This window comes from Petaurus breviceps, unplaced genomic scaffold, assembly GCF_028583685.1.
Source record: "Petaurus breviceps papuanus isolate PSGF00001 unplaced genomic scaffold, PetGlider_PUasm1.0 186, whole genome shotgun sequence".
NCBI lineage: Eukaryota > Metazoa > Chordata > Mammalia > Diprotodontia > Petauridae > Petaurus > Petaurus breviceps.
In genome coordinates, this window is record NW_027185798.1 from 31,222,542 (window position 1) to 31,345,289 (window position 122,748).

Consider the following 122,748-nt stretch of genomic DNA (forward strand, 5'->3'; position numbering starts at 1 on the left):
CTCTGCCCCCTTCAGTGCCATTTTTCATTCCTTCACATGTTATATTAGATACTGCCCTGTTGGGGACCAAATATAGTCCACTATCATCCATAATGAGAATTCACTATTGAAATTCTATTAAATCTACTCATTTTATATTTGTTGTCTCCTAGTTTTATCTATAAATAAATGCTCCTTAGAGAGTCTGGCTGAGTTGGGTTCCAAGTCAAGTTTCCTGCTCACTTGTTTTTCTTTCCCATGCTTTCTACTGTTTTGTGAGGCCATCTGTTCATAATGATTACAGAAATGTAAATAAAAACGCCACCTAAGCTGAACTCAAATGACCAATATTAAACTCAGAGGAGAGATGACTAATGGATGTTGAATGTGGCAAATGTGGATAGATATAGTGGTTTTTTATTGGTATTATCAAGAAAAATGATGAGAGAATCTCCACAAACATCATATTGAGATACTTTATTGTGGTATGGGGGGGGGAACCCTAGGTTCTTTTTTTTATTTTGTTTTATTTTGTTTTTGTTTTTTGGAGGGCAATTGGGGTTAAGTAACTTGCCCAAGGTTACACGGCTAGTTTTTTTTTTGTGGGTGTTAAGTGTCTGAGCCCAGAACCAAACTCAGGTCCTCCTGACTCTGGTGCCGGTGCTTTACTCACTGTGCCACCTAGCCGCCCCTACCCTAGGTTCTTGATATCTATCTATATAAGTTAAAAGAAAGTTCTGTCAAGCTAAATAGGTTTCAAGTATAGTTTCAATGACAGACTGGATCTGATATCTAAGGACCAGTCTCACTAAGGAGAGGTTTATCACCAGTAGAATGCCCACTAGATAATACATTCTTTAGCTATAATAAGTCATAAAACAAAGGAAATACAAATTGACCCTCAGTCCTTCATGGGAGAAAGATATGTAAGATGGGAGCCAAAACCAAGAGTGGGAAGGAGAAAGAAGAGGAGGGGAAGAAGGAAGAGGGGGATGATCGTGATGGTGATGAGAAACTTTGATTTGATTTTTCCAGCTACATACAGTTGTTCTCTTCCTAGATGACCAGTTCTACTCTCTTCTCCTATCTTCCACCAGATAGAGACATTCAATTCATTTATTCAACAACCATTTACTACAATAGTTGTAGAGGGCAGAATTATGGGATCCCCATAAGGAAAAGAAAACAGGAAAAAGCAAGATCCCTGCCCTGGTGGAACTTTTAATCTGGAAGGGAGATGTGAGACTTTTATGAATGTACTAATTATATGCAACAGGATCTTGGATTTAGGGGAGGGAATAACTATTCTTCACTAATCCTTTATATTCTATATATGGTGGGATCTTGGGAAATTGAATGAGATTGTGTTTGTCTTCACCCAAGAGAAATGCAAGATCCAAGAAGAAAGATTTCTGGAGGCTGTGGCAGAAGATGGAGCTGGAATGAAACAAACAATTGGTGGGAAGGAATAGTGGACCTGAGACTTGCCTGGGTTTATACTCTTGAAGTGAACCCTTAGCAAAGCTGTATTACACGGGAAAAATACAAAGTGGAGTTTTCACGGACATTGTTAGAGTTGGATGCAGGGGTTAGGGGAAAACCCAGTCCGTGGAATAGACAAAGCATCTCTGGGAACATTTCTCCACCCTTGAGAGAAAATATCACCTAGAGGGACAGTTAGGGCATAGACTGTGTTGAGTGAGGTAGCAAGAGATGGGGGAGTACCACAGAAATTCTGTTAGAGAAGCTGAGATAAATAACCAACATCTAGCTTGGCCTTTTGGCTGCTTGGCATCTGCTGGAAGCTGAGAAGAATTTCAGGAAGAGTCACATGGAGTGCACAGCACAACCAATAGACATCTGCATCCATTGCATACTATGGGTGACTGAGCTTGAACTGGTTCACAGGTGGGTATTGTTCAAACTATCAATCAATCAGGAAACTCTTAATAATCACTCCCTCTCTGCCAGCTAGATTCTGAGGATAGAAATAAACTCAAAAAGTTTACATTTGGAGGTAAATAAATATAGGGTAGATACAAAATAAATACATGATGAATTCATGGTGACACCAAAGCCTAAGGGAATAGGGAAAGATTCCCTTGAAGAAAGTAGGCTTGAGGTGAACCTTGAAGGAAGAGAGGGTTCCAAGAGCTGGAAGTAAGGAGTGAAAACATGGAAATCAAAGGTAACTTGTATAAAGATACAGAGGTAAGACATGACATTTCCTGCATATTGAACAAGAAGCAAGTCACTGAATGTAAGTAATATGTGATTAGTCTAGAAAGATGGTCTGGAATCAGATTTCAGAGGGCATTGAATGACAAACAGGAGTTTGTATTTTAACCTAAAAGGAATGAGGAGATATCAACTTGAGCCAAAGAATAACATGGTCAGACCTATGCTTTAGGAATATCAATTTGGCATATGAAGGATGGATTAGACAGGGGGTAAACTAGATGAAAGGAAATTAGGAGGCTATTGAAATAGTCCAGATGAGAGGTGATTAAGGCCAGAGATTAAGGATAATTGTAAGATACATTGAGGAGAAGCGGTGGCTAGGTGGTGCAGTGAATAGAGCGCCGGCCCTGGAGTCAGGAGGACCTGAGTTCAAATGAGGCCTCAGACACTTAACACAAAACTAGCTGTGTGACCATGGGCAAGTCACTTAACCCCAATTGCCCTACCTACCCCTCTCCAAAAAGCAAAAACAAAAAACAAACAAAAAAAGGTACATTGAGGAGGTAGAATTAGCAAGATTTGGAAAATAATGGGATATGGGGATTGAGTGAGAATGAAGAATTGAAGATGAGAAAAGGTGTGCAACAAGAAAAAGGTATATAATAATATCTGTTATTAGACAGATATGAGAAGGAAAGAATACACCTTTTGGAACTTGTGGCAGTCCTGAAGAGGTAATAATAACAATTGGTAGATTCAGTCCAAGTCCTCTGTTCCATAACACCTGCAGGACTTGACCTCCCACAGTGATCTCTCCCCTGTCTGCTCAGCTCATCTGTTCTCTCTCTCTCTTTGATCACCCTCTGCCCACTCAGTCGCCACTTCTGCCATTGGCTCATCAAAACCCAAGAGGTGCTGTCAAGGCTGCCACTGCTGCTAGATGTGCAGCTCATACCAGACTCATCATCTCAATCACCTCCCCTAAACTGCATGTCTGTTTTCCAAAGTTACCAGGTGTGACTCAATCCTACCTTCTGGCTCAAAGATTGTGATGGTTCATATTTCTCTCAAGGGTGAGAGGGAATTTGTGTCCCTCTGACTTACAAATTCTGGAATGCCAGTAAGTTCTCAAACCCCAATTTCATAGTACATAGTCCAAATATACAGTGGTCATGCACAGTCAACTTGCCCTACTAATAGTTGGATGTTTTCTTACCTAGAATGCAGCACATTGCTCTGTCTTAACAGATATGGGGTGCTTTTGGTGACATCTTCCAGCATTCTCTCTGGTACATCATATTTATATGTCAGCTTAGTTTTTGTTGCTATAATCTGAATGCCTCTACTATGATTTGCTGACATTTCTGAATGTTTTAAATGCTCTTCCATTCCTTATGGGAGAGAAACTGTCTTCACTCTCATTAGATAGTTATATAAATTCTGTGCCTATGCCTATAGATGACTGAGGGAAGATAGGGCAATATATCATCCTTAAGTGACTAAGCAATACAGGGTAACTTCTGCCCTTTTGGGATCTCCATTGATGTAGTAGTATGCAGATGGTAGATTGCTTCTGAGTTAAGTCCCTCTTTTTTAACTAAACAGGCATCTCCTACATGCAACTTTTGCAGTCTTCTTCATTTTCTAATTTATTTTCCCTCCATCAGGATTTTGGTCCAGAATCTTTCAGTGTGATTCTTTCTCTGGGGCAGCTAGCTGTCCAACTCCAACTGGTTTTGGTGGGGTTTCATTCCTTAGCTGTCTTACACTCCTTCCTCCTTTCTGATTGGTAGTTCAACTAGTTCCCCTATGGGTATCAGGTAGTTGAGATAACATTGTCTTTTCAGGACTCTGACTATCTGTGGGACTCATTTGGCTACTTCTCAACTACTTGGTATGGGAACATCATCACTCCACCATCTGGTATGTTCCAGACTTGTATATTCCATAGAAGGACTCTTTCTCCTCTAATTAATGACAACAAACTTGGGCATCATACTTTTTTTTCTCAGTGCTAGGCAGAAGGGTGCTGGTAAATATTTAACAAACTGCTTTTTGGGGGATAAAATGTACACTTGACACATTTTTAACTTGCATTATTAACATTTTCTTTACCGCTTTTTAAGTCTAAACAACAAACAAAACAAAAAATTGGGCCATGATTTGTACCATTTGCCAGCTTCCAGAATATAAATACATTGAACATGTTAGAATTGGTTCTTATAAGCCAGTTCAAATTGGCTCCAGCACACCCCTGATACTAAAGATTAGGCTTCTCTCAACTTCTTTCTCAGGTGACTTATTGGTGGTGAGTTTTTAGATGTCTTCCACCTTCTGACACCCCAAAACACATTTTAGACTAAATTTTATTGTTTTCAATTATCAAACATTTTCCCTCCTTCCCACCATCATCTCATTAGAAAGAAAAAAAATTTTTTTAACAAAAAAGCTTAGTCAAGCAAATCAGATTTCTTTTTTTTTTTTTTAAAGCAATTGGGGTTAAGTAGCTTGCTCAAGGTTATACAGCCAGTTATTTCTGGGTGTGGTGCTAAGTATCTGAGCCCGGATTCGATCCCAGGTTATTCCGACTCTGGGGCTGGTGCTCTTACTCCCTGTGCTACCTGGCCACCCCTAGCAAATCAAATTTCAATATTGGCTATATCCAAAAATGTTCTGCAATTTTTTTGGTCCATTACTTCTTTTTCAGGAGGTGGAAAGCATTCTTTATCATCAGTCCTCTGGAATCATGGTTGATCACTATGTTGATCAGACTTCTTTCAAAATCATTAATTTTTACAATATTGATGCAATAGTATAAATTGGTGTCCTGGTTCTAATCACTTTCCTTTGCATCAGCAAATACAAGTCTTCTGAGGTTTCTCTGAAACCATCTTTTTATTATTTCTTATAGCACAATAGTAGAGCATTAGATTAATATTACCATCATTTCAGTTCAGCCATTTCCCAACAGATGGGTATCCACTTAGTTTCTAATTCTTTATTTTTCAAAAAGAGCTGTTATAAATATTTTTTTTAGATATAGGACATTTTCTTTTTTTTATTTTTGGGGTAAAGGTCCAGAAGTGGCATTTTTGGACCAAAGGACTTAGCTTCTAATTAGTTTCCAGTCTGGCTGTACCAACTGACAGTTCCACAAACAGTGTATTGATGTGCCTCTTTGGCCATCGCCCCTCCAACATTTTTTTTTTACCAACTTTGTCGATTCATTGGGCACAAGGTATAATCTCAGAGTTATTCTAATTTGAATTTCCTTAATAGTGATTTGGAGAATCAGTAAAAGGCAGTAAAAGCTGCCTACTCATATTATTTGATCATTTAGCAACCGGTAAATGGCTCTTATTTTTAAATTTTTGAATCATTCAGTTTTAAGCATTAATTTAGCATCTGCTATATTAAGCATGGAGATTTGAAAAAAAAATGCAAAAAACAGTTCCTGCTTTAAAAAAGCTCACATGCTATGGGGGAGATAATGTGTCAAAAAAAAACAAACAAAACTAAGGCCTCCCAATAAACTAAAACTGAGTATAAACGATATATACAAAGGATAAAGGTAGCACTAGCATGAAGTAGGATAAGAAAAGGCTTCTTGGAAAAGGTAAGACTTTAGCTGAGATTTTAAGAAAGCCAGGAAATCCATCAGACTGGGATGAGGAGGGACAGAATTCCAGGTTTGGGGATATGCCAGTGAAAATACTCAGAGCTGGGAGATAGGGTGTCATTTGTAAGGACAACAAGAAGGCCAGTGTCACTGGATCTTAGTGGAAGGGAGTAAGATGTAAGAAGATTTTGAAGGCAGGAAGGAGCTAGGCTATGAAGGTCTTTAAAAGCCAGATGGGATTTTATGTGATCCTGAAGCCGATAGGGAGGTGCTGGAATTTATTGGATCGGGAGGGATGACACAGTCAGACACTGGCTTTAAGAAGATCAAGGGACTTGAGAGAAGCAGTGTCAGAGGAGAGAAGGGAGCATATATGAGAGATGTTATGAAGGCAGAAGTGAAAGGATTTGACAACTGATTGGATATGGAGGGTGAGAGTGAGGAGTCAAGAATGATACCTAGATTGCTAGTCTGAATGGTAGCCTTTACGAAAATAAAGAAGTTAGGAAGAAAGGAGTTGGGGGTGGGGTGGGGTGGGTGAGTTGTGCAGTAGATGATGAATTAAGTTTTGAACATGTTGAGTTCAAGATACCTACAGGATCTCCAGTTCACGATGTTCAATAGGCAGTTGGAGATGTGAGACTGGAGATTGAAAGAGAAGTTACTATTGGAGTCATCTGCACAAAGATGGTAATTGAATCAAGGGAAAATGATGTGATCACTAAGTTAAATAGTTGAGTGAGTGAAGAAAAGAGGTCCCAGGACAGAGCCTTGGGGGTACCCACAACTAGACTATGACCTAGATAAAGATCTAGAAAAAGGAATCTGAGAAGGAGTGGTCACACAGGTACAAAGAAAACCAGGAAAGAAGACATCACAAAAACAGAGAGAAGAGATTATCTAGGAGAAGAGCATGACTGACAGTGTCAAAGGCCACAGAGGGGTGAAGGATGAAGACTGTGAAAAGGCCATTAGACTCTCTGTGTATCCTAGAAATGAGTCCTTTATCAGAGAAATCTAATGTGAAGCCCAGTTACTTTTGTTGTTTTTCAGTCATGTCTGATTCTTCCATGATTCCATTTGGGGTTTTCTTGACAAAGATACTGTTGTGGTTTGCCATTTCCTTCTCCAGCTCATTTGACAGATGAGGAAACTGAAGCAAACAGGGTTAAGTGACTTGCTCAGGATCACACAGCTAGTAAGTGTCTGAGGCTGGATTTGAACTCAGGTCTTCCTGACTCCAGGCCTGGCACTCTATCCCCTGTGCCACCTAGCTTCACCCCCCACCCAGTTACTTGCTTCTCTAATTTTGACTGCATTGGGGTAAGGTGCCCTACTGTTATAATTTTACTGTCTGTTCTTCCTTATGACTTATTTAACATTTCCTTAAATATTTAGATGATATGCCATTCATGTCATATATGTTAAATATTAAAATTAATTCAGTATTAAGAGTATCTTCTAGCAAAATATAGTTCCCTGTTTATCTCTTAACAAAACTTTTTTTTTTTGCTGTTGCCTTATCTGAAATCATGAATGATACTGCTGCTTTTTTTCTTTAACTTTGGTTGATACATAGTAGATTTTGCTCCCATCCCCTATTTTAACCCTCTGTGAATCCTTATATTTCAAGTGTATTTCTTGTAAAGAAAATATTGTTAGACTCTGCTTTCTAATCCATTCTATTTTCTTCCATCTCATTGGTGAGTTCATTCCATTCACTTTCACAATTATAATTAATTATGTATTCTTTTCCACCATATTTTCTTATGCTTTTCTTTCTCTTTGTTTCCTGCTCCCTTTTTTTTTTTTTAGAAAGATAGTGATGATTAAGGAGTGTATTTAGCACCAGAACTCTAGATTTGTTGCCATCTACTTCCATTTCCCTGCCCCTCTTCTTTTTTGCCCTCCCAGAGCCCAATCTGAAGATCTTATCCTTTCATTCTTTCCTTTTAAATGGCTCCGCACTGGCTAGGTGGCGCAGAGCCACCAGCTCTGGAGGCAGGAGGACCTGAGTTCAAATACAGCCTCAGACTCTTAACACTTACTAGCCCTGTGACCTTGGGCAAGTCACTTAACCCCAATTGCCCTGCCCTTCCCCCTCCAAAAAGCAAAAAAAAAAAAAACCCCAAACAAATAAATGGCTCAGCACACTATCCTTTGTGGTTAGGATTTTATTTTGCTCAGGATTAATGGCTCCCTTATTCTTCTCTTCCTCTTATTCCCTTCTTCCCCCCTCCCCTTTCCTCTTTGTTTCCCTATTAAGTAAAATTTATTTCGGGATGCATTCTTCCCTCCTTTGACCACTTCAGGTCAATCAATCAAAAACATATATTAAGCCCCTGCTATGTGCCAGCCACTATGCTAAGCAGTGAGGATATAAATAAACAAAAGATAGTCCCTGCTTTCAAGGAGCTTACACTCCAGTGGGGGACACAACATGAAAACATTCATGTGTGTGTGTGTGTGTGTGTGTGTGTGTGTGTGTGTGTGTATCAAGCTATATACAAGATAAATAGGAAATAATCAAAAGAAAGAACATGCTGGAATTGAGAGGGGTTAAGGAAAGTTTCCTGTAAAAGATGGGATTTTGGTTGGGTCTTAAAAGGAATCAGGGAGGTCAGTAGTTGGAGTGGAAGACAGAGAGCTTTTCAGGCATGGTGGACAACTAGAGAAAATCCCCAGAGTCAAAAGGTGGAGTGTTTTATTTTTGGAACAGCCAGAAGGCCAGTGTCACTGGGTCAAAGAATACATGTTGGTGAGTAAGGTGTAAGGAGACTGGAAAGATAGGAAGAGGCTAGATAATAAAGGAATCTGTATGCCAAATAGAACATTTTGTATTTGCTCCTGGAGGTAATCAGAAGTCACTGGAGTTTGACTGTATGTGTATGTGGGGGTGGGGAGGGTGGAGTTGGACATGATCAGACCTATGTTTTAGAAAAATAATTTTAATGACTGAATGGAGAATAGATTGGAATGGGGAGACACTTGAGGCAGCAGATCCACCAGTAAGTTAGCAGAATCAAAGCATGAGGTGGAGGGTCTACACTAGAGTGATGAAAGGGTCAGAGGAGAGAAAGGGATGTGTTTGAGAGATTTTGCAAAGGGGAAATTGACAAGTCTTGGCAAAAACTTGGATATGGGGGACAAGACATCTTGAAGAATCCAGGATGACTACTGAGTTGTGAGACCAAGGAACTTGAAGGATGGTTTTGCTATCTACAGCAACAGGAAAAGTAGGCAGTAGGAAGAATTTAAAGAGAAAAAAGAAAGTAATGTTCAAGTGATGCCCACTCCCCCACCTCTTCCTTCCTGTTTGTAGTTTTCTACTTGTATATCCTAATAAAGTGAGATAATCGCCCCTACCTTTCCGCTCCCCCACTCCTCTCACCTATGCATTGCCTACCCACACCCTTTCCTCTCTTTTTTCTTTTTCTTTTTTTATTATGTACAGCTTGACTTTCTTTTTTTAATTAAAATTTATGTTTATTTTTAGTTTACATCATTAGTTTCCACAAGATTTTGAGTTACAAATTTTCTCCCTGTCTTTCCCCTACCCACCACCCCAAAACAGCAATCCTACTGTATACCCCCTCCCCAAATCTGCTGTCTCCTATATCCTTCCCCATTCCCCCTCCGACTTTCCAATAGGACAAAATGGGTCTCTATACCCCAGTGCCTGTATGTCTTATTTCCCAGTTGCATGTAAAAAAAAATTATATATATGTATATACATATTATTATTTTTTTAAATTTCATTTAAAAAACTCAGATTCCATATTCTTTCCTTTCCTCCCTTATCACCCACCCTTACTGGGAAGATAAGCAATTCAATATAGGTTGTACATGTGTATCTACGCAAAACATTTCAATAGTGGATATATTGTGAAAGACATATATTTCCCTCCCTCCTATCCCTCCTCCACTTGTTCTATTCTCTACTTTGACCCTGTCCCTTTTCAAAAGTGTGTGCTTCCAATTGTCCTCCCCCCCAACCTGCCCTCCCCTCCATCATCCCCCCTCTCATCCCTTTCCCCCCTACTCTCCTGCAGGGTGAGGTACCCTATTTAGTGTATAAGTCATTCCCTCCCTAAGCCAAATTCAATGATAGTAAGGTTGACCCATTCCCTTTTGCCTTCCTGTTCTTCCCCTGCATTGTAACAGTTTTCCCTTGCCTCTTCTATATGGGATAATTTACCCAATTCTGTCTCTCCCCATATCCTCTCATTATATTTCTCTTTCACCTCACATTTTCACCTGTTAAGTATCATCCCTTCCTATTCAACTGGTCCTGTGGCCTCTGTCTATATATAACTGTACACATATATACACACATTCACATATGTATTCATATGCCCATATACCCTCCTATGTAGATATATGTGTATATGTGTGTGTGTGTGTGTATATACATTTATATTCCCCTCAACTATTCTCATACTGAGAAAAGTTTCATAAGTTACAATGATCATTTTTCCACGTAGGAATGTAAGTAGTTTGACTTTGATAAGTTCCTTATGATTTCTTTTCCCTGATTACCTTTTCATGCTTCTCTTCCTTCTTGTATCTGAGTGTCAAATTTTCTATTCAACTCTGGTTTTTTCATCAAGACTGCTTGAAAGTGGGGCGGCCAGGTGTCTAAGCGAGTAAGAGCACCGGCTCCAGTGTTGGGATGACCTGGATCAAATCTGGGCTCAGATACTCAGCACCACACCCAGAAATAACTGGCCATATAACCTTGAGCAAGTTACTTAACCCCGATTGCTTAAAAAAAAAAAGAATGCTTGAAAGTCCTCTATTCCATTGAATGACCATATTTTCCCCTGAAACATGATACTCACTTTTTTTGGGTAGATGATTCTTGCTTTTAATCCCAGCTCCTCTGACCTCTGGAATATCATATGCCAAGACCTTCAATCCCTCAGTGTAGAAGCTACCAGATCCTGTGTTATCCTGATTGTGTTTCCATAATATTCAAATTGTTTCTTCTTGGCTGCTTGTAATATTTTCTCCTTGATCTGGAAACTCTGGAACCTGGCTATAATATTCCTAGGAGTTTTCTTTTGGGGATCTTTTTCAAGAGTTGATCAGTGGATTCTTCAACCTCTATTTTGCCCTCTGGTTCTAAAATATCAGGGAATTTTTCCATGAGAATTTCTTGAAGGATGATTTCTAGGTTCTTTTTTTGATCATGGCTTTCAGGTAGTCCAATAATTTTTAAATGATCTCTCCTGGATCTATTTGCCAGGTCAGTGGTTTTTTCAATGAGATATTTCACATTACCTTCTATTTTTTTCATTCTTTTGGATCTGTTTGATAGCATCTTGATTTCTCATAAAGTCACTAGCTTCCATTTGCTCCAATTTAATTCTGAAGGAAGATTCTCTTCAGTGAGCTTTTGAGATTCTTTTTCCATCTGGCAAATTTGGCTTTTTAAGGCATTCTTCTCCTCATTGACTTTTTGAGCCTCTTTTACCATTTGAATTAGTCTATTTTTAAGGTGTTATTTTCTTCAGTCAGGTTGTTGATTCTCTTTTCATGATTTTCTTGCATCATTTTCATTTCTATTCCCAATTTTTCTTTCACCTCTCTTATTTGGTTTTCAAAATCCTTCTTAAGCTCCTCTAGGGCCTGTAACTAATTCATATTTTTCTTGGAAGCTTTTGGTGCAGGAGTTCTGACTTTGTTGTCTTCCTCCTGTTCCATGCTTTGATCCTTTTTGTCCCCAAAAAAGGAGTCTAAAGTTGGATTGCTGTGCTTGCTTTGCTTCCTTTGTTTGCTCAAGTTGCCACTCAATTACTTGACTTTTGAGCTTTTTGCCAAGGAGAACTCTGCTACCAGAGAGGAGAGCTTTGTCCCAAATGGCTGGGGTTTTCTCAGCTGCTGGACCTATTAGTTGGGTGCCCTCTCTGAAGCTTCCACTGGCTCTGGCACACTGGGCACACATCCCAGGACCTCCACCCTACACAGCAATCCAGATTGCAGAAGGTTAAAGAAAGAGCTATTACCCCTAAGATTGGTTGCTTGGTCCCCCTACAATCTGCAGGCCAGGAGCTCTGAAGCAGTCATGTGGTGGTGGCTGCATGGCTGCCATGCATCAGCCACTTCTCCCTCCAGGGGCAGAGGCTGGATCACACTCCTGGACCCCCTGTTCCCAAAGTCCACTGACCTCTCACTTTGTCTTTGGCATTTATGGGTTGATAATTCTGGAAACTACCATAGCTGCTGGTGATTCGCTCCCTGGGAATCCCTCCAGGTCAGGTCACCCTGGAGCTAAAACCTCAGACTCACATGGGGATGGACTCTGCTTTCAGCTCGCTGCAATGGGCCCTTCCTGCCAGTCCACCAGGCTGTCTTCAGTGAGAGGTTTGTTTCTCTCTGTCACTTTGTGGGTTCTGTAGCCCTAAAGTTTGTTTAGAGTCATTTTTTATAGGTATTTGATAAGGTGGTTATGGGAGGAGCGCAGGGAGTCTTCCTGCTCTTTTGCTACCATCTTGGCTCCAGATCCTCCTTTCTTTTTTTTAAGATCAAAATAGTTTTCAAAAATAACTCAGAAACCCTATATCTTTCTGGAATTCTATACCCTCTATTGAAATTAGAGTTCTGAGGGGACACTTGTATTACCATATTTGAATGTCAACAGTATATTCTAATTTAGTTCTTTTTGATTATTTGCTTATATTTACCTTTTTATGTTTCTCTTGTTTGAACTTCAAAGTTTCTACTCAACTTGGGATTTTTTCATCAGAAATGTTTAGAAGTGATCTTCTTCTGTTTCATTAAAACACCATTTCCTCCCTGTAGGACTATACTCAGTTTTGCCAGGCTTATTGTTCTTGGTTGTAAGCCTATTATCCTAGGCCTTTGAGAATCTAATATTCCAAGCTCTCTGCTCCTTTATGATGGTGGCTGTTAAATCATTTGTAATCCTCACTATGGCTCCTTGCAATATTTTTCTTTGACATTGAAGCGCTGTATTTTGGCTATAATATTCCAGGGAGTTTTCATTTTGGGGTTCCTTTCAGGATATGATTGGTTGATTCTTTCTATTTTCACTTTATCCCCTTATTCTTTTTTTTTTCCTTTTCTTTTTTTGGAGGGCAATTGGTGTTAAGTAGCTTGCCCAAAGTTACACGGCTAGTTTTTTTGTGTTAAGTGTCTGAGGTCAGATCCAAACTCAGGTCCTCCTGACTCCAGGGCCAGCGCATTACTGACTGCACGACCTAGCTGCACCTATCCCCTGATTCTAAGAGATCTGGACAGTTGTCTTTTACAATTTCTTGAAATACAGTGTCTAGATTTGTTTGTTTTTGTTTTGGATTGGTCATACTTTTTAAGTAGTCCAATGATTTTTAAATTATTTTTCCTTGAGTTTTTTTTTTACTCCTAGATCAATTGTTTTTGTCATGAGATACCTTCCATTTTCTATTTTATTTTTAAAAAATATTTATTGCCTCTCCAAGCTCCAACCCCAGCACTGGTAACATGGCTAAACATACCAAGAAGGTCAGAATTGTTGGTAAATATGGAACATGTTATGGTGCATCACTCAGAAAAATGGTGAAGAAAATTCAAATTAGCCAGCATGCCAAGTATACTTGTTCTTTCTGTGTCACGACCAAAATGAAGAGATGGGCTGTGGATATCTGGCACTGTGGATCCTGTATGAAAACAGTAGCTGGTGGTGCATGGACCAACAATACCACCTCTGCCATCAGAAGACTGCCCTCAGAAGACTGAACGAATTGAAAGACCAGTAAAATCTTCTTATCAAATATCTGCAGCCCATAGTTCAACAATAAATGAGTTAATTTAAGGAATAAAAATTTTAAAAAATTATTTCTTATGGTCTTAATTTCTATTTGGAAAATGGACACATGATTTTTGACACAAAATGTGATGTAAAAAAATTAAAGGAGGGGCAGCTTGGTGGCACAGTGAGTAAGAGCACCGGCCCTGGAGTTGGGAGGACCCACGATTGGTTCCAGCCTCAGATACTTAACACCCACACAAAATAACTGGCCATGTAACCTTGGGCAAGTTACTTAACCCCAATTGTTAAAAAAAAAATTAAAGGATTGAGGAAAAAATTACCTATTAGATCTATGGAGAAGGGAAGAATTCATGATCAAACAAGAGAAAGAGAGGTTCACAGGAATTAAAATGGATGATTTTGATTAGAAGTTTTTACACAAAGAAAATTTATTTAGCTAAAACAGTAAGAGAAGCAGGTAAATGGGAAAAAATCTTTGCAGCAAGATTCTATGATAATGGTTTCATTTCTATTGTATATGTAGTAAACTGATTCACATTTATAAGAATAAGCTCTGTGGGAAAATTTTATTGCATTGTTTGAACCTAGCCCTATTAGAGATCAGACTTGTTTGTTGTTTAGACATCAGATTTTTTGCTTAATTTAGGGTAATGTTAACCCCAGAAACCTTCCAGGGGATCTGGCAATTGCCACAAAGAATGTAAGGAATTTCCTCTCATTATACATCTCAAAGAACCCATATGTACCCATTCTGGAAGCTGCCTCTATGCTAACCAATCAGCTGTTGTTTCTTTGTTTGAACTTGATATAATGTAAAACATACAGAGGCTCTGTAGGAGTGGGCTACCTATTTTGGCTCTCCCCAGATGACTCCAATGTCTTTCTAAAACTTTTTTCAGGTTTGGGTTTGTTCTTGACCAACTATATGGTGTCAGAAGTGGGATTCCCTGATAGTCAAACAGAGAAAGAAAAGACTCACATGAGGGCGGCTAGGTGGCACAGTGAATACAGCACCAGCCCTGGAGTCAGGAGGACCTGAGTTCAAAATCTGGCCTTGGACACTTAGCACTTACTAGCCAAGTGACCTTGGGCAATTCATTTAACCCCAATTGCCCAGCCTTCCCCCATCCAAAAAGCAAAAAAAAAAAAAAAAAGACTCACCTGGACCATGAATGCTAGGTCTCTGTGATTGCAGGATTGAGGCAGGTGGGAGTAACCTATATAGGATTATTTGACACAAAGATAACCTGGTGAGTATCCTAAGGGTTTGGGTGGAACATAATCAAGTCACCCCTATTCACTGAGCCAGCTCACTTCCCCTTAAATATAGACTGCTGCTTTATTTGACTATAGCATACTAAAATTCTGTCCTTGAAAGACCATTAGAAGGATGTGTTTTGGGGCGGCCAGATGGCTCAGCGAGTAAGAGCACCGGCTCCAGTGTCGGGATGACCTGGATCAAATCCAGGCTCAGATACTCAGCACCACACCCAGAAATAACTGGCCGTGTAACCTTGAGCAAGTTACTTAACCCCGATTGCTTTAAAAAAAAAAAAAAAGAAGGATGTGTTCCAATCTTTACATAAGGGATATACAGTCTTAATATCATCATGCTTACAATTTCCATAAATCTTTGGAACTCAGCTGACTGAAAGGAGTGTGCTCTATAATTTGAGTTGCTTGTAGCTAATGACCCATGGAAAAATTCAGATTTCAAATGATTCCTTTTGTGATTGTAAATCCAAATATGATTTTTGTCCTAAAACTAGATTATAATGTGGCCTCATTTAAAGTAAGATGTGTACTCCTATTAGGATAATTGTGATGTTAGACTCCCTATAGATAGATCATACCTTAATAGAAAATGCAGTTGTATGCTTAGAAACTGCATGAGTAAGAATTAAAATTGCAATTGCTTAAAAATTAGGTTCAAGGGAGATAAACAAACTTTAGATCATTATATGATGTCAGATATTATCATTATTGATAATTAATAATAGTTGATGTGTGTCAATGAATAATATCTGATTAATAATAATAATGATGATGATAAATTCTCATCATTATGTTTGATGAAGTTCAGATAGAAATAGTCCCAAGACAAGTTATTATACTAGTATTTTTATTTTATATTTAATGATCAGCAAACAATTGAATAAATAGAGAAAATAATTGATATATGTAATTTAAGAAAAGTGTTGGGCTGAAAGCTCATCTTCTATTGACTTACTAAAAGCATCTTTGGGATAATTCTTCTAGTAGGCAAGGAGAATGGAGCTGATGAATACTGTTCCCATAGGGTTTTGATTTCTTTCACTAGGTTATTATATTTTAAGAGCTTTTGGTTTCATGTAGTTTGGAGTTTATGAATGTTTGGTATGGCAGTATCTATTTTTAAAAGTCTTAAATTTTTGTAGGTCAATGCTGTATATTTTGTAGGTCAAATCCTTGTATATATAGGCAATTGTGGGAAAGTTTTATCTGTAGTGATATTCCAGTTTTAGTGGTTTATTTGTTGAATTCTTAGGATATTTTGAGGTTGGAATTTGTAGTATGGCAATTTGTCACCTGTTAGTTTATGAAGATTAGCAAGTTCCTCATATATAAAACTGGCTACTGAGTCACATCTTTGTAGGCATATAGTAAGTGCCAACTTTTTCGCAATTTGCAGTTTTGCCTTTCTGTATCAATTTATAAGTCTATTCTTCTTAAGAATAAACATTCCATAAATTCTTGTTTTCATGTCATTACTCTATTATTTCTCATTCTGCCTATTTGACTAATTTCTCAGTCTTCTTTGCTAGATCTTCACCCAAGTTACTCCCACTAACTGTGAATGCCCAACAGATTTCTCTCTTCTCTTCTTTCTCTATATTATTTCACTTGGAGATCTAATTAGTTCCCATGGATTCAATTATCTCTATGCTGATTATTCTTATATCTACTCACCCAGCTCTAATCTCTCTTCTGGCCTACAGATTCTAATCTCCAGCTACCCATTGAACAGGTTAAACTCGATGTCCCAGAAACATCTTAAACTCCATAAGTCCCCAAACTGAACTCATTATCTTTCCCTCCTGTACTCTCCCCTCCTCCAAACTTCCCTTACTCTCTGTCTCTTTCTCCTTCCCCATATCTAATCTGTTATCGAGGCCTGTTGATTTTTACTTTCATAATACTTCCTGTTTATACCCCTTTTCTCTCCTTTGATACTGCCATAACCTTGGATCAGGTTCACATCACTTCATGCCTGGACTATTTGAAACAGCCCACTGGTTGATCTCCTTGCCACAAGTCTCTCCTCACTTCAGTCTATACTTTACTCAGCCATCAAAGTTTTCTTTTTAAAAAAAAAAAAAACGTTTTTTCCCAATTGTATATAAAGACAATTTTAAGTTTTTTTAAAATTGAAATTGAATTTGAATTGGAAAATAAAAATTTCCAAATTCTCTCCCTCCCACCCTCCTTTCTCCTCTCCCTGATATGGTAGGCACTTTGATATAGGTTATACATGTGCAATAATGCAAAACATACTTCCATATTAGTCATGTTATAAAAGAAAGCACAGACAAAAAAAACCCATGAAAAAATAAAGTGAAAAATAGTATATTTTGATCTGCATTCAGATTCCATCAGTTCATTCTCTGGAGGTGGATTGTATTCTTTACCACGAGTCCTTTGGAATTGTCTTGGATAATTATATTGCTGAGAATAGCTAAGTCATTCACAGTTTAAAATTGTACAATATCGCTGTCACTGTGTACCATATTCTTCTAGTTCTGTTCACTTCACTTTGCATCCATTCGTGTAAGTCTTTCCAAGTTTTTCTTAAGTCTTTCTGCTCATTTCTTGTAGTACAACAGTATTCCATTACAATTTTACACCACAACTTGTCCAGCCATTCCACAATTGATAAACATTCCCTCAATTTCCAATTCTTTGCCACCACAAAAGAGCTGCTATAAATATTTTTGTACAAAAATAATGTCTTTGAGATATAGACCTAATAGTGGTTATTTTTTTAAAATGTGTTCAGGATATAGACCTAGTAGTAGTATTGCTGTATCAAAGGGTATGCAGTTTTATAGCCCTTTAGGCATAGTTCCAAATTGCTCTCCAAAATGGTTGGATAAGTTCACAACTCCACAAACACTATGTTAGTGTCCCAATTTCCCCACATCCCCTCTGACATTTATCATTTCCCTTTTATGTCATATTAGCCAATCTTATAGGTGGTACCTCAGTTATATTAATTTGCATTTATCTATGATTTAGAGTATTTTTTCATGTGACTATAGATAACTTCTGTTTCTTTGTCTGAAAACTGTCTGCTGATATCCTTTGGCTACTTATCAATTAGGGAAGGACATGTATTCTTATAAATTTGACTTGGTTCTCTGTATATTTGAGAAATGAGGCCTTTATTAGAAACATTTGCTGTAAAAATTGTTTCTGAGTTTTCTGCTTTCCTTCTAACCTTGGCTGCATTGGTTATGTTCTTGCAAAAACTTTAAAATTTAATATAATCAAAATGATCCATTTTACATCTTATAATGCCCTCTATCTCTTGTTTGGTCATAAATTCTTCCCATATCCATAAATCTGACAGGCAAACTCTTCCATACTCCCCTAATTTGCTTACAGCATCATCTAATTTGCTTATGGTATCACCATTTTGATCTTGTCTTCATTTACAGTGTGAGATGTTGGTCTATACCTAGTTTCTGCCAAATTGCTTTCCAGCTTTCCCAACAATTTTTGTCATACAGTGAGTTCTTGTCCCAAAAGTTTGAACCTTTTGGTTTATGAAACACTAGATTACCATGGTGATTTACTACTGTATATTGTATACCTAAATCTATTCCACTGATCCACCACTTTATTTCTTAACCAATATCAGATTGTTTTGATGGTTACCACTTTAAAATACAGTTTGAGATCTGGTATCATGAGGCCCAAAGTGATCTTCTTAAGGCACAAGTCTGACCATACCATTCTTCTACTCGATAAACTCCATTGACTCATTATCACTTTCAGGATCAAATATATAATCCTCAGTTTAGCAAAGTCTTTCCTGTCTTCCTCTCTACCTTTCCAGTTTTCTTACACTTTATACCACCCTGCATGCCCCCTCCCCCACATACCTTCTGATCCAGTGATACAGGCCTCCTTGATATTCTTCAAACAAAACATCCCTATTTCCCAACTCTAGGCATCCACAAGACTTCTCTAATTTCCTTCAAGTTCCAAATAAAATTCTATAGGAAGTCCTTCCCAAACCCTCTTAATTCTAGTGCCTTTCCTATTATTTCCAATTTATTTTGTATGTAGCTTGTTTGTACATGACTGCTTATATATCATCTCACCCCTTAGACTGTGAGCTCCTTAAAAGCAGGGCCTGTCTTTTGCCTTTCTTTGAATTCCCAACATTTAGTACAGTGCTTGGCACATAGGTGGAGCTTAATAAATGTTTATTGACTAACTGATGGGTAGCAATGGCCTAATCTTGTGTCATTATCATGAACCTCTTTCTTTTTGTAGACAATTATTTTTTCTTTTTTTAAAGCAATTGGGGTTAAGTAACTTGCTCAAGGTTACACGGCCAGGTGTTTCTGGGTGGGTGCTAAGTGTCTGAGCCCGGGTTTGATCCCAGGTCATCCCAACTCTGGGACCAGTGCTCTTACTCACTGTGCTACCTGGTCGCCCCACAGACAATTTTTTTACTCAGTCATTTGTTCCACGCTTCTTTGTTGAGTTCATGTTAACATGTTGTTGAGCTCATGTGAATGTTGCCATTGGACATTTTTTATTCCATTATTAGATCTTAGCCTTTTCTTAAGATGAATATCAATTACATTTAATAAAACTGACTATATATATGTATATATATATACATATATATCTATATTATCAGTGTAACAGTTATATCAGACTCTGTGATGTATATTGCTCTGTGAAGTGGTGTTTGTTCTGAAAGTGTTCCGAAATTTTTTCACCTGTTTTTCATGCACTCTGAGAACATCTATCAGTCTTTTTTTTTTTAAGAGTAAGTGTCAATTTTTCTATAACTACCTTGGGGTGTTAGGCTGGATATTTTGTTATTATTGTGAGAGGTTTTTTTGTCTTCTTTCTAAAACTGTTGTCATTGTTATTGTTATCTCTGTTATCACACTCTTCTCATCTTTTTTGATGAGGTTCAGACAAAAACAGTTTGAGAACAAGTTGCTTTTCTACTATGTTATTATCATGCTTCTGTGAAATCTAGAAGAGGTTGATAAAAATGACTGCTTTATGTAATAACAGAATTGAAATGTAAGTTCATCTTCTGCAGACCCACTGAAAATATCTTTGGGCCAACTCTAATAGCAGACAGCACTACAGGGACAATATACACTTCATCTTGTTCACACATGATTTTTACCTCTTCTATATTTTGAAAGTTTAGTATCAATATCTGGCATGGTGACATCTATTGAAAACATTATTCTTAAGTTCTTCTGGATCAATGTTAGGTCCAGGCAACTGTGGTTGATAGTTCTGTCTGTAATGACGCTCTAGTTCTAGTACTATTTGTTGAATTTTCAAGGATAGTTTGGGTATGTGTTTGTAGTACAGTAATTTGTCATTTAATAATGTATGAAGGGTAGAGAATTTATGATATGCAATGTGAGCCAGTAGGCTTTCAAGTTACTGGACTGTCTTTTGCCTCCTTTTGCATCTCTAGCCTTTGCATAGTGCTCGGCACATAGTAGATGCTTAATAAATGTTTACAATTGAATTCTGAGCTGCAGTGGACCATGCTGATCTGGTGTAAGTTTGGCTTTAATATGGTAAATACTAATAAGTAATGAGATCAACCTAGTGAGTAGCCCCTGTACTTCTAGACTGAATGATACAGGGACACTCAGTCTTTATTATTATTATTATAATTATAAAGAAGACACAAGAAGGGACAGCTAGGTGGCACAATGAATAGAGCACCGGCCCTGGAGTCAGGAGGACCTGAGTTCAAATGTAGCCTCAGACACTTAACATTTACTAGTCGTGTGACCTTGAGCAAGTCACTTAACCCCAATTGCCCAGATTCCCCCCCTCCAAAAAAAAAAAGCAAAAAAAAAAAGGAAGAAGAAGAAGACACAAGAAAACCTTGAGGGAATAAAGGCATTAGCTACTCAGAGCACTAGGAAAGGCTCTAGCTGATACTTTGAGTATTGAGGGAAATGAGGGAAGGAATCTCTTATTTACTATACCTTACAGAAAATCATCTAGCCAATGCATAAAATATCTCTTATGAAATCACCTGCACAGGACAAAAAGTAAACATTCTTCCTGGTGAGTTGGAAAAGAGAGTTGTTAAAAATGTACCATCATTTCCTGCCTAGAAGGTAACTTAGAGGTCTTCTCAGTCCAGTATTAAAGGTGAGGAAACTGAGGTTTAGAGAGAGTGAATGACTTGTCCCCCAAAGTCATACACCTAAGAAATATTAGTCTCTAGTCATTGAATGGGCATTGCTTGAGACAAACTGAGCCTGGGAAATAGCTTAATTTAGAAAGGCCAAGGCCATCCACTTCATGCTGGGCCATTGCCATTTCTCTTGACTTTTGTCTTGTCACTGGACTTCTATGACTCTGGAGGAGAGAGTGAGGCTGACAACTTTGTGCAGTTTTGCCTCACTTAAATCCAAGTTGAGACATATATCACCCTCATAATGCCATTGGTTCTTTTCGAGAACAAATGATAAACAAGCTACTGGTGGGGTCTAAATTTTTACAACCTGTAATATGTTTGTACAGTTTCCACAACTTCTTTACAATGTAATCTGCATCAAGAAATACATCTGGGCTCCAATTTGTGGTAGCAATGACCTGATCTCAAATTGCTATCTTAAATCCCTCAACATCTAAAAAGAAATCTGCATAATTCCGTAATTTTTGATCCTCCTTGGCAGGAAAGCTATTCATTGATTTTATGTGGATGTTGACCATGGAGTGTCTTTTTTATTTTGCTCTTGAATCTTAGTCACTTCATAAGCTCTATCTAAAGATAAACCACTTTTACTCATATTAAACAAGTTACATTTACAGCCTTTGCTATTTTTTTTTTTTTGTGAAATGAGATGTTCGAAAAATATTTATGTAAATTTCAACCTGTTTATCATGGGCTCTGAGAACTTAACAAACACCCACAAAAGGATATTTCTATAAACAAGGTGGAGCTCATGAGGATTATAGTTACTTTAAAAAAAATGGCACATTCAGTGCTTTCTTTGGCATTATGTATACTAAAATTGCTATGATACAGAGAAAGTTAGTGTGGCAGTTAGGTAAAGTTACAGGAAAATTCATGAAGTATTCCATATTTTTTACCTAAGAAATCACCATGAGGGTCATTGAACAATTTGGAATCTGGCAAAGGTATCTATAGGAAGAAATATCTCTCTGCAAATCTGCTCTAGAAACAAGGTGGGAATGTCTATCTATCTCAGGTACTATTAACAACTGACACTGACGTTAAAACTCCAAGATGTTGATTCATGGAAATGGTTTTCTCATTGTAAGTGGGTCAAGTCAAACAATTTGTGGACAGTAGATTTGGACAGAGCCCTTCTGACTCAGATTTACCAGGGCAAAACATTTCTCAGGAGCAAATGACTTAGACAGCTAAACTCAAGATGATGAGAACAGGATAATTGCTGTCTAAATTTATATTAGTGTGGATTTCTTGTTCTTTTGGGGCCTATCTTTAGCTGTGTTAATCATCTTTTCTTTGTTATGAAGTTTTATTTCTTTTCCTTTATTTCTTGCAGTGTCTGGACCTTTTTGGAAGAATGCTTAGGTGCCAGATTTAAGACTGTAAGTTTAAATCCAAGTCTTTCTTGTTTCAGTGCCTTATAAAATTATTGGTTATAATGTTTCAGACTGTGGCTGGGAACACTTTAAGGTCCCACAAAGGTGCTGCTCTTGGGTTCCAAATAACCTTGAAGTAATATAATAATAACAATAATAAGCATTTACATAACACTTTAAAATGAGAAGAATCAGGTACATCAATCAATATAAAAATTTTCAGACACTTGAAACTCAAGAAAGACTAGATTTTTGTACTTGATACCTCATGATTTTTTTCTATATCTTTATCACTAAAAAGACTTTTCAAATAGCAAAAGGAATAAAACATATGGTTCTATCAATAAGTATCAAATGCATCAAATGAGGCATATGCTTAAACACTTTATACTTTTGTTGCAAATATGAGGAAATATTCCAGCATTTATTTTGGGGGTGTGTGTCACTTCTTTGCCCATATTAGTGTTTTCTCCTTGGAGAATCAGATTTCATCAAACGTTTATAAAACCTGTGAATAATGTATTTATAAAGTAAAATAAAATTTTATCTTTACATGTAGTTTCTACCATTTTACTATTTTTCTTCTGTTTTTTTTTTTCAAAATTTATAGTTTGGTTGTCATAATATAGCATCCTTACTGATAAAATGTCTCAGAAACTCTGATGAACAGACTTTAGAACTAATAAGAAATATATTACCCAAGTTCAATGGTGAACTTTCAGACAATGAATTTGATGATGTAAATGTTACAAATACAATTCATAAGGTAGAGAAAGAGTGAGTATTCCTCATGTGATTCCAGTAACACAAGTGATGATTCCATCAGTGATAGAATTCCATCAGCAAAGTTCCAACCATTCCAAGGTAACGATCAGTATGGTTCTTGTCTGATACAAGTTTATGACAAAAGAGGTGAGGAGCCACAATATCTGAAAGGCAAATATGGTTCTTCTTGACAATAGGCTGCTTCTTCTCAAGCAGTGTGAGGATATTTGTAAAAGCTAAATATTATTATGCTACTGCATATTCTATAATCCATCTCATTAAGAAAAATACCCAAATTTAAGGACACTTCTGAGGAAAAAAAGGAGGAATTGTGGAGAGGAAAAAAATACAAAACCTAGTTATCACAACATGTAGCTTGACTAATTACCCTTCATTCTAAGTACTAAAAAACACAATACACTAAATAATAAAAGCTTCAGCTATAGACTGAATGACAAAACCTGAGGAAAACTATCTCCCTCAATTTGATGGAATACACAAACCATGAACCACACAGTATCCTTTAGCTGTGCACGACTATGCAAATTTTACACCCAACTTACAACTGTAGACCTTCCAGACCAACTTCCTAATAGAGACAGACTATATCCCATTGGTCCATTCAAATGCCATGGGACACTGTTGATTGACTGGGTGTTCTGAGCTGGCTAGAGAAAGCTACACTGAAGAAGGAAATCTGTACCCTAGGAAATGGAAGCTGCTACTAGCAAGCAGACTTCCTTGAAATGCTAATATATTTCATACACACACACAGAGTATATATGTATATATTATAATTATATAAGTATTTGTTATATATTATGCATAATGAATATATAATACAAATGAAATAATAAATATGATTGTGTAATAAATATAAGTTATATAATTATAATACATATAATATAACATACACTGTGTGTGTGTGTATATGTATGGGTGTATGGCAACTAGTTGGCACAGTGGATAGAGTGCCAGCCTTGAGTCAGGAAGACTCAACTTCCTGAATTCAGATCTGACCTTAGATACTTACTAGCTGTGTAACTCTATTTGCTTCAGTTTCCTCCTCTGTAAAATGAGCTAGAGAAGGAAATGGCAAACTATTCTAGTATCTTTGCCAAGAAAACTCCAAATAGGGTCATGAGGTCAGACACAATTAAAAAAAACAAATGAACAACATATATGTGTGTATATATGTATATGTATACATATACACACATATATACATGTATATGTGTATATATATATATGTACAAAATAAATTGAACTTTTTATTTTCAAAGTTATCCTGTTTATCTATGCTTCCTTCTGAAAATCCTTCTGTTCTCTGGGCACTGTCAAAATTATGTTTGAATGGCCCTTTTTCTTTTCTTTGGCATCACCATGTCCACCTCTTTAATAGTAGTAGTAGCAGTAGTAAGTAATAATAGTAATGGTAGTAATAGTAACTAGCATTTATATAGTACCTCATAGTAGGCACTGTATTAAGCACTTTACAAGTATTATCTGACTTGATTCTCATAAATACCCCGGAAAGTCAGTGCTATATTCTACCCCTCATTCCATAGATGAGGAAACAGAGGTTAAGTAACTTGCCCAAGGACACACAGCTATTAGGTATCTGAGGTCAGATTTGAATGTAGGAAGATGAGTCTTCCTGACTCTAGACCTGGCACTCTTACACCACCTAATTGCCTCTACCCTTTCCCTCAACTGAAAACAGAAAAACCTCATAACAGATAAGCATAGTTAAACACGAGGAATTTACCCTACCATCATATCCCTGTCCCTTTTCAAAAGTGTGTACTTCTAACTTCCCTCCCCGCCCAACCTGCCCTCCCCTACATCATCCCCCCTCTCATCCTTTTCCCCCCTAATCTTCTGTAGGGTGAGATACCCTATTTAGTGTATATTTCATTCCCTCCATAAGCCAAATTTAAAGAGAGTAAGGTTGACCCATTCCCTTTTGCCTTCCTGTTCTTCCCCTCCATTGTAACCATTTTCCCTTGCCTCTTCTATATGGATAATTTACCCCATTCTGTCTCTCCCCATCTCCTCTCATTATATTCCTCTCTCACCTCTCAATTTCACCTTTTAAGTATCATCCCTTCCTACTAAACTGGTCCTGTGCCGTCTGTCTATGTATACCTGTACACATATATACACACACTCACATATGTATTCATATGCACATATAGCCTCCTATATAGACATATATATGTATGTATACACATATATATGTATACATACATTTATATTCCCTTCAACTATTCTCATACTGAGAAAAGTTTCATAAGTTACAATTATTGTTTTTCCATGTAGGAATATAAATAGTTCCACTTTGATAAGTCCCTTATGATTTCTTTTCCCTGATTACCTTCTCATGCTTCTCTTGCTTCTTGTATCTGAGTGTCAAATTTTCTATTCTACTCTGGTTTTTTCGTCAAGAATGCTTGAAAGTCCTCTATTCCATTGAATGACCATATTTTCCCCTGAAACATGATACTCACTTTTGCTGGGTAGGTGATTCTTGGTTTTAATCCCAGCTCCTTTGACCTCTGGAATATCATATGCCAAGCCCTTGAATCCTTCAATGTAGAAGCTGCCAGATCCTGTGTTATTCTGATTGTGTTTCCACAATATTCAAATTGTTTCTTCTTGGCTTCTTGTAATATTTTCTCCTTGATCTGGAAACTCTGGAACCTGGCTATAATATTCCTAGGAGTTTTCTTTTTTGTATCTTTTTTTTTTTTTAAGCAATTGGGGTAAAGTAACTTGCTCTAGGTTACACGGCCAGTTATTTCTCGGTGTGGTGCTAAGTATCTGAGCCTGGATTTGATCCCAGGTCTCCCAACTCTGGTGCCGGTGGTCTTACTCACTGCACCACCTGGCCACCCCTAAGCAATTGGGGTTAAGTAACTTGCTCGAGGTTACACAGCCAGGTGTTTCTGGGAGGGTGCTAAGTATCTGAGCCTGGACTCGATCCCAGGTCTCCTGACTCTGGGGCCAGCATTCTTACTGCACCATCTGGCCATCCCTAGGGATTTTTTCAAGAGGTGATTGGTGGATTCTTTCAACCTCTATTTTGCCTTCTGGTTCTAAAACATCAGGGCAATGTTCCTTGAGAATTTCTTAAAGTATGATTTCCAAGTTCTTTTTTTGATCATGGCTTTCAGGTAGTCCAATAATTTTTAGATTATCTCTCCTGGATCTATTTGCCAGGTCAGTGGTTTTTTTCAAAGAGATATTTCGCATTACCTTCTATTTTTTTTTCATTCTTTTGGATCTGTTTGATAGTATCTTGATTTCTCATAAAGTCACTAGCTTCCATTTGCTCCAATTTAATTCTGAAGGAATGATTCTCTTTAGTGAGCCTTTGAGATTCTTTTTCCATCTGGCAAATTTGGCTTTTTAAGGCATTCTTCTCCTCATTGACTTTTTGAGCCTCTTTTACCATTTGAATTAGTCTATTTTTAAGGTGTTATTTTCTTCAGTCAGGTTGTTGATTCTCTTTTCATGATTTTCTTGCATCATTTTCATTTCTATTCCCAATTTTTCTTTCACCTCTCTTATTTGGTTTTCAAAATCCTTCTTAAGCTCCTCTAGGGCCTGTAACCAATTCATATTTTTCTTGGAAGCTTTTGGTGCAGGAGTTCTGACTTTGTTGTCTTCCTCCTGTTCCATGCTTTGATCCTTTTTGTCCCCAAAAAAGGAGTCTAAAGTTGGATTGCTGTGCTTGCTTTGCTTCCTTTGTTTGCTCAAGTTGTCACTCAATTACTTGACTTTTGAGCTTTTTGCCAAGTAGAACTTTGCTACCAGAGAGGAGAGCTTTGTCCCAAATGGCTGGGGCTTTCTCAGCTGCCAGAGCTAGTTGGGTGCCCTCTCTGAAGCTTGCACTGGCTCTGGCACACTGGGCACACATCCCAGGACCTCCACCCTACACAGCAATCCAGATTGCAGAAGGTTAAAGAAGAGCTATTACCCTTAAGATTGGTTGCTTTGTCCCCCTACAATCTGCAGGCCAGGAGCTCTGAAGCAGCCATGTGGTGGTGGCTGCATGGCTGCCATGCATCAGCCACTTCTCCCTCCAGGGGCAGAGGCTGGACCGTACTCCTGGACCCCCTGTTCCCAAAGTCCACTGACCTCTCACTTTGTCTTTGGCATTTATGGGTTGATAATTCTGGAAACCACCATAGCTGCTGGTGATTCGCTCTCTGGGAATCCCTCCAGGTCAGGTCACCCTGGAGCTAAAACCTCAGACTCACATGGGGATGGACTCTGCTTTCAGCTCGCTGCAATGGGCCCTTCCTGCCAGTCCACCAGGCTGTCTTCAGTGAGAGGTTTGTTTCTCTCTGTCACTTTGTGGGTTCTGTAGCCCTAAAGTTTGCTTAGAGTAATTTTTTATAGGTATTTGATAAGGTGGTTATGGGAGGAGCGCAGGGAGTCTTCCTGCTCCTTTGCTGCCATCTTGGCTCCAGATCCTCCTTTCTTTTTTTTTTAAGATCAAAATAGTTTTCAAAAATAACTCAGAAACCCTATATTTTTCTGGAATTCTATACCCTCTATTGAAATTAGAGTTCTGAGGGGACACTTGTATTACCATATTTGAATGTCAACAGTATATTCTTATTTAATTCTTTTTGATTATTTGCTTATATTTACCTTTTTATATTTCTCTTGTTTGAACTTTAAAGTTTCTACTCAACTTGGGTTTTTTTCATCAGAAATATTTAGAAGTGATCTTCTTCTGTTTCATTAAAACACCATTTCCTCCCTGTAGGACTATACTCAGTTTTGCCAGGCTTATTGTTCTTGGTTGTAAGCCTATTATCCTAGGCCTTTGAGAATCTAATATTCTAAGCTCTCTGCTCCTTTATGATGGTGGCTGTTAAATCATTTGTAATCCTCACTATGGCTCCTTGGTCACTGAATTCTTTCTGGCTCCTTGCAATATTTTTCTTTGACATCGAAGCGCTGTATTTTGGCTATAATATTCCAGGGAGTTTTCATTTTGGTATTCCTTTCAGGATATGATTGGTTGATTCTTTCTATTTTCACTTTATCCCCTGATTCTAAGAGATGTGGACAGTTGTCTTTTACAATTTCTTGAAATACAGTGTCTAGATTTGTTTGTTTTTGTTTTGGATTGGTCATACTTTTTAGGTAGTCCAATGATTTTTAAATTATTTTTCCTTGAGTTTTTTTTCACTCCTAGATCAATTGCTTTTGCCATGAGATTCCTTCCATCTTCTATTTTATTTAAAAAAAAATATTTATTGCCTCTTCAAGCTCCAACCCTGGCACTGGCAATATGGCTAAACATACCAAGAAGATCAGAATTGTTGGTAAATATGGAACATGTTATGGTGCATCCCTCAGAAAAATGGTGAAGAAAATTCAAATTAGCCAGCATGCCAAGTATACTTGCTCCTTCTGTGGCAAGACCAAAATGAAGAGATGGGCTGTGGGTATCTGGCACTGTGGATCCTTATGAAAACAGTAGCTGGTGGTGCATGGACCAGCAATACCACCTCTGCCATCAGAAGACTTAAGGAATTGAAAGACCAGTAAAATCTTCTTTACAAATATCTGCAGCCCAAAGTTCAACAATAAATGGGTTAATTTATGGAATAAAAATTAAAAAAATATTTCTTGTTGTCTTATAGAGTCATTAATTCCTATTTGGAAAAATGGATACATGATTTTTGACATAAAAGGTGATGTAAAAAATTAAAGGATTGAGGAAAAAAATTACTTATCAGATCTATGGAGAAGGGAAAAATTCATGATCAAATAAGAGAAAGAGAGGTTCACAGGAATTAAAATGGATGATTTTGATTAGAAGTTTTTGCACAAAGAAAATTTATTTAGTTAAAACAGTAAGAGAAGCAGGTAAATGGGAAAAAAATCTTTGCAGCAAGATTCTATGATAATGGTTTCATTTCTATTGTATATGTAGTGAACTGATTCACATTTATAAGAATAATCTCTGTGGGAAAATTTTATTGCATTATTTGGGCCTAGCCCTATGTGGCTTAGAGATCAGATTTGTTTGTTGTTTAGAGATCAGATTTGTTGCTTAACTTAGGGTCATGCCAACCCCAGAAACCTTTCAGGGGATCTGGCAATTGCCACAAAGAATGTAAGGAATTTCCTCTCATTATACATCTTAAAGAACCCATATGTACCCATTCTGGAAGCTGCCTCTATGCTGACCAATCAACTGTTGTTTATTTGTTTGAACTTGATATAATGTAAAAAATACAGAAGCTCTGTAGGAGTGGGCTACTTATTTTGGCTCTCCCCAGATGACTCCAATGTCTTTCTAAAACTTTTTTCAGGTTTGGGTTTGTTCTTGACCAATTATATGGTGTCAGAAGTGGGATTCCCTGATGGTCAAGCAGAGAAACAAAAGCCTCCCCTCGGGGGTGGGTAGGTGGCACAGCACCAGCCCTGGAGTCAGGAGGACCTGAGTTCAAATCTGGGCTCAGACACTTAACACAAAAACTAGCCATGTGACCTTGGGCAAGTCACTTAACCCCAACTGCCCTCCAAAAAGCAAAAAAAAAAAAAAAGCTTTTTGTTTAATTAGATACTTTTTATGATATTGAAAAAATCCCTCTATATGTTGTAGTTGTTTAACATGTGTGTTGTGATATCCCCCTCCCCCATTTAATACTATTTTATTTTTTTCAATTACATGTAAAGATAGTTTTCAACATTCCCTTTTATAAGATTTCGAATTCCAAGTTTTTTTCTCTTTCTTTTCTCCCCCCTCCCTAAAACAACATGCAATCTGATATAGGCTATACATGTTGAGTGTTGTGATTTTTAAAAAGTTTTTATCTATCTATTGAGATAAGTATGTGGGTTTTTTAAAAAATGTTTTCATTTTTCATATGATTACTTTGCTTTCCTAATGTTGAAATATCCCTGAATCCTGGCAAAATTCCAACTTAATAATAATGGGTGATTTCTTGGATGTATTGCTATAGACTGATAAGACTTTATGCAAAATTTTTATATTGATATTCACTAATTATGTTATGGCTCTCTTTCCCTGGTTCAAGTATTAGAAATATATTTGTCTCATAAAAGGAAACTGGTAAGATGCATTCTTTCTCAGTTATTGAGAATAATTTGTAAAATACTGTTACTAATTGTTTTTTAAGAATTTGATAGAAGGGGCAGCTAGGTGGTGCAGTGAATAGAGCACCAGCCCTGAAGTCAGGAGGACCTGATTTCAAACCCAGGCTCAGACACTTGACACAACTAACTGTGTGACCTTGGGCAAGTCAGTTAACCCCAATTGCCTTGCCTTTCCACCTCAAAAAAACAAAAAAGAATTTGATAGAATTCTGGAAATCCAATCCATCAGAACCAGTTCTTCCTGCCCCCTTTGGTAGTTCCATTACATTTGGTTTTATTTCTTTTTTCTTAGATTATTCAAAAATTTTTATTTGATCATCTGTTAGTTTGGGAATTTTACATGTTTGAAAATATTTCTCTACTTTTGTGTTCTCAATTTTATTAGCATAAAACTGCATAATAGGTTCTGCTGATTTTTTTTTTTACTTCTTCTGGTTTGTTGTGATTTCACTTTGTTCATTTGTTTTTGCTGAATTGATTTTCTGCCCCTTTATTTTTATCACTTTGGCTAAAGGTTTATTATCAGTTTTGTTAGTTTTTGTTAGCTTTTGGTTTCATCATTTCTATAGTCCATTTATATCCAATATATCTATTTCTCTTCAAATTTTTAATGTATATTCTGTGCTTATTTTAGCTTTTTTGATTTGTTGGTTTTATAATTTAAATACATATATATATATATATATATTCTCAGCTCACTAACCCATTTTTCTTCCAATTTTATCAATGTATGTTTTTAGAGATATAATTTTCCCTTGAAGACTGCTTTAGCTTCATTTCAGAAACTTTGGTATGTTGTTTCATCATTTTATTATTTGTTATTATGTTATATGTTAATCAGTGATTATCTAGGACTCCATTGTTAAGTCTCCATTTAAGTATATGCCTTCCATTTGTGCTCCCTGAATAGATGGCTGTTTTTGTTGTTTTATGGTCTGTAAAAGGATGCTTAATATTCCTTCCTTTTTACATTTATTTGTACTCTCTGCTCTAATACATAGTCAATTTTTGTAAAAAGTTTCATGTGCTAATGAGAAATATGTATATTTTAGCAATCCAATTTAGAATATATCGTAAGTCCTTTAGCTCTAGGTTCTCCAGCAATTTGTTCAATTCTTAATTATTCTTTTTGAAAAATCTTTATTTCTAATAGATCTGTTCAAAATAGAGAGGGACATTAAAAAGTCCTGCCATTATTGCATTGCTATCATATCTTCTGTAATTCATTTAAATTTTCCTTTGTAACCTTAAATGCTATACCATTTAGAGCATATAAGCTTAATATTGATACTGGGTTTTTTACCTTATGGCTCCTTTCCCCATAATGCAGACCCTTGTTTATCTTAATTTTTCTTGTGAATGTTCATTTTCACTTTGTTAATAGTATAATTGCAATTTCTGCTTTTTTTAATACCCCCAGATGCAAAGCAAATTTTGTTCCAGTTCCTAATTTTTATTCTGAGTACATCTTAGCTTTTTTAGGTGTAAGCAACAAATTGTGGGGTTTTATTTTCTTATCCAATTGTTGGGGGCCAGGAAGTAATGGTATATGGGCTAGTGCCTGCTTGCTTGATGTATGACCTTAAAAGGTAATGAATAGAGCTGTAGAAGATGATTGGCTGTGTGTATCTATAAGTTGTCCTGATACGGAAGTTCAGGGCAGTCGCGATGTAGCTGAGCCTGAATAAACAACTCCTTTAAACCTCGGGTGCGCTGTCTGGTAATTCCTCCTAGGAGGCCGGTGACGACCGAAGACTTACTATGGGTAAGTGAGAGGACGGGATATCAATAGCCCACCACATCCAATTTGTTATTTTTTCATTTTATTGGATCATTTAATCCATTCACATTTAAAGTTATGAGAATTGGATTATTTTCCATAATTTGTCTCTAACAGGTATTTTTTTCTGAATCAGGATTTGTTTTGTTCCTTTTCTCTTTAAAGCCAATATGTTGTTCCTTTTTTCTTTAAAGTCAATACATTGTCTATTTAGTTAATCTAAATTAACTCTTTTCAGGCAACCCTATTCTCACTGATTCTCTTCCCTTCACCCTCAAGAATCCCCCTAGCCCTCTGAATTACCCATCAAGATCCACTACCCTTACCCTCCCTTTGGAGTTTTGATTAATTTACTAATTCCTTTGTCTTTCTTCCTTTTAGCTAGTTATGTATTTCTTTTCTTCTCGAAGTTATTTAATCCCCTCTTCCTCTCCTTGCCTTCAACTTATTTTTTTTTCATTTTCTGCCTCCTTTTCTAAAAATTATTTCTTTCTTTTATTTTCATTTCTCTTTCCTCTTGGCATATTCTAGACTTCTATTATTTGATTCATGGCCCTCATACTTACTGATTCCTTCTTTAGTCTCTGTATTCATCATGAAATTAAAGTTTCTATAGCACCTACTTTGAGTTTCCTCTTCTAAACAGTTTCTATATAATTACTTGTTTTGTGGATCTCATCCCCTTAATGCTTTTTTTTGTTTGTTTCTGCTGTGCCTCATTCTCTTTTTTTTTTTTTTGGAGGGGGGAGGGCAGGGCAATTGGAGTTAAGTGACTTGCCCAAAGTCACACAGCTAATATAGTGTGTCAAGTGTCTGAGGTTGGATTTGAACTCAGGTCCTCCTGACTCCAGGGCTGGTGTTCTATTCACTGTGCCACCTAGCTGCCCCAAGAGAATGATTTTTGATATCCTTTTTGGGGCAGTCCAGTTTAATTTCTGAAGTTAAATTACTGGTGATGCAAGAGGCAATGTTCACTTTGGCTCCTCTTAGTCTGCAGATATTAGTCCTCCTCTTTAAGGGAATGAATTTCTAAATTAATTTATCTGCAAACTGAAAAGCAAAGTTCCAGGCAAGAATTGACCATAATTGAGAAAATATCAGGGGAGTGGATTTGCTGAAGTAGGGCACTTTCCATAGAGCTGGATACTTGCTATGGCTCTTTGTTGAACTTTTCTGGGAAGATACAGCAACTCCTGATGATCCAGAGTTGTGTCAAAGATAATTGGCGACTGAGTTAGAAGAAGTCACCCATTTGGTAGTGTTCTGGGTTGGGTCTGATTCATGCCAATCCCCTCATAGTTTTGGTTTGATACTAGATCAAAATGAGACACTTGTAAGTCATTCAATAATTAACAAAAAGAGATTTGCTTAGCCACAGCAGGAGTATATTTTATAAGGATGGCACTAAGGAGTTGATTCAGCTAAGTGAACTCCATTCTCTGAATTACCCATTGAGATCCACCAGCCAAGCACCAAAATGCTCTTGGAGCCTCTCTCAGTTGTTCTGTACCCAGGCAATGAGGAAGTGACATCAACAATCTGAGCATTTAATTCCTTGGGCCACCCCAGACTTAAGGAAGGTATCAATAGCCATTAAATAAAAACAAAATTAACTTGAGTAGGGGGTGGGTTAGGCTCCTACTACTCTTTAGAATTCTTCTCTTTGGGGACTTTTCCCGTACATTTTTCCCTTTAACTTTCAGAAAAGGTACGGAAAGGAATTCTGTGCTCTTTTCCTTTCCCCTAACCCATCTCACAGTGACAGTGGTAACTCATGAGCACATGGGACCAAACATGCTTGCTAAGATAAGCCTAACCCTTTGATTTTGTCTATTTCTTTCTTGAGTACATGTCCTTGACCAGCAAGCCTTAGAAATGATGTTATCTTGTCTTGGTGGCTAGCTACCTTGTGGATTCAAATCTCTGAGTTGGGTGCTGGATGTTTAGAAGGTAGTTATTTCCATAAAAAAGCATGACTTCAGAGATCACATCAGGGATCATCCTGTAGCTGAAGAATTAAGAAAGTCATGCGCTGGATGGTCAGGAGATCTGGACCTTGTGAGTTGCTTGGGCCATGCAAATCTGAAGTGACTTAAATATCTATTCAGCAGTCCCACAAGACTGTTGTTACCTTCTTGGGGTGGGGGGGAGGGAAGAATATAAGAAGCAAAATAGGCCGTTTATGTATAATATATTTGTTAATGCTCATTCAAGAATATTTTGTGTCTCAAGCAGTTTCTGTGGTAGAGGAAACAAGCTACTATCCTACAGGTGATATCCATATTGTATACTGAATATCTTTTCTAGAAGGACTCTTATTCACTTTGGAGAGACCCTGGATATGAGTCATACCTAAGTTTTATTTTAGAGATGCCTCTGGAGTTTTATTCCAAGTTATGGGCAACATGCCAGGGACAGAGAAAAGCCTAACCCACCTGACACACTTCACTGGGGGTCAGATCCTTCAGGATTGAACTTGAATCTCTGTGAATCCAAAGATAGAAGCTCTTGTTAGAGAGGGAAATCCTGGGCTAAAGGGTACATCTAAATGCTACTTAACACCTGTTGCCACAATAGACTATCCTATAACTTTCAGGCAAGTTCCCTAGGGCACAACCACCTCATATTCCAGCTCCTTTTTATGTTTAATTCCTAAAACATAAGCCCCCAATCATGTCTTTTATATAGTCAACTACAGGACACAATTAACTAAAAGAATAGGCATTGATTGGAATAATAAAGTAAGAACATCTCCCTCTATCCTCTAGAAACTTAGAGAACACTTTCCTGCAAATGTTCGTACCATCAACGGAGAAAGTGAGCAAGTACAGGAATCATGCCTGCAGGGCCTACACAAAGGGAACATGTGTAGATAAGCAACTTTTCCCTGTCAAGTTCAAAGCTCTCATGTCTTCTCATGATGTTCTTGCATTGATCATTCCTTGGGGACACAATATTTTGGCTAGGCATATTGCTCCACTGGGCTTAATGGGCTTCTCTCTGCAAAACACATTACCTCTGCCAGTTGGCAACAGCCTCTGTTGCTTCCAGCTTCTATCTAAGCTGCAGTCCTTGCTAGGGCACTGCTAGGCTCTTCAGAAAGAACCAGACCCTCCCTCCAAAGGTGTGATAGTAATGGCAATTAAAGATTCCCCTATATTGGCTTGGTTTTCAAATTGATTGTATTAAAACCCAGAGTTTGTTAATCACACCTGTGGGATGGGCTTGTTGATGTGAAAAGAAAGTCCTGAAGTGGGAGGAGCTGGTGATGTAGATTTGGAGAGACAAGAGAGAGGCGGAAGTTCTTTTTGGAAGCAGCACCTCGTGGAGAGAGAGAGACTAAGAGATTGCTGGTGGCCGCTTTGAATTGCCCTGGACTTTTGAGACCTGCCCCCTGAGCTGCCAAGGACTGAGGAGACATGGCTGTTTTGCTGGTACTTTGTCTGTCTGTTTTGATGTTATTTTGCCAGATTTGTCCACTGGTGAAAGACTGTCCTGTTGAAGAAGTCCTGGAACCTGGCATTTGGTTAAGAAGGCCTGAGACTGTCCTGCAGACAGAGAGTGAATACTGTCCACTGGTGAGGGACAGTACTGAGAGTGAATACTGTCCACTGGTGAGGGACAGTACTGTTGTTGCAGGGGTCTGGAGACTGTCCGGCAGACAGAATGAATACTGTCCACTGGTGAAGGACAGTGCTGTTGTTGCAGGGGTCTGGGAGCCTTTCTGTTGGTTCAGAAGCCCTGAAGAAGGATTTTCTTGTTGTATGTTTACAGAAATCCTGGGAGAGGGCTTTGCTAATGTGTTCAGGGGTTCTAGGGCTGTTCTACAGACAGAGGATAAATTCATGAAGGGACTGGCAATGTATCTTATGGCCTTGCTAAGCCTTGTCTCCCCAGGAACTAAGATTGCTGAGAACTTGCCTCGTGTCAAGATGAAGAAAAGACCTCCATTTGGGTATTAAGTGCTGTGTTTAAACTTGATGTAACTCTGGGGTAGATTCAATTGTGATCCAGGGGTGGGGAACTTTTGACCTTTTTGTGTTCTATGGTTGAGCAAATGAATGTATTTTACTTATGTTTGGAAACTAATCTCCATTTGAGAAGAGGGGCTTTGTGGTGGACTTAATTAAGGTATAGCCTAGGGGTGGAGAAGTATTTAGAACAGAGACTTTGTAATTGATTGAATGATTGGAAGATCCTGGGGTGGGGTAGTCCTTGGAGATTATTTAATCACACTTAGTAAATGCTGTATTTTGAATGATGTCATGTTTCGATCTTCTCTGTTCTTGGTTTGTTACTGAATAAAATAGAGAGCACCTATGCTGGTATTTTGAACCTGGGAAGTTGCCTTTCCTTGGCATTACATTACAAAAGGCTAGAGAGAACCTCCTAATTCTTCTCCCTCAAAGTCATAGCTCTGAGGTCTGACATTTTCCAAGGGGCAAGATCCCAGATCAAGGTGCTAAACTCTCTGTCTTCAAACTTCCTCTATGTAGCAGGTTGGGATTCAGGAAATAAAGACTTTATATTTTTCCATGAGATTGTATGCAAGAACAAATGTCTTCTGAGGCCATGGGATTCTGCTATGGTATGCCATTCCTAAGGCAGGGGAGGGGGCAAAAATCCACCTCCCTTTACACACTTTGCCAGAAAGGCAAGCTCAGAGCTTTCTTAAGAGTTCAGTTCTTCATTATGAAATGCAAAATGAATAATTTTGATTACATTAAATTAAAACAAGTCTTTGCACAAACAAAGTCAATGTAACCAAGATTAGAAGGAAATCAAAAAGCTAGGAAACAATTTTTTTCCATATTTAATATTTAATTTTCCCAATTATTAAATTTATTTTTAGTTTTCAACATTTACTTCCATGTTTTAAATTTTCTCCCCCTCCCTCCCCAAAATAGCTTGTATACATACATTCCTATTAATCCCACACATACATTCCTATTAAATACATTTTCACATTAATCATGTTGCATAAAAGTTATAACGAATGGGGAAAACCATGGGAAAGGGAAAAAAAATAAAGCAAAACAAATCAGAAAATAGTATGCTTCGATCTGCATTTTGACTCCATAGTTCTTTCTCTGGATGTGGCTAGTATTTTCCATTATATGTCCTTTGGAATTGTTTTAGGTCCTTGCATTGCTGAGAAGGGCTAAATTTTGATAAATCAGTCCTCGGACACTGTGGCTTTTACTATGTACAATGTTCTCCTGGTTCTGCTCCCCTCACTCAGCATCAGTTCATATAAGTCTTTACAGGTTTCTCTGAAGTTGCCTGTTCATTATTTCTTATGGCACAATAGTATTCCATTACATTCATACACCACAACTTGTTGAGCTATTCCCCACTTGATGGGTATCCCCTCAATTTTCAGTTCTTGGCCACCACAAAAAGAGCAGCTATAAATATTTTTGTACATGTGGGTCCTTTTCCCAGTTTTATGATCTCTTTGGGATATAGCCCTGGAAGTGATATTGCTGGGTCAAAGGGTATGCACATTTTGTTAGTCCTTTGGGCATAGTTGGGGAACAATATTTCTAACCAGTGTCTCTCATAAAGTCCTCAATTCTAAAATATATAGAGAACTGAGTCAAATTTACAAGAATACAAATCATTCCCCAATTGATAAATGGTCAAAGGATATGAGCAGGTAGTTTGCAGATGAAGAAATCAAGGCTATCTACAGTCATATGAAAAAAATGCTCTAAATCACTACTGATTAGAGAAATGCAAATTAAAACAACTGAGGCACCACCTCACACCTATCAAATTGGCTAATGTAACAAAAAAGGAAAATAATAAATGTTGGAGAAAATGTGGGAAAATTGGAACACAATGCATTGTTGGTGGAGTTGTGAACTGATCCAGCCATTCTGGAGGGCAATTTGGAGCTATGCCCAAAGGGCTATAAAACTGTGCATACCCTTTGATCCAGTCATACCACTACTAGGTCTGAATTGGAAATTGAGGGGATATCCATCCACTGGGGAATGGCTGAACAAATTGTGGTATATGAATGTAATGGATACTATTGTTCTTTAAGAAACAATGAGCAGGGGGATTTCAGAAAAACCTGGACTTACATGAAGTGATGCTGAGTGAAGTGAACAGAACCAGGAGAACAATGTACACAATAACAGCCACATTGTGCAATGACCAACTTTGATAGACTTAGCTCTTAGCAATACAATGATATAAGACAATTCCAAAAGACTCATGATGGAAAATGCTATCCACATCCAGAGAAAGAAAGACCCATGGAGTCTGAATGCAGATTGAAGTATACTATTTTCTCTTCTTTTCTTTCTCATGGGTTTTCTCTTTTGTTCTGATACTTCTTTCACAACATGACTAACGGAAATATTTCTAATAAGACACTACATGTATGTCCTCTATCAGATTGCATGCTGTCTTGGGGAAGAAGAAAAAAATTTGGAACTCAAAATCTTATAAAAGTGAATGTTGAAAACTATATGTGTAATTGAAAAAATAAAATACTATTAAGTGGACAAAAAAATAAAAAAAAAAAGAAATGATGAGCAGGCAGATTTCAGAAAAAACCTGGAAAGCTTTACATGAACTGATGCTGAGTGAAGTGAGCAGAACCAGAACACTGAACACAGTAAAAGCAATATTGTGCAATGACCAGTTTTGGTAGACTTTGCTCTTCTCAGCAATACAACAATCTAAGATACTTCCAAAAGACTCATGATACTCCCCACATCCAGAGAAAGAACTTCGGAGTCTGAATGCTGAACAAAGCATACTATTTTCTTTGTTTTTTCTTTCTCATGGTTTTTCCCTTTTGTTCTGATTCTTCTTTCAAAACATAACTGATGTGAAAATATGTTTCATATGATTGTACACATATAGCTTGCTTGCCATCTTGGGAACAGGAGAAAGGAGAGAAGGGAGAAAAAAAAAAAACATCTAGAACTCAAAATCTTATAAAAGTGGATGCTGAAAACTATCTTTACATGTAACTGGAAAAAGTAAAATGCTATTAAGTGGGAGGGGGTGGGGGGCGAGGGGAATTCAGTTCTTCCTCCATAGTAGATTCCTCATGCAGACTGTTTAGGGTAGGGACCAATTTGCTTTGGGAGCTGGCTGACATTCTTAGCCAGTTCTTAAAAGTTTATGATGTCTCATCAATTGTTTTCATTCAATGGCCTCTAGTTTATAATCCCATTAGTTTGAATGAAGAAATTTTAATTTGGTCAGTAGCTAACAATGACCCCTATTCTATAGAGTTAACAGGTTGTTTCCAGAATCTCCTTCATACTTTATCATCAGATTATGCATGAGAATTCCTCAATTTTATCAGGGATTTCCCCTGGTCCACCTCATTCATTCTTATTATTACACAGACACACTTTAAAATTTAATATGCAAAGAAATACAGCAAATGAGGTAAAGCAACAAGATTAAATTTCATATAGTTTTTAGAATTCCTTTTGTTGCTCCTTCTCTAGCTCTCTGTGTACACGTACACACACACATCTTCTTTGTTTATGAAACTCTAATTTATGAAATTTATGAAAGACTAATTGGAAATAACCTTCATTTTATCACTTTTTCCTAAATCATTTTATCTGCTAAAAAAAAATCCCAAATGAAATCATGTAAATCAAAACTGTTTTTAAAAATTTAGTTTTGGGGTGGCTAGGTGGCACAGTGAAGAGCACCAGCCCTGGAGTCAGGAGGACCTGAGTTCAAATCTGGCCTCAGACACTCAACACTTACTAGCCATGTCACCTTGGGCAAGTCACTTAACTCCAACTGCCCCTCCAAAAAGCAAAAAAATTAAAATTAGGAAAAAAAAGTCTAAGAGAAAAATAAGATCCATTAACTTTGAGCCTTTGATTAAGTCTATACTAATATCCAAACAATAAAAAAAGTTTTGTTGCTATTTTTATTTAGCTATAAGCAGTTTGTATGTTGTTCTAATTCTACTTTCCTTACTTTGAATCACTTTGTATAAATCCTTCCATATTCCAGTGTAATGTAGTGGAAAACTTTCACTAATGCCTGATTATAGCATGGAGGCTATCCTGTATTCTTGAAGTCCTCACTTGCATACCTGATATTATAGTGTTCATTATAAGTATTTGCAAAAGAAAAAAGAAAGAAAAAAAGGCCACCTTGAAAATAACTGTAGCTGTTAACAATCATATGAAAGAATGCTCCCAATTACTAATAACAAAAAATGCAAATCAAAACAACCTCATTGTTTTCCCTTATAACCTACAAATTAGCAAAGATGTAAATAGCTGATGTTAAAGAAATTGTGAGAAGACAGGCATACTACTGCATTGTTGGTGGAACTATGAATCAGTACAGTCATTTGGGGAAGTAATTCAGAATTATAAAAATAAAATGACTAAAATGACCCAGAGTTTGTAGTACTAGGCTTATATCTTAAGGTGGCAATGGATAATAATAAAATCCCCATGTTTTTTTTTTTTATTTTTGCTTTTTGGAGGGGGGAGGGTAGGGCAATTGGGGTTAAGTGACTTGCCAAGGTCACACGGCTAGTTTTTGTGTGTGTCAAGTGTCTAAGGCCGGATCTGAACCCAGGTCCTCCTGACTCCAGGGCCAGTGCTCTACTCATTGTACCACCTAGCTGCCCCCAAATTCCCATGTTTACCAAAATTTTTGTAACAGCACTTTTTTTGTGATAGCAAAGAATTGGAAACAAAGTAGATGCCCATCAAATGGGGAATGGCTAAATGAATTGTGGTACATTAATATCATTGAATATTTCTGTGCTTTAAAAATGATGAATATAATATTAATAACTACTATTTATGCTACATGACAAATATAAAGAAGGATGGAAAGAGCTAAAGAAAAAAATGCAGAATAAAGTAAGCAGAGACAATGGAACAATTTAAACAATGTCTGGGGGGGCATCTAGGTGACACAGTGAATAGAGCACCGGCCCTGGAGTCAAGAGGACCTCAGTTCAAATCTAGCCTCAGACAATTGACCCTTACTAGCTGTGACCTTGGGCAAGTCACTTAACCCGAATTGTCCTGCCCTCCCCACTCTAAAAAGGAAAAAAAAAACATCTGCAGCAATGTAGATGGAAACAATAACCACAAAAACTAACAAAAGTGAATACTGTAAAATTACAATGAACAAGCATGGCTTGAAAGGAGATACAATGCATTACACACATTTTAAGGTTTTTTTTTGTTTTATTGATCAGTTATGCCCATTTTTTCTTTCTCTCTCTCTTTTTAAGTCTTTAAATATATTACTAGTTTTATAGGATGGCTCTTGGAAAGTGGTGGGGGGTGATCCTGGGGAAAATTAAAATTATGTAAAAAAAAAGTGAATATAATTTGTTTTTTTTAAAAGAAAATAATTGCAGTTTATCAGCCAACATCTATTATAGAGGATTAGCAGGTAGGGAAATTCATTGAAGAACTCAGTAAGACCTTCCAAATTAAATGGATATATAGTTTAATACTCAGTGACTTCAGTGCAAAGGCAGGCATAGAGGAGGGCAGTGAAAAAAAATTTAGAAAACATGGTTCAAGAATAAGAAATGAAAATGGCCAAAGGCTTTACATTCTATACAGAAGCTTCATGCTCATACAACTTGAGAAGAGTTGTGAGGTGCTGGACATAATGAATGCCAAATAACATTACTGAAAATGAAATTGACTGTATTTTAACAAATAGGAAATGGATGGTTACTGATGTAGGAACAATTTTTGAATCAGCTGTCTGTGAATGATCGGAACAAAGATCAAAATCAACACTAAATTAGAATATAAAATAAAAACAAGCTATAGCATCAAACTGAGGAAATTCTCAGTATATCCCTCCTTCATTCACAGAGCCATTCCTTATAACAAATAAAAAGGAGATAGAAGAAGCTAACCCACATATCAATGGAATCTGAAAGGTATACGAAGTGTTTCATACCCACTCTCCCCAATTTCTGCAAAAAGATAAGAGGTACATTCTCACATCTCTTCTTAGGATCAAGTTTGGTCATTAAGATTAAAGCATTCAATGTTTTTGCTTTATTTTGTTTTTCATTTGCAATGTTATAGTCATTGGATACACTGTTCTCCTGGTTCTGCTTACTTCACTTTATGGTGAGTTCATGTGAGTATTCCCATGCTTCTCTGTGTTCATAATTTCTTACAGCACAGTAAAGTTCTAAGACATTCATGTACCGCAACTGGTTTATCCATTCCCTAATCAATGGGCATCTACTTTGATTCAAATCATTTGTTCCCACAAAAAAAAAAGTTGTTATAAAGATGTTGGCATTTATGGAACCTTTTTTTACATCTTTGACTATGGGCATATCTCTAGCAGTAGGATCTTTGAAGCAAAGCATATAGACATTTCAGTCTTCTTTCAAATTCTCTTCTTTGAGGTTCATTCTATATAAATTTATCTTCTACTCAAGCTCTCAATGACTACTATCTACTGTCATATTCTCCTTTTTTCAAAGCTTGGCTCACAGTATCCCTCTATATTTTCACCTCTGTTCTCATATTACACATGTTGATGTCTAACTTCATAGTTGCTTAATCTCAACTTCCGTGACCAACCACTCCACTTCATCTCAGCTACATACAGAGATGGTCACACTTTTGACCTTGCCATCATCCACTAGTGCTGGAGTTCCATGATCAAGAACTCTGAAATTTGGGGCGGCCAGGTAGCACAGCGAGTAAGAGCACCAGCTTCAGTTTCGGGATGACCTGGAGATCAAAACCAGGCTCAGATACTTAGCACCACACCCAGAAATAACTGGCCATGTAACCTTCAGCAAGTTACTTAACCCCAATTGCTTAAAAAAAAAAGAACTCTGAAATTCCTTTACCATCACCACCAGAAGCAGCAGCTAGCAAGCAAGCTAGTATTCATATACTATTCTAAGTTTTGCAAAGAGCTTTATATATTCTCATTTGGCCCTAGCAACAATTCTGTGAAGTAGGTGTTATTATCCCCATTTTACAGATGAGGAAACCAAATCTGAGAGGCTAAGTGATTAGCAGTTACAAGATAATAAGTTTCTGAGGTAGAAATGGTGCTCACGCCTTACTGAATCCAAGTCAGCACTTTACCCACTATACCACTTGACTATTGCCAGTATATAATATAGTTCTAGATGATAAATGCAGTTGGTGATATGAGATGTGATCTCAGAAAAGAGTCTAGGGTTGGATACATATAGATTTGAGAATCACCTGCTCAGAGATGATCATTGAACCCCTGGGAGAAGATAAGATCACTATGCTGCCATCTCAAATTAATGTCTCCAATACCAAATTCATTCTTTTACCTCAGTCTCACTTTCCCTATTTCTGTCAGAAGCACATTCTTTCATCACACAGGCTTGTAACCTTGGAGTCATCTTTGGCTCTTCATTTTTTCTCATTCCCCATTGTCATAGGAATGCAAATTTAAAGATCTTCCCTGCCCCTAGGCCCTTTGACAGGCTTAAGAGACTCTGAGAAACGTCCTTAATTTGAAAATATACTCTGCCCCCTAATAGGCTGAATGTGGTCACATGGAGCCTGTGGCAGGAGGCTTGGTTTTCAGGAATGCCCACATCTTGATGCTGTGTGATTGGGCAGTAGGTCAAGAGGGTGGTTACATTCTCTGACCCACCAGAAGGCTATATAATCCTTGATATGAGGCTTTGCTTTGGGGCTCACTTTGGGAAGTGTTGTATGATTTGACCAGATGAGACTCTGGGCAGCAGTTGAGAGCGCGCATCCCCCCCCCCAAGGCTTTGAAAACCCAGATGCTGATGCTTCCCTGGTAACTGTGATTAGGTATGGATGTATGTAATGGTTGGACAGTTTGGAAGCCTGTCTGTTGAAATGTTTCTCTGTCTTGTAACTTCTGTCTGTATACTCTGAAGTTCAGGGTGCTGACCTTTTCCCCCTGAACTAGGTGAACAATGTATGTTTGATTGATTAAAGTAAGCTTGTTAACCCATTCTGAGTTGCTTTCCTTTAGAAAAGAAGATCTAAGAACCTGTGTTGGCAGCCACCCTGGGGATGCTGGGGGTGCTTGCTGCTACATCTTTTCAATTCTCCTTCAATATCTCTCAACTTTTTCCCCCTCTTTTACCTTCCCATGGTTACCATCTAGAATAAGGCTATTGCGACAGTTGAGGCAAAAGGTTGAGGGCATCAAGCAGGGTGATGACCATGGACAATACGCCTCGGTCTCTCCCTCCCCAATCCATCTGCCACACATCTGATCACTTTGAAAAGCCCTCCCTACTGGCTGTGGCCACCTGCAGAAGAATGGAGTCCCTGGTTTTGGTTCCAGGGTAGAGAGGTGAGCTGAAGTTTGCAGCCTCAGGAGAGACCACACACAAGCATGTTTGCAGTGACAACTTTGCTGGGGGCCCTGGTATTGGCTCAGGGATAGAGGTCAGACGCCAGATAGAGCTCAAAAAACAACAGCTCAAAAAAACCTGAAGCCTGAGACATTATCCCTCACACCCTGGAACTATCTCTAGCACAAAGTAAACAGACATGAAATAAGGGGCTTTAAAAAAATTAATGAGTAAGCAAAAGAGAAAGAATTCAACCATACTATGGTGATAGATAAGATCTAGGTTCAAACTCAGAAGATAGTGAAGTTAAAATATTTACTTCTACTTCAAAGAAAAAAAGCAAGATTGTCACAAGGAGCAAAAGAGTTCTTGGAAGAGCTTAAAAAGGACTTTAAATGTCAAATAAGAGAGGTTGAGGGAAAATTAGGGAAAAAATAAAAGTAACATCAGAAAATTGTGAAAAGAAAGTCAAAAATTGGAAAAGGAGATCCAAAAATATAATGAAGGAAATGACTGCTTAAAAATTAGAATTGGGTAAAGGAAAGCTAATGACTTCATGAGACACCAAGAAATAATAAAACAAAATCAAAAGAATGAAAAAATAGAAGAGAATATGAAACATCTCATTAGAAAAACTGACCTGGAGAGCAGATAGAGGAAACAAAACATAAAAATTGTTGGACAACCTAAAAGTTTTGATCAAAAAGAGTCTAAACACTATACTTCAAAAAATTATTGGGGCAGCTAGGTGGTGCAATGAATACTCCACTGGCCCTGGAGCAAGGAGGACCTGAGTTCAAATCAGTCTCAGATACCTGACACTTAACTAGCACTGTGACCTTGGGCAAATCACTTAACCCCAACTGCCTTGCCTTCCCCCCCTAAAAAAAATTATTAAGGAAAATTTCCCTTAAGTTTTAGAACATAAGGGTAAAATAGAAATAGAGAACCCAAGATGAAAACTCATAGCCAAGTTTCAAAGCCCTAGGTCAAAGAGAAAATATTACAATCCATTAGGAAAAAAAAAAACTATTCTATTTAAATACTATAGAGCTATACGAAGCATAACACATGATTTAGCAGCTTCTATATTAAAAGACTAAAAGGCATGGATTATTATATTCTGAAAGGAGCTAGGCTTGCCACCAAGAATAATTTACCCAACAAACCTGAGTGTAATCCTGAATGGAAAAAAAATGGATATTTAATGAACGAAAGAGCTTTCAGGTATATGTAAAGAAAAGACCAGAACTGAATGGAAAATTTGACCTACTAGATTTAGGGGAAACATAAGAAGGTAAAGATTAAAGACAAATTATAAAGAACTTAATAAAATCAAAACATTTACATCTTATATGGGAAAAAGTTATCAGTAACTTAAGAATGTTAACATTACTTAGGTAGCTTGAAAGAGAATACATAGAGAGCGTGGGGTTGAGTTGAGTATGATGTGATGATCCTAAAAAATAAAATTGAACAGAGAAAGGTAAAATGAATTATCTCATATGAAGCATGAATGGAAGAAATGTTACAGTGAAGACAGGAGGAGATGGAGGGCTGTTAGTGCTGGAAACATATTCTTATCAGAACTGGGTTAAAGAGGGAATAACATAAATCTAGAAGAGTATAAAAATCTTTTTAACTTACAGAGAAAATAGGAGGGTGAGGAGATAAAGGAAGGGAGGACTCTTAGAAAGTTATGCAGATGAAAAAAAGGAGAGTAAAGTAAGAAGATAAGGGAGGGATTCTTAAAAGGGGGAGAAGATAAGGGAGAGATTCTTAGAAGGTATTTGGATTAAGGAGGCAGTAGTTAGAAGTCAATTAGACATTTGAGGAGGAATAGGGTAAAAAGAGAAGGATAAACAGTGAAGAAAAATAGGATGAAAGGAAATGCACAACTAGTTACTATAACTTTGAATGTGAATGGGATGAATTCATCTATAAAATGGAAACAGACAGTAGAATGGAATAAAAAACAGAATCTGAAAATATGCTGTTTATAAGAAACACATTTTAAAATGAGAGAAACAGAATAAAAGTAAAGACCTGGAATAAAATTATTATGCTTTAGCTGATACAAAAAAAAGATAAGGGTAGCAATCATGATCTCAGACAAAATTAAAGCTAAAACAGATTTTGTTAAAAGATAAATAGGGAAACTGTTACAATAAAAGGTACCATAGATAATGTAGTAATATCAGTACTAAATCTATATGCACTAAATGCTATAGCACCCAGTTTTTTCCAACTTAATAGTATTTTTTTCTAATTACATATAAAAATAGTTTTCAACATTCACTTTTATAAAATTTTGAGTTCCAAATTTTTTTCTCCCTCCCTCCCCTACCCATTCCCTAAGACAGCAAGAATCTGATAGAGGCTATACATGTATAATCCTATTAGATATATTTCTACATCAGTCATGTTGTGAAAAAAGAATCAGAACAAAAGGGAAAAACCACAAGAAAGAAAAAAAAAGAAAATATTATGCTTTTATCTGCATTCAAACTCCATAGTTCTTTCTCTGCATGTGGATAGCATTTTCTATCATGAGTATTTTGGAACTGTCTTAAATCACTATATGACTGAGAAGAGCAAACTCTGTCAAAGTTTGTCATTGCACAATGTAGCTGTAACTGTTTATAGTGTTCTCCTGGTTCTGCTCACTTTACTCAGCATTAGTTCATGTAAGTCTTTCCAGGTTTTTCTGAAATCCACCTGCTCGTCAGTTCTTATAGAACAATAGTATTCCATTACATTCATGTACCACAACTTGTTCAGTCATTCCCCAATTGATGGGCATCCCCTCAATTTCCAATTCTTTGCCACCACAAAAAGAACAGCTATAAAGTTTTGTACATGTGGGTCCTTTTCCCTTTTTCATGATCTTTTTGGGATACAGACCTAGTAGTGGTATTGCTGGATCAAAGGGTTGTAATGTTAAGGGGATAAAAAGATCTCCCCTGCCCTTTAATAGGAGCCCATTTCGGGAGGGATTTGCCTAAGTAGGAGCTTGTTTAGGGGGAGGCTTGCTTGTAGGAAGGCTTCTGGGGGTGGAGCCAAGATGGCGGAGTAAAAGCAGGAACTTGTTGAGCTCCTGCTCCAACCACCTCCAATACCTGTAAAAAATAACTCTAAACAAATTTTAGTGCTACAGAACCCACAAAGTGACAGAGAGAAACAAATCTCCTGCTGAAGGCAGCCTGGCAGGCTGACAGGAAGAGTCTATAGTACCAGGTTGGGTATGGAGCACAGTCCCTTGTGGGCCACACTACAGCAATCTTCAGGGGACTGATTCACTGGCAGATGTGGCAGTTTCCAAACTTCTCAACCTATAAATGCCAAAGAGAAAGTAAAAGGTCAGTGGGGGAACTCTACTGGAATTAGGTGAGAGAAGAGCATGGTCCAGCCCCTGTCCCCAGGGCAGTAGAGGTGAGGGCGGCTGCAGCTTCTGCCTTGGTGGCTGCTTCTGGAGCCCCCAGCCCACAAATCGTGGGGCAACCAAGTGGCCAACCAGAAGGCAATTGCAAGAATCTCTTTGCTGGTGCTGAGGCAGGATTCTCTTGCTTTGCCCTGCTTGGATCTGGATCACAGTCTTGGGTGGCAGTCCTGGGTTGAGGAGCGCTGGTGTGGAAGAGCTTGCTGAGGCTGTGGGGAGGCAGTCCTTCTCACAGTTCTGAGGTAGGTGCCTACAAGAAGCTCTGACAACAGCTGCGCAAAACCCCAGAAATTTGGGACACAGTACTCTCCACTTTGGAAGCAGTGTTCTACCATGGCAAAGAGCTCAAATGTCAAGTAATTGGCTGGCAAGATGAGCAAACAGAGGAAGCAAAATCAAACTATAGACTCATTTTTTTGTTGACAAAGATGATCAAAACATAGAACCAGAAAAAGACAGCAAATTGAAAACTCCTGCATCAAAAGCCCCCAAGAAAAATATGAACTGGTAGCAGGACATAGAGGAGCTCAAGAAGGATTTTGAAAATCAAATAAGAGAAGTAGAGGAAAAATTGGGAAGAGAAATGAGAATGATGCAAGAAAATCATAGGAAGGCTTCCACACCTTTTGGTACTAAGTTGATTAGGCATTGAATCACAAGCATTGTGATGCCTTTTGGCTCTGAGAAGTATAATATATACTCTGAGTTGGTATTTTGCTTTGGGGGTTTGCTTATGAGGACTGTTTGATTGACTGGTTGAGACTCTGAGTAGTCTTATGTTCAGACCCCCCAACCGCTCAGATGTAAAGGCTCTCTTGATCTAGCGGTGTATGTAAAGTGTAGAGCAATTGTGCTTTGATTCAGGCAGTCAGAGCCCTTTCTGTTGGTCTTTATGCTAATTTCTCTGCTTATATTTTCTCTGCTTGGGTTGTCTCTGATGTTCAGGGTGCTGATCTTTCCCCTGAACTAGTGAATGTAATTAAAAGTAGGATTGTTAACCCCTTTTTGAGCAGTTTTTCCTAGAAAAGTAGATCAAAGAACCTGTGCTTGCAAGCCATCCTGTGTATACTAAGGTGTTTGCTGTTACTAGGACATAGTTTTACAGCCAAGTAAACATATTCCAAATTGCTCTCTAGAATGGTTCAATCAGTTCACCACTCCACCAACAATGCATCAGTTTTCCAATTTTCCCACATTTTGTCCAACATTTATCATTTTCCTTTTTTGTTATATTAGCCAATCTGATAGGCATGAGGTGGTAACTCAAGAGTTGTTTTAATTTGCATTTTTCTAATCAATAGTGATTTAGAACATTATTCATATGGCTGTAGATAGCTTTTATTTCTTCATCTTCAAACTACCTGTCCATATCCTTTCACCATTTATCAACTGGGGAATGACTTGTATTCTTAAAAATTTGACTCACTTCTCTATGTATTTTAGAAATGAGGCCTTTATCAGAGGCAATGGCTGTAAAAACTGTTTCCCAGCTTTCTTCTTCCCTTATAATCATGGTTGCCTTGGCTTTATTTGTGCAAAATCTTTTTATTTCAATGTAATCAAAATTATCTATTTTGCATTTCATAATGTTCCCCATCTCTTGTTTGGTCATAAATTCTCTCCTTCTCCATAGATCTGGTAGGTAAACTATTCCTTGGCACCCAAATTTTTCAAAAGGACAAACTAAATAAATTATAGTAGAAACAGGTAGCAAAACTGTAATAGTTGGGAACTTCAATCTTCTGCTCTCAGAACTAGAAAAATCTAACCAAAAATATGATCCAAGAAAGAAGTCAAGGAGATGAATAGAATATTAGATAAACTAGATATGATAGCTATCTGGAGGGAACTGAATGGGAATGTAAAGGAATATACCTCTTTTTCCAGTGGTACCTTTACAAAAATAGACCATATATTAGGACATAAGAACTTCATAGTTAAATGCAGAAAAGCAAAAATATTAAGTATATCCCTTTCAATAATAATGTCATATAAAATTATATTTAATAAGGGACCATGGAAATACTGATTAAAAAATAATTGGAACTAAATAGCCTCATCTTAAAGAATGAGTGGGTTAAACAACAAATAGAAACAATAAATAATTTTATTAAAGACAAATATAATAATGAAACAACATACCAAAACCTATGGGATGAAGCAAAAGCAGTAATGAGGAGAAAATTTATATCTCTAAATGTTTACATAATAAAACAGAGAAAGAACAGACCAATTAATTGGGTATGCAACTAAAAAAACTAGAAAAAGAACAAATTAAAAATCTCCAATTAAACCCCAAATTGGAAATACTAAAAATAAGAGTTAAGATTAATAAAATTAAATGTAAGAAAACCATTCAATAAAACTAGAAGTTGGTTTTATAAAAAAAACCAATAAAATAAATAAATCATTTGTTAACAAGATAAAAAAAGGGAAAACCAAATTACTAATATCAAAAGTCAAAAGAGTGAGTATACCACTGATGAAGATGAAATCAAAGCAATTATTAGGAGTAATTTTGCCCAATTATACACCAATAAATTTAGCAATTTAAATGAAATGGAAGAATATTTACAAAAATATAAACAACTTAGATTAACAGAAGAGGAAATAGCACATATAACTAAAACTATTTTAGAAAAAGAAATTGAACAGACCGTAAATGAGCTTCCTAACAAAAAAGCATCAGGACCAGATGGATTTACAAGTGAATTCTACCAAACATTTACAGATTAACTGCAATATTAAATAAGTCATTTGGAATAATAGGCAAAGTAGAAATCCTACCAAACTCCTATTATGAAATAAATATGGTGCTGATACCTAAACTAGAAAGAGCAAAAAACAGAGAAAGAAAATTATAGACCAATTTCATTAATAAATATAGATGCAAAAACTCTAAATAAAATACTAGCCAAAAGCCTATAACATTATCACAAAAATTATACATGGTAACTAAGTGAGATTTATACCCAGAATGTAGGGATGGTTTAACATAAGAAAAACTATTAATACAATTAATTATATCAATAACAAAAGTAATAAAAATCACATAATTATATCAATAGGTGCAGAAAAGGCTTTTGACAAAATACAGCATGCATTCACGATTAAAAAAAGAAACAACACTTAAAAACATAGGTATAAATGGACTTTTTCCTTAAAATGAATAAAAAAATCCACCTAAACTACCAGCAAGCATTATTTGTAATGGGAATAAGCTAGAAGCCTTCCCAATAAGACCAGCAGTGAAACAAGGATGCCCATTATCACCAGTATAATCAATATTATATTAGAATGCTAGCAACAGCAATGAGAGAAAAGAAACTACAGGAATTGGGGAAATGAGGTAATAAAACTATCTCTTTTTTCAGACAATATGATGATATGCTTGGAAAATCTTAGAGATTCAACTAAATGTTAGTTAAAACAATAATTTTAGCAAAGTAGCAGGATATAAAATAAACCCACATAAATCACCAGCATTTCTATATATTATGAACAAAATCATGCAAGAAGAGATAGTATGAGATATCCCACTTAAAATAATTGTAGATTGTATAGAATACCTGGGAGTATATCTGCCATCACAAACCCAGGAACTACGTGAACGTAATTATAAAACACTTTTTTTTATTTATTATTTTTTGCTTTTTGGAGGGAGGAAGGCAGGGCAATGGGGGTTAAGTGACTTGCCCAAGGTCACATGGCTAGTAAGTGTTAAGTGTCTGAGGTCATATTTGAACTCAGGTCCTCCTGACTTCAGGGCTGGTACTCTATTCACTGCGTCACCTAGCCACCCCAAAACACTTTTTATACAAATATAGTCAGACTTAAATAACTGGAGAAATATTAATTGTTCATGGGTGGGCAAAATCAATATAACATCTATAACATATATAGAATAAAAATGATATATCAGTTAGAGTTGCCTGAAAATGGAATACACTATTCTTTGAGGTAGTGAGTTCCCCATTAAAGAATGTATTTTGTTAGGGTCTTTATCGAAGAAATTCATGCAGCAGAAAGGGTTAGATTAGATGCCTTCTAAGGTCCCTTCCAAATTTAAAATTCTATTAGTTTATGATCTCCTAGGCTTCTTAGGGAAATTGGCATCATTCAAAACACAGACAGTAAAATAAAAATATTCCTGTATCCAATAGCAAGATTACCACTTAGCTAGTAAGGCTCACAAGTCTCTGCCTTCCTCCCTTTGAGGTTGCACAACTCAGTAGCCTCCTTTGCACACAGACACACACACACACACACACACACACACACACAACACATTTTATCTTCCTGGAACCCAGACTAAATGCAGGCATCAGTCAATCTGCACAAGTTGGAATTAATCCCAAATGGCAAAGATTTTCTCCTTTGCTGCCTCCAAAATACCTCACCCCTCACTCCCATTGTTTTGACCACTCTGAGGTCTAGGGCCCAAGGAAAACAGGCAGTTGGATTTATCTTTATGAATCTGTAATAGTCTCCCTTCCCCCTGTCAATCACCTTGCCCTCCAGCTTTTGGATTTATTTTATGGACTCCAATACAATTAGCCTCATTTTGAATCAGAAATATAAAAAGCCACTTAAAAAAAAATAGCCCAAGGACACCACAGATATCCATAACTTACTGCTTTTGAAAAACATGTTAAGGGGCAGCTAGCTAGGTGGTCAAAGTGAATAGAGCACCTGCCCTGGAGTCACAAGGGCCTGAGTTCAAATCCAGCCTCAGACACTTAACACTTACTACCCATGTGACCTTGGGTAAGTAACTTAACCCCAATTGCCCTACCTTCCTCCCTCCAAAAAGCAAAAAAAAAAAAATGTTAAAACCGTTTATCATCCCATCCTACTACTACCCAAGCTACAGATGGTTCTGATTTTCGACCCTTAGCAGAAACCAAAAAGCAAAGGAATGGGGGGGGAAATGTTCCCACAAGCTGTAAAAGGCCAAATACTCTTTGGCTACCTGATTTTAATATGCCCCAAGAGGGACTTTAGTTAACCTTTTCTTTTAGTTCTTCAAATCAGACAGAAACTCTTATGCAAAGGAAATAAGTCTTCCTTAAATAACTGACACAGTCCTTGCTAGTATTTTGGCCTTTGAACCAAAAGTCAGATTTCTTTAGCTTTATCAAATCAGTATTGACTTATCCCTCTCATCAGAATCCAAAGTGTTTGATTCAGCTTAATCATCATGTTATTTTCATTTCTCTACATATCAATATGGGCTTGATAAAACATTACAGGCCAATCAATCCAATTTAGAGGTTTTGCTTTACCATCTCAGCACGGTTCTCTGGGAATATCCAAATTATATGGACTAATTTATATAAAATGCTAGTTGAATAAACAGTGACTAGTGACTTTTCTAATATCTAATTATAGGGTCCTTTCTCTAAACATTTCCAAATCACTCTAAGGTCTGCAAAGTGCTTTCTTCACAATAATCCTATGTGGTAAGTAGTGTAAAAGTTATTGTCCACATTTTGTAGAGGAAGAAACTGAGGCCATAGTCACAAAGCCAACAGGAAGTATCTGAGGCAATTGCTGCACTCAGCAGTCTCCCAAAATCTAGTTCTTTCTACTACATAACAGCTGTATGCATTTGTTGGACAGGTGCTGAATCATAAAATTTTTAACTGGAAAGGTCTTTGAAAAGTATCTATTCTAACCCTTTCACTTTACAGGGGAGGAAATTGCGGCAAAAAACCTAACAGTCAATGTCTCCAATCTACTACAACAGGGGTATTCCTATGGAGAAAGGTTTAAACTATTTTTGTTCCCAAGCAAGAAAGGAGAGGCAGCATCACACAGCAGAGCACGAGGCTTCAAGTCAAGCACACCTGGGTACAAGTCCATAATCTAGTTGTGTGATACTGGGCAAGTCATGTAACTTCTCAGTGTAGCAGACAACTCTCCTGAACAGTAAGTCGTGATCTGCATTAGAGGAGGGAGTTTCCTCACGGGGAGCTGGGAGTTCACTTCCAGTGAAATTACAGGTTTGGGCCAGAAAAAGAAATGGCTTTTGTGTTTATAAAATGAAGAGAAAAGGGCAAAGGAGCAAATTAATCACAGACCTCCTGTCAATTTTTCCTGAGTTAACTCTGAACATAGAACATAATCTGAGGTAGTATCAGATAAGATACTTAGAGAACCAACAAGATCAAATATCCAAGGAAAAGACTCAAGCCAAGTAATCTTTAGGAAGGAAAGAGATGACAAGACTGCTAATTGAAGAGGACATGAGAATTTGAGTTGACGTGTTTGAAGGAGCTGGATTTCTTTGAAGGAAGGCACCTACACCCTGAATTGTCTGACAAGAGGATTGAGAACCCACTGTATCTCAGATTTCGGGATCTTGGATGGATCTATTGATGAGGGTACCAAAAACATTTCTTAAAGATCCCACGGTAGCAACCACCTCCGTGGGCGCTCAAGAAGCGGTCTTCTTGCCTCGAAGAGCATGCCCGGAAAGGGGACACTGGCTGCTCTTTGGAGGTGCTCGTGAAAACAAAGCCATATGCAAAGACATGGGATCAAAGTGGACTGAACATGAGAATGGCTTCCAATGGGTAGGCGCCATTGTGCCTTCTTCCACCCAACCCAGGGACACACTATCCTAGCCGAGTTTGGCCCTGCTGTGTCTCCCACCCCGGCCAAGGCATGAGGCTCTAACTTGGGCATCATATGGCTTGGGTGGGGAATAGGGAGGCCCCACATCTTGCTTGGGAATCCACTGCGTGTAATGAGGTGCCATTTCATTACACAAGACCATTTTTCTCATTTCATTTTTAAAATGGGGGATTTGCTGCTAAAAACCCTTTAAAACGATATCTTTTTTTTTTTCTTCTCAAAAATGTTTTTTTCCTCCTTTATTTATTTATTTGAGGGCCCAGCCAAACTTGACTAGGAAAGAAGACCGGGCCGAGGAGTTTGGGTGATCCCATGACGTGCAGGTGGCCCAGCCAATAGGAGGCTCACGAGAGGGGGAGGGCGGAAGTGACGTAAACGTATCCCTCCGCGGGGCAGGAGGGTCGGTGGGGGGAGTCGGCTTCTCTTTCCCCCGCGCCAGCTCCCGTATACGGAGCCACATTCCTTGGCCCCCCCCACCCCCCCTCCCCCGGGGCCCTCCCGCCCCCCCAGGGGAAAAAAACAACCCCATATCACTCGGGCCCTAGGGGGGTTTCCTTTCCCGGTCGGGAAGCCGAGGCTTGGCCAGTCTCTCTTCCTCCTCTCCCCCTCCCCCTGTACTACCATCCCCTCCCACCCCCTTCTCCCAGCGACTGGGTGTAAGGTCCCTTTAAGGCGACGGCGCCTTACTCAAGTCAGACAAGCGGCGGCGGCGACCACGGGAGGAGGTGAGTGATCGGACATTTTCTTCCTCCACCCCTTCTACCGGGGTTCCGTTATCTTTTCGGTGCCCACGGTGGACGGCTGGGAGACAATGAAGGAGGGGGATGGGAAGTGGGGGGGGGGCGCGAGAGGCTGGCGTCGCGCGCGCACGCGCCCACCGCGAATCACGGCGCGAGCGGAGGTGGCGGAGGGAGGGAGGGAGGGAGGAGCGGGCGCGGTGCGAGCGTGTGTGCGTGCGTGCGCCTCCGAGTCGCGGGACGGGAGGGGAGGGGAGGGGAGGTACCCTCCCATGTCCCTCCCCCAATCCCTACCCCACACATATCCACCTCACGCCGTCCTCCCTAATGTCCGCACTCCGGCGGCGTCCCAGCCCCCGGTGGGGGAAGGGGGTGTGCGGGGGCGCGCGCGCCTGGACCCAGAGGGAGGCTCGGGGGAGGGGGACTGGAGGCGGTGGCGCGAGACGGTGGGGGAGGGGCCTAGAGAACTTCCCCTCCCCCTCCCTCTCCCGCGCGCTCTCGGGGGGCGAGCCTACGGTGGAGGAGATGGTTGGTGGGGGAGGCGGAGGGATAACATTCCTGCCTTGGGGCTGGGGGTTACGCACTCTTCGCCGCCGCCTCCTGCGACTGGGGAGGGCGCAGAGTTTGGGGGTTTCTTTGGTTTGGCACCGGGGGATGGAACCCACCCCCCACTCCCGTTATGTAATGTCTCCCCAGTTTGATGGGCGCCCGAGCGTCCAGCAGGGTGCGAACCGTCTGCCCAGCGGCTGCCTGTGTTCTTCTGGGGATGTCGCTCTGATTTATTCCTGTATTTGTTTAGTTTTTTTAAAGATGGTTTTGATGACAGCATCCTGCGGAGTTAGGTGTCCTGCCGCGGCGGGCGCCATGTTTCTGCCGGGGACTATTTTCTCCAGTTGCTGGCGCCCCTGGAGAGAGGACACGGATTCGCCTCTTTATTCACCTGCTTTCGAGCTGGGTCCTTTCCCCTCCCCCAGCTTCTGTCTGCGTCCTCCAAAACTATTAGGGGAGTGCGTTTGAGCATCTTCTGCCTCCTAGTCGTGCTTCATAGGATTTTTAGAGCTGGAAGAGAACTTAGAAATAGCAGTCCAGCCGTACTAATTCTGTAGAGGCGGAGGACCTCGAGACCCGGAGAAGTTAAGAATACAGTTCACTCTTGCCTCAGCCCATCCCCCTTCTGCCCGGCGTGGGTCTCTCCCACTCTGGTCCTTTTATTGGAACATCCCTTCATCCCAGACTTGCTTGGCATGGGCAGTGGGAGGGGTGCCTGTGCCCTCTTGAAGAAGCTTTTTCTACTTGTTGGAGAGATGCAATATAGGAAGTTGTGGTTTCTGATGACAGTGGGAGTAAAAACCTCCCTGATTCTGATTCTTTTGGATAGATTCACGTAGTAGTCTTCGTTCTTTGTCTCTGTCTTCCCTTTGGCTCTTTTGCTTTCCTTTAGTGGTGATGTATTACAAATTGGAGGAACTAATGGTCATAATGAATTATTTTGATGACCAGACAGTTCGTTTTCTATTTCAACTAATGTAGCAGCAAGAACGCCAAGCGTCCTCAGGGTTTGCTGCCCATACAGCTTCTTGGATCTGCTTTGTTAAAGGAAAGCAACTCAAAATGGGTTAACAAGTTTACTTTAATCAGTCAGACATATATCGTTTACCTTGTTCAGGGGAAAGAGGTCAGCACCCCGAACTTCAAAGTATACAGGCAGAATTATCAAGACAGAAACAGATCAAGTAGACAGATTTCCAAACTGTCCAACCATTACATCCATACCCAGTCAACATCTGGGTGTCCACATCTGGGTTTTTCAAAGCCGGGGGGGACTCTCAACAACGGCTTCCCAGAATTCAGATCAAATCACAGAACACTTTTCAAAGTGAGTCCCAAAACAAAGCTACACATCAGGGCTTATATAGCCTTCTCCTGGCTCAGAGAATGTAACAACCTTATTGACTCACTGGCCAATCAAGAAGTATCTACTGAAAAACAAGCCTCCCTCCCCAGGCTTCAGGTGCATTTTAGCCTAGGGGCAGGGAAGATCTTCCAAATTTGCATTCCCATTACAACTTCTTACACTTGTGGTGTAATTTTTGGGAGTTTTTTTGTGTTTGCCCTGTGCCTTAGTTTGTATTCTTCAGCATGCTTCTTGAGGGAAGAACTTTTTGGTTTTGTGTTTTAAGTGTGTAACAATACAGTGTCTTGCTCAGAAGCTTCTATCCAAGGGCATTTGAAGAGTTAACTAATATTTCAGTAAAAGGCAAATGAAGCTTTTATTTTATACTATAAAATTGTACAAAATTATTCTTTTCAACCATTCCTTGGGGGTCAGGATTGTTCATTTGCCAGTTAAATTACAGCCGCTTGGCAAGACTGGCAACTTCACCCTGAGAAAAAGTTTTGCATAGTGAGAATTTATGAAACTTTCTAATTTTGATCCCTTACAATTTTTATTTTAAGAAGCCATGGCAACTTGTTGACTAAAAATAGGTGACTTTTTGCCTTTTGTGGTATTCTGTTAAATTGGCTGAAAGATTGTCATACAGGTGGCAAAAAAAAACAAAACAAACTTACTTAGACAATGAGTAGTTTCTTGATAGAGGGTTTACTGACTGAACATGTGTTTAGAGAAGTGTAAACATTTTCTATTGAGGCTTCTATTTTTCTCTTGCTGCAAATGAACTTTTTGTGTTGGAAGCTTCCAGCTTTTTTTCACTTATCAAAAGAAAATTATATTAAGATTCACCTGACAATTCAAATTTTTTTGAGGGAAAATAAATTGCTTTTTAACCTAAGCTTATCTAGTAATTAGTCATGCATTAAGTGACACAACCATCAGTGTTTTCTCTCTTCAAGATGGTCAGTGTAAAAGATTATGTACAAAAATATTCTTTAAGATGGTCAATGTAAAAGATTAGGTACAAAAATATTTAAGTTCAGTACCAGTGACTAAATATTGGGACCCTTAATTTTTCTGTTAAAATAGAATTTAATCTTTTTAAATGAGATTTCATTGGTTACTTGTAATAAAAACAAGAAAACTGAGAAAGTAACAAGTAGTAATCATTTTGGACATTATGCTTTTATTTTCTGCTGGACTTGGGGTGAGATGGCATTACTTGTTTTTCTTTAAGGCAGTTTTGTAGACAGGTGGCATTGGTATTAAATAAAAGTTTGAGCGAATGCATGCCAACAGTAAGTTCAAAAAGTGAAGGTGCTAAGTTCACATACCTAGGATTTACTTTACAACCGAAAAAAGACAAAAGAATCCAAAATCAAATCAAGATATCCCAAGTTTTTAAGGAAAGACCAGAAAAAAAAATTTTACATTATTGTAGTTCAGTGTCAACACTGTCAAAATGTTGTTTCTTCTTTTGTATGTTTGAATGTGTTCTTTGTAATGAGTGTAATTTCCTCCATGGTTTTAGATTATGCAAACTCTGATTAAATGTGGAGAATCATGTTCTATATAAGAAGAAACAAATATAAGTGGTTCCTATTGCATGTATTGCCACCATTTCATCAGATCCAGGGAGCCTTTGCTTTGTTGCTTTTAAAATATTTTAGGAAGGGTGAATATTTAAAATTGGCAAAATGGTTGACAGTAACTCTTCAAAAAATGGATGTAGACCTTCCCCCAGAATCAACATGTGCTTTTTGCTCCTGTTAAAGAGCCAAAATAGTATAATGAATGGTCTTACATGTACAAGATGACGTGGATATTATAGTTGTGTGGTATTAAAATTAATAAAGTATTATTTTGCTTTCATTAGAATATGATTTCTGCTGTTTTTAATATATCCGTTCTGTATGTTGATATCACCCATTAATGAATTGTGTTGCAGCAAAGAACAGTTTTCTCAACTTCTTTTTTAAAGTACCATCTAACTGTTGAATTCAAATCCTCTGTGAAGACAGGCTGCATTACTGGATTAGAAATGGCAAGAAACAGCCCCCCTGTCTCAGTTATTATTAGAAGAGAGTAACTGATAATCAGAAGAATGTTGAAAGAATTTCAATTTTCAGCTTCAATTTCAGTATACAATTTGTTGAGCATTTTTGTGTATGTAATAGCTAAATAAAAGTAGCTATCAGTTACTTATTTGAGAACCCAAGTTAGAGGTTTTTTCTTACTGAATAACCTTTTAAATGAGTATAGTAGTGTAAAAAGTTCCTTGTTGCCATAGTAATTAGTGTTTCCTAGACATTTCATTAGGAAACTGAAAGTTTTTTTTGTTTTTGTTTTACATTTTTCCCCACAAAGAAATTGATGTCTTTAAGCTGATGGGTATGTATATAATTTTTTAATAAGTAGATTATCCACACATGAAAAATAAAATAGGCATAACAGCTAATGAATGGGTAAGTTACCCAAGGAGTCCGAGTGAGGGGATGTGTCAGTTAAAATCAGTGGATAGAGAGCTTGTGGCCACTCTCAGCAAAATTTGGGCTCTGTCTCACTCATAGTGGTTGCCTGACCCTGGCCATATAGCTCTGAACTTCTCAGTGTCCCAGGCAAGGCTTTTAGGATTTGAAGTTGCTGAGCTGTTATCCATGTGTATTGGTAGATGGAGTTTCTTCCTGGGAAGAAGTTCCATAAACAAGTGAAATCACAGATCCTTAAACACTCAGGTACACCCAAAATGGGGGGCTGGGGGGGGACGCAGCATTTGACTTGACTCTGAAACTTTTCTAATATATAGCATCTTTACTGAAATATGAAGATTTCTGGGTGGAATATTACCATTTAAAATCAATGAACGGGAAGAATTCAGAGAAGGATGCTGCAGAGTGAAATAAACAGATCCCAGAAAACAATATACACAAAGACTACAGTAATGTAAATGGAAAGAACAGAAACCTGAAACCTAATGCTGTAATTGTAATGACCAAGTTCAGCCCTAGAAAAGAGGAGAGAATGTACCTCCCTTCTCTCTTGCTGATATGAGGGAGTATGGCTGTAGAACACTGCATGCTGTCAAATGGGGGTAATTTTTCAGTTGGCTTTGCCATAAGGAGGCTACTTCTCTTTTGTGATCTTTTTTACCAGGAATGGCTTGCTAGATAAGGGGAGAGAGATATCTATTCAGGAAGGAAAGTGATGTAAAACTAAAATCTTTTTTTTTTTTAAAGCAATCGCGGTTAAGTAACTTGCTCAAGGTTACACGGCCAGGTGTTTCTGGGTGGGTGCTAAGTTTCTGAGCCCGGGATTCGATCTCCAGGACATCAGGACACTGGAGCCGGTGCTCTTACTCGCTGTACTACCTGGCTGCCCCATAAAATCTATTTTTATTTATTTGTTTGCTTTTTTGGAGGGAGGAAGGCAAGGCAGTTGGGGTTAAGTGACTTGCCCAAGGTCACAGGGCTGTTAAGTGTTTGAGGCTGGATTTGAACTCAGGGCCTCCTTACTCCAGGGCTGGTGCTCTATTCACTGGGCCACCAAGCTGCCCTGAAAACCAAAATCTATTAATAAAGATGCAATTTAAAGATTATGTAGTAAAATTGTAATGTTAAGGAAAAGAATCTTTTACCCTAACTTTATTGTAATGCATATCCTCTCCCCCATCCTCCTTCATTTGTTGATTTTAGTATGGTAATCACTGTCTTTTTTCATTTCAAAAAATATCTAATGATGCTTTAAACATATCAAAATATAAAGCTATGTTTTAGAAAATGTTTAAAGTTTATTGATACCTTTTGTTTTTAATCTCATGCATTTCTGGAAATACTTTTCCTGAGTCCGCCCCAGAACTTAAATCTTCCGTTGTAACAAAAATAATTAAAGAGACATACTTGATAGCAGTCCCTGCTTCTTCCACAGGGAGGGAGGCATATGATTACTTATTCTCAAGGATTTTTTTATTTTAGGAAGTTGTTATGTTTTGCTTTTGTAGCACCATCATTTCTGGAAATACCCCTGCTCTCCAGATTGAACTCTTCTTTGTAACTAAGAAAGATAATTCTGCCAACAGCCAAACTGTATCCGACATTCTGCCTCAGTGGTTCCCTGCCTCTGCAGGCATCTGTATTTCATTAGGTTCTCCCTGAACATCATTGCTTTTTCGATTACTCCAAGTTTAGCTTTCTTTTTGTGATCTTTTAATTTACTTTTAAATTAATTTTGCTTTTTTGTGATCTTTTAATTTACTCTTTGAGGTCTGCTTATTTCACTTAGCAATTAGTTTATACAAGTCTTCCCACATTTCTTTGAATTCCTTATTCCCCCCATTTCTTGGCTATCACAGAAAGTATTGCTTTGTGTTTCTACCTTTGTCCTCTCTAACATACATGACCAATAGTGGATTTGCTGGGTCAAAGAGTATGAACAGTTTAGTCATTCTTATTGCATAATTACAAATTGATATCCAGAAAAGTTAAACTAATATTGACTGTTCTTGTTTTTTGTTTTCTTTGCCAATTTGGATTTTGAAGTGAAACCTCAAGGCTCTTTTAATTTGCATTTCTCTTAACTATTTGGGGCATGTATTCACATGGTTATTTATAGAATTCTGAGGGGGGCTGTTTTCCACTGGGGACTTGGAAAGGCTTCATAGAGGGAGAAATGTTTGAGTTAAATGATGGGTAAGACTTGAATGGGTACATAGAGTAAGGGTATGGCAGCCTGATGAATGTTTTGAGAGAAGAGAGGGTCTATTTTGACCGCCACATAGAATTTATATAGGGGAATAATAAGATGTTACTGAAAAGATAGTACAGTGCTAAAGTGTAGTAAGGCCTTAAATGCTAAATGGAGGAATTTAAACTTTACTTGGTAGGAATAAACTTGGTATAGTGGAGGTGCATTGGATTTAATATCACAGGGCCTGGATTCTAATCTCCCTTTGCCATTTACCTTTGGGAAATTGAGCAAGCAGCTTCAACTCCCTTAATCTGTTTACTCATCTATAAAATAAGAGGATTAGACGCAGAGGGGCTATAGGTTCTCTTCCAACTCTGAATCATAGAATTCTTAAAGTTTATATCTTTTCGGGGCAGGGGAACTGCTTATATTCTTTTACCACTTTGGGGGAAGTTGTTTACATAGCAGAAAGTATTTTACCTGCATCTCTTTGGTAGTCCTTAGCTTTGCTTCCCTCATGGCCTGATTTGTGGTTGTACTATTTGTGTTCTTGTTTTCTGAAATTTTATCTTTTTATCTGTAAGTTTTATTCAAAAGGAAGTTCCCAAACTGAATAAAAATGAAATTCTAAAAGTAATTTCTTAATGCCTTGGTGTCCAAATAGAGAACTGTGGTCTGACCCTGCAGGGTAATCAACTAGTCCGAGCATGGGGAGATGGGTTGGATCCCTTTCTTCCCAAAATATTCATCATGAGATTTGTTTCTAATACAATCATATCTATTCTTATCTCCCTTCACTCTCCTTTACTGTGGAAGGTCTCTACCTCCCCAATCATAAGAACCATTAGCTGCTCAGGTCATTTATTTGCTAGCTGCTATCCCAGTACCGTTATCAGCAGCTAGCAGGTGCTGTTGAGAAAATCTGCTTTTTAGATCACCTCAGTGACTTCAGGGAGGCAAGCTGTCTCTATACAAGAATGACTGGTAAATAAGAGCCTTCTCCCCTCCTCCCACCCCTACTTTTTTCTTATAGGTGGGACCAATGTGTGAGAAGGCTTGGATGGATTCTAACCTGTATCACATCTCATTACATTTTCTTTTCCCCAATTCCACTCCCCTTATAAAGTTCATTATTTATTGTTGTTGAGGGCAGCAATCTTTCCTTATCTATGTTGACAATGTAATCTCTTCATTTAGTTTCTAAATCTTCTCCTATGTTTCTTCTGTTTGTCCCCATTCCTCTACTCACAGAGCCACTAACCTAGTTCACATGCTGTTACCTCTTGCCTGAACTATTGTAGTAGCCTCCTAATTTGTTTTTCTGCCTTAAATCTCTCCCTCTTTCAGTTCATCCCACACACATCTGCCAGAGTGATTTTTCCTAAATCACAGGTCTGACTCAGTCCCTACTCAGTTAACTCCAGTGGCTCCCTAATGGCTCTAGGATCAAATATTTCATCTTTATCTCCTTTTAAAAAATTTCTCTTATGTGTGTAGGTTTTATCTTGTACATAATTATTAGTACAGTAGCAACCTAAAACTTTGTAAATAAGTAAATATACACATTGGGAGTATGGGTTCAAAAATGTATCAATTGTGGTGTGTGATAAGGAAAATTTGGGGACGACCGTTCTGGTATATGAGTTACCGTCTCTCTTTTTTCATCCTCTTTCTAACCTCATGGCAGGAATAGTGAGAGGGAAAATTGATTCCATTTATTTTTGTAAATTGTTAACAGTTATGGGAAAGGTTTGGTGAGGAAGAAGTAAACCTTTGAAACCAATGGCTAAAATAAAGGTTTTGGATAATGTGGATTTCAGTAATTCGTGGTGATCCATCTTTTTAATGAACTGCATGCAAGTAATTAAACAACTGATTATCAGTTGGAATACTATGAGAGCTAGCATGACACAGAAGAAATTATAGACTGAGTCTGAGGACATTTTGTCTAGATCCCAGCTCTGCCATTTATGATCTGTGTGACATTGGTCAAATCACTTAAACTCTTTGAACCTGTTTCCTTATCTATAAAATGAGGGATTTTGAATCAATGGGCCTGTAAGGTCCTTTCCATCTCTGAGTCTTTGATATGACCGCAGTTGGTTCCATATCTTGCATCCTTGGGAAAATTCAGATGATTTTTCACTAAGTTGAATTGTGAGCCTTTAATTGTAAGTGATGTTTCTTAGCATTGCTGCTTCACTTATTCCTCATGTTTAGGCTAAGAAATAGTAATGGGACATGAGGTGATCCCCTTGACATCTTTAAAAGACCCACCAATTTATTTTTTACACTTTCCTAAAAAAAATGCCTGTATTAACCCCTCTACAAAAATATGCTTCCTGAAAAAAAACTTAGTGTAGTTATTGTTAACAGAAAAGAGGGGAATTATCTTTTAGCTTCAACAGAATAATGCTGAGACACCAGTATAGTTGACCAGAATTTTGCTGCTTCCCCACTGACATTTATATTGTAGTTGTGTGTGGGCTTTGGACTCTACTTTTTTCATTCTATATAACTTTTTATGTAGATCTTCCCAGGTTCCTCTGAATTTTTCATATTTGTCTTTTGTTGTGCTATAGACATAATACTGCATCACATTAAGTTATAGTAATTGGGCTGGCCCTTCTGTAGTCATTGAGGCCCATCACTTTTCAGACCTTTCTTTCAAAAGAGCCACTCTGTATGTAGGATGGTAGAATTTAATATTTCCATTTAAAGAAAATTTGAACATGTTCTTACACATGCTACCTTGAGAAAAACCCCAAAAAATCTAAGCATTCTCTTGTGATAATACAGATTCAATAAAGTGGTGGTTAAGGCACGGCCCTGCATACTGAGGAGACAGAGGTTAACACAGTGCAAATGATTGAAATCAAAGGCTTCTAGTTCAAACTTTTTGGGAGGGCCATAGAAATTTGCATAGCAGTGACCTGCTAAAAGACTAGGATTTCTAATAAAATAGAACTAAATTCTGGTCTTTCAGAAATGAGACCTTCCTAGCTTACTGAATACATGTTCTTAATATTTGCATGTAGTTGGTCAAGGTTTAAAAAAAAAAAAGACTTGTGAAAGTGATCTACCAGTATTAGTAATCAGTTGATATTAATTATTGGAACTTAGATATAAAATCTATTGTGTCAAATGTCTATACACATATAGAGTATGGATAAATAAAACAAACAGCATAGTAGAGTCCAGGACTTGCTGGGATGTGACTTTGAGTAGTCTCAAAAGTTAACAAGTATTTAAGTCCTTACTATGTGACAGGGACTTTACTAAGCAATGGGGACACAGAAGAAGGCAAAAACATAGCCTCTGACCTCAAAGGAGCTCACATTGTAATGAGAGAGACACCTTGCAACCACTTGGGTCTGCAAGATATACAGATATGGTATAAGTGGAAGGCAGTCTTAGAAGGATGGCACTAATAGGAGTAGGGGAGATTGATAAAGGATTCTGGCCAAAGATTTGAGCTAAGTCTTGAGCCAGGAGGCAGAGGTGAGGAAGGAGAACATTGCAGGTATGGTGGATAGATACAAAGTAAGAAAATGGAGTGTCATGCAAAAAAATAACAAGGTGTCCAATGTGACTGGATCAGAGAATACATAGACCAGAATAAAGTGTAAGACTCAAAAAGCAGGTTGTAAGAGGCTTTAAAAACCAAACATTGGATTTTATATTTGATCCAGGAGGTAAAAAGGAACCACTAGAGTTTATTGGATGGGAGGAGAGCGTGATACAGTCATAATTGCACTTTAGGAAGATCATTTTGGAGGCTGAACTGGAATAAAGGGGGGGGAAGGCAGACAGGAATATCAATCAGAAGGCTATTGTAATGAATAGTCCAGGTATGAGGTAATGAGGCACTGCATCAGTGTGGTAACTGTGTGTATGGAGAGAAGATATCTATGAGAGATGCTGGGAAGATATAAATGATAGGACTTGGCAACAGATTGGATATGTGGTGTAAGTCTGAGTAAGGAGTATAGGCTGACACTTAGGTAGTGAGTCTGCTCGAGTGACTGAAGGGATGGTGGTATCCTCTCTAGTAATAGCAGAGTTAGAAGGCAGGATGAAGGCTGTTGGGGAATAATGAGTCTGCTTTTGGAACAGACTGCAGTATATGCATTTTAAGATGATAAATAGGCAATTGGTGATATGCGAATAGAGTTCAGGAGAGAGATGAGGACTAGATAAATAGATGTGAGAATCATCTGCAGAAGCCTTGGTCATGGGGGTACTCATAATAAGTGAATTTGATGTAGATGAAGAACCATCAAAGGGGATTGAAGAATGATTAGGTATGTAGAGAACTTAGTTACAAAACCCCAAAAACTAGAGAAGAGAGAATACCTAGGAGAAGAGGGTAATGAACAGTGTCAGAGGCTTTGGAGGTGTCAGAATGAGAAAAGGCCATTAGGTTTGGCGATTAAGAGGTCACTGGTAACTTTGGAGGGAGCAGTTTTAGTCGAATGATGATGTTGGAATCCAGACTGCAGTTTAGAAGGAAGTTCAAGGAAAGGGAGTGGAGGTGCTTTGTAGATTTTCTCAAAGAATTTAGACATGAAAGGAGGAGAGATAATAAGCGAGCTGGAATGGAAAGATCAAGTGAGGATGGGGATATTTTTGTTTTGTTATTTAAGACCGAGGTAGGTATGGGTGTGTTTGTAGGCAGCATGGAAACTAATTGAGAGAGATTGAAAATTAGTGAGAATAAGGATGTTAGATTCTGGAAAAGATGGAATGGAAGAGGATCACGGGTGCATGCAGAGGGATTTGCCTTAGCAAGGAGAAGGAGAAGATAATGGGGAATGATGATGGAATGATAGGAGAAGAGGGAGTATAGAATAAAAGGCCTCAATTTTTTTTTTTTTTTGGTAAAGTTATCGGGCAAAATCCTCAGCTGAGAAAGTTTGGGGGAAAGGGTACTATGAGAGTCTTGAGGGTTTATAATAGCTGATGTGTGGTGAGTGGGATGGGGCCCAGCCAGCAGTTTTATGAGGTTCTCCAGTTCTGATGTAGTAGCAGAGGCATTAGATTATGGACATCATCATCTGAAGGATGGTAAAAAGAGGCAATTAACTCAAATGTAGACAAATAATAGTGTAGAGTAAATAATAGTGTAGATAAATAATAGTGTTTACCAAGGGGTCAAGCTAGGGAAGGAAGGAGAATGTTAGCACGGGGTTGGTGGACTTGGGAAGAACTGAGGGGGAGGTCATGGTGAAAATGGAGAACAGGATTAGGGGTCTGCAAGCAGGGGGAAAAAAAGATAAAATGATTAGAGAAGGGAATTTCTCACTATATGAACATAAATTTTGGGTTTTTTTTTTGCCTCCAGAGGGCAGAATTAAAAGCAATAAGTAGAAAGTTACAAATGGGGCAAATTTTAAACTTGATCTAGCGGAAGACATCTACCGTAAGAAAGAGAACTGTCTATAAGTATAAAGGACTATATGGGTAGGTGGTAGAGATCTTCAGGTAGAAACTGGGTACTTATTGGATATGTTAGAGGAGGGATTACTTTTGGTTTGTGCTTTCAGTATCTAGTTTAGTTATAGGAGCCATATTTTGAGAAGAACATTGATAACCTGAAGAATATCTAGAGGAAATTGGCCAAGATGATGAGAGCACTGGGAGACTTTGCCATAAAAGTATTGATTGAAAGAATTAGGTATGTTTATTTGAAGAAAAGAAGACTTGGAGGCACTTGTTCTCTTCAGATCTTTGGAATGCTGACACGTGGAAGAAGGATTAAACATATTCTGCTTTATCCCAGATGCTAGAACCTAGGAATAATGGATGACAATTTTAGAGAGGCAGACTTTAGGTCAATATTATCAATCAGTAAACAGTTTGTTTATTAGGTACCTACAATATATCAGGCATTGGGGATACAAAAAGACAAAAGACAGTCCCTGATCTTAAGGAGTTTACAATCTAATGAGGAAGAAAGACATCATGCAAACAAATATATACAAAACAGGCTGTATAGAGAGTAAATAGGAAATAACAGGGGGAAACTTCCTAATAATTTGAGGTATCCAAAAGTGGAATGAACTTAACACTAAAAGTCTCTTAGCAGAAGTTGTCACTGTTCTTATATTATGTATGCTTCCTTGTCAGGTTTGTGACATTGAGCATTATGAGATGATTGAAAGCACTATGCAGTTTCCTATGTGTGATTAATCCAAATCTTTTTCTTCTATTCAGTTTTTTTAGTTCTAAATTCAGCTTCTTAATTCATTTACAGTGGACAGTAGATATGCATACCAAGAATGCCTAACTGTATGTCATGGTATGGGGAGTATTTGGCTTTGAATCTCTTTCACATTATTGTGGATTCACTGAGAAATCTGTGTAACATCTTGGCCTGATACAGTTACTATATTAACATGTGTGAATAAGCTAACCTTTTAACCAATAATAGATGTGCGTTGACCCAAGACATAAAACCGTAGGTGAGACTGTTTATTGTTTTACACTTTCATTTGATGTCAGTAGACCTTTGAAAAAGTTGTCTCCATTGTTGACCTTTTTTCACATGGCTTTATGTTATTTAAATGTCTAAGTGACATTTTAAAGCAGTCCTTAGGTTTTGCTGATTTAAATACTGGGTTGTTTTTTTTTTCAAATTAGTAATCACAGTGCAGTAGAATCTTATTTGTTAGTTGTGTGGCTATAAAGATATGGTCTATTATGGAATTGTAAAAGTTTGCCTGTGCCTTTCTCCTGTTTTTTGGATGGTGGACCAGTCGTAGCTGTTTTATTGGTTGTCTTTTTTTTTTTTGTAGAAGCAATCAATGATATTTATCGATCCCATGGACTCTTCCCCTCTGAGACATGTTAATTGACCAGTGAACATTTATGAATTGCCAAATACTATACTGCTAAATTCTGAGGATACAAAGAAAAAGGAGCTTACATTCTAATATGGGAGGCGCCATATACCCACACACACACACACACACACTTACATGCATGCATGTATATAAAATAAACATTCAAAGTAGATACAAGGTTGCTTTAGAGAAGAAGGCATTAAGCAGGTGGGTGGAGAATGGAGATAGTTTGTTGTATATGAGGAACAACAGCTAGAAGGTCAATATGACTGGTCTGTAAAGTGTGTGGAAGGGAATAGTGTGTAAGAACAGAAAGATAGAAAGAGGCCAGGCTGAGAACTTTCAGTTCAAAGAAGAGGATGTTATATTTGATCCTAGAAGTAATAGGGAGTCACTGGACTTAATGGAGTGAGGTTGATTGACTTATCAGACACTGCTCTATGGGAAAACCACTTTGGTAGCTCTATAGAGGAAATATTGGAATGGGAAGAGACTTGAAGCAGGGAGACTCATTAGAAGGCTATTGGAATAATGTAGGCTAGAGGAGGGACTCTGTGAATGGAGATAAGGTGCCATCTATGAGAGATTGGGTGGTGAACAAGATTTGGCCACTGATTAGATATGTGAGGTGATTTGATTGTGAGGCACCCAAGTTGATACTGATGTTGGGATCCTAGGTGATTAGGAAGATAAAGGAGAGGGTTGATTTTGGGGAAAAGATAATTGATGATCCCCTCTGCTTTGGACATCTTGAGTTTGAGATACCTACAGGATGTCTATCTAGTTGCAGATGTCTAATATTAAGTTCATGATATGTGACTCTCAGGAGAGAGACTAGGACTGAATATGTCCATCTGGGAAATGATCTGCAACAGATGATTGAATCCTAGGAAGTTGATACAATCACCAAATGAAAGTATAGAGAAAAGAGAACCAATTCCTTAGTGTATTTTCTTTATTTAGGTTGGGTCCTATGATTTTCTTTGATTTAGGGACCACTCCGCAAGGACAAACTATCTACCAATGCAAATAGTTACTCAGCAATTAATAGTCTTAGAGGATTGTTCGGTCTTTTTGAAAGATTAAATGATTTGCTCTTAGGCATGTGTCAGCCTAAGTGCCTTTTAAATTTAGATCTCTAATGAGAGAATGCAAGTCCTTGCCTTTCTTGCAGATGTGGCAGGACTGTGGGTGCAAAATATTATATTTACCATTAGGCTTCATTAATGTATTTGGTTTTAGTGATCTGTTTTTTTTCTCTCTTTGGTTTTTGTTCTTTATTACAGGAAATGACTGGGAAGATGGGTGGGAAGTGAATGCATTTGGAAGGGAGTGATGTAAAATAAAAGATATCAGTAAAAATATTCTTACAAAATTGCCTCCTAGCATGGAATTTTTAATATATATGGTTATAAATATATATGTGTATGTATCAGGTTTACATACATGCATATATGTTATACAGCCACATTTTTATACAACAGGAAGATTATAATTCTGGATTACTGGAAATCTGGGTATTTACCAGTGGCTCCAAGAATATGATTATATATTCTGCCTGACTTTTTACTTCAAGCTATGATAACCTTTCATCTCCTTGCTTCTCATATAGCATGGCAGATACCGACCTGTTTATGGAATGTGAGGAAGAGGAACTAGAGCCATGGCAGAAGATCAGTGATGTGATTGAGGATTCTGTGGTTGAAGATTATAATTCAGTGGATAAAACAGCTACAGGTAACAAGCTTGTCAGAGAAAGTTCATATTTATAAATTATCTTACTCATTGACCTACATAGCATTTGTTTGAGAGAATGAAATGGAGGAGAAATTCAAGTATGCAGTGATGCCTTATTGTGGCACTGAGTGCCATCTTGCATTTTATCTTTTGTCCTACAGGTGGATCCATTTCTTAATTTTTCTAAGATAATTACATGTACCTCAGAGGTGCTGGGAGGTTGATAAGAGCCAGGGTACAAAGTGGTGATGCTGTGTACATTTATATGCCTAATCCAAACACATGTGCCTGTAGACCTATTTAGTTGTACTTTGTGAAAACTGCACATTACTTCTTGTTTTCACTTCTGTAGCAGTGACAAGTCTGTGCTCATCAGCTTGTTGCTCTGCATTGTCTCAGGAAATAGATAGTAGAGGGTCATGTTTCAGGGTCACACTTTGGACTACCCTGGAATTTGGATGATGTATTTTTCTCTTTGTTAAAGCATAATCAGTTGCTCTGATGATTTTTTTTTAAAGAGATGGTTTTGGCCTAATCTCAGTTCAGCATTGTATCGTCATGATTATGAAACCAGTAGCAGCAGTGTTAATGGAACTTTATTGAGCCCTGTCTGCCTGGTGCTATATAAAACACAAAGTTAAATACCTACCTGGTACAGTGGATAAATCATCTAACTTAACCAGCAGACTCAACACACAAAAAAAGGGAAGAATTGATTGTTTCTAAGTGGAAGAATTAGGGACAAGTAGGAAGAAGAGTAATCTGAGGATTCATTCATCCAGAAAGCAGGAAATTTCTTGGATAGATAACTCCACAGAGTTAGAAAAGAGAAGGCGAGGGCAGGTTCCTTCTTTGTCTTCTGTCCCTGGGTCATGTGTCTCCAAGTGACTGTACCTCCCCTTCCCACAGTTTCTGTGAGCCTGCAGCCAGTCTCAGCTCCAGTGCCCATCGTTGCCCATGCTTCTGTTGGTGGGCACCTCTCTACATCCACCACCGTTAGTAGCAGCGGAGTACAGAACAGCGACAGTGCCAAGAAGACGCTTGTCACACTAATTGCCAATAACAATGGTAAGTGGGATCCTTGGAAAATCTTCCTGGTCAGAAAGTTGAAGAAGATAAGGGAGAACAAAAAGTCATTGGGACAAGTGAGCCTTTTTGAAGTAGCAATTTCATCCAGTCTTCCTAATGCACCATTATCACATCATTCTTTTTACTCAAAAATCTTAGTACCTCCTGAATATTATTAAAAATTTCTCCTAGCATTTGAGAACCTTCACAGCCTGGTTCCAACTTGCCTTTCCAGTCTCATCTTATATTTCTGCCCTTCACATACTCTTAGATTCCAGTTAAACTGGATTACTTTCCTCTGCTGTTTTGATCCTTCCCTCCTTTGTGCCTTTATTCACTCTTCCCCCTACTAGAACTAGGGTGGACATCTTTCTTTCCAGTCTCCACTGATTAAAATCCATCTCCTTCTTCAAGATCTAGCTCTGGTGCTACCTCCTCTGTGAAGCCTTTCTTGATCCCCACTCATCTTTTCTTCATCAGATTTCTCACAGTGCCTTGTCCAAGCTTTTTACTTGTAACATTCTACTTTGTAGCATTGGATATGTGTCTTATCCTCTCCCTCCAGTGGACTACAAATTTTTGTCTTGTCATCTTTGTATCTTTGTAGCCTTTGTAAATGTTGGCATAGAACATTCTTAGTAAATGTTGTTGATTTCACTCGAATCTGTGGAGTAAATAAGAGTCAGAATCAAGTAATGATCCAGTGATTGGCACTGTCCCTGCTGAGTAGGTGCTGAACTCTTGCTGGAGTATAACCACACCTGGGGCCACCTGACTGTTGCTGGGGACACCCAGCAGAAGAAACAGGACATCAAATTTCTAGTTATTAAACGTTCCCTATTCTTTTATCCTTAAAAAAAAAAGTGCCATTTGGCAGAATTCTTTCTGGGGTTGCTAGGATCCTTCCTTTTCCTTGTAGATTCAGTTATTCATTAGTTTTCAAATGTAGAAGATAAGAAAGGGTTGACATTAATACTATACTTGAACTACTAAGGCATCTATATCAGAAGTGACTGCATTTTTGTAGTGGAAGGAAGTGGGTATCATATGATTAGTTGCAGTTTAGCAGTCAGAGAAGCCACGTTGTAAAAAAAAATTGTTTTGCTTAAGATCCTGTACACACCCTTATGTTATATACCATATAAATTAATTGTCTTCACACTGCTATCCGAAAGCTTTGACCTGAGTTATTACAACCAAAAAATATATATATTTTCTCTATTCTTATTTTCTTCCTGTCTTTTAAAATGTAAGGGTGAGGGTAAGGATTAAATAACACTTTTAAATAGGTATTTTCCCCTTTTCAACATAATTCTCTGTCAGTTCCTTATCTTAGATGTTTACTGAATGTTAAGATTTCTTAACATATTCATATTCCTTTAAGGTACACTAGCCATTCATTCATTTGAAAAGGAGTTATTAAATATTCCCTTTACAAGGGACTGTGCTAGGTGCTAGCAATACAGAGACAACAGTGACACTTCCTGCTCTCAAGGAGCATTTGCTGGACCCTAAAGAAAATCTTATTTTGCATCTTAAGCAACTTGGAAATGTAGAAAATCACCCTATCTCGACTCTTGCTAGACTTTTAATGCTGCTGGCTCTTATGTTGCTAGCCTAATATTTCTCTTCCAGCAAGTTAGAACATTTAGTGTAAGTTAAGTAGGAGACTGAGGGTCTGAATTAAGGCCAGAGGAGAAGGAAAGGAGTAAATTCTTTCTTTTGAAATTTATCTCTTCTGCTTAGGCCTTCTTTGTTATCCTCTTAGATAGAATAGGTAGCTTTGTAATGATTTTCCTGCCTTAAGTCTCTCTAGTGATCTTGCATAGATGCCTCCTTCCTAAAGCACTGTTTTTTTTCTTGTCACTCCCCTGCTCAGGCATTTTTAATAGCCACCAGTTGATTGCCTTCAGGATAAAGACCAGGTGCCTTAGGTGAGAATGCATGACCTTAGACAATCTGATTGCATCCTAACTTTTTAGCCTTCTTTCCTACTCTTAGCTATTCCCCAAATGCATATTGTACTTTTCTTCTACAGAGCCCTAGCTCATCCTTTATAAGTAGTACAGGTTATTGCATATGAGTATTTAGCAAATACTAATTTACCCCCAGAAAATGGAACTAGGAACAGTAAGTAGAAATTACAAAAAGGAAAATTTAAGTTTTACATAAGGGAAAACTTCCTAAAAATTAGAATTGTCTAAAATTGGAATGGTTTGCTTCCACATATAAGTGAATTTCTCTTTGCTGGAGATCTTCTTACGAAAGCTTGATAACTTGGGTATATTGTAGAAAGGAGTCTAGTTGAGGTTTTAATTAGACTAAATAGATGGTCTTTCAACTCTGAAAGTCTGTGTTTATGTGGATGTTGTTCCCTCTGCCTGGAATGCCTTGAGTGGGGAAGTCCATGACTTACTGAAGGCAGGAGAAATGATCAGGCTCTCCTTTATGTTTTCTTTACCATTTAGCAACAAATGCTGTTTATAACCGGTGGTTTCTATTGTAAATCATTGGCCACATCAGAAAAAAAAATAGCCCACATACAAAAATCTTAAAGTATGTTAAGGCAGATTTACTGGAATTAAATTTTGTAGTATAGTCACATAACCAGCCTCTTGATTCCCCTGAGACAAGAACACAGCTACTGATTGTCATCCCTGGGTTTGTTTTTTGGGGCCTCTAGCCATAGAACATGACTTTAGGCCTGCGACTAGTTCCACCAGTGTGAGGCCTCACAGCTGGGGTGCAGGTGCAGGCAGAAAGAAGCAGACAAAAGATGGAAGTTTCTGGCATTCCCTTATAGAGAAATTACAACTTTCCAGATGAGGGATGATGTTACTAAATTTTTCTGACTTCAGGTGTTATCTATATATAGCTTCTGTTTCTAAATGTATACTTTGAGATCTTTGAAGAGACATTCTGATCCAAGGTAGCAGGGAAGGCTCTCCACAGCAATCCATCCGAAAATATTAAATGCCCCCTTCATGCCAGGTAGTGTGCTAGATACTCAGAATACAAATAAAAAATGAAACATTCCCTGCCTTCAAGGAGCTGTCATTTTACCAGGAAACTCTGTGTGTATGTACACATGCATATACATGCACATACAAGCAATACAGAGTAATTTGGGGGGAGATCCTATGAGATGAACAATCAAAGATTTCATGTAGAAGGTGACATTTGAACTTTTAAGGAACCAGTGGCTTCTAAAAGGCAAAGATGAATAAAGAAAAATGTTTTAGGCATGAGTGGTAGCCATTATGAAGACATGGAAATGGGAAGTAGAGTGTTGTGAATGAGGAGTGGTGAGAAAGCCAGTTTGGCAGACCATAGAGTGAAGGAAGGGCCAGAAAGGTAGGTCAGGGAAAGGTTGTGAAGGGCTTTAAAAGCCAAGTAGAGGAGCTCCTTAAAAAATTAACTTTTATTTACCAATGCATCCCTTCTCTGTCTTCCTAGAGAGCAATCCCTCATATCAAAGAATTTAAAAAAGAAAAAAAAATAGTTCAGCAAAATTAACCAATGGAAAAAGTATGACATAACATGTGTAGTGTTCCATCTGAAGTTCCCCTAGAGTTGCAAGGAAGTGGAGGGAGACACGTTCTTACATCTCTTCCTTGGAGCTAATCTTAGTCGTTATAACTGTGCAGCATTCGGTTTAATTGTCTTGTTCTTCTTATTCTTTCCATTTATATTGGCATAGTCATTGTCTTTTTGTGATCCCATTTGGGGTTTTCTTGGCAAAGATACTTGTGTGGTTTGCCATTTTCTTCATCTCATTTTATAGATGAGGAAACTGAGGCACACAGGGTTAAATGCTTGTCCAGGGTTACACAGCTGGTACGTGTCTGAGGCCAGATTTGAACTCAGAAACTTAAGTCTTTCTGACTCCAGGCCCTGTACTCTATCCATTGTACCACCTACCTCTTCCAATTATTATGTAGCTGGGAAAAGGGATGACTCATTTGGCAAGGCTTCAGCCATTTGTAAAAGTCAGGGACTCTCTGTCCTGTTCCCAGCACTTAACTTAGTTTCAATCCCTCACACTTTTGAGATCTCCTTATTTGGTCTTCCAAAAGTCAGCAAAATGTGCACTTAGGTCTGGGTGAAATCTCTTGTTTTGAAATTGTCTCTTCTGTTTTTCCTAATGAAACTCGGGGGTTTGGCTTCACCCATGTCAGAGAGAGGGGTCGTTTTCATGGCATTGCAAGTGACTTACGTCCCTACCCTTACCTCCAGCAATGGGAGGCCTGGGCAGGAGGATGTCTCATAGCTCAGACATGTTAGAAATAAGCAAGTAGAACAAAACAAAAAGATACCATGAAACTAATTCTGGGTCTTAGTAGATGACTTAGCTCTTAAGAATGGTTCAAAATGAGTCCGTGATTTAGACATAAAAGGTGATGCTATAAGCAAACTGGGAGAGCAAGGAATAGTTTAGCTGTCAGATTTGTGGAGAATGGAAGAATTTATGACCAAACAAGAGATAGAGAACATTATGAAATGCAAAATAAATAATTTTGATTACATTAAATTAAAAACTTTTTGCACAAACCCAGTGCAACCAAGAATATAAGGGAAGCAGAAAACTGGAAAACAATTTTTACACCTAGTGTCTCTGATAAAAGCCCCATTTCTAAAATATATAGAGAACTGAGTCAGATTTATAAGAATACAAGTCATTCCCCAATTGATAAATAATCAAAGGATGGAAAGTTTGCAGATGAAGAAAGTAAAGCTATCTATAGTCATATGAAAAAATACTCTAAATCACTGTTGATTAGAAAAATGCAAATTAAAACAACTCTGAGTTACCACCTCACACCTATCAGATTGGCTAATCTGACAAAACAGGAAAATGATAAATGTTGGAGAAGATGTGGGAAAATTGGAATATTAATGCATTGTTGGTGGAGTTGTGAACTGCTCTAGCCATTCTGGAGAGCAATTAAGAATTATGCCCAAAGGGTTATAAAACTGTGCATACCCTTTGATCCAGCTATACCACTACTAGGTCTGTATCCCAAAGAGTTAATAAAAAAGGGAAAAAATCCATATGTACAAAATTATTTATAGCAGCTCTTTTTGTGGTGGCCAAGAATTAGAAATTGAGGGGATGTCCATCAATTGGGAAATGGCTGAACAAGTTGTAGTGTATGAATGTCATGGAATACTATTGTATTATAAGAAATGATGAAAAAAATGGATTTCAGAAAAACCTGGAAAGATTTAGATGAACTGATGCTGAGTGAGGTGAGCATAATCAGAACAGTGCACACGGTAACAGCCACATTGTATGTTGATTAACTTTGATAGACTTAGCTCTTTTCATCAGTGCAATGATCTAAGACAATTAGGGCTCATGGTAGAAAATGCTATCCACATACAGAGAAAGCACTTTGGAGCCTGATTGCATGTTGAAGCTTACTATTTTCTCTTTTATTTTTGTTGTTTTTTTTTTCTCTTGTGGTTTTTACCTTTTGTTCTGATTGTTATTTCACAACATGACTAATGTGGGAATATGTTTAATATTATTATACATATATAGCCGCTATCAGATTGCATGCCATCTTAGGGAGGTGGGAGGGGAGGAAGGAGGAAAAATTTAGAATTCAAAATCTTACAAAAGTGAATATTGAAAACTAAAAATAAATAAATGTAATTTAAAAAAAAAGGATGGTTCAGTAAACACTGACATTCACTCAGGGCTTATTTTTCAGTACTTCATATATTTTGGTATCTTGTGGGGGAAATTCACAGGTCTCCAAAAAGTCCCCATTACAGCCTTCCCCCATTTTTTGCTGGTCAAAATCCTGGACGTTCTTTAAAGTAGTACAATTGCTGCTTTCTGTCTGGTTGCTTTCCTAGATCACCCAGGATGCAATCACAGAACCAGAAGGGATCATAGGGCTGTTATGGTCTAGCCTCTACTTGTCCCTTTTGTGCCATAATCCACAAAAAGACATAGAAATGTTTGGCTTTGTTTTGTGATGGCAAAGAACTGAAAACTAAGGGATCTGGGATTCCCATTAATACTGGTTGTTCAGTTGTATCTGAACACCCATTTGGGGTGTTCTTGGCAGAGATACTGGAGTGGTTTGCCATTTCCTTTTCCAGCTCATTTTACAGATGAAGAACTGAGGCAAACAGGGTTAAGTGACTTGCTCACAGTCACACAATTAGTAAGTGTCTGAGGCCAGGTTTGTACTCAGGAAGGTGAGTCTTCCTGACTCTAGGCCAGCACTTTATCCACTGTGCCACCTAACTGCAGGCATAATTAAACAAATTAATGGTATATGAATGTGATGAATGGAAAATTGTTGAGCTATAAGAAATGATGAAGGGGATAGTTTCAGAGAAACCTGGAAATACTTGTATGAATTGATGAAGAGGGAATAAGCAGAACTAGTAGAACAGCAACAATGATGTAAAGGCAAATGACTTTGGAAGATTTAAGGCCTCTGACCATTGTAAACCCAAAGACCCATCCTATTGGAATAAGAACTCAACTATTTGACAAAAACTGTTGGGAAACCCAGAAAACTGTCTGGTAAACACTAGATATCCATATACCATTTACCATCATACCATATACCAAGATTGGCTCCAAGTGATGCATGATTTAGACATAAGGGGTAATAACAAATTAGAGGAAGAAATTTCTTGTCAGATTTATGGATATGGGAAAACTTCATATGCAAACAAGAGATAAAAAAGGTTCACAAGAGGTAAAATGGACACTTTTGGTTAGATAAAATTTAAAGTTTCTGCTCAAATAACCAGTGTAGCTAAAATGAGAAAAGAAGCAGATAATTAAGAGACCAAGAAGTATTAAAACAAAATATAAAGAATGAAAAAATAGAAGAAATGTAAAACATCTGAAGAAAAACAACTGATCCTGGGGAACAATCAAGAAGAGAAAACATAATAATCAGACTACCTGAAAACTAAAAACAAAAGATTAAAAAAAAGAATCTTGATACTACAATTCAAGAAATAATTCAAGAAAATTGTGCCAAAGTGTTTTAGAACAAGAGGGGAAAGTAGAAAGAGAAAAAATACACTGATCACCACCTGAAAGAAATCCTATGAGAAAAACCTGCAGGAATATCATAGCTAAATTATGAAATCCCTAGCTCAAGGAGAAAATATTACCAGAAACTAGGGGGAAAAAACAATTCAAATATGGTAGAGCCACAACCAGAATCACATAAAACCTATCAGTAGCTACACTAAAAGATCACAGGTGTTGGAACACTATATATCAAAGAGGAAAAGAATTGGGGTTGCAGCAGAAAATATCATACCCAGCAAAGGTGAAGCATAATGCTGAATGAGAAAAAAAAAATAAACATTCAGTGAATTGCCAGACTTTCAGAATTTTATTGCAAAAAGATCTGAGCTTAATAGAAGATTTGACATACAAGATCCAAGAGAAGTGTACAAGACTATACAAGGGTCTCGATAAGGATAGACTTTCTTTTTTATACAAGGAAATGTAAACTGTATGTCAGATTGTAATTGGGTAGTTCAAAAGGGTAAAGCTGAGTATGATGTGATTCTAAAAGGTAATACCATGGAAGAAAAGGTAACAGAGTAATTATCTTATTCAGATGAGGTCCAAGAGGAAGAATTGTCACAAAGGAATTAGATGAAGGAGAAGGGCTGGTACTGGAACCCTGCTCTTATCAGGAATGGCTTAAGGAGGAAACAATACACATATATATTTAGAAGGGTATAAAAGTCCTTTAAATTCAGAAAGAAATAAAAGGCCAAGACAGGAATGGGGAACCAGTAGCCTTGAGACCACATGTGCTGGTCTAGGTCCTCAAGTTGGCCCTTTGACTAAGTCCAAGTTGTACAGAACAAATCCTCTTTAATAAAAAGATTTGTTCAGTAAAGCTTAGACTCAGTCAAAAGGCTGCACTTGAGGACCTAGAAGGCCACATGTGACCTTGAGGTCACAGGTTCCCCACCACTAGAAAGGGATAAGGAGGGAGGGAGGGATTTTTAGAGGGAACCCTACTCACATCAAATCTGGGTTAAAGAGAAAACAAGATATACATTTGGAAAGGAATAAGTCTCCTAAATTTACAAAGAAATAAGAGGGAATAAAATGGGGGGGGGTATAGAAGGGTATCTTGATTAATGGGAATGGGATAAAGAGGGAACAGCATACATATTTGGGGGTCTATAAAAGTCTTCTAAATTCAGATAGAAATGAAGGTAAGAGGAAAGGGTGGGAGGGAGAGGATAAGGAAGGGGTCCTTGGATCGCAGGTTGTTAAGTAATAGGAAGGTATGGTAGCAGGTAGAAGTGAAGTCAAGTCAAGCCAGGAGGGATTTGAAATAAAGAGATACACACAAACATAAAATAAAGATCAGGATTAGAATTTATTCAGGAAAAAAAAGCAGGGGTAGTTATCATGATCTCAGACAATATTAAAATAAATTTAATCAAAAGAGAAAAATAGAGAAACTACATTATATGTCAGCCATATTAATATTGTTTTAGATAATTTAAAATAACTAGATAGTATAACGTTGGAATATTACTGTGGTTTAGAAAATGATGAATTGGTGGATTTAGAAAAATATGGAAAGACTTAGACTTGTGAAGATGTTATCCACATTTCAGAGAAACAGAGCACAAACAAATATAGTATGGTGTTACATAGATGCCTATGAATATGTGTATATGTGTGTATGATTATAGATGTGTATGTGTACATATCCACACTTAATTGCAGCCTTCTTGGGGGAGGAGTAGGGAGGAAAGGGGGAAAAAGAACAAAGTAAAAAGTACACAACAGAACAAAATAAAACCTAGGAGGAAGTAGAGAAAAGATCAACAGCTCTCAACGCAATGTGTAGTCTTTATTATATAATCTTTCTTGAAATGGAAATTTATTGCTTTATATTTTGAATCTGCTCTTATGTTCTGATGTATACATGGCAATGTTTTTTTTTCTTTTCTTATTTTATGTTTAGGTTTTAGTATTTAGATTTGCTTTTTTCTTATTTTGTATTTAAGTTTAAAATTATAAAAAAAAGAGAGAGAAGTAGAAAATTGGGAGAAAAATCTTGCAGCAAGTTTCTCCGATAAATATCTCATTTCTTTTTTGCTTTTTGGAGGTCAGTTGGGGTTAAGTGACTTGCCCAAGGTCACATGGCTAGTTTTTGTGTTAAGTGTCTGAGATTTGAACTCAGGTCCTCCTGACTCCAGGGCTGGTGCTCTATTCCCTGCGCCACCTAGCCTCCCCAAAGATGTCATTTCTAAGGTAGCTAGGGAACTGATTCAAATTTACAAGAGTAAGAGACATTCCATTCCTCAATTGATTAAAGGTCAAAGGAAATAAAATAAACTGTTTTGAGAATAAATCCAAACTATCAGTAGCTATGTGAAAAATGCTCTAAATCACTAATAATTAGAGAAATGCACATTAGAGCAACTCTGACCACCTTAGACCCATCAGGTTGGCAAAGTTTACAAAAAAGGAAAATGACATGCTGGGAGATAAAAGGTACATTAATGAACTTGTCCAACCATTCTGGAAAGCAGTTTTAAATTATCCCCAAAAAGGTAGTACAAGGTGCATACCCTTCGATCCAGTGATACCACCACTGGATCCCAAAAAGATCTGAGAAAGAGGAAGAGGACCTATATGTGCAAAAATATTTGTAGTGGCTCCTTTTTGTGGTGACAGAGAGTTGGAAATTGAGGAGATTGACATCAGTTGGGGAATAGGTGAACAAATTATGTTTCGTGAGCATGATGAAATACTACCATGCTGTAAGAAGGGTATGGTTTCAGAGAAATGTAGGAAAACATGTAAACTGATGCGAAGTAAAATGAGTAGAACCAGGAGAACAATTTATACAATAACAACAATATTGTAAAGACAAACAACTTTGAAAACCCTGAGAACCAGTCACAATTACAGAGGACTCATGATGGCACATCCTATCTTTTGGACATTGCTAATGTTGAAATTTGTTTGATGTAATGGGTTTTGTTTTTCTTTCTTTCTCAGTGGATATGGGAAAGGAAGTGAGAGGAGAAAATTTGGAACTGAAAATAAAATAAAATTGAATTAAAAAAAAAACAAAACCCTGATCAGTGCAGTGACCAAATACGATTCCAGAGGATTCATGACAAAACCTGGTCTCCAAACAGAGATGTGGTGGACCCAGGGTGCTGATTGAGACATATATTTTTTGGATATGGCTAAATGTGGGAATTTGTCTTGACTAAGCATATTTGGTAGAAGGATTTAGTTTATCCTTTTTAGTTTGGGCAGGTGAGGGAAGTAGAGGGAGAGCAAGTAGATTTTTAACTTTTAAAAAGAAGACATACAAGTTTTGCTTGAATAGTTCTAATGACGGTGAACCCATTGGATTCTGTGGCAGACCATTCCACTCTTTAATAGCTTTAATTGTTAGGAAGTTTTTCATACACTACATCAAACCTCGGTCTTTGATCCATTGCTTCTCCAGAGCTAAGCAGAATAATCATATACTTAAAGGTTATTATTCTGTTTCTTGAAGCCATACATCTTTTTTTTTCTGGGTTAAACATTCCTAGTTTTTTCAACTATTCTTTATAGATCTTGATTTTCTTGGTCACTCCTCTTTGCTCTCTAGCAACCATCCTTCCTAAAAATGTGGACCTGAAAATAATATTGTAGAAAACTGTCTTCTATCATCTTCCTAGTTTTGGACACTTGGCATCTTTTAGCACAACCCAGGACTTCATGGGTTTTTTGTTTGTGTCAGTCAACAAGCATAGTAGGCACTTATAAATGTTTGTTGCTTATTGACTATCCTGAATTCATGCAAGTTTGCCCACCGGGGAATGTGTGAAAGGTGGGATTAAAAGGAGTCAAGGTCTCCCTGTCATAGGTGAATGATAGCACTTCAGAGAAACAAGAAAAACAGACAAACCAAATAATGGAAGATCACATGATAAAGTGAAATTAATTTAAATGAACCTAGGTTCTTCTTTTTTCATATGAACTGTTACCAAACCATGCTCCATACTTGTGTTTTTAAATTGTTTTTATAAACTCCCAGTTGCAAGACTTTTCAAATAGCCCTACTAAATCTTAACTTACTAGATTTGGGCCCAGTATTCTAGCTAGCCTGTTAATCTTTTTGGTCCCAGTTTTGCCCATCAGCATATTAGCTATCCTTTCTAGCTTTTGTGTCCTCTGCAAAATAGTAAGCTTACCATTTAGTCCTTTATTCAAATCATTAAGAAAATGTTAAGTAGCATGAAGCCAAGTACAGAACCCTCTAGAGACCTTCTAGATCACTAAGTTGAAACTCAGCTATTAATGACACTTTTTGGAGACCAGTGGTTCCAAATCTGCTTAACTGTACTATTGTCTAGCCAGTACCTTTCTGTCTCATCCGCAAGTATAGCATGAGAAGGCACTGGTAAATGCTTTGCTAAAATATAGGTGAAATATATGACAGCATTCTCCTGACCTTTTTTTTTTTTGAGGGGGGCGCGGGGAAGGGGTGTGTTTTGAACATAAACACTGAAAACAAACATTTCTATACACAGCAGAATACAGAAAGAAGATTCTGTGTGAAAATGTAAATCTCTGTTTCATTGGAGAGTAGGGAGTGGGGGGAATAAACCTTTATTAAACACCAGGTATTGTGCTAAGCACTTTGCAAATATTTTCTCATTTGATCTTCATAACAACCCTGTGAGGTAAGTAGTATTATTATCCATATTTTACAATTGACGAGACTGAGGCTGTAAGAGGTTAAATGACTTTCCCAAGGTCACACAACTAGTAATTGTCTGAAGCAAAATTTGAACATGCGTCTTTTGGAGTTGAGGCCCAGCACACTCTTCACTAGGACAACTAGCCATACCATACTGTTCACTTTTTTTAAAAATATGTAATAGATTATGCACATTCTCTTAAAAACTGCCTTGCTTTTCTGTGCTGCCTCCTGAATTTCCTTCTGTTCTCTTCTATTTTAAAATGACTTATTCAGAACTCTCTATCTTTTCCACATACACACACACACACTAAGAGAAAGAAAAGAGGAATCCTAAACAACCCCTGTAACAAATAAGTATAGTCCATAAAAACAAATCCATACATTGACCATGCCCAAAAATTAATTTTCTGTATCTTCTGAACTGTCTCTGTCAGCAGGTAGATGAGTAACATGCTTCATAAGTCCTCCATAGAACCATGACTGGTCATTACTCTGATATGAGCTGAGTCTTTCAAAGGTGTTTTTCTTGATAGTTTCTTTCCTTGTAGAAATTGTTTTCCTGGTTTTGTGCTGCTCACTTCACTATGTCATTTCATACCACCCAGGATCCTCTAGAGTCATCTCTTTTTGTCAATTTTTATAGGTCTTATGATTCTTACAGAAATATTCCATTATATTAAACATACTAAACATAGTTTGTTCAGCCATTCCCTTATTGTCTAAGGGGCATCTAATGCACCATCTTAGTCTAGTTCTTTTTACTTCCCCCTCTCCCCCTTTTAATTACACTTTGAGTACAAGGAAGTTTGTTTTGCTTGTGGCTTCCCTCCCACTTCTACTTGGTTCTCTCTTGAGTTTGATATATTTATAAACTTTTATTGATAGTTTTTGTTTTTATATTACCTAAATTTTCCCCAAGTATCCTTCTCCCTTCCCTTCCCAGAGAGCTATCTTCTGTAAGGTAAATTTTTTTTAAAAGAAAGGAAAAATGATCTGCAAAACTGATGATTAGCACATGAAAAAAATCAATAATTCACACCCACATGGCTTTCTGGCTAACTTGTCATGCAGCTTTTTGGTGGAAGTAATCACCTCCTATAGTTTTTTTTCCTAAATGCATTGATCACTATTAGATCTGGTGAAAACTTAAGGTTTGTTTTACTAGAATAAGTATGTGGGAGAGGGTGTTCTGCCTTCCTGTTGAGGCAATCATCTTGACCTGTTCCAGATGAAACTCTGCAGGCTCTTTGTAATCACAACTTCTTTTCTACATATTTACTAACCATCTTTTTAATAGTAGGTTTAAGTATTTTGCCAGCAATCGAAGTCAAGCTCACTAATTTGTGGACTCTACTTTCTTCCCAGTTTTGAAATTTGGGACATGTTTTAGTCCTGTTTCCACCTTTGTCATTTTCTACCATTTTTCATATATCACTGATTGTCTCAACACTCAGTTCACATCTGCCAGTTCTTCACTAGCCTGGCATGTAGTTTATTTGGGTCTGGTGCCGTGTAATCAGCAGGAACAGCCAGGTGCTTTCTTACTTCTTTCTTGCTTCTCTTAGAAAACAGCTCCCTGTTAACCATTTTTATTCTGGCCATTAGTCCTGACAGAGGAAAGAAGAAAAAGAAAAGTCAAACATTTCTAGCTCTACCTTCTTTCTGTCATCTTTTTTTGCCCTCTACACCTTCAGGCAATGGTCCCATCATTTCTTTGAACTGCCTCTTTTCTTTAGCATAGCTTAAAAAAAAAAGCACTTTTTGTTAACTTTAATTTATCTCACCTGCTTCAACTCATTTGGAGCTTTAGCTCTTTTGACACTATTTTAGGACCATACTCTGCTTTTGTATTTAACCTGCCCTTGCTTCCATCTTCTAAACTCAGGTTGGTCTTAGTCAAGTTGTCGTTCCACATTGGTCTCCTTAGACAAGTTCCCCCTTTCTTCCTCATCAGGATTATTTTTTTTTTTTTGTCTTTAGAATTAAATTTCTGAGAGTTTCTCATTCCTCCTGGACTGACTTCCCTAAATAATTTTAGTGTATGGAATCTTGCCAGTCTTTTTTTCTGGACCTTTGAAAATCTGTTCTTTGAAAATATAGGGTGCATGTGAGACTTCCTGATATTGTTGTCTTCTGCGATATATTCTGAGAATTCACCAGGTCTCAGTGGTGTCTGTGAGGTGAAATTTACCTTCTTGTTTATAGTCTCAAATTCACCTTCCTTGTTCCCTCCGCTCCTGTTCTTGTATAGTATTTGGTTTGTATCGTTCACATTGTATATAGTGTTTATTGTTATGTAATGTAGATATTTGTTGCATCTTATTTACTATATGAGATTTATAGGCTTCTTGAAGTCATCTTGCTCAATGCCTTTATATATAACATGAACTCACGAAAGCAGGTAGGCCAAGGAGATGGAAGAATCTCTTTTCCTGGTAGATATTTAAACTGAGGAAGCACATGAAGGCTGACCCACTACCTATAGTAAGAGCAGGGTGTTAGCTAACCGCTTAAACCTTAAGATTCTGTCATTTTTCACAGCGCTCAATGCCACTGTCTCATTGGAGGGCCTTGACTTCTTAGAGCAGAGTTTCAGTGTGAATTCACATATTTTGTCAGTTTCTCTACTTGTTTACCTAAATGTTTTTAGTTTGCTTAAAGTTGGATATGGAAAAGTAGTCTGGAACTAGAAACTTATTTTTCCTTTCTACCAGTCTTAGAAGACTTAGGAGTGCATACTTTGATGTATTGGCTCATTTATAATTTCATTCATGTGGGTGTTTTCTTCACCAGCTCTAATTATGACCCTTTATACTTTAACCTGTGTGACTCTTGTCCATGTTTTACTGTAAGTCCTTCCTGTCTTGAAAATACTTGTGTGCAGTGCTAGTTGTCCACCAGTTTTTTCTTCATCACTGTTATCAATATGCTTACTTTTTTATTATATGTATGCTTGATTGTGTGTATTTTGTTATATTTCTTAAGTGGAGTAAATTCCCCTCTCCTCCCCATCCCAAAACAATGCCAAAAGTTCAGATATGACTGTAGGTAACCTAGATTCAAGAACATTTGTAAAACTATTTTTTTCTATATTCACAATTCTGTTGAAAATGCCTAGAATTCCATATACAGTAAAGTGCATTTAAGTGATGATTTTCTGGGGAATAGTTCTCTATCTTTTGGTTTCCTGATTAACTTTACAATCTTTTCTGAAGAGTAGTTAATTTATCTTATTTAATCCTCAGGTTTATAAATACAGCAGAACATTGTCTCCAGTTATAATAAAACTGCATCTTTAATTGGTATTTTAATTCAGTGAAAAATAATTGCATTAATATAAATAAAATATTGCACTTGTCTCAATTTCCATACTTCTGACAATTCAAGGATTAGTGACTTAATCTGGACCTCAACCATTAGTCTTCTTAAACCTCTATGATCAAGAAAAAAAGTCAGTTATCTGGTGGCCAACTTTCTGATGATGTCTCTCTGCACTTACTGGTTCAGATAACAGATACCCAGCCCAAAGCTGAACCCCTTACTCAAAGCCTCTCCATCTGGTAGGATCAGCCAGAGCTTGTGCTCTACTAGAGTAACAGAGCCTTCGAGAACAATTGCCAAGATGCCGATAAGCCCCCTGAGGAGTTTTTTAGACTTGAAGATTCTTAGTGATTTTGCATAGGAAGTAAGAGAAATATGAACATTAATTACTGTTTTGTTAAATTTTGCAGATGAAGAGATTCATGTGATCAATTGCTGTCCCTTTTTTGGCTCAGCTTTGACATGTGATCTCTAATTGTGGCTTATAAATGGAATGGTTACAAATGAGCTCGTTTTGTAACTCTTCATCATGCTCTTTTGTGTCTATGGGTTTGTTTGTTTTTTTTTTACACACCTTAAACCTTGTAATTTTTTTTTCTTCGAGTACTACTACATGGCTAAGCTCTGCTTTCAGTTATTTATTATCCCCAGACAACTCTACATGAACAGTTGCTAATTGAATTCACTTTCTTAAAATTCAAGGCAAGCTACAATAGATGTCTTTCCAGCAGTCAATCTTTTATACCTTATTATCCCAAACATTGCTATCTGACTACATGACTTATCTTTTCATCATACTTTATTCTGGAAAGGAGGCCCTTTTGGTCATTTGAGAGGAAATGACCAACTATTACATGGATATCTATATGGCCATCTGTAGATTATAGGTTCTCTGACTGGGAATGATAATAGTATCAGAAATTTAGAGCAGAAACTGATTATAGGAGGCATCTGTTGGGCTTCTTGTTTTACAAATGAGGAATTAACAACAACATTATGATAGCATTTATGTTATACTTTAAGGTTTACAAAGCACTTTACAAATATAAACTCCTTTTATCCTCATGACAACTCTGGGAGGTAGGCCTATTTTATTTATTTGTTTATTATGCCCTTTTTACATTTGGGAAAAGTAAGGCATAAAAAGGTTAAGCAGCTTGTGCTCAGGTTGACACAGCTAGGAAGTGTGAGAAGCGGCATTTGCTGAGGTCTCCTGACTTCAGTCCAGCACTATATGAAGTCACCTCATGAAGCTTTCTCCCCCGCATTGTTGCTTCACAACACCCCTGTAAAACAGACATCACTGGTACTCCTACCCTACCCCACAGATGAGGAAACTAAGGCTCAGGTTCAACAGTTTGTGAATGGGAAGAAGAATGACTTGAGCCAAGGTCACTGGCCCTCAGAAAAGTGGTCAGACTCATGGCCATTCTCACTTCCTTGTCTCTGCCCATATTCTGTGCCCTAGATTCACACTCAGCAGATCTAATATTAGGAGAAATCACAACTCATAGTTCTTTTTCAGGGAACTCTCAGTGAGGAAACTCCTCCACCAAAGCAGATCCTTACTCAGCTCATTTTTTATAGCTGCCTGGGGTCAGTGGGAAACTCAGTGACCTGCCCAGGGTTCCACAGCTAATATGGGTCGGGCATGGAATTTGTAGACAAGGGTCTTCCTGACTCTCCTCACCACCCCACACTGCCTGGACTATTACAATCATCTACCCCTTTGTCTTGGCACCTCAACTTGAAACTTTCTCTTGAGCCAGGCCAGGATTTTCACTAAACCCTAATGCCAGTTATATCAACCCAGCCTTCAGGTTTTTGCTTAAAAGTCCAGATGAATTTCTACCACCTTCATGAAGAGGTGGCCACAGGCTTCCTTTACTAAAGAATGAGGAGCTACGGTTCTCTTCTGCTCATACAAATCTTTAGCCTGAGTAGACCTAAGGTACTGGCTTCCCAAACCTGTCTGAATAAGCCTAGGGATGCAAAATAAAGGATTTTAAAAATATTTACAGAATGTCTATTCTCATTGGGTCAGGGCATTAAACATTCTCTAGGTGATTGACCTTATTAATTCATGAAATTGTCATCTCCTGCAGTTGTAGTACTTTCACTTGGCATAAGGCTTTTATAAGTTATTTTGTTTATCAGTGTTGATATTATTAAGAAAAACTTGGGCAGCTAGGTGGCACAGTGAATAATAGAGCACTGGCCCTGGAGTCAAGAGGACTTGAGTTCAAATCCGGCCTCAGACACTTAATACAAAAACTAGCTGTGAAAGACCTTCGTCCTTCCCTCTCTGCCATTTTCCTGGTAATTGGTAATTCCAACTCAAGTTCCAAGTAAGACTGAGATACAGGGTGCTTTCTCTCCTTTGGAGCTCTGTGGCCTTGCTTAATTGTTAATTGTCAGTGTTACTTTAGTCAACTATTAAATTAATCCTCAATGAAGTTGGGTTTATCGAGTTGCACTTGTTATCCAGGTATTCTCTACAGGACCATGCTCTGTGAATTTTATCCAAATTTTCAGCCATGTTGGTGGTCAGTCAGCATTGACAGTCCTGTGCTGAGGACTAGGGATACAGGAAGGGCAAAAGTCAGTCCCTGCTCTCCTGCTCAGTGAGGGAGGGAAGACGGCTATGTAGAAACAAAGATGTAGGCAGGACAAGGAGGAAACAAGCAGCAAGGGAAGGCCCCCAAATTAAGAGGTGTTGGGAAAGCCTTCCTCTAGGGTTTTAACTGGGACTTGAAGGAAGACAGGGTAGCCAGGTGACCTGGAATCAGGAAGACCCGAGTTCAGCCTTAGTAGCTGTGTGACCCTGGGAAAATCACTCAACTCTCTTTGCCTCAGTTTCCTCATCTGTAAAATGGGGATAATCATAGCACCTACCTCTCAGGGATGTTGTGAATATCAAATGAGATCATTATAAAGCACTTAGCACAGTACCTGGCATATAGTAAGTGCTAAATAAACTGTTATTATTGTTGTTATAAGCCAGGAGGTAGAGATGAAGTAGAGGAATCTAGGCATGGGAGCAGGCAGTGAAAATGCCCAGAATTGAGAGACAGAATGTCTTCTTCCAGGAACACCAGGGAGGCCAATGTTAAAAGGTATGTTGGGAGGTGGGGAAGGCTTTGAAAGACAGACTGGATTTTATATTTGATCCTGGAGGTGACAGGGAGGCACTGGAGTTTATTGAGTAAGAAGGAGTTGGGGGTGGATGGGGGGATGGCTGATATGGTCAGACCTCTCCTTTAGGAAAGTCACTCGCTTGACTGAATGGAGAATGGATTGGAATAGGGAGAGACTTAAGGCAGTCAGACCCACCAGCAGGCTTTCACAGTGACCTGGGAATGGGCAGTGTAGGAGGAGAGAAAGGGGCATATTTGAGAGATTTCTTAAAAGTGAAATCAAAAGACCTTAGCCACAGGGTCTGAAGAGTGAGAGATAGTGAAAAGCCATGGATGACACCTAAATTTTAAGCCTGAGGGACTGGGACGATGATGGTGCCCATGACTGTAATAGGGAACTTTGAAAGAGAGGAGTGTTTGGGCACAAAGATAATGACTTCTTTTTTTAACATGTTCGGTTTAAGGTGTTTCCTGGGTGTACAGTTTGAAATGTGTTTGTCTATTTGGAGATTGAGGTAAGCAGAGAGGTTAAGGCAGGATAGGTAGAATTGAGAATCAACAGCATAGAGATTATATTTGAATCCACAGGAACTGATGAAGTCACCAAATAAAGCAGAATATAGAAAGAAGAGGGCCTAGGACAGAATCTTGGGCCTCAACTATGGTTGGAGGACATGGTCAGGAGGAGCAGTAAAGGAGGATCCAGATTGGTGGAATGAGAACTAGGAGAAAGTAGTATTCTGAAAACCTAGAGAAGCTGACAATAATAGATAACGGTTTGTTTGTTTGTTTGTTTTTTAAAGCAGTTGGGGTTAAGTAACTTGCTCAAGGTTACATGGCCAGTTATTTTGTGTGGGTGCCAAATATCTGAGGCCGGAACCAATCCTGGGTCTCCCGACTCTGGGGCCGGCGCTCCTACTCACTGCGCCACCTGGCCGCCCCAATAGGTAACAGTTTTAATGTAACTAGTAGAGTGATACACTAGGAGTAGAGGAAGGCTTCACTTTGAATCCTGACTCTTGTCACTTCTACATGTGTGGTCCCTGGGCAAGTCAGGTAACCTCTGGCAGCTTCAGCTTTCTCGTCTGTGAAAATTGGGATAATCATAGCACCTCCCTCACAGGGTTATTGAAGATCAAATGAGACCAACTAACCAGTCAGTAGGCCTTTGTTATAAATGCCTGTTATGTGCTGGGCCCTATGATAAGAACTGGAGATATAAGTACAAATAATAAAACAATACCTATTCCCAAGGCATGTGTAGCACTTGGCAAATTTCAAAGTGCTATATAACTATGAGCTTATTATTTTAAATTTTCATTTATAACTTTTGTTTCTAGATCACCTGCATTTTCCAGTCCATTCCACCCTTTGCCACCTTCCTGAGTTATCCTTTATAACAAATAATAAAAAAAAGAAAAATTGTTTTAGCAAAACTAACACAATCAGACAAGTCCAACATTATATGTATTATTCAATACCCTTAGTACTTGACCTCTAAAAAAGGGAAGTGAGGTACATTGTGGGCTATTACTAATTTATCTTCATTATAAGATGCATGGGTAAGAGGTATCAATAAGATTCCTCCCAAATCCCTGTTTTGTTCTGTTGATTATAAGGGTTTTTAGATTATTTTGGGAACACTTCCATTTTGGTGACATAGATTCCCTTCCCCCCCTTCCGTACAGTTAAATTGAAATGGTTCTGTTGCCATATCTAAAGGATCTAGTACTATCTGAGAGCATGATGTTTCCCATGGCATTGATGTATATGGAAAAACTTGAGGAGTTTGATTTTTTTTCTTATATATCCCCCTCTCTCTTCCTTTAATGTTTTAGCAGGCAATCCTTTGGTTCAGCAAGGTGGACAACCACTCATCCTGACACAGAATCCAGCTTCAGGTCTGAGCACCATGGTCACTCAACCAGTATTGAGGCCTGTTCAGGTCATGCAGAATGCCAACCATGTTACTAATTCCCCCGTGACCTCGCAACCCATATTCATCACTACACAGGTAAATGGGGCCTCAGTGTTTCTCTTATTTGGTAAAGGAGTGGGGAAGTGTACTTAGCCTCATTGGAACCATGGAGCAAATCTAACCTACCACCTGTGTTTCTGTGGCCTGTGAGTTAAAAATGGCTTTCACATTTTTAAATAGTTGGAAAAAAAAATCAAGAGTAATATTTTTGTTGTTGTTTTTGCTTTTTGGAGGGAGGAAGGCAGGGCAATTGGGATTAAGTGACTTGCCCAAGGTTAAGCGGCTAGTAAATGTTAAGTGTCTGAGGCCGAACTTGAACTTAGGGCCTCTTGACTCCAGGGCTGGTGCTTTATTCACTGGACTATCTAGCCCCCCCCAGAATAATTTTTTTTTTTAAGCAATTGGGGTTAATTAACTTGGTCAAGGTTACACGGCCAGTTATTTTGTGTGGGTGTTAAGTATCTGAGGCCGGAACTGATCCTGGGTCTCCCAACTCTGGGGCCGGCGCTCTTACTCACTGTGCCACCTGGCCGCCCCAAGAGTAATATTTCTTGACATGAAAATTAGTTGAAATTCAAATTTCAGTGTCCATAAATAAAGTTTTATTGGAAGATAAACCATGTGTACTAGTTTATGCCTTACTGTGTCTGCTTTTGGCTGTAGAGTTGAGTAGAGTAACAGACATCAAGTTTAGTGCTCTCATCACCTTGCACTGGTACACCCTACAAATTGCAGCGATGGCAGTTATCACTTAGAAGTACCACTTGTATTGCCATATCTCAGCGGCTTTATTTATTATTGCCAGTACATGCTCATCTTGTCAAAATAAGAAAGGAAAAGTGGTCTTTGAATGTCATGCTTTTAAGTCACAAGTGTGGATTATTCTGTTATCAAATTATATAGCAAAGCACTGTGTTTATTATGCAGTGACACTGTAACTGTGCTAAAAAAATACAGTGGCCATCACCATTACCAGAGTTAGCACATGTCACACATTATTCCCAACTCACAGGGAAGCAAGTCAGAAAAAAAATTAGAAAATTAAAAATGAAATATCTCATCACAGCAGAATTTCTTCACAAAAATAAAAAATGAAAATGAGGCTGCAAACAAAATAAGTTTTTACATGGTTCATTTGTTAGCCAAGTAAGGAAAATCATTTGCTGATGATGAGCTAATTAAATCCTGTTTGATTGCAACCAGAGAAAACGAACTTATTTAAGACTTTCTGTGAGAACGGAAAGAAGAGTTGAGGACATTGGGGGCAACATCATTGGTCAATTAGAGAACGAGGCAAAAGGTTTTGAGCGGTTTTCCTTGGCTATTGTTCCCGGTACTGGTTAGTTGTTGTTTATTCGAGGAGTCATTGGTGAGTCTAAAGTGACTGGAAAATTGTCCTCTGAATAGTCTTCATGAGCCAACTACAAGGGAGAATATTTTCAAAGTTCAGAAAACACTAATTCAGTACAGCTGGAAGTGGAATCTGCTAAGATGTGTTACTGTGATGGTGATAATAATATGTGTGGAACAGACAAAAGGCTTTTTTGGGGAACAAATAGGTGGCCCAGTGAGTAGAGCACCGGCCCTAGAGTCAGGAGGACCCAAGTTCAAATCTGACCTCAGACACTTAACACTTACTAGCTGTGTGACCTTGGGCAAGTCACTTAATCCCAATTGTCTTGCTTTTCCCCCCTCCAAAAAGACCAAAAAAAAAGTCTTTGTTGGACAAATTTACAAAGCTTGTGAAAATGAAAGGTGTTTAAAGATCTATGGTTATTCATTTTATTATTCATTAGCAAGTACTTTGTAGAAAATATTTGAATCTATCATGTGTTGCTGAACCAGTACTGACACTGGTGAACTTCCTTTGGTCTCATGGCCTTAACCATTGTCAGGCCTGTGAACTTTTGTCAAAAGTAGAAGCTGAGCATCCTAACTTTCCATCACTCAGTAGTTCAATTGCTTACCAGTGGTAAAAAAAATTTTAACTTGAGGCCAAGATCAAAATTTTTCTGAAGAACTGTCTTCAGTCATATTGTTGAATATTAAATGACTAGAAATTAACTTTTGCTGCATACTTGGTGTTTCTTAATGAATTTAGCTTAAAATTATAAGGCAAAAATAGTACTTATATCCAAAACTTATTCTGTGGTAAAATCAACTCAAAAACAACTGATATTGTTTGAATTACATGTAATATCAAACTGCTTTATACTTATTTATGTCAAGGGCAGCTATGTGGTGCAGTGGGTAGAGTGTCAGACCTGGAGCCAGGAAGACCTGCGCTCAAATCTGTCCTTACACATTTTCTAATTGTGTGACCCTTGGTACATCCCTCAATCTCTGTTGGTCTAAGTTTTCTCACCTATAAAATGGGGGTAATAATCGCACCTTCCTCCGAGGGTTATTGTGAGGATCAATATAAAAAGCCCTTAGCACAGTGCCTAACACATAGTAAGGGCCATATAAATGTTGGTTGTGGTTATTGTTATTACTATTATTATTATACTTCCCATGCTGTCAAAGTTAAAACAATAAGGAAGATTTCCATTCCCACTCATTTATAGCAAATCAATTTCCTGAGGTCAAACTACATTTCCAGTAGTATTTTTCTGACCTAAGTGCAGGTGCAAAAGAAATGGCCATATTTCAGAATCTATTTAATATTGCAATTGAGGAGCTTCCACCATATCTTCAATTGGAAGTGGTTTATCTGCAATATAATGATGTGTTAAAGGTCAGAGATCAAGAGAAGAGCCTAATAGAATTCTGTAAAAGCTTTTCAAGTTAGAATATGCTCAACTAAAATCATATGTTCCTGGATTGATGTCAGTATTATTTGGCAGTACCTATCTGTGAAAAGACATTTTTTCAAAGATAAAATACATTAAATCTTGATACATATCAGTATGCATACTTACAGTTGATTTTGATGATAAGGAGCACTTAACATTGAACCCTAAGTAAGTGAAATGTTATTCCCAAGAAAGAATTCCATTCTTCTTCTTAAGTTGACTTGCATTATTTATGTTTTTTTAATTTTATAAAAAAATATGGAAATATTTTTGTTTTCTCTCTAGCTTATAAAAAGTACCCATAATATCCTTGATTTTGCTTCTTGACACACAAAGCCTAAAATATTTTTTCTGTCTTCATAGAAAAAGTTTCCCAACCCTTAATCCAAAGTTATAGATCTTTCTTCCATTTCTTCTGTAGTTTCTTCTACAAGTTTACAGTATTACTATTTTCTAATTTGATGTCATCAATGTATAAACAACCTTGCAGAACGTGACTGCTGTTTTGCCTGAGGCCAGCACACAAATTAGTGGCAAAGTGTGGATTACTCCTTGTTACCCCCCGGACATCGAGACTTCTCCACAAATTGCTGGAGATTCTGTGCTTCCTTTGTTACCTGAGGCAGGTTTGGAAAGCCACATCAAGTGAACATAACCTGTGGAAATCTTTGTGGGAGAAAAGCTTTTGTAAATGTAGAGGGAGAACACACTTGTTATTGATAACATGGTGAGCTAAGGCAGAAAGCTGGCCTGCTCTGAACACTAAGTGAACCTTCTCTTTGCCATAGACCCTGAGATTCCTTAAGTTACCAGCAGTCTCACTTGGAAATCTGCCAAAGGCTTATTATGGCCTTTGAAGTGGATTTTTTTTAACAATTCCTTAGGTTTATGATTGTTTAGCTGTCAAGTCATTCCTGTGATTGCTGTTGGCTTCAGTTTCCTTCTCTGCTTTTACCTGTTTAAAGACTGAGCTAAGCCTGGACCCAAGCCTTCTAGCTTTGTGTTCTTCTAAGGCAGGCATTAGGCTTTCATCTGTTGAAGTAATGTTCAAACTGGCTTGGCTTATTAAGGATGTCCCCAAACTGTTCATCTCATTCATTAGAAGTTCCAACATCAGAGAGACCTGAAAACATGAGAGAGTCTGAGGAGTGTATTTGGACCCAAATTTTACCTGGTACTTAACTTTTGATTCCTGGGCAACTTCTGATCCATATTTATTTGTATTCACATGTTAAAGTTTGTTTTGCTTTTTTAATGCAGGGATTTCCTGTAAGAAATGTTCGGCCTGTACAAAATGCAATGAATCAGGTTGGAATTGTGTTGAATGTACAGCAAGGCCAAACAGTTAGACCAATTACACTAGTCCCAGGTAAGAAAAAAGTATTCAGTCACTTGAACTAAAATGATATATAACAGAAGTTTTCATTTTACTGTTATAGACTAATCAAAATTTTTGCTCTAGGCTAATTAAGAACTTAGTCATATGTTCTGAATGACATCATATATCTGATTGATTGAAAAACATCCATAATTTTAAAGATATTCCTAACTTTTAACCAGAAAGGTGATTTAATGGTTTTGGATTCTTACTACCTGTCATGAAGTACTAAAATAGGATTTACCATATCTGCTTTTTATCCCATTTTTCAACTACTCATTTTCTTTTTTTTAAAGCAGTTGGGGTTAAGTAACTTGCTCTTACATGGTTAGACGTGTAAGTAACAGTAAACACTTGTTATCAGAAGATCTGCTGCCTTAAGGCTCTTAAGGCTCTTTTTGGTGATTTGTAGTAGCCCCTGATAAATCGATAAAGCCACTTAGAAGAAGGAATTCTTTTCCATATCCCAGAAGTTAAGTAACTTGCTCTTACAAGGTTACACAGCCAGTTAGTTCTGGGTGTGGTGCTAAGTATCTGAGCCCGGATTCAATTCCCTGGTCATCCCGACACTGGGGCTGGTGCTCTTACTCACTGTGCTATCTGGCCGCCCCTCAACTACTCATTTTCATCAGTTCCTAGATTTTCAGTGCTTTGGGAACAGTTAGTTAATCCCTGAATTCCATATTTTGTTTCCTGAAATATTTTTGTAGGTCTCTCCATTTATGGTGTTGGGTTTTATAAAAACCTGTCTTTGTCTGTGACTGGATTTGGACATGAATAAAATGAATTTCACTCTCTTTGAAGTTGAAATTTTAGCTTTTCACTGACTAGATCATATTTCTCATAGGGTTAAAACTTCAGCCTGACCAACTTATCCAATGTTACTCCAGTTCAAATAGATAGCACCAGTTGTTTTAGCAGTGGACTGTAAGCTCTGCCCTGAAGTTTATTCCTCTTAGCCAGTCTTGATGTCTTCAGGATAACCAACTTACTCTTAAATTTCAGAATTATAGTATTGGAGCTGGAATGGAGCTTAGAGATGATCTAGTCCAGCCCTTTTATTTTACAGGTTAGGGAACTGAAGCTCAGAAAGGTCACATGGCTAGAGAGTAGTAGAACTGGGATTCATACCCACATTGTCTTGACTCCTTTTTCTGCTATGCCATGCTTGCTTCCTTAACTCTAGAGTTACTTATGTGTTTTCACTTTAATGCCTTCTACTACTGAATTATCAGCTACTCCAGTAGACCAAATAACTTTCTATTTCGATGTAGTTGGTTGAAAGGCTCCTTTAATAATCTGAGTGGCAAGCCCCTCTTCCCAAGGCCAAGCTTGACATTGCTCTCCTCCCTCTCATCACCCCTCCCCACTTCAAAATCAAGCTACTCCCAGTTATGTGCCGAGGTAAACACTTGTTATCAGAAGATCTGCTGCCTTCTAAAGGCTCTTTTTGGTGATTTGTAGTAGCCCCTGATAAATCCACAAAGCCACTTAGAAGAAGGAATTCTTTTCCATATCCCAGAAATTTCAAGCAGTCAGGAGGTGGTACCATGTTTTGCTGAGTTAACTGAAGTTTGCAATTTCTCTCTTTCTCTTTTCTGAAGCTCCAGGTACCCAGTTTGTTAAACCAACAGTTGGAGTTCCTCAAGTGTTCTCTCAGATGACACAGGTGAGGCCAGGCTCCACGATGCCTGTGAGGCCCACCACCAACACCTTTACCACGGTCATCCCAGCTACCCTCACCATCCGCAGCACCGTCCCGCAGTCCCAGTCTCAGCAGACCAAGTCCACTCCCAGCACCTCAACCACTCCCACTGCCACGCAGCCGACCTCGCTGGGGCAGTTGGCTGTACAGCCACCAGGCCAGTCCAGCCAGGCCCCGAATCCCAAGCTAGGTGAGGCTTGGGAATTGGGGGTGGCCGAGTAGGGATTGGGGTGGGTCAGGAGAACGGATGATTATCATCTGGCAAACCTAGCTCCCTCCTTCCCCTCTCCGCCTGCAGTGAGCATTGCCAGCTTTGTCACTGTCAAGCGACCTGGGGTGACAGGTGAGAATAGCAATGAGGTGGCCAAGCTGGTGAATACCCTCAGCACCATCCCTTCCCTGGGCCAGAGCCCTGGGCCAATGGTGGTGTCCAACAACAGCCCTGCCCACAGCTCTCAGAGAACCAGCGGACCTGAGTCATCAGCAATGAAAGGTACATAGTCTGAAAGATCACGAGTCAGTCCAACAAAGCGCTATACTAAGCATAGTGGGGAAGACAAAAAAGAAGACAGTAGGCACAGTGCCTGCCCTCAGGAAGCTTACATTCTGTTGTGGGAGATAGGCCACACATGATGAAAAGTATGAATCAGTAAGCTATTAAAAAAACTATTCAAGTGCTTTGAGGGGAGGGTTGTTCTAATGGTTAGAGTTAGGTAGATTTAGAGAAGGCTTCATGAAGGTAGATGAACATGATTTTGAAGATTGAACTTGGTGAGTAGAGACATTTACAAACATCAGCTTGAGATCAGTGTAGTGGAATAAGGAAAAAGGCAAAAGGAAGGTGCTTTAAACTTAGTGGTCCCTGGTCCCTGGCCCATATTCTGACACCCTCCAGAAAGAACTCTCCTGAGATCAGTGTGCTTAATGTTCTCAAATCATTACCCTTTGCTTTTCCTTTTATTTTCAGTGACTTCTCCAATACCAACATTTGACCTCCAGGATGGTGGCCGGAAAGTTTGCCCGCGCTGTAATTCCCAGTTCCGTGTCACTGAAGCTCTGAGAGGTCATATGTGTGTAAGTAATATTTCTGTACTGAAAACCAGCTTGAAGGACTATAGGTGGATTTAAGCAGGGAAGCTGAGAGCAAAGACCAAGCATAGAAAAGAATAATCTCTCTTTATTTTTGTCTCTTGGAGAAGAAATAAAGATATCTCAATGAATCTATTGGAAGGCCCACAAAAATGTGTCAGAGAAAGACTGCAGGAAGTCCATTTCTCTCAGAGGACATTTCAGTCAAGTCGCTTCCTAGACTTTCTTTTCCTATAATGCTTAAATTAGTGTTTTTCTGCAGAGATGAATCAGGGCCCCACTTTGTTCAGTTCTTTTTTCTCTTTCAAAGAGATCTTTGCTCCAGGAAGGCTATCAGCAATGCTTTGTAGGGTTTGGAAACCCAAGGTAGGTGAGACAGCATCTTGCTGCCCTCAATGAGTTCATGTAATTAGACCCAAATGAATGGCATTTTGAAGTGGTAAAAGGCCCAGAAGATATGATTACTGAGCCCCTTAGTGATCTTTAGACTGTCTTAGAAAAATGAAGTCATGCTGTTAGAACTAGAGAATGTCAATTGTCCACATTTTCAAAATGAAACAAATTGAATCTGAAAACCAATGCACTTGCTTCAAATCCTGGAAAAATTTTATAACACATTATTAAGAGGGTGATTTTTCTGATACTTAGGAAAGGAAACAGTGATCATTAAAGGCCATCTTACTTTGAATATTGGTCAATGCCAGACTAACCTTGGTTTGTTTTGTTTTGTTTTCACAGAGTAATTAGACTGATAGATAAGGAAAATTCCATAGATATAGTATACTTAGATTATAGCAATACATTTCACAGTGTTTTTCATGCTGTGTTTATAGATGAAGTAGAATAATACGGGATAATACAGCATATTTGGAACTGGCTGCAAATGGCCTAATTATTGAGTTGATATCAGCTTAGAGGAAGGTTTCTGGTCTAGTGCTCTAGGAATCTCATTGACCTTATGTTGTTCAATAATTTGATCCGGCATAAGAGCCATAGTTAAATTTCCAAATAGCAGGAAACTTGGTAAGAAAGCTAATACATTGGATGGCAAAGTCAGGATCCAGAAATGCTCAACTGGCTAGAATAGTGGGTTCAATCAAATTTATGAAACTTAATAGATATTAGATAACTGTGAAGATAACACATGGATTCGAAAGGCAACTGTAAACCATAGGATGGGAGGTGTGGGGGAGAATTGTTGGCTAGATAATAGCTTCTGTGATGAAGATCTAAGGAGTTTAGTGCACCATAAGCTTAGTATCAGTGATGTTGACAAAGCAGCCGGGAAAGCCAATGAAATCAGTCCTAGGCTGCATTGAGAGCCCTGGTGTCCTTAGGCCACGTCCAGAAGACCATTTACTTGTGGGCAGATGAGAGCAGTCAGGATGGTGAGAGAACCAGAGAAGTGGCTACACAAAAACTAGCTGGGGGACCTGGAAATGCTTATCACAGACAGGAGAAGACCAACAGTGGCTGTGACAGGCATCTTTCAAACATTTAAAGGGCCTTCGTGTGGTAGACTTGATCCACCCCACAGGGTAGAGGTAGAATCCATACCTATAAGTTGCCATGAGTCAGATTTTTACCTTGCGCATACAAAGCTTGCTACCCATTAGAATGCTCCAAAAGCAGAATGAGCTTCTTGGGGAGGGGAAAGACTCCCCTTCACTTGCTGGGAGGTTTATAGGAGGAGTTCTTGACTTAATTGGACTTAGACTCATTAATAACCTCAGAGCCTCCTCCTCAGAGTCTCTTAGATTCTTTGCTTTGTTTATGCCAGAAAGGGGTGAAGCCAGGAAGTGCTGCACTGAGGAGTTATGACACCAAAAACTCTTAGGGACGGATAAAGTTTGATAATAATCATAATAAACTCATTTGTATCGAACTTGAAGGCTTACAAAGCCCTTTATTCACAACAACCTTGTGAGTCAGATAGTGCAAGTGTGATGCTCCCCACTTTCTAGATCAAGAAGCTGAGGCTCAGAGAGATTGTGTCATCACAGACGAGTCATGGTTTCTGACCCAGGACCCCCCAAGCCCCTAGTGCTCATTGCTCCCTGTCTGTCGTGTCTGAAGGAGAGATAAGAGAGAAGGATGTGTAACAGCAGGTGGGGGAAGGGGAGGGAAGGAAAAGCACCTTTGGAAAGACTATATGCAGCAGGAAGAGAAGGTGAATCATAAGAGCCAACAGGGGGCCCTCTAAAACTGTTCAAAACTAAATGAAGGGGCAGGTAGGTGGTACACCGACCCTGGAGTCAGGAGGACCTGAGTTCAAATCCGGCCTCAGACACTTAACATAAAAACTAGCCATGTGACCTTGGGCAAGTCACTTAACCCCAGTTGCTCCTCCAAAAAAGGAAAAAAACAAAACAAAAACCTAAGTGGAGTTTGTGAGATTTGGGTTGAAATCCGCTGACCTCCTTTGCCGTAGCTCACTCCAAAGCTGACAACAAATAATTGGTGTGATTATTATCTCCATAGTACTGCTGCCCAGATTTGGTTGATTTCCTGAAGAAGGGAAAGCCTCTGGATTCAGAGCCCAGTATCCCATCTGCAACAAAGCCACCGTCCCCAGAGAAGACTGCTCCCATGCCCTCAACACCCTCTTCTACTCCTGCTCCTACCTTGTCACCCCCTGCCAAGGCCCCTGAACCCATGGAGAATCAGGGCGATGTTACCCAGAGCAAGCTCATTATGTTAGTGGACGATTTCTACTATGGACGGGACAATGGCAAAGTGAGCCAGCTCCTCAGCTTCCCTAAGGTGCCCACGTCTTTTCGGTGTCCACACTGCACTAAGAGGCTCAAGAACAACATCCGGTAAGACCGTATTGCCAGTTACGTTTCGTAGTGACTAATGGTTTATCTTTGCTGAGTCCATAAGGAGTAGGTAGAGACTGTAGCAGGAAGGCTGAGGTTCTCTCTCCCTCAGCAGGAACTTCCTAGGAGAGGGAGGGAGGCCAGTGAATCTCCTTCCAGAGACATCTCTCCACAATGTGGGAAGGGTTCTGTCCTGTGAATGAGGAGGGCAGTAGGGCAGCTCTTTGACCCTGACCCTGCTTCTGGGCTTTATCATGTTCCTTGGTCTTCCCCCTCCTGCTGCCCTGCAGATTCATGAACCATATGAAGCACCATGTGGAGCTGGACCAGCAGAATGGTGAGGTGGACGTCCACACCATCTGCCAGCACTGCTACCGCCAGTTTTCCACTCCCTTCCAGCTCCAGTGCCACCTGGAAAATGTTCACAGCCCCTACGAGTCTACCAGTGAGTATAAGAGTTGCTTTAGGCCGCTGGGCAGCTTCATCATATGACTATGTGGGTAGGGGTCAGAATAGAAGGGGTGTGTTTTTTGTTTTCCTTTTTAGTCAGACTCTACATTTACAACCTACATTCTTGTAGGGTTAATCTTTATGTCTTGGAGTATGAGGCCCTAAGTGATTTAGGGACTTGGTTTCAGACCATGGAGAGAACAGTGTGTTGTGGGATAATCTTTTTTTTCACCCCTGCTGGTAGAGGACACAGTTAGTTACTTTGCTTTATTACTTTTGATTTAATCTTTCAACAAATTTTGGGTTTCCAACAAGGCTAGTAATTGTTTAGAGTTTTGTGAGGCCACAAAAGAATCATAAGACAAGGGCCTTAGCCTCTATATTTCATCTTATCAGAACAGAATATTTATCTGTATGAAATATTAGAAGATTCTGTAGATGATGAGAAGATTAAACAGTATGTGTACATGCCAAATTATGTAGCATAGGGGCGCCTAGGTGGTGCAGTGAATAGAGCACCAGCCCTGGAGCCAGGAGGACCTGAGTTCAAATTCGGCATCAGACACTTAACATAAAAACTAGCTGTGTGACCTTGGGCAAGTCACTTAACCCCAACTGCCCTCTCAAAAAAAGGGCAAATTATGTAGCATAGATCATTTTCAGAGATGGGAGAGATCAGTGTGGCCTAGAGCCAACAGGTGAAAGGCTTTAAAAAGTGGGAACTCAAATAATGAAGAACTAGTAGGATTTGAACAGGTGGAAAGTAAGGAGAACGGCATTCCATTGCTAGGGAAATAAGAGCCTGAGAAAAATGCTGCAGAGACATGGATGAGGAACCATGGGGGAGAAAAAGGGAAACCAGTCTTCCTTGGAGTAGTCTCCTCTCCAGTGCCTGGCACAATCTGGATAGTAAACACTTTGTTAAACTGTTAGATGAAGGGGTGAGGGTTGCAGAGTGTAGGGCAGCCTGAGTGCCATTTTGAAGAATTTAAATCTGATCTCGTCAGTCATGGGCTGCCAGCTTGACCAAGGGCAAGAAAGAATTCCCTGTAGCTGCTGAACAGTGCCCAGCAGAGATGGGGCATTTCACTTGCTTCAGACTGTTACTACCTTATTTATTACACTGCAAGAATGATACATGCTTACATTATTTATTTGTAATGAAAATTGGTTCAGTTTAAATTTTAGAAAAATATTTTTGCTTTATTGAAAATAGCATAGAAGAAAACCATAAATGAATAAGAGTTTCTTCTGAGCAGCCTGTTCTTTCCATCTTGCCATTTTTGTCTTTTAGTTTAGTCAAGTCAGCAAAAACTTATTAAGCACCCACTAGGTACTCCGTTCAGTATCAGGACACAAAGAAAATTTTAAAACAGCCCCTGCCCTCACAGAACTCTCAGTCTTTGGGGAATACAACATGCAAACATCTGTGTACAAACAACACATACACAGGATCAACTGGAGATAATCACAGAGGAGGAAGGAAACATACATTTATTTAATGCCTACCATATGTCAGGCACCATGCTAAACACTTTACAGTTATGATCTCATGTGAATCTCACAATAGCCTTGGGAGGTAGGTGCTATTATCCTCATTTTATAGTTGGAGAAACTGAAGCAAACAGAGGTGAATTGATTTACCCAGGGTTACAGTACAAGCTAGGAAATGTCAGAGGCTGGATTTGATTTCAGGTCTTTCCTGAATCCATGACCAGTGTTTATCCATAGTGCCACCTAGCTGCCTCCAGAAAGAGGGAAGGCATTAAGTTTCTGGAGTACTAGGAAAGGCTTCTTGAAGAAAGTGGGGCTTTAGCTGAGAGGGAGAAGAGAAGAGGACCCAGAGCAGGACTGACACAATACTGGAGGCTGAGAAATATCAGGGCTGTATAGTTCTCAGAATCGTTTGCATAAAGGTGTTGCTTGAATACATGGCAGCTGATGAGTTAGATGGCAAGGAGAAACATAATGGAGGGAGGAAAGAAGATCGAGGACAGAGCCTTGGAGTTCATCCATGGTTAGTGGGCATGATCTATGAAGATCTAGCCAAGAAGACTGAGAAGCCATGATCAGAAAAGACAGAACCAGGAAAGAGCAATGTCATGGAACCCTAGAGAGCATGTAGGGGAGGAGGGCAGTATCAGGGGTTCCAAGAGCTCCAGCAGCATGAGGACAGAGAGAAGGACATTGGAGGTGACCATGAAGAGACCATGGTGGATTCAGCAGAATGAGGAAGTAAGAAGCCAGACTGCACAGACTTAGAGGAGAGTAAGAAGGAAGTAGAGGCCTTCACATCTTTTTTTAGGAATGTAAATTGAGATCGGTCTGTTACCAGTAATCTGAGGCATATATAAGTTATTCAGTTAAAAGTTTGTCTTGTGTATTCATCAACTGTATTCATGAATTGTGGTGAAAATTATATGTCTTCTTAGAATAGGCACTTAATAAATGTATTGAATCGACAGCAAATATTAAAAGGACTGGCTACCTTAATTACTGTTATTTTTTGGTTCTGACCTGTCATTTTATCTGTGTGGGGAACTCTCAATGTGGATATTCCCTCACCTGGTGCAGATGGGGTACTCATCTCCAAATTAACACACTTTTAGAGGGTTACTTGGGGTACTGTGGCATGAAGTCCCTTGCTTACAGTCATGCCTGAGCTCATACATTTCAGGCAGGACTTGAATCCAGCTCTTCTAGATTCCAAGGCTGTCCCCCTGTCCAGTGTACCATGCTGCTTCTCACTTCTACCTAGAGTATTGGTATGATCATGATGATGATTTCCCTGCCTCCTGGCACATGCTAAGGGCTTGATAAAAGTTAACATGAATTTCTCTGAAGGCGCCATGAAAGAAGAATATGTTGGGTTTGAAGACTGTTGGGTTGACCTCTTGATTCCCGCCCCCCCTTACAGCTAAGTGCAAGATTTGTGAGTGGGCATTTGAGAGTGAGCCCTTGTTCCTCCAGCACATGAAGGACACCCACAAGCCTGGGGAGATGCCTTACGTTTGCCAGGTATCACTTTACTTTCTGACTCCTCCTTCATTGGCCACTCTGGGGACGTGACAGGCCTTCACTGTGTTCAGGGCCTCGGGGTGGCATTCTACAGGATCAAAGCATGTATCCACAAGGGTATTGAATGGTGTGTGTAAGAGCTAGTTGTCATTTCCAAAACCTGTTCCCTTTAGAGGATTCATATCCAGGAGGGAAATGTGTGTGTTGTCTTCTGGTCCAGAATATCGGCTTCTGCCTCTCCTCCTGGACCCACTTCTTCTGTGCGTCTGTCAGCCTGGGACAGTCACATAGAGTTTTTTAAGCTTAACTCTACTTGTCTACAGGTGTAGCCATAACTGGGGTTTCTGTGCCTTTGAAAGAGCTGCGTCTTTTGCAAGCATGGTTGTATGTTTCATCTGTCTCGGGACAGGATTTGGCTGTCTTTTCCTGGCTACAGCCTGGCCACTTAACCCCTGACTTTCCATCCCATCCCCAATGATTAGGTGTGTCAGTACCGCTCTTCATTGTACTCAGAGGTGGATGGTCATTTTCGCATGGTCCATGAGGACACCCGGCATCTGCTCTGTCCCTACTGTCTGAAGGTCTTCAAAAATGGCAATGCATTCCAGCAACATTTCATGAGGCACCAGGTAACTTCCCCTTGCCTGTCATGCATAGCTTGCCAATGCTAACACTGAAGCTTGGCTAGGCAGACAGATTTATTATTAGTTTTGGTCCCTTAAAAGAAAGATCTGGATGGGGTGGCTAGGTGGTGCAGTGAATAGAGCAGCGGCCCTGGAGTCAGGAGGACTTGAGTTCAAATGTGGCCTCAGACATTTAACACACACACACACAAAAAACTAGCCGTGTGACCTTGGGCAAGTCACTTAACCCCAATTGCCCTGCAAAAAGGAAAAGAAAGATCTGGCATCTCTGTATATTTGCCATCTTGATTTGACCTCACCTAGGTCTTTTGGCCTCACTGAAAAAAAAAAGGGGACCCCAGCAATGATTATTGCTCATCCAAGCTGAACATTCCATACCAAGGCCTGTCGAATTGGATTGTAGGGAAAGCCCTCAGCATTGAAATGATGAAGCAGCTAATGGAGCCATACATAATACACAGAGTGCTAGGCATGGAGTCAGGAAGTTCTGAGTTCAGATCCAGCCCTAGACCCTTAATAGCTGTGTGACCATGGGCAAGTCACTTAACCTGTTTGCCTCAGTTTCCTCAACTGTAAAATGAGGATAATAACAGCACCTACCTGGTAAGGTTGTTGTGAGGATCAAATGTGAGTGCATAGTATAGTGCCTGGCACCCAATAGGTGCTGTATAAATGCTTATCCCTTTCCCTTTCTTAGATGCACTTCAGCAATAGGAGCTCTCTCTTTGTCAGAATCAGATAAGGTCAATCAGCAGGCATGTACTAAGCCTTCTAGGTGGCAGGCCCTTTGCTAGTCACTGGGAATACAAAAACAGTGAAGGAAAAAATCCCTCCTCAAGGGGACCTTTCAGGTGATCGTATACGTTTGTTCAGGAATAGATAATATTCCCATTCTTAAGATGGAGAGCTTGAGGTGTTGAGGGATTTGCCTAATACCGTGCAGCAGATCAGGAAGACCTGAGAGGATGGCTCAAGCCTTTGAGTCCAGCCTCTTGCAGAGCAGGTATCGCTATCCTTGGGGGCCTTTACTTTTTCCTTCTCTTAAACAAGATTCCCAAGCAAAGCCAGTGGGTGTGAAGTGTGTTGGTTTTTGAGCTGCCCTCTCTCTGCTTAGGAAATGCTCTTAGCTTGGGCCCTTCAGGGTTTGTTTTTGCTTTGGGGTTTTTTTGTTTTGTTTTGCTTTTTTTAATGTTTCTCATTCCTCAGAAGAAGAGTGTCTATCACTGTAATAAATGCCGGCTGCAGTTTCTGTTTGCCAAGGACAAAATAGAGCACAAACTTCAGCATCACAAAACCTTCCGCAAGCCCAAGCAGCTGGAAGGCCTGAAACCAGGCACCAAGGTAAAGGACAGGGCTCCTGGGCAGGAGTATCAGCATCTTAGCATTTCATCCTCCTTCCCTGAGGTAGACTGACAGTCAGCCAGTCTTATCTAAACATGCCTTCTTTTTGTCCGTTTTCAGGTGACCATTCGGGCGTCCCGAGGCCAGCCACGAACGGTGCCCGTCTCCTCCAATGACACGCCACCTAATGCCTTGCAAGAGGCAGCCCCCATGACTAGCCCAGCAGACCCTCTTCCCATCTTCCTTTATCCCCCAGTCCAGCGAAGCATCCAGAAGAAGGCCGTCAAGAAAATGTCAGCGCCTGCCACTGAGTGCTGGGCCACTAGGGGCTAGTTGGGTAGAACGGCTGCCAAACACCCAGGCAGTTTGGTAGTCTCTCTGTGGGGTCCTAGGGGAATGCCTGTAGCACTAAAGAGATCCACCCCGCACTAATAAGAGTCTCCCTTTCTCTTAGCAGGAGTGTCATGGGCCGGCAAACGTGCCTGGAGTGCAGCTTTGAGATCCCCGATTTCCCCAATCACTTCCCTACCTATGTACACTGCTCCCTGTGTCGCTATAGCACCTGCTGCTCCAGAGCATATGCCAACCACATGATCAAGTAGGCCATGTGACTAGACATCAGCCCCTCCCGTGTGCCTCTGCCCCCTTAGCTTCATAAGCTCTCCAGAATCTGTTCCCTACCTCCCTGTCTGCATGGGGTCTCAGGCCTTCTATACTTATGTCTATTAGCTTTCATGTCTTAGTTTCTAACTTGGTAGGAAGAAAGGGATTGGGAAGGTGACTGGAACCAGGAGGGGTGGAAGCAGCATCTCTGCTCTTGGGGCCAGGATCTCTAGTTGGATGGTTAACATCAGTTTTCTTTTGCCTCAGCAATCATGTTCCACGGAAGAGCCCCAAGTATTTGGCTTTGTTTAAGAACTCCACTGTCAGGTAAGAGCAGGCATGATGTTTATAATGTTACTACCCAGGTTTTCCTATTTTCTTGGGGATACATTAGGTGAAGTTGGGAAGAATAAGAAAAGTGGAGCTCATTTCTCAAAACACCTGTTTGCCTCATGCCACCTTTTATTTTGTCTCAGCGGGGTCAAACTGGCCTGTACTTCTTGTGTCTTTGTTACTTCTGTGGGAGACGCCATGGCTAAACATCTGGTCTTCAATCCGTCGCATCAGTCCAGCAATATCCTACCACGAGGTCAGTTGGGGAGGGAACAGGAAGGGGAGGGAGGCAGCGTCAGGAATTTGTTTTGAGGAGGAAAAGATCAAACAGAATGGTTGGCTCTTACTGACTGAGAAAGCATCACTATTTCTAGCCAGCCTCTGTTTGTTGCATTAAATCAAGGAATATTATCCTTGTATGTGTGTTTGAGGTTAAAACGTCAGCTATAACTGATCTTAGAGTGGGGTAGAGTTCCTGTTTCTCATTGAACTTCTTTGCCTTCTCATTCTGCAGGTCTGACTTGGATATCCCATTCCAGGTAACCAAGTTCTTTCCTGGGTACCTTTGTTTCACTGTTGAGTATTTTGGTCCTTCTCCCCATTTCTTCTGTTATTCAAAAGAGGACTTTCTTTTTGCTTTTCCAGGCATGGCCAGGCTCATGACCGGGGCATGAAGAACACCTACCCTTCTGCTTTCCTCCACAACAAAGTTGCCACTGTGAAACCTGTGGGCGCCCCCCATGAGTGTGGGGAGCCACCTGTACCCCAGTCTCAGCTGCTCTCAGCACCATCTCCACTCCTATCTCCTACATCAGCCACTAGCTGCCCTCAGACTGCAGCAGCACCCCCTCTGCATGTGGAGGGAGCTGGGTGCCTGAGTCTGGATGAGCAAGAGGAAGGGACCCTAGCTATGTCGGAACCCGAGCCTACTGCAGCTGGGGGCCTCAGTGGATCTGGCAAGAAGGAACAGCTGTCGGTAAAGAAGCTAAGAGTGGTATTGTTTGCCTTATGCTGCAATACCGAGCAGGCAGCCGAGCATTTCCGCAACCCACAAAGACGTATTCGGCGTTGGCTGCGGCGCTTCCAGGCCTCCCAAGGAGAGAACCTGGAGGGCAAGTATCTGAGCTTAGAAGCCGAGGAGAAGTTGGCCGAATGGGTCCTGACACAGCGGGAGCAGCAGCTTCCTGTCAATGAAGAAACGCTTTTCCAGAAGGCCACCAAAATTGGGCGTTCATTAGATGGTGGTTTCAAGATCTCCTATGAGTGGGCAGTGCGGTTCATGCTTCGGCACCACTTGACCCCTCATGCCCGCCGGGCAGTGGCTCATACCCTACCCAAGGAAGTGGCAGAAAATGCTGGGCTCTTCATTGAATTTGTGCAGCGGCAGATCCATACCCAGGACCTGCCTCTTTCTATGATTGTGGCCATTGATGAGATCTCCTTGTTTCTGGATGCTGAGGTGCTGAGCAGTGATGATCGGAAGGAGAATGCCCTGCAGACAGTGGGCACAGGGGAGCCATGGTGTGACGTTGTGTTGTCCATCCTGGCAGATGGCACTGTCCTTCCCACTCTGGTCTTCTATAGGGGACAGATGGAGCAACCTACCAACGTACCAGAGTCTATCCTGCTGGAGGCCAAAGAGACTGGCTACAGTGATGATGAGATCATGGAGCTGTGGTCATCACGGGTGTGGCAGAAGCACACGGCGTGCCAGCGCAGCAAGGGCATGCTGGTGATGGACTGCCATCGCACCCACTTGTCTGAGGAGGTGTTGTCTATGCTCAGCTCCTACAGCACTCTCCCTGCCGTGGTGCCCGCAGGTTGTAGCTCCAAGATCCAGCCTTTGGACGTGTGTATCAAAAGGACTGTCAAGAACTTCATACATAAGAAGTGGAAAGAGCAGGCCCGAGAAATGGCAGATGGCACATGTGATTCCAATATCCTCCTTCAGCTGGTGCTTTGTTGGCTGGCAGAGGTGCTGGAGGTCATCGGGGACTGCCCAGAGTTAGTCCAGCAGTCCTTTCTGGTGGCCAGTGTCCTGCCTGGTCCTGATGGCGCTGCTAACTCTCCTACACGGAACGCTGACATGCAGGAGGAGCTGATTACCTCTCTGGAGGAGCAGCTGAAGCTGAATGGGGAGCAGACTGAGGAGGAGCCAGCTGCCTCCACCCCCCAATCCAGACCATCCCCTCAAGAGGTAACCGAGCCTGAGAGCCTTCACCAGCTCTTTGAAGGTGAAAGCGAGACAGAGTCATTTTATGGCTTTGAAGAGGCTGACCTGGATTTGATGGAAATCTGAGGGGTAGTCCTGGGGAAGGGAAGAGTAGGCAAGGGGGGGGCAGTGAGGTACAAGAGGATGGGAACTTTGGTTTTTCGTTTTCTGCCACCACCCCTTGTATTGGTCCATACTTCCCTTTGAATTAAAGGAAACTAAACAGATCCTATCCAAGCTGAGGAGCTGGCCAGAGGCCATTCAGCTTCTGCAGAAAACAGGTTTTCATGACTTTAAAAAAAATTTTAAATCAGTTTGGTATTTTTCCAACGAAACTTAAGAAAAAGGAAAAAAAATCCATCATGGGTGAATGATATTTTTTTTGTTTGTTCCCCCTCTTACCTCAACTGTTATCATTGTTCTGTTTTTTTTTTTTTATCGTGCGGCTGATGTCTTTGGGCATGATATTATCTAACCATTGTCAATGTGAGACCATTTCTGAAGATGGGAAAGAAAAAATATGTAGCTGACAAACTGGTATATTTTATATATATATATATATACATATACATATATGTGTGTATATATATATTTTTTTTTCCATTGTGGTCTTAACACTTTTTATACATAAAAGGGAAAAAAAGGTTTTAAAAAAAAAATCAAACTCAAGTCCCCCCATTCCACATTTTCCTTTCTTCCCCAGAGATGCTGGTTTCTGCAGTGATCTAGATATAAAATTGTGGCTTTAAAATGCGTGAAACCATGTCTAATTATCCAGAATGTTTTTTGGATTTTTAAAAGTAATTTTCACTCAAAGTAAATAAGCTCTCACTTTTGTGAATACTTGACTCCCTTTCCCCATTCTTGTCCCTCTTCTCCTTCCCTCTCTCCTATTGAGAGATTTGTGTCTAGAGATGTGGGAGGCTGGATTAAACAAAGTAACTGAAGGCTGAGGCACACAATTGGGTGTGGGGTTCCTGCCCCTCCCTGTGTGCTGGTCTGGATCCTGCCAGCTCCTTTATGAGAGGGTCCTGGGGTGAGAAGGAAAAGCCCAAGCCTGCTCAGGAGATTGTGTGCACCATAGCCAGGAGGCAGTCATACAGGCCATGGTTAACCTTAAAAAAATTTTGTTTAAAGGTAAAAAAAAAAATGTAGCCAATACCCCTGTGGCTTTGCCACACTTCCCCTAGAGCTAGAGAGAAGACCCCAACCTGGAGACAAGATAGACTGGGGTGTGCACAGAGACATTGTATCTTTTTATTTTTCACTGCCAGCTTCAAAGAAAAAAAAGGAAAAAAATCACAACTTTTCTACAATTTGCATGTTTGAGGGTTTTTTTTAATTGTATGTACTTAAGGTATAGACTGAAATAAATGCATTTTGACATAACAGTAAAGAGAGGAAAAAACCACCAGCCCACCTTGCCCACGGCTACATGGTTCTATTTGTCCATCCTGAGGTTTTTAGCAACTTTCCCTCTAGGGAGCCGGGAGGCAGTGTGCACAAACCTGTAAATGATTCGTCTTTAAAATGTACATAAGTGGAACATTTAATAAAACCAGGGAAAATGGATTTATAAACAACTTGTTTTTATTCTGGGAATCCCTTGTCTTTGGAGTGATAAGCCCGAGTTGTATTCCCTGCTTGAGCCCCACACTCTTTAAATTCAGAATTTAGCAATAATCTTATGTATTACATTAGAACACTAGCATCAATCTTCAAGGGACATGTTTATTTCAGGCCACATATACTTAGTTTCCTTTAGAGTATCAGCCTACAGGTCTAAAAGAAATCAAATGTTTAGGAAACTACTCTTGAAACTTGTTGGACATTAAAGAGAAAGTTGGATAAAGGTTGAAGTAGCAGAGGCTGGTATTTTATACTATATGACCATTCTGCCTAGGCAGAACCTCTTCCTCCTGTTTCCATCACCTTCCCACTCCCCAGTAGATTCTTCCCTGGATTTGGTATTTACTGTCTTTTGGGGCACTTGGGAGAAATAAGAGGGAAAAATTAATGTCTGAGTGATTGAATTATTTTCAGTAACTAGGTATGTAACTTAAGAGAATACATAATACCTCTTGCTGATTTCAAGTTTAGCTAAGGATGGGATGTGTAATTACATAATTTATACTTGGCTTTGAAATTCATCAACTGCTTTGGAAATAGATTTTCTTCTTATTGTCTCTCCCAACTTTACAGATAGGGGACTTCTCTGTAACAAGATGTGGGGTTAAGGAACAGCAGGTGGGTGGAGGGAGCCAATGGTCTCCTCTGCCATGAAAGTTTCAAACCAAGGCCCTTGGCTTGATTCTACTTCTCACTTGAAGGGTTCCCCCCCCTCCTTTTTTCGGGGGCAGGGTCCAAGTAAGCAGAGAGACCACAGTAAAGTCAACATAGCTGTTTTTTGGTGATGCAGATTAATTTCAGAATTCTGTATGATGAAAAATCAATTTTATGACTCTCCCATTTTGGTGTGTTTAAGTCTTGAGGGTTGGCTAGGTGGTGCACTGAATAGACGGAGTCAGGAGGTTCTTAACACTTACTAGCGGTGTGACCTTGGGCAAGTCACTTAACCCCAATTGCCCTGCCCTACCCTCCTCCAAAGCAAAAACAAAAACCCCACAAATCTTGAAAAGCCTCAAATCATACTTGGGCTATGAAGCAATCTGAATTATTGCTACAAAGATGCAGGTTTGTTGAAACCATGGTTAAGATTACATTAAAACATCAAACTTCAAGGAACATGTTTATTTCAGGCCACATATACTTAAGGTTTCCTCTATAGAGTCTCAGCCTACAGGTCCAAAAGAAATCAGCAGTGCAGGTGCCATGTCTTCATAGAAAAAATTAATTCTCTTGAAAAAAGATCTCTTAAGGAAGAGGTAATGGAGACTACGAAGGGAACTGCAAGAAGCAACACAGAAGGCTCCCATCTTATCCCACAAGCACAAAGACAGGAGGTCCAGAATGATTTATTTCCTACCAATCTCTTACAAAAGGAAAAAGTCAAATCTCAAGTCCTGGGGCAGCCAACATGGCCTTAATAGCAGAGCCAGGAATAGTTAGGGCCCAATAGCCGAGGCTGGAGATAAAACTGCATCACTCAAAGCCACTAAAAAAGAAAAGAACACTTATTCTAGAGGCAGAAAAGACACGATTATAGTTCACATACAGCACTGTAGGATTCACAAGTATTTGAGAAACATTTATTTTTAAAAGATTAAATGGAAGCTAAATGACCATGGTCCTCCTGCTAGTAAAAGGCAGAGGGAGGATTCAAATTTAGTTTTCCAGAATTTCCTGAATTCACTCCAATGTTCCGAGGACAACTCAAATTCTCCTAGGAAATCTAAGGCATCTCCAGGAAAGGAAGAAGCCTCGTCTCCAAAAGATCTAGCATCCACAACTACAATCCCTAATTACCACCCCACCCCACCAAAGAAAAAAAACCCTGAATTTCAAGTCACCTGATCAGGTGGGCAATATCCCAATTGGTCTCTGCAGACAGAGGTCCCTCCACTTCAACTCCTTTCTCAGTCACTGTGGCAATTTCAAACTAAAGGGGAGAATAGTACGATAGTAAGTTATTAATTGTTGGGAGGCTTCAAAAGGCTCCAGCAAGCTGTGCCTGGTGCTGGAAGTCAGGTCAAGGGTTTTTCTTTCCCTCAAATTTTATAGAGGAATAAGATGAGGAATTAAGGTGATAATCACTCTGAATCCTAAAGAACTTGCTTTAAGGTTAACTTCTGGGGGCAGCTAAGTGGTGAAGTGAATAGAGCACTGGCCCTGGAGTCAGGAGGACCTAAGTTAAAATCTGGCCTCAGACACTTGAACACTTACTAGCCATATGACCCTGGGCAAGTCACTTAATCCCAATTACCCTGCCTTCCTCCCTCCAAAAAAAAAAGTTAACTGCACAAATACCCACAGACCTTCAGTGACATCCCCAGCACTTCAACCCCTGACCTGATCATTCCTCTCACCCTGTTATAAGATCGGGCATCTCGGTAGTACAACACACGCATGCAGCGCTCCACCAGCTCCCGTGCCTCTGCCTGGCTTAGAATTGGCTTCTTTTCCAAAATCTCTCGCATCAAGGGCTGAGAGGGAAAGAACCACAGGGTTATGGGGGGAGGGGGGGGGGGGGGGGGGGGGGAGGGGAAGGCAGAAAAGAAGGCACATTTCTACCAACTACCTTGAACATTTCACACATTAAGGAAAATATTCTGTTCAACACCTCACACCTTAGTACTTTGTATGTCTTCTATTAAGAAGCCTTCCATTCCTGTCAGAACTGGGAGGTCAGAGTCAGGGATCTTCCAGAGAAAACATTCTCCTTCCCCCTCCCTGATCTCTGCCTACTTACCTGGGCCAAGTAGGCACCATAACCAGTGGCCAGCGTAGGGGCTTCATAGGCTACACCAAGCATGTCCACATAGCCGAGGAAGCTAGAAAGAGACAGCTAGACTGGTCAGAGGACCCCTTCTATCTTGCAACTCCCCAGATCCCACCCTACCATTAATTTCTGACTTTTGGTCTAGGGATGGGACCTGGGATGCTAGAACTGAGCTGCTGAATACAGACTGGGGGCAAAGGAGGAGCTATCTGTCAAAGCAATAGCTGTCTCCAAACCAACCTTTCCCCATCAGCATAGCCTCCAATGACCATGGTGTTCCAGAGTGGGTTCATCTTGGAGCGGCGGCTGTACATGGCTCTCGTCAACCAAGAATGGATGGCTTTGGGGCTATAGCTGTGTCCATCACCGAGCAGCTCTTCGTCAATCCTTCAGACAAATTGATCAGGAGGGAAAAAACAGTGAGGCACCAACCAGGGAGATCCTCCTCCCTTCCCCCTATCTCCCCTCGCCTCCAAATAAGATGCCAGTCTCTCATGCTGAGCTCTACAGGAAGAAAACAGCCCAGCTCTTGCTACATCTCCTACTTCCAGGATCCTCCCTCTCTCTCTCTTGCTACAGTCTCAGCAAAACAACCTATCTGCTCTGTGTGGAAGGGGAAAGGTTTCTTCCTCCCCACTTGAGAACTCCTCAGGGTAGGATCCTGGAAATGAGAAGTCACCTTTTCACTGAACTGGCACTATATCCAGCCAAATGTTGTGAGGAAGTGGGTCTTCATATTGACTTACACCATCTGGTCAATGACTTGCTTCACATACTGGAAATCAGCATAATCCCCAGAGGCACCAAGCATGGTATTGTTGTTGACACGCATGATTCGAGAGATATTTCGGAAACGAGCCAGGGAGCCATAGGAACCCAGCATATCAGCTGCAATTATTACGCCTCCCTCAAATTTCACACCTAGGACAGAGGTCCCTGTCACCATTGGGTTCCTGGAAAGATTCAATAGCAATAAGCACTTTATAAAATTTTCAAACACTTTTGACATACATTATCTCATCTGAGCCCAAAAAACAATCCTGTGAGATAGATACTGAAGATAATCGTAATCTCATATTTCAGATGAGGAAAGTGAGTCTCAGGGATTAAGGGATTTGCTTATCATAATATATTTAATGGCTATCTGAGACAGGCTTTAAACCAAGATCTTCCTGACTTCCAAGTGTAGCACTCTGCTATAGCACATAGCAAGAAAACGGCTAAACTGTAAGACACAAATACTCTCCCACTCCCAATTCAGTATCTGAAGCTTACAATCTAATGAGAGAGATGTAACAGGTAAGAAAATGAATAGGATAAAAAGTTTTAAGATTTGGTGGGGACAAAGAACTAAACAAAATGCTATGGGAAATTTGAGGCAGAGATTCCTTTCACTTAGATGACAGATTCTGAGAAAACAATAAAAAAAAAGTAGTAACCAGGAAATATCCAAGCAAAGAATAACTAGTCTGGACAAAGGCAAGGAGATAGGAAAGCGCTGAGGATGGAAAAGTAGTGCTGCCTAGCCAGGATGTCAGCACAGCCCTTCTGTAAGGAGAGGTTCTGAGTAGGGGAGTCCCTGATCACAAGATATTAGGCCGCTTGAGCATCAGCGTGAAGGATAAAATAGAACGGGGATTGTGGCAATAGTCTAGTTAAGAGGCCGTGAGGAGCCGAAGTAGGGTAAGGTCAGAGCACATGCAGAAGGCTGAGGGAGAATTCCCAGGACCTGGTAACTGGCTGAACTCGGGATACTGAGCAGACGAAGAGGAGGCAGGGGGAGCTGGGGGGCCCTGGCCCTTCTAGCTACCTAATGGGGTGCTGTGCCCAGAGTTTAGAAAGGGAAATACAGACTCGGGAGTCATCGACATTTGGATTTATAACTGAAACCGTGGGAGCGGATGCGATCAAGAAGGAAAAGGTTAAACGGGGCTCTAGACCAAAGCTTGAAGAGTCGCTAACACATCGGAACGAAAGACGAGGAAAATGTCCCTAAGGAAAGGGCCTCGAGGAGGGAAGGGAGGAGGGGCCCGGGCCGGGGAACGGCGGAGAAGAGGAGGCTGCGGGAAGGGCCCTAAAAGGGGGAAGGGAGCTGGAGAAAGACTCAAGGGAGCAGGCCCCAGCAGCAAGCAAAGAAATGCTGGGATTGAGGGGTCAGCTGCAGGGTCCGGGCGGAAACGAGGCCCGAGCCGGAAACGCCCCCAGGCAGCAGGGCATCTCCACTTCCGGTTCTCTACGGCAACTTCCTGTACCCCCCCCCCTCACCTCACTCCCCGCTCTCCGGGCGGCCCCCCACCCAGCCCACCACTCTAGCGGCCGCCCAGGCCGCGGTCCCCCCAGGCTTCCCTCCGATTTCCCCCCGGCGGCCCCAAGGCCCGGATCTAGAAAGGAAGTGGTGTGGACACTCACTGCGTCCGAGTAATCGGGCTTCCGAAGACAGTGGTGTCCGGCCCCGGAAGAGCTCCCGAGAGGGGCGGGATGCGGTAGAACTGCCCCGGTGAGGGGCCCCCGGCCCACAAACCTAACCGCGGCTCCAACATAGACTCCATCTTAGTCACTCTGAGGAGGGGAAATGAAGGCGCCTGCGCGAGGGGAAGTGGAAGTGACGTAGGAAAACCTTCAACCTCTTTTTTCCCCTCCTCCTTGCGGCCAGCCTGTGGATGAGGTCCAACACTGTGATGACGTCGCCGCCATATTGAGTGTGGCGAAGGAGGAGGAGGAAGAAGTGGGCAGATGCGTCTAGCACTTGAAAGAAGGAACCTGCTAACCCAGAATCTAAACAAACTGCAGAATAGTCGCTTCCCCCTAGTACACGTGTGCAGAACACATGCATATTCACATACAGTGCCATAATGCAGAAATGCATACACATATATTTATAAACAGAGTCGCATTTGTTTTTAATGTGGGAACCTATTCTGAACAGGCCAAATACCTTTTCTAAAACGGTTGTTCTGAAACGTGGAAGTGTTCCAAGTAGCCCGCATCTACGTAATGCTTTAATGTTAGCAAAGCACTTGACAGGTATCTTTATCTCATTTGAGTCTCACAACAATCCCGCGAGGGAACCATTGTTATTATCCCCATTTTACAGATAAGGAAACTGAGGCTGAGCGAGGCTAAGTAGGTGAGCTCAGGTCTCCCAGAGTACCAAGTCCAGCATTCTGTTCCTTATATTCCGCCACCTAGCGGCCAACCCGCTGAAGTGAAGCTAAATGAAGAGCTCCAAAGGGCTCCTAAGCCCCAACCAGCTTCTCCCCATTTGTCCTTTAGGAAGAGGGAATCCTGGAGATAGACTTCCCTGGATCAGAGCTCGTTTATTTAGCTGGAAAGCTGGGGCGTGTCCAGTGCCCATGGCAAAGGCTCTTGAGAGATTTCAAAAACTTACCAGGTCCACAGGAAGTGCTGCTTTTCATCCCCTTGATTAAAAAAAAAATACATTCTCAAAACTAGTTTGGAAGGAATTTACGTCCAGCTCCCTGGCCTGTTTTGTATCATCATTTGTACAAATCTATTCTCTTCACCTTTGTGAAAATCAGGATATTTGCCCTTCCAACCTGCAGTACATCTCCCATTCTCCACAATCTAGATTTGCCAGTTTTTTCAGATTCCTGAGGTCCAGTACTTATAGAACTGGTGACTTGAACTCAAGGGCAGCTAAATGTTCTCTTACTGTCTCCCTTCTTATCTTTAGTTCTGATGGGGTGCTTGGGATCTATATTTGTAAACATCAATTTGTTAAACCAATTTGCAACATTAGTCTGTAACATCAATTTGTAAAACCAGTCTGTAAAATCACATTTCCCCCTCCCCAGTCTCAGAGCATTAACTCTGCCCCTTCCTCCTACCTGCACTCTGCCTAGCTTCAGAGCATGAACTCTGCCCAGCAACAACTCATAAATTGTTTATCTCAGCTTGGAACAATAACAAGCTACACCTATCAATCCTTCACAAAAGTATCTATAAACATTCCAGCTTAGGCAACTATTATCTCCCCCTTGTATAGTGTCCCGCTGCCCCCATGAATCCTTCAGTACCCTATCTCTAGGTTAACTCCTTAAGCAATTATCCACATACTGAGTCTCTGTTAACCTTGGTTCCCAGACATCAATCCTGTCAAACATGACACTGCTAGGTGGCAGACTGGGCACTTCTCAGTCAGCCCTTGACCACTTGCTGACTTAGTGACGTTTCAAGCCTCCTTGGGCTTTTTCCCAGTGAATCATGGGCAATACTCCTGCGAATTTATGTTCCTTTAAACACTGGCTCCACCTTAACTCCTCCCTAATCCCACCCTCTTCTTACCTGGTCAGCATAATTGACATCTAATGAATAGCCTTAACTCTTTAAAAGCTATGCCTGTGTCTTCTTTAAGCTTGCAGGTCCCCTAAGGAGCCTTGCCTGCTGTAAAGCATACAATAAACTTTTATAACTCAAGACTCCAAGTTGGCCTGGGCTGAATTCTTTCCAGACTGAATCGCAGGCTTTCTGATCTTATATAAAGATCAGAGTTCCTGCTGAACCATATTGCCAACCCTCAACAATTCCAACTTCCTATTGTTTATGTTTGTTCTTTCCTTTCTAGTTCAAAGCTCATTCTCACTGGAAAAGGAAAAATAAGCCAAATAATAGTTGAGCTGCTCTACCTTCTCTCCATCATTTACTACCATCTTATCAACCTTAAAAGTGGACTTACTCTTTCTCTGATCATACGCTTTCGCCCCATGCCCCCCAAAGCTTTTTTATTTATTTATTTTTCTATAAAGGATTTTACTAATAATAGAATCCTATGTGCTGTAGAAAAAAAGGCGAGGGTAGGGTTTTAAATGGAATTCCAAAAATAAGCTAAATCAATTTCAGAAACAATTGTAGATTTGAATGATATACACTCATAAAATCTTTTAAATTAAACCAAATAAGTAATATCTAATCATTCTGGGTATACAAGAATACAATGGTTGAAAATGCCTAATGTGAAAACCATGAACTGAGGAATTTAATGCTTTTGAAAATAAGGCCAAGACTACATATGTAATACAAAATATTTCATATTCTTTAGTAAATATTTCCTCACTTATCATGCAGTATCCACTTTTGAAATATATAATTCCGCCTTATCTGAATTCTAGCCATACTTAACTGTGGACATTAATTTTAGTATTTTATGATGTGTTCAAACATAGCCATGAGATAAAAAGGTAACCTACTAGGCCAGAGCCCTTTAGAAATGTAGTTTCTGCTACCATCTTGACCTATAAGATCATCATATCTGTATATAACTGTTATTTTTGTCGCTATATAGCACTAAAAATCCCTGTACTTGATAAGCAAATACTAGTAAAAACTTCAGTACTGTGTACGTGAACCAGAGTTTGTCTTAATGAATTACTGAAACATATGTAACAACTGTTTTCAATCAAGATTAAGAGCAAAGTGATTAAGTTCCCTGATGAATTTTTTTCTTCGTAATTTGTGGAGTGAACGAAAAATATCTAGTCACCAGTAAATTTACATTTGTATAACTAATTCTCTGCTATTTGAAAAGTAGGAAGCTGAAGCTCAACCTTCATGTTCTTGACTCCATACCTAGCAAAGAGATACCCTGACTGAAGTTTTTATTTGTCCTTCATAATCCTAAAAGGTTAAAGTAATGTTTATTTTCACTAAGTAAAAGCCTTATTACACTGGTGTAGTCATTACCCCTGTTACACACAGGCTTTGTTTCTTAATTTTCTATATAGCCACTACATACAAAGAAGACCATCAATAAAACTGAACCTACTTTTATGCCAGGCTCTTACCATGAATTCCATATATTAAGTCCTATAAAGATTCTGATTGCTTGTTCAATTCTAGTTTTTTGGGGGGATAGTAGGGGTATCGGCTGATAATTTTGCCATGATCTTACTTTAATACATTTAAATAATGATTTATTAATGTAGTAAATGAAAAGTAAATTGCAAAGGAAGCTTTCTTAGCTAGATGATTAAGTACAGTACTTTGGATTCAAAAAGGACATTGTATGACTATCCCTAAGTTTTCGGAGCCAAAGCTATCTAGTACTGTGGTTACTTATTGACAGCTTGGTTTAAGTTCTTAAAAATTCACTACTGCAAAAGCTATACCTAAAAATCTTCCATAATGGTTTAAAAGAAAGTTACCGCTTAAATTGTATGACAAAAACAGATATGCAGATACACTGATATGCTAACATGACTGCAATTTATCAAAAGACACGTAAGATCAATTCTTATGTATTCAAGAGTTATTAAAAAATTAATGTTTTGGTCAAGCCATATTTATAAACACAAGTTGACAATGCAAAATAGTTGCATAACTAATAATGCTAGACAGCTATGATATGGTAGGTTCAAGTTAACCCCACCTGTCCAAAAATAACAAAAAAATAAAATCCCTAAAACTACTTAGCCAGTATAAACCTGTAGTATTTGCCTAAATTTCAATACTTAGTAAGTATAATCATTGTTCTAATATTTAAAACCACATCTAAAGGATAAGGCATAGCCAATACTAATTGGCATATTTGTTTATTTCTCATTTAGTGAAAATGTCCTTATTTTATTTAAGTTGCAAAAGCAAATTTCAACTCTGATTGCTATGCAAAAGAAAGGCCTGAAGGTATCTGCTTTGCAATGAATTTTACATTCTCAACCACCACCCCCCAACACACAATATGCAATATGAAAAAGTTACTAACTGAACTACAGGTATTAAATACGGAAAAAGTTAAGTTTATTATAATTTATTTTATTTAACAATCTAGGAAGTTCACAGCCATAAGTGATTCCAGTGCAATTTCAGGTGCAATCGGGAATTCAGGAATCTCTGTAGAGTTGGTAGTGTAGCAAACCTTGCAGGTAAAATACATGCATAATTTTGATAGCACTTGTGATGGGATTTCTCTGAAATTAAACTCAGTGGTTTCATTTTTAGCAAACTGACCTGGGCCGCTTAACGCGGCTTTTATTGTTGTGCTGTTAAAGCCTGCTCCCTGGTTACAATAAACTCATGACCATCGGAAGTGATCAATTTCACAGACACAGCACCTGGGTCCTCACAGGCGCCGCATGTGTTCTTTTCTCCATCCACTTTCTCCTTATGAAATTGTATTTTGTTCCCACAGGAATTTTAACAAAACCCCTTTTTGTCGCTTCTGCAGCGGCCGCAGCACGGTCCACACTCCCCACCACAGACCCTGCTCGCAGGGCCGCCCCCCAAGCAAGCCCCCCCTCACCCCGCGGGCTCTCAACACCTGCCGCCGTCTCTTCCGGGGCAACGAAAGTAACCACTTCCGGTGGGTCAGCGCAGTATCTCGCCAAAGCTCTTAACTTTCCTGATCAGCCCGAGTCCATTCTCTGCTTCAGCACTTCATGCCACACTTTCATGTCCATCGCGTTAGCTGCCCTTGCTTCCATCTTTTGTACATATGAAAAAATCTTTTTTTTATTATTATGAACTTGACAGATACAAACATGAACATTTCCTTATAGAAAGAACAGAAAAAGAGGCTTGTTTGTTTATCACACCACAAATCTGTATTGTGTACAATTTGATTTTCTTAAAAAAAAAAAAACTTTCTTTAAAGAGGCAGTTGTGGTTAAGTGACTACAGCTAGCAAATGTCTGAGGCCAAATTTGAATTCAGATCCTTCTGATTCCAGGACTGGTGCTTTATCCACTGAGCCACCTAGCTGCCCCTAAGAGTAGATATAATGTAGCATTCCCCACCCTCATGGGCCACTCCCCTAACTTGTGGTTTGGGGTCAGCCAAACCCCAATGGAGCTATTATTACTCTCTCTGAGAGTTAGTAGTGATAACCCTAAGTAGCTGAGTTTTGTTGCTTCTGAGCCCCCATTATCTTACTCCCCATTAACAAACAGTCCGAGTTAATTAGCATTTTTTCAAAGGAATTTACTAAAAAATATACAATAAGAACAGTTGACAGAGAAGACAAACAGGTAATATGACTTCAACTCATGAGATTTGTTACAAAATGAAATGATGGTATGATGCTGGAACATACCAGCAAGTCCTTCAATAAAAATAGAGAATTGTGTTAGAAAATCTTGGTATTAGGGGCAGCTAGGTGGCCGAAGGGAATAGCCCTGGAGTCAGGAGGACCTGAGTTCAAATTCACTGAACACAAAAGTAGCTGTGTGACCTTGGGCAAGTTAACCCGAATTGCCCCTCCAAAAAGAGAAAGAAGGGAGGGAGGGAGGGAGGAAGGGAGGAAAGAAGGGAGGGAGGAAGGGAAGGAAGGAAGGAAGGAAGGAAGGAAGGAAGGAAGGAAGGAAGGA

General features: G+C 39.3%; 2 protein-coding genes, 1 long non-coding RNA gene and 1 pseudogene across 6 annotated transcripts; 1 reads left to right on the forward strand and 3 right to left on the reverse strand.

Annotated features, from left to right (window-relative positions):
- Positions 1–46,906: 46,906 nt before the first annotated feature.
- Positions 46,907–55,324, reverse strand: LOC138162667 (uncharacterized). The gene is made up of 2 exons (XR_011168689.1): positions 55,194–55,324; positions 46,907–47,760 (listed from the first exon to the last, which is right to left on the reverse strand). It is a non-coding gene; the product is annotated as an uncharacterized lncRNA (long non-coding RNA).
- Positions 55,035–111,614, forward strand: POGZ (pogo transposable element derived with ZNF domain). Of its 4 annotated transcripts, none has more exons than XM_069090011.1 (19): positions 55,035–55,231; positions 70,278–70,402; positions 71,312–71,470; positions 91,508–91,680; positions 95,700–95,808; positions 97,422–97,712; positions 97,821–98,015; positions 98,490–98,596; positions 101,093–101,430; positions 101,721–101,875; positions 104,798–104,898; positions 105,381–105,527; positions 106,749–106,883; positions 107,004–107,176; positions 107,341–107,481; positions 107,754–107,813; positions 107,963–108,075; positions 108,334–108,358; positions 108,465–111,614. In XM_069090011.1, the coding sequence occupies exons 2-19, from the start codon at positions 70,279–70,281 to the stop codon at positions 110,116–110,118; spliced, it is 4,200 nt and encodes a 1,399-aa protein (XP_068946112.1). In that variant the 5' UTR covers positions 55,035–55,231; position 70,278; the 3' UTR covers positions 110,119–111,614. The 4 variants fall into 4 exon arrangements, with proteins under 4 accessions (XP_068946112.1, XP_068946110.1, XP_068946111.1 ...); XM_069090009.1 differs by having other exon boundaries at positions 55,038–55,231; positions 91,505–91,680; XM_069090010.1 differs by having other exon boundaries at positions 55,038–55,231; positions 91,505–91,680; positions 106,752–106,883.
- A 1,376-nt stretch (positions 111,615–112,990) lies between these two features.
- On the reverse strand, positions 112,991–117,040 carry PSMB4 (proteasome 20S subunit beta 4). The gene is made up of 7 exons (XM_069090013.1): positions 116,840–117,040; positions 115,177–115,383; positions 114,671–114,817; positions 114,401–114,482; positions 114,018–114,134; positions 113,502–113,590; positions 112,991–113,146 (listed from the first exon to the last, which is right to left on the reverse strand). Exons 1-7 carry the CDS (start codon positions 116,977–116,979, stop codon positions 113,134–113,136), a joined length of 795 nt encoding a protein of 264 aa, XP_068946114.1. The 5' UTR covers positions 116,980–117,040; the 3' UTR covers positions 112,991–113,133.
- A 4,162-nt stretch (positions 117,041–121,202) lies between these two features.
- On the reverse strand, positions 121,203–121,579 carry LOC138162228 (elongin-C pseudogene; annotated as a pseudogene).
- Positions 121,580–122,748: the final 1,169 nt, after the last annotated feature.

Coding starts and splice junctions, on each gene's coding strand:
- PSMB4 (XM_069090013.1), bottom strand. CDS start 116,979: ATGGAGTCTATGTTGGAGCCGCGGTTAGGTTTGTGGGCCGGGGGCCCC. Junction 114,483..114,670: donor GGCTATGCTGATGGGGAAAG/GTTGGTTTGGAG, acceptor GTCTCTTTCTAG/CTTCCTCGGCTATGTGGACA. Junction 114,135..114,400: donor ATGGTGCCTACTTGGCCCAG/GTAAGTAGGCAG, acceptor TTTCCCTCTCAG/CCCTTGATGCGAGAGATTTT.
- POGZ (XM_069090009.1), top strand. CDS start 70,279: ATGGCAGATACCGACCTGTTTATGGAATGTGAGGAAGAGGAACTAGAG. Junction 101,876..104,797: donor CAGCCCCTACGAGTCTACCA/GTGAGTATAAGA, acceptor CCCCCCTTACAG/CTAAGTGCAAGATTTGTGAG. Junction 105,528..106,748: donor AACATTTCATGAGGCACCAG/GTAACTTCCCCT, acceptor CTCATTCCTCAG/AAGAAGAGTGTCTATCACTG.